The sequence below is a fragment of the Tamandua tetradactyla genome, chromosome 2 (genome assembly GCF_023851605.1).
Source record: "Tamandua tetradactyla isolate mTamTet1 chromosome 2, mTamTet1.pri, whole genome shotgun sequence".
Lineage (NCBI taxonomy): Eukaryota > Metazoa > Chordata > Mammalia > Pilosa > Myrmecophagidae > Tamandua > Tamandua tetradactyla.
In genome coordinates this window covers 127,884,467-128,028,645 of record NC_135328.1, presented here as the reverse complement: position 1 = coordinate 128,028,645, position 144,179 = coordinate 127,884,467, and the positions used below count along the sequence as shown (strand labels likewise).

Sequence of the window (144,179 nt, the reverse complement as noted above, 5' to 3'; positions counted from 1 at the left end):
GCAAACCCATATTCAGAGTGTGCATTTTTCCACTTAGAACAAATTGCTGCACCTTCCATGATGGAACTTGTCCAATGTAATCAACCTGCCACTATGTATTCACATGAGACATAAATATCTTCATGTTTTCAGCCCACTCAGAAAGATCTATCAGTGTACCTCTTCCCCAGACCTCTTAGTCACCAATTTTCCAATTATGGCCTTTTCAAGTCCCTGACCATCCAGCAAAACCATTAGCAATGGCCCAATAGTCAGTATGCAAATGCACCTCTGGCCAGTTCTCCTCCCAAGCAAAATGAACAACCAGTTACACTCCTCAAAGTTCTGCTCACTGGTAAGATTTCCCATCACCACTATCCTTCTGGAAAACCCCAAAAAGAGCTGCAACTGTTCACTTTTGGGTCATACCTGCATATCATGACAAACCATCTGTAAACCAGGCCCGAGTTTTCTCTTCCCAAGTCAAATCACTGTAGGGAACTCCCCAAGAGGCCATAGCTCTAATCTGGGAAAGAGAAGGCAATTTGACAGGAATGGAGACCATGGGCAATTGCCACATCCTCATGTAACTTACTTGTGCCTTCAGAAGTTTCTCAGGCCCAATCTCATATATACCATTTCCATTTTATGATGGAGTGCTTCTGCACACACCTAAATTTAGGCTTAGTAGATCAGACAACACCCAGCTCATGATAGGCAACTCAAGTCTCATGGTAACTTGGTGGCCCAAGGTTAAGCATTTAGTCTCTACTAAGGCCAAATAGCAGGGCAAAAGCTGTTTCTCAAAAGGAAAGTGGTTATCTGCAGCAGATGATAAGATTGTGCTCCAAAACCTAGGGTCTGTTTTTTTTTTTTCCTTAAACAAATCTCTTTATTAATATATGCACACACACACATATATCCTGTTGGTGTTTTTTCTCTGGAGGAACCTGACTGATGCATTAGGTATAAGAGAACTTCATTATAGGAAAGAGTGTCAAGAACTAAGGAACGGGCATAAATCATTTTATATAAGACATGGCTAAAAGTATCAAATAATTTTAAATACCTTTTATAGTCAAAAACAGATATAGATAATTGTATGAACTGCAAGAAATTTATTTATAAAATTCTTAACCAGTGGTAAGAACAAAGAAACAATCAACTAAGACTCCACTAACAGTCTTTAAGCAGTTTCTAAGAGGAATGACCAGAACAGCTCATAATTATTAGGTTAGAAAGATGTCTTTCTGCACACTCTTCAATTGCACAAAAACATACATTTATCCAAAGGGATCTGTATAGGTAGCAGTGTGGTTCTTATAGGCTCAGTTGAATCAACGCTTCTAGAGTGCTGTTCCCTGTCCACCTGATAAAGCTGTTTCACCACCTTTGTTGGTTTCTTTGTTGGCTTCTTTCTCTTTTTCTCCTCCATTGCTGGCTTTCTCATTTTCTCCTTTTCTGTCAGCTCTTTTATTTCCTTGGTTGTCAGCTATTTTCTCTCCTTTGTCCTGAACACTGGTGTAAACTGCTTTGTTATAGCTTTCCTGGTTTCGAGCAATTTCAATGGCAAAAAATTGTATTCTGGGGGCAAAGATGGTATTTTCTTCAGTGTAGCCCTGAGAGCAATCTAATCGCAGCAAAGTACCATAGTTGAAGTCTTCTACAATTCCATCAAACTTCAAGCAGAATGGCCTCCACTTTCTTTAGCAGATTCAGACTTGAGCTCATCTGGGTTCAAAACATCTATCCTGAGATTCTCAAAACTATCCCGGAACTCAGAGTAGATTTGGTCATCCACTTTGGTGAGTTTAAGAAACTGGGGGTCAACTTGTAGTAGACTTCAGCATGCTGCATTGCTCTCATAGCCCAAGCTATCTCAATATCAGGATCGTTGCCATAAGACTCTTCTGGGAGAGAAAGAGCCTGTGCCAAAGACACCAGCTCCCCCGAAACCAGCTCATCTGCTCCACTTGCCGACTCCATGTTGAAGCCCGGAAAGCGTGACTTCAACTCCGGAAGTCCTTAGGGTCTGTTTTGTGATTCTCCTATAAAGGTCTGCTAAAGGCTCCAGACAGCATCTCTGTTTGCCACTGACACTTTCAGCACCATTGGGTCTGCTGGATCATATGGTCCAAGTGGCAAAGCAGCTTGCATATCAGCCTGGACCTGTCACAGAGTCTCTTCTTGTTCATGTCCCCACTCAAAATTAGCAGCTTTTCTGGTCACTCAATACATGGGTATGAGTAGCACACCCAAATGAGGAATATGCTGTCAGCAAAATCCAAAGAGACCAACTAGCCATTGCACATCTTATTTGGTCATTTGGTGGGGCTAGATGTAGCATCTTATACTTCACCTTAGAAGAGATATCTTGACATATCCAACACCACTGGACACCTAGAAATTTCACGGAGGTGGAAGACCCCTGTATTTTTGTTGGATTTATCTTCCATCCTTTGACACACAAATGCCTTACCAATAAGTCTAGAGTAGTTGCTACTTCATGCTCACTAGGTCCAATCAATATGATATCATCAATATAATGGAGAAGTATGATGTCTTGCGGGAGGGAAAAATGATCAATTTCCCAGCAGACAAGATTATGACATAGGGCTGAGACTTAATATACCCCTGAGGTAGGAGAGTAAAAGTATACTGCTGACCTTATCAGCTGGAAGCAAACTGGTTTTGGTGGTCCTTACTAATAGGTATTGAGAAAAAGTATTTGCCAGATCAATAGCTGCATACCAGGTACCAGGGGATGTATTGACTTCTCAACCAATTACACTACATCTAGAACAGCAGCTTCAATTGGAGTCACCACCTGATTGAGCTTACCATAATCCACTGTCATCCTCCAAGACTCATCTGTTTTCTGCAAAGGCCAAATAGGGGAGTTGAATGGGAATGTTATGGGAATCAGCATTCCTGTATTCTTCAAATCCTTAAGAGTGGCAATAATCTCTGCAATCCCTCCAGGAATCTGGTATTGCTTCTGATTTGCTATTTTGCCATGTAGGGGCAGTTAACCAGCCCATATCTCTATACCTGCAGTTTTCACAAAACTATGTAAAGGTGTCAAAAGCATTATTCCCTAGAGCCTATCTTTGTACAAGCAAAGCATTAAAAGAATCCAATGGTGATATTTTGACTATCTCTTTTGCCAATTCACTCCACGGATTGGCAGTATCATTCTGATTGTGGAAAACAAAGTCTTTAGTGCCTTTGAGTCCAGTCAGAGTAGAAAACCAATCATCAAAAACTGTTTTTAAGATTCTGTTTCTTAAGAACCACCCCACTCTCAGTACCAACCTGTATTAGTTAGGGTTCTTTAGAGAAACAGAATCAGCAGGAAATAGCCATAGATATAAAATTTATACAAGTGTCTCACATAACTATGGGAACGTAGAGTCCAAAATCATAGGGCAAGCTTTGAAGCTGATGACTCCAATGAAGGGTCTGGAAGAACTCCATAGGAGAGGCTTGGTGGCTGAATCAGGAAGAGTGCTGTTTCTTCTGAATCCTCCTTAAAAGCTTACAGTGATTAGATTAAGCATCACTCATTGCAGAAGACAATCCTCTTAGCTGATTACAAAGGCAGTCAGCTATGGAAGCAGCTGATGTGATCATGATTAAAGTCCATGAAATGTCCTCATAACAACAGACAGGCCAGGATTTGCCCAACCAGACAAATAGGCACCACCACATGGCCAAGTTGACAGATGAACCTGAACACAACAGTATCCTATGACAAACTCTGGGATTTGTCCTGTAACTATTTATTGAAGAGTGCTTTGAAATCTATTGCTTCTATCTTTCTTTGCTTTGTATATCTGTTATATTATACAATCCAGGAATAAAAAAAAAAAGATAATTTTAGGTTTTTACTTCTAGGTGTTGTAAGATACTGAAGCCTAAAAGAAATATCAATATAATCATTTGGCAATCATACTTATTTGTTAAACCCTACCTACTTTGTATAATTCCAGCATCATTTTTGATCCATCTAACTTTTTCTGTTGGAAAGAGCTGTCATTAATATGGTGTAGGGAGATGGAACTAGCTGATGATCTCAAGAGGCTCTAGTTTCAGGACTTAAATGGTTCTGGGTTTCATCTAGAGGTTTTAGGTTTCTGGAGAGTTACCTTAGTGCATTGAACGTTTGTAGAATCTTTTATATTACCTTAGGTGTTCTTTAGGATTGGCTGGAATGGTTTTGGTTGGGGTTTGACAAGTTATGATAGGTAGCAATGTCTAACTGAAATTTGCATAAGAGTGACTTCTGAGTAGCCTCTCAACTTTATTTGAACTCTTTCAGCCACTGATATCTTATTTGTTACACTTCTTTTCCCCCTTTTTGTCAGTATGGCATTGTTGATCACATGGTGCTAGGGCCAGACTCATCCCTGAGAGTCATGTCCCATGCTGCCAATGGAGACTTTCACCCCTGTGTGTCATGTCCCATGTGGGTGGAGGGCAATGGTTTAACTTGATGAGTTTGGCTTAAAGAGAATGAGGCCACATCTGAGCAACAAAATTCCATAACAGACTTTTGAGGAAAAAAATATAATTTGGAGAGGAACAATTTTTATAATTTTTCTTTAGTTGCTTGCATTTGGGGGTAAAGACTGAGAAACCATTATCTAATTCAATGCCCTGAAGATGATTCCCTACAGTTTTTCTAGGAGTTTAATATTCTTTGCACTTACATTTTGAACTTTAATTCATACTGTGTTGATTTATTATATGATTGAGGTAGGGGTTTCCTTCTATTGTAAATCATGTTCCAGTTTTCCCAGTACAATTTTTTGAAGAATTTATCCTTTCCAAATTGGGTGGTCTAGACGACCTTATGAAATTTACTTGGACAGAAATGTGAGGGTTGATTTTTGCACTCTCAATTCTATTCCTTTTTTCTACATGACTGCCCTTGTGCCACCACCCTGCTATTTTGATTACTGTGGTTTTGTAATAAGGTTTAAGATAAGGAATTGTGAATCCTCTAATTTCATACTTCTGTTTCAAGATCATTTTAACTATTTGGGTCCGTTACACTTCCACAAAAATTTTATGATTTGGTCTTGCACTTCTGCAAAAGGCACCTCAAAGCTGATCTTTCTTGGTCTGCTCATCAAGTCCAATCCTTTAGCTAGCTGTCACTTGCAGCTCTGAGTAAGCACTGTGTCTTTAAATCTCCACAGCCTCTGGCCTTGTTCTGGAATGCCTGAGACAAAGGCTATTGCTACCATTTTCCAGTTTCGTTTGAGACTATAACAACCCCCACTGACCTGAATTCACTAAACAAAAACCATGATCTAGTGATTTGCTTTACTATCCCTGTACTTGAGGAAGATGATTTTTTTCACATAAAGAAATTTATGTGAAAAATTTTGTTTCTAATTGTGTTTATTTATCCACATATCACAGGTCTAGGATTAAGAGGTCCAGAGATAGTGTAGTAGCTCAGAAATGTTGTTAGCAACTCCTAACATCTTTTATGTTTGAATAGCTGCTGTAATTATAGACACATAAGCACATCATATTAAGGAAGAATGGAATTCAAGGATGTAGTATAAGGAATATGCAAGTTGAGACTAAAAAATCATTTTTCTATTATAATATATAGTATTACAATGTGAAGTTTAACATATATATAAAGATTTTAATTTCTTAAAAATTAGATTAGGATTCAAAATTAATTAAAATTAGTTAAATTAATTAAACTAGGATTAAAATTAATCAAAAATTAAATTAAATTAGGATCAGGTCATGGCATGTAGGAAAGTCTAACTATATCTTATAATAACAGAATATTTTATAATGAGGGATAAAATGACAGGGGGTAATTCTTATTACAAACATGACTTTCCTAAATGTTTTGACAAGGCATCATCAAGCAAAAAGTGTGGGATCTATGGTTTGATATCAAATGAATACAATTCTCAACTTTGTTGAAAAGAAGAAGAACAAATTTCTTGAATAACTGCAAGGGCTATAGAGGAAGGGGATTTTTTTGCTCCTTCCTGTCACCAGCAGCTAACCTGAGTCTGGGTGCTGGTAACCACTGGCAGAGAGAGCAGTTTACAGTTCTTTAATGTAATTTATCTGTCTTTCCATGCCACTTTCATTGGGCTCTTAACAGTGAGTGTGCTTCTGGCATTCAGAATTTCAAAATAGTTGTTTCAGACCACTCTTTCCTTTTTAGTAGTTGCTTTAGTCAGGGGGTAGAGTCATGGAGATCCCTACTCCACCATTTTCTCTGGAAGTCCAAGTCTGTTATTCTTCACTTTCAGGAGTATTTGGTACATTCAGTATAATTATGAACAATGGTCAAATTTTAACCGATGTAAGTTCCCTTGGGAATTTTACATATTTTACAAATCTTGTCAAATATGTTTGCCCATTTTTGTTGGCTGTTTGCTTTATATTGTGCTTTAAATATTCTTTATATTTCTAGCAACAAGTCCTTTGTTGCATGTGTTTTGCAATTCTTTTCACCCAGTGTGTTCTTTCTCTCTTCATTTTCTTATCAGTGTCTTTTCTTTAATCAATATCACAAAGTTTGGATTTTTTGCTACATAATGATTCTTGAAATCAGGTGATGTATTTCTTCTGATTTTATTCTTCATATTCTAAAATTTGTGGTTATTTTACATATCTTGCCTTTCCATATAAATGTTACAATGAACTTATCAATTTAAACAATAAAAGCCTACAAAGATCTTGAGGTAATTGCCTTATGTTCTTTATTGCAAATTTTATGGTGTAAGTTGAATCCCTTCCCTCTCCATTCATCAAATTTTGCCAAGATTTTTTTTATAATTATACTCAGTGTATTGAAATAAAATGAAAATACAAAGACAGATATTTTTAAAAATCTTAAAAGAATACAGAAGACTTAGAACAGCAAATTCTGTCCTAGAAAAATGTATTCTAATGTCTACATGGAAATATCTAAAAAAAGCCCCCATCTTAGGCCACAATCATGTTTTTAAAAAACTGATATAAATTAGGATATTATGATTAAACAGATAATTAGTTTTCTTAAAAATTGCCTTATATTCTATCTTTATGTCTCTACCCAACTATGGCTCCAAAACAGAATTTTTGTCTATTTGGTAAATCTTGAAGAGCAATCTGAAGCTAAGAGAGTTCAGATAATTTTAATACCCCTTCTTAAAATAAAATAGCTGATAAACACAATCTCATTAGATAAACATAAAACATAAATATCTATCTGTAATATTTGGTGGTTATCAAAATCATTATGCTGAAAGAGAAAACACAGAAAAGTTTGTACTATGTGATTCTATTTATCTAAAATTCTTGCTAATGCAAACCAATCTATAGTGACAGAGGGCAAATTGGTGATTGCCTGGGGCTGGGGACGAAGTGATTGACAGACTGCATACAAATATGAGTAAACTTGTGGGAGGTGATGGAAATATTCTGTGACTTGGTGGTGTTGGTGGTGATTTTATGCTTATATACATTGGTCAAAACATCTAATTAGGCAATTAAAATGGATTAAAAGATAAATTATTTATTAAACTTAATGTTAAAATATTTTTTTCTTACCAAATTTGGCCTAAAAAAAAAATAAACAAGTACCCCATGCTGGGTGATACATCATTATGCAGGTTTTCCAAAAGAGATGAGTTTAACCCAGCTGTATGACCCCTGGCTCATTATAGAAAGGAAAAGTAGATCAAGTCTGAAAAGACCAAGAGACAAATTCTGGGAGGACAGTCATTGGAATTCTAACAGACTTCCCTTCTTCACCCACAACCTAAGACCATAACACATGTTTTCTCCACCCCTCGCCAAGAGAAAGGGAACTGGGACCACAGCAAAACTTAACACATGTTCCTAGGAGAATGAAAGACTGATGTGTGATTCTGAAACTTGGAACACTGTGACTGCAGCCTGACAAATGGCTCACAGAAAACATGAAGAGAGTTGCACTGCAGAATTCATGGACGACATAGATACAAGGGAGAGAGCAACCAAGAGCAGTGTTGAAAGAGTGATCTTGGGAAGTGGATGGATTGCTGGAGCTTGGGGCTGCAAGGGAAAAAGGCCCTGCAAATTTGTTTATGAATGTATAATCCAGAAAACATAAGTCCCATTTCTCACAAATCTCTCTCCTGAGGAAAAAGAATCCAGAAAAAAGTTCAGATTCATGAAGACACAATACCAAGATTTTGAAACATGTATCCAAAATTTTGGAAGGGATTGTTAAGAAAAATTGTTAAATTAAAATTCTATATGCCAAAGATGTTTTACCAAAAAAGAAGTCAAGTTAATAGCATTCGAAGACAAACAAAATGGAGGGAGCTTTTGTGAGATGCAAGAAAAAATGCAGAGTAATAAAAAGTCTTAAAGTATAGGTTGAAATTCTTGTTCAAAATATCAGCAGAGGAAGTAGCTCAGATGCTGTAAGTATTTTCAGTATCTGAACCACTGCAATATTACTCCCCACAGTGGGAAGAGTTATTAAGATAGTGTGTTAAATATTAACATATGGACAATAACAATATGCTAGAGATAAACAGACATTTAGAAGAAATAATATAAGAAAACATTAATAAATAAAACCATAAGAAATATGAAGTGGTCACAAATATATTGATGGTAAAAGAGAAAGATAATATGGTACTCTTCAACCACACAAGAACATTCTTGAGAAAATGTAGGTCCTCCTTCTATTCAGAAAAAGCCTTATATCTTAATGATACCAATTCACCCTAAAGTAGCTGACATATTTCATATTATTTTCAATTAAAATATAAACTCTAAAAGATACATAGACTGTTATTACATTTAAATAGTGAAATAAGTTCTAATATAACTAATAAATCTCTGAAGAATAAGAATGATGAAGTGGAATTTGCCCTGACAACAATAAAAAATGTACTATAGATCATCAGTGTTAAAGTAGAGGCCTTTGAAACTCAAATAATCAGAAAGACAAATGGAAATTTACATAATTATTTATTTTGGATCCAAAATATTGGATCAGTGAAGCAGAGAGATGTTTTGCAAGGAAATTTATTAAAGCAGCATTTTAAAGCAACATATATGGGTACAAACTTAATATTCAAAATATCAATAACATATTTTAGAAAATTTTCCCCTCAGAATAACATACAGCAAAACAAATCAGATGGTTAAAAATAATTTGCTAATATAGGAACTTAATTAAATACTTTATAAAAAGTAAATATATGCATGCCTATTCAACCCAGCTGGTAAAAAAATGAGTATATTGAATTATTGTCAACACTTAGCAGGTAGTCAGAAGAAGATTTTCCTATCTTTAAAATATTGCTGATCTTAACCATTCAGAATTTTTTCAAATACTGTCTCCTTTTATAATAAAAATAAACTATTATTTGATAATAACTTTGCCTCCCTTTCTCCTTACACTTTCATTTTTTGTGCCATTATTTTATGATTATATGAACATATGATTTCATTTTATTTTAGTCATACCATCATTCAGGATCACTAGGTTTAATGCATCCTTTCTAACAAAAATGCGATAAGTTCTTTTGTGCCAAAGAGCCTGCATTCAGTGAAACCATCTTTATTGTATTTACTGCATTTTACAAAATAGTTTTAAATATTCACAAAAATAAAATTTCAGGTTGACATGAATGAATGTGACAACTGATGTTTTCCTATTGGAATTGATTTTGTCATCTATGAGGCCTGAGTTTGGCGTATATTTCCCACTGACAACTCCAGTTTTTCCCTATCAAGAGGAGGAAACAGAGTTTTAGGAAAGGTGAAGTGACAAAGAGAAAACAAAGCTAGATATACATATATTAGCAAACATTATTCCAAGAACTCAGGTTTTGCCAAGATTATTACCATTAATGCAATAAAGAAATCTCTCTTCAGTTGGGAGGACATAAAAAATTGCTGTTCTCTGATTCAAAATGCTGTCTCCATTATTTTTATAGTTTGTAAAGGCTTTCAATATTCTAATGGAAATAGAAAGTTTAAGAAAGATGTATGGTTTAATTTCACTTTTAAAAGAAGAGGTAATTTTGCAGGGAACATGGTTGGTTCAGTGGTAGAATGTTCACCTTCCATGCAGGAGACCCAGGTTCAATTCCTGGACCATACACCCTGTTCTAGCTTGCTAGCTGCTGGAATGCAACACACCACAGACAGATTGGCTTTTAATAAAAGGGGATTTATTTTATTGTTAGATTGTAAGATTTGTTAGTTTTCAGAGGAAAGGCAGCTAACTTTCAACTGAGGTTCTTTCTTACATGGGAAGGCACAGGGTGGTCTCTGCTGGTCTTCTCTTCAGGCCTTTGGGGTCCAACAACTTTCCCTGGGGTGATTTCTTTCTGCACCTCCAAAGGCCTGGGCTGAGCTGCGAGTGCTGAGCTGAGGTATACTGAGCTGCTTGGGCTGTGCTACATTGTGCTCTCTCATTTGAGCACCAGCCAGTTAAGTCAAACATCATTCATTGCAGCAGGCACGCCTCCTAGCCGACTGCAGATGTAATGAGCAGCAGATGAGGATCACGTACTGTTGGCTCATGTCCACAGCCACAGAACTAGGGGCCTTCACCTGGCCAAGTTGACAACTGAATCTAACTACCACCCCCCACCGCAAAAAAAGGAGTGGTAATTTTGACAACAGTAAACATGAATTGTACCTGTTTGTAAATGGAAACTGACTGGGCACTCAAAAATATATTTATTATAATTTTAATATGTTCCACACCATCATATGCCACTATTTAATATGAAAAAATTCCAGCATTTTCATATGCTACAAAGTTTTAATTTCATTTTATTCTCATCGTTTAACATTTTTTGTTTAAAACCTTGGCTGCTTAATGTAGTACTTCCTAAAATTTAATGTGTACACCATCCACCTGGAGATCTGGTTAAACTGCAGATTGTCATTCAGCTCAGGAGGTTTGAGATGGCACCTGAGATTACACATTCTCCATAGCATCTAGATGATCCTAATTTACTGGTCCTCAGGTTGAATAGCTAGGTTATAGGGGGCAATAACATGAAACACATTCATTTAAAAAACCCTGCATAGGTTTATGCCAACTTCTAACACACTTGCCTTCTATTTAGTTCACAAACCATGCTAAAAAGCACTGAAAATTGTAAAGTCTTTTCATTCACATATGGCGATAAATAATAATGAAAAATAATTGCAGTTTTTTACTCTGTATTTAACTATTTGCTGAGTTTATTTGCTGCATAGGAATTTAAGAGTTGATTAAGTTTTACCATGTTAAATATCACGTTATTGTACTTTGAAGTTGTTAATTTTGTTTGTTTCATCCCCCACTTATTAACTATATTAAATGATTTTTTTTTTTGTATGCTGTGTGGTGGGGTCACATTTCGTTATTATTCCATGTGAATATTCCATTGCTGCAGCACCACATGTTGAATTTATGTTTGTTTGTTTTTTGTTTGTTTCCTTTACTTGCTTGTGTTTTTTTTGTTTGTTTGTTTTTTGGTGGGGAAAGAGCATGTACTGGAAATCCAACCTGGGTCTCCTGCATGGCAGGTGAGAATTCTACCACTGAACTATCCTTACACCCCCTAAAAGATAATATTTTGAAGTCCACACACCCTAAAAAACAATATTTTGAAGTCCAGTATGGGGATGCAATTATTCCTGGTTTTGTGCTTTAAGAAAATGATAATTATCTAATATTTTTATGAATTTTTAAATAATATCCTATACTTATGCATATGTTTATGATCATAATTAGATATATATCAATCCTAAGGAATACATTGTATTTCACTACATATAGAAAATGCTTAATTAATGAATGTATTTTTGTTACAAAGAGTTTATATTAGCTCATTTACCAGACAGAAGAACAGAACTCCCCTTATCAGAGACCTCGTTTAGAAAATTTTTTTCATGGTTGCTGTTAAAGTATAAATTCTGCAAGTATTCATGTGACACACTACATTGGACTAAGCAAGAGTTGAATGCCTTGTGGAAAAGGAATTCATAATATTTCTCTTTCTATCACAATGGCTCTGTATTATGGCATCAATAATAAAATAAGTATAGAATACCTTTTTGAATATGATTCAAGTTGATAACTAAATTTCAGAGAATTGTACATATTATATAGTATCCACTGCATAATATCATTTTTCAATACTTACTATTCACAATTAAATTTTGGAAATCCCCTCAAAATTGATCATTTAAATTTATCTCTAAAAACGCATACATGCTTCAAGCTAAGAGCTATCTCTTTTGTGCTAGAACTTTCTTGAAAGCTTTCTTCACATCTTTATTTCTCAAGGTGTAGATGAGAGGATTTACAAAGGGTGTGACCACACAATAAAACACTGACACCACTTTCCCAATGGTGAAACTGCACTTGGCTGGAGGGCGGACATAGGCAAAGATTATGGTGCCACAATAAATGGTGACCACAGTGAGGTGTGAGGTACAGGTGGAGAAAGTTTTTTTCCAAGCCTCCTGGGAAGACATTCTTGCTATTGTGGCCACAATTTGTCCATAGGAGAACATAGTAAGTAGGAAAGAACTTAGGATCACAACAGAGCTGCAACTGTAGCCCAAGGCCTCTGCTAGGAAAGTATCTGAGCAGGAGAGTTTGTAAATGGGGTCTGTGTCACAAAAGAAATGATTAATCTGCTGAGGGCCACAGAAGTTGAGGTTCATGATTAGTATGGCAGGAAGGAGAGGAGCAATGAAACCCCCAATCCAAGATCCAACTGAAAACCTTAGGCAAATATGAGCACTCATGAGCAGTGAGTAGCGTAGAGGATTACATATTGCCAGGTACCTATCATAGGCCATCACTGCTAGCAGGATGCACTCAGTAGCACCCAGAGAGAAAAAGAAGTAGTATTGGGTTATACAACCTGAAACAGAGATGGTGACAACCTGTGAGACACAGGTAACCAGTAGTTTAGGCACTGTAGCCATGGTATACCAGATTTCTAAGAAGGACAGATTTCCTAAGAAAATGTACATAGGTGTCTGTAGTGTGGAATCCATGAGGACAATGTAAATGATGAGGACATTTTCTGTGAGGGAGAGCAGGTACACAATGAGAAACATCACAAATAATGTGAGTTGCAGGAGAGGACCACCAGAAAATCCAAGTAAAATGAACTCCCTCACAGTTGTTTCATTCAGTGCATCCATGCTTCATCTTTTCTGACCTGGAATGTATCAACAAAGTCCAGAAAGATTATGGATGAGCAATAAGCAAGAACTGGATATTCTCATACTCACTTTCTAATAAAAATAATGAATCCTGAACAATAACAGAAAGTATTGACTGAGAAAAAATGATATAATTCAAACTGTATTCCTTCTTCCTATATGCCAAATGAATACATAAGGAAGTACATTTAAACCACATATGGTTTTAGTGGGGTGCACTGTTTTTACAATAGAAAATATTTCAAGGTAAAAATAATGGAAAATTTGAATTAGACCTATAATTATGTCCAAGAATATTAGTGTGGTTAGGGTATATTTAGGCAAACTGCCATCTATTCATATTAAGCACCTAAAAATATTAAAATGTTGGTCATAGTTATCAGAGTAAGAAAAATAGAATTGCAATATTTACATGCTATACCACTATTCAAAAATATCTTGAAAAATATTATGGTTAGTAATATACCTAGAATCTGTGGCTTGGAAGACAGAACTTGGATTAATTAAAAAATATCTTTTTTATTTAATTCCCTTATTCTTTAAGTGAAACATGGGAGTATTTATGCTATTCAAGTAACATCAAGGATCCAAGGTTTTTTATTCATATCTTAGGCAATGAACATTGTTGGTAAATTTCTGCCAGGCATCACACATATCCACTCCCCCTTACACACACAGATAATTGAATGATTTAAACATAATTAATCTTTTGTCCATTTATAGGACTAATTCAAATCATAAAAATGTTATACATTTATATGACCTACATTTCCATTACATCCAAAACAAGTGAAGAACAACATGGATATCAGAACAGGTATACTCACACCTTGTATTCTGTTTGTCTATTTTTCTTGAATAGAATGCTATTAGTTAAAATTTACTACAACTACTTTTTGTTAATAAGAGTCAGTATTGTAGTCTATAGAGCATTTGACTGGATCAGAGGAAGATAAACTAAGATATCTCAGCTTTGCTGATATCTGAGGATCCATTAGTGGTCACCCTGTCTCTTAGGCTGTCCCATGGTATCTATGCTATAAGCACTAAATCACTATGTTTTTGTTTTTCTTCATATATTTTTTCCCTGACATAATGTCCTGAGATCCCTTTTGTGAGAAATATTTTCACATTGCATCATTCAGAGCCATGGAAAGGTATGCTCTACCTTGGAACTTTATACATGCTCCCTGAGGATTTTCTATAGTCTGGGTCTTTTTCTTATTCCCCTGAGAGTAATAAAAGAGGAAAGAAAACAAAAGAGGGATTAGCAATTTCTTCACAGGAATGAAGGAAGAGCCTCCCAAGTGGTTTCATTAGCTGCCATTGCTGACAGTATTCATGGTTCAAAAGATGATTACAGAATAGTATCCTTCTGTATTACTCAGGGTTCGCCAGTGAAACAGAGTCAATAGGAAGTTTATATATACATATATATATATCAAAAAGGAGACATATATAGATTATATATAGTAACACAATGTGTATAGTGCTTATATATGTGATGTAAATATTATGAGTGCTTAAATATAGAAATTGATTCACATCACTGGAAATGGGCAAGTCCAAAGACTGTTGAGCAGGTTGAAAGCTGGAAATGCCAATGTAGGCTTTTGATGTTTCCTCAGGAGCAATTGAGCTGCTAATTCAGAGGGGAAAATTCTCCCTTCTGACAGCTGAAATCATTGCTTTTCCTTTTAAGGCCTTCAAATGATTGTATGAGATTTCTCTCATTGTTGATGGCAATCTCTTCAATTGATTTCAGGTATAATCCATCAGGGATGAAATCAAATTAATGATAATTTAAATCCTCACAGTAACAATCAAGCCGGTGCTTGCTTGACCAACACGTGTAAACCATTTCCTGGTGAAGTTGACACATGAATTCAAGCATCACAGTACACCATGTAACAACCTGGCACTTAAACCATACTTAATCCCCCCCAAAATAGCAATCGTATATTCCCCTAATCATACCTGTTTAACTGACCTATGTAACAAGAGAAAACATGCTAACTTCCCCAGAACAGTGTGCAAGTCCTTGAGTAGCATTTACTCTTAAACTTGATATCCTCTAACTTAAATGCTACAACATATAGTTAATGTGATTTATGTCATATAATAAGGGATTAAGATAGAAAAGAAACAAATTAATTGCTTTATTAATATATTAAAATATGCTCATAACAAAACAAGTAAGAATAATTCATAACTATTGCAGTCCTATTTTCTGAATCTTATCATGTGGCTTAAGTTCTCATTTATTAATATCTTATTCCACTATTCAGTCCATATTCCCTTTACCCTCAGCAAACACCTCAGCTGGTCATTGTTCTTTGCTCAATGGGATGACTCAAACCTTCATTCCTGAGGTTTCTGGACCATTAGTAATCCTGCCCAGATTGAGTTGCTTTAGTTTTTGATTGACTTTACTCATAGGGCATGCTAGTACAAAGGGACACTATAGTTGATCTCCTGTACTTTCTAGATAGGCATGAACAACCAACATTAAGTTGAGAAGAAATATACGACCTCAACAAACAAATCACAAGTAAAGAAGTTGAATTGGTTATTAATAAGCTCCAAAAGAGAAAAGTCCAGTACCAGATGGCTTCACATGCGAATTCTACCAAACATTCCAGAAAAAATTAGTACCAAACCTGCTCAAACTTTTAAAAAAAATTGAAGAAGAGAGAAGGCTATGTAGCTCATTCTATGAAGCCAGTATCACTCTCATACCAAAACCAGAAAAAAATACTACAAGAAAAGAAAATTACATACCAATATCTCTAATGAATATAGATGCAAAAATCCTCAACAAAATTCTTGCAAATCAAATCCAGCACCACATTAAAAGAATTACACACCATGACCAAGTAGGATTTATTATAGGTATGCATGGATGGTTCAACAAAGGAAAATCAATTAATGCAATGCAGCTTATCAACAAATCAAAGCAGAAAAACCACACAATCATCTCGATCGATGCAGAAAAGGCATTTGACAAAATCCGGCATCCTTTCTTGTTGAAAACTCTTCAAAGGCTAGTAATAGAAGGGAACTTCCTCAACATGATAAAGGGAAAATATGAAAAACCCACAGGTAACATCATCCCCAATGGGGAAAAACTGAAAACTTTCCCCCTAAGATCAGGTATTAGACAAGGATGTCCACTATCACCATTGTTACTCAACATTGTATTGGAAATTCCAGTTATAGGAATTAGACAAGAAAAAGAAATAGAAAGTATCAAAATTGGAAAGGAGGAAGTAAAACACTCACTGTTTGCAGATGATATGATATTATATGTCAAAACCCCGAAAAATCCACAGCAAAACTACTAGAGCTAATAAATGAGTACAGCAAAGTGGCAGGTTACAAGATCAACACTCAAAAATCTCTCGTGTTTCTGCGTACTAGTAATGAACAATCCGAGGGGGAAATCAAGAAAAAATTCCATTTGTAATTGTAACCAAAAGAGTAAAATATTTAGGAATGAATTTAACTAAGGATACAAAAGACCTATACAAAGAAAACTGCATAAATTGCTGAAAGAAATGACAGAAGACCTAATTAAATGGAAGGGTATACCCTGTTCATGGATTGGAAAACTAAATATGGTTAAGATGTCAATTCTACCAGATTCAATGCAATACAAATTAAAATCCCCAAACATACTTCTCAGATATAGAAAAACCAATAACCAAATTTATGCTGAAGGGCAATTTTCCCTGAATAGCTAAAATTATCCTAAGAAAGAAAAATGAAGAGTTCTCACATTACCTGACTTTAAGGTGTATTATGAAGCTACAGTGCTCAAAACCGCATGGTATAAAGATAGATATACTGACCAATGGAATCAAATAGAATGTTCAGATATAGAACTCCTCATCTTTGGGCAATTGATCTTTGATAAGGCATTCAAGCCAACTCACCTAGGACAGAACAGTCTTTCAATAAATGATGCCTAGAGAACTGGATATCCACATGCAAAACAATGAAACAGATCCATATCTCACACTCTTCACAAAAATTAACTGAAAATGGATCAAAGAACTAAACATTAGATCTAAGAGCATAAAACTTCTAGAGAAAATGTAGGGAAACATCTTACAAATCTTATAATAGGAGGTGGCTTACTAGATCTTACACCCAGACTAAAAGCATTGAGGAAAGACATAAATAAATGGGAACTCCTCAAAATTAAGCAGTTTTGTGCATCAAAGAACTTTGTCAAGAGAGTAAAAAGACAACCTACACAATGGAAGACAATATTTGGAAATGATATATCAGATAATGCCGTCGGAGTGCTCCAGTCGGTCAGGCCGGCTGGCACACCGGGTGGGGTTGGGGAGTGAGCTCGCAGAAATTAACCTGGGAAGCCGAAGCCGGCGCCTATCCCCTGCCGGCAGTCACGCGAATGATGTCCTCACAGAGGCCAAATGTGGGTTTAAGCTTTTATTGTTACAGCCGGGATGGGTCACCCGGGGAACCTGAGAGGTGGGACATGGGACAACGTGCAGGCTGCACGACGACCCCGCGAAGACCCAGGGCTGAGGGAGCGCTGGGCTTAAGTACACTCGGGGGAGAGGTGGGGTTAAGGGCTCACACGTCAAGAGGAGGCAGCCACTCACACAAGCTTAGCGGCAGTTGCTAGGCAGAAGGGTATGTTTCGGGGATAGGGAAGTATAGAGAATAACAGGAAGGCCTGTGGTTTTGTGGTGGGCTATGGAAATGGGCGGTCTATGACAAGAGGGGGAAGGGGGGAACAGTGAGCTAGGTTACAGATATGGGGGGCAGAGAGTGAACCTAGAGAGGGAGAGAAACATTAAAAAATTTTAAGTTTGGCTAGGCTCCAGTCCCTGAGAAATATGCCACAAGATAAAGGTCTAGTATCCAGAATATATAAAGAGATTGTTCAATTCAACAACAAAAAGACAGACAACCCATTTACAAAACGGGCAAAAGACATGAACAGACCTTCCGAAAAGAGGGAATACATATGGCTAAAAGGCGCATGAAAAGATGCTCAACTTCTCTGGCTATTAGGTAAATGCAAATCAAAACCACAATGAGATCTCATACACACCCACAAGAATGGGCATTATCAATAAACAGAAAATGACAAGTGCTGGAGAGGATGTGGAGAAAGAGGCACACTTATACACTGTTGTTGGGAATGTCAAATGATACAACCCACTGTGGAAGGCAGTTTGGTGGTTCCTCAGGAAGCTAGTTATTGAATTGCCACAGGATCTGGCAATACCATTGCTAGGTATCTACTCAGAGGACAAGAGGGTAAGGACACAAACTGACATTTGCACACTAATGTTTATAGCAGCATTATTTACAATTGCCAAGAGAAATAAACAGCATAAGTGTCCATCAACAGATGGGTGGCTAAATGAGCAGTGGCATATACATATGATGGAATATTATGCAGCTGTAAGACAGAATAAAGTTATGGAAAATGTAACACATTGGATGGACCTTAAGGACATTATGCTGAGTGAAATTAGCCAGCAACAAAAGGACAAATACTGTATGGTCTCACAGATATGAACTAACATTAGTGAATGAACTTGGAGAATTTCAGTTAATAACAGACCATCAGGAGATAGAAATAGGGTAGATCTTGGGTAATTGGAGCTAAAGGAATACAGATTGTGCAACAGGAGTGATTGTAAAAATTCAGACATGGATAGCACAATACTACATAACTGTAATACAATAATGTTAGTACACTGAATGAAGCTGAATGTGAGGATGATAGAGGGAGGAGGACTGGGAGCACAAATGAAATCAGAAGGAAAGATAAGATGGTAGAGACTGAGATGGTATAATCTAGGAATGCCTAGAATGTATAATGATAACTACTAAATGTACAGATTTAAAAATATTTTTGCATGAGGAAGAACAAAGGAATGTCAATACTGCAGGGTGTTGGAAATAGATGGTAATTAATATTTTAAAACTTAACTTGTGTGTGAGACTAAAGCAAAAAAATGTTTATTGGTTACAAAATTTATATTTTGACTAGCACATTTCCTAATATAACTCATGTGGACAGTTTAGTTGAACAGCATAGTACATGGGACCTTGAGTAGGGCATGAAATTTTGTAGGTTTGTGCAGGTCAATGCCCTTATAAATTCCAGAGTGATTTGAACAGTGAATAAAAAAGTATTTGCAAAAAAATCCCCTTGTGGGAATGGTGAGAAAGTGGTAAAATTCAACTTCCCCAAGTGGAGAATTCCTGATATTCTCATAAGCAGTGGGGATAACCAAAGCAATAAGATGATCCCTCAATCTTGGGGTTTGTTCATATGAAACTTATCCCCACAAAGGATAGGCTAAGCCTACTTAAAATTAGGCAAGTGAGCCACCCCCAGAGAACCTCTTTTTTTTTTTGCTCAGATGTGGCCTCACTCTCTCAGCCAACAACAAGCAACATCACTGCCCTCCCGCTCTCTAGGTGGAACATGACTCCCAGGGGTGTAAACCTTCCTGGTAACATGGGACAGGAATCTTAGAATGTGCTGGGACTCAGCATTAAGGGATTGAGAAAACTTTCTAAACTGAAAGGGGGAAGACAGAAATGAGACACAATAAAGTGTTAATCTCTGAGAGGTTCCAAACAGAGTTAAGAGGTTATCCTGGAGGTTATTCATATGTGTTATATAGCTATCACCTTTTTATTTAAGGTATAATAGAGAGGCCAGAGGGAAGTGCCTGAAAATGCAGAGCTGTGTTTCAGTAGCCATGTTTCTTGAAGATGTTTATATAATGATATAGCTTTCATAAAGTCACTGTGTGATTGTGAAAACCTTGTGTCTGATGCTCCTTTTATCTACCTTATGGACAGATGGGTAAAACATGGATTAAAAATAAATAAATAATAGGGGGAACAAATGTTAAAATAAATTTAGTAGATTGAAATGCTAGGGATCAATGAAAGGGAGGGGTAAGTGGTATGGTATGTATGAATTTTATTTTTATTCTTATTTCTTTTTCTGAATTGATGCAAATGTTCTAAGAAATGATCATGATGATGAATATACAACTATGTGATGATATTGTGAGTTATTGATTATATACCAAGAATGGGGTGATCATATGGTAAGAACATTCATGTTTGTATGTTGCTATGCTTAGAAAATATTTAAAAATTGAAAACAGAAAAAACTGTTGGATGTCAAAATATAAAGACTAATGTGAGTAGCAAGAGAGAAGGGACTTATTATGTACATTCAATCTTCAATAAAAAAAAATAGTCAATTTTTCATCAGAAACTATGCACGAGAGAATGCAGAGGGATGACATTCTGGAAAGTCCTAGAAAAAGACACCATAACCATAATTTAATATCTGTCAATAATTTATTTTAAAATGTGAGGAAGAAATTAAGACACTCCAGAGAAACAAAAAGATGAGGGTGCTTATTACCAATAGACCTATGCTAAAAGAAATACTTTCTAAGGAAAGGATAGCAGGTATTACTTTGACACCATAGGAAGTAATGATGTTATTCAGGAAGGGAAATAGATTGTCAATCATATGTACTGCATTTTTAGAATTTCTTACAGAATTTAAAATTCAGGTGCATACAAATAATTATAAATCTACATATTTTCCCAATTTCTATGAAGATCTATTTTATGAGAAGAATAAAATTAAAGAGGAGTGATAGGGGTCTGATTATATACCTTATGTGGGCAATTGAGCATGTATTGATATCAATTAAACTAGTGTGTTATATTAAGTTGAACCATAAAGCAAACACAAGAATATTTTCTTAAATACACAGAAAAATGAGTAGGGATTCAAGATGTTTCATTACAAAAGATCAAATAAACCAAAAAGTAAGTGGTAATGTGTACAATTACATGGAGAAAGCAAATAGCAAAATGACAGAAGTAAAGTTTTCATGAATATCAATAGGTTAAATTCTCCATGCAAAGGTCACAGTTGTGCAGAAAAAATTTAAAAATATGATCCAACAATATGCTGTTTACAGGATCCTCATCTCAAATACAAGGAAACAAATAGGTTGAAATTGAAAGGGTGGGAAAAATATTGCATTCAAGTATTGCATTCAAGAGTTGGGTGACTATGCTAATAGAAGATAAAATAAACATTAATTCAAATATTGTTACTCATGAATATGGATGATATGTATTGAAAATGGGTGAATTCAATAAGAAGATATAACAACTGTAAACAAATTCAAACATTGAAAGATTTTAAGGGGGAATAGGAAGAACTAAAATACTATTTGGAAACATCAATATATCACTTTCAATAATGGAGTGGTATTGCATGACAATACAGATTGTCTAAATTAATAGATATTTATAAAACCTCCACCAAAAACAGCACAATACACATTCAACTCAAGTGCATATTGATCAGTTTCCACATTAGATAATATGTTAGATCACAAAACAGGTCCAAGTAAATATAAAACATTTAAGTCATACAAGTATCTTATCTAAGAGCAATGGAATGAAGCTAGAAATTAAGAGCAGAACAACCTTACAAACTTTCATAAATTAAACAACATATTCTTTAAATAACTAAAGGGTTAAAGAAAATTTACAAAGAAAATGGAAATTATACAGAGATGAATAAAAACATGGAGTTTTGAACCATACAGAATTCAGCAAAGGAAGTACACAGACACAAATTCATAGCCTACATTACTCAAAGAAAATGTTAAATCACAAATACAACTTCATAGTATTGGGAAAACAACTTAAACACAGTTATTTTGCTAGAGTCTCAAAATCCCATGCTCACAGTTCAATTAAGTAACTCTCCGCAAAATACTCTAACTACTTTATTATAAATGAATATAATTAATGAAAGCTATTACAAATACAAAATCATACCCACTTGATTAGAGTTACTAGACATACTTAAGTATACATAAATGAGGAAATAGAATTAGAAAGAAAGGAACATAGAGTGGAAAGAAAATCTCACCAACTCAGGGGAAACCACAACTGAGCTGGTAGTCCTTGGTTAACAGCCAGTCAGAGTCCTGATTGCTCACAGAGTCCCAGGCAGAGCATCCTGCCCTGGGTGAGACTTCAAAACAGCTGGAAACCAAGGCCCCATTTTAAAGTTCACATTAAATAGGTTATGTGTGGACACACATGATTTTAAAGTACCAGGTGTTTTACTTCAGTTCTTGGGAAAGGAGCCAGTTCTCCCAAGAAGTGAGCAAACATTGCACATCAAGGGCACCACAGAGATCCTTGGAAGAGGCACCATATCCTCCAAAGAGTTACACAGAAGCCCCATGAACAAGCATTCCTGGTTAACATCTTCTTTATCTTAGTTTCCAAGGCCTTGTCACCTAGTGTTCTCTCCCCAGTGATTTACTATGAGTTTGAAGTGTTCTAGTGATTAGTAACAAATGGAGTTTCTGATGCTAATAAAGGCCATTTCTTAGGGTAACAAAGGGAAACAATAGAGTCTCTTAGCAATGCACTAAACAGACAATTCTCACTAAAATCATCCCAGATCATTCAGTCCCAGGTGGTCTGATTACAAATAAATTTTTATAACATTTTCATTCTTCAGGCTTTTTCATCAACAAACACAACCAAAAACTTTCATTTCAGTTATGAAAGACTAAAAGCATCTCACATAATTCAGTCCCAGAATTGCCTGATTACCAAAACATTATTTTTTAACATTTTGATCATTTAGGGTTTTTCATTACCAAAGACAACCAATAACTTTCATTTCAGATATAGCAGACTAAAATCATCCCACATCAACAATGTTAGGAGATGGTATCCTATAGTGAAGATTACAGTGGAGATAAATGGAATAGAAAATAGTAAAATAATATATATATATAAGAAAAGAAAGATATATAAAAGAAATCAAAAATTATTTTTTTCAAAAGATAAAGAAAATTTACTAATGAAGGCAAAAGAGACAAGGCACGTGTTAGCTTGCAACTTTTTTCTACCCAAGGAAAGCCATTTTCTTTTGATACTGATTCAAACTTGTGGGCCTGACTGATAGTTTAGGGTGGAACCTTTGATGAGACCATTTTCATGGAGGGTGACCCACTCAATTGTGGGTGTGGCCTTTTAAGTAGATGGTGATTTGACTTGTGTTCACTGGGGTCCTTTAAAAGGGTAAATATTTTGGAATTGCTTCAGAACCAACATACATGCCAACAATTGGAGATGCTTGGAGTGCTAGTAGAGAGAACTGATGCTTAGACATTGGCATTTGGAGCTGGAGAAACAAGCAGACATCAATATGTACCTTCCTGTGAGAGACTAAGCAAGTAAGAACCTAGAGTTCTGCCTGAGAGAAACTACATAAAAGACCATAGATGCTTAGAATCATAAGCTGGAAACAATGGAACTGGTAACAAAGATCAGTAGTTGCCAATATGGGCCTTCTTTGTGACTGAGGAAACTCAGACACGATTGGGCCTTTCTTTGGAATCAAGGTATATTTCACTGGCTGCCTTAGTTTGGACATTTTTAAGGTCTTAGAGCTATAAATTTGTAATTTAATAAATCACCTTTTTAAAAGCCAACTCATTTCTAGCAGGTTGAATTCTGGCAGTTTTAGCTAACTAAACAGATTTTTGCACCAGAGACATAGGGTGCAATTTGTAAATGCCAAACATGTTGGAACATCTTTTTAAATGGATAAGGTGAAGATTCTGGAAGAATAGTGATATGCTTGTAGAAAGGCCTTAATTGTTTTGAAGAGACTGTTGGTAGAAATATGGACTCTAAAGATACTTACAATAAGACTTTAGAGAGAGATGAGGAATGTGTCATAGCAAACTGAAAGGAAGGTGGCCATTGTTTTAAAGTGTCAGAATTTGCCAAAATTGAGTATCGATGTTAAATGTAAGGAATTTTATAAGCCATGAGCTGAGATATCTAACTGAAAATATTTTCAAACTAAATGTGGAAAGTGTGGTCTGGTTGCTCCCTACAGATTATAGTGAAAATGCAATAGGAAAGGGATAAACTAAGAACTGAACTCTTACATAAACAGAAAACAGAAATTGATGGGAAATTTTTAGCCTTCCACAAAGGGTGACACCAGAGAGTAGTGCCCCACGTGAGGATTTAAACAAAGATGAAAGCAGTCAGCCATTTCAGAAAAAGATGGAAGTAGAACTGGAGCTATCCAGAATGGATTATGGAAGGTCCTATTATCTGAATGGTGTGATCTCTGTATAGTGCATGGAAAACTGAAAAGTTTCTTGTTAAAAGTGCATGAATGGAACCACTTCCAGTCTGGAATAAAAGAGACAGAAAAGGGAGAATTGGAGGGAGAAAGGGGGAACCATGGAAGCTAAGGTCTGGAACCAAGAAATCATGTGCCAAGAGAGTGGACCAAACCATCCACGTGCAAAAGATGGGTTTGCCTTGGAGACAGAGGGTAGGCAGAAGAATATTGTCCCCCAGGCCTCAAAGAAGGTGGTGCACATTACCCTGGGATTGAAGGAGCCTACTGGCCACCACCACACTGTTCTAAAGGAATTGAGCATTTCCCCAGAGATGGGAGAGAATCCAGGCCCCACCCAAATGCTCCTAAATATTCCTTAATGTTTGAATCCTCACCCAAGTGTTATGAAATACAAGAGCTCTGGTGTAAGCCCTTAGAGTGGATGGTACTGCTAACCTCTGAAGCCCTGAGGATGAGGTGTCATTCTATAAGTGACGCTCAGAATTTGAAATCTAGTGGTGTTTGCCCTGATGATTTTTGGAACAGTTTGTGTCTGGTGATTCCTATTTTCCTACTGAATTCTCCTATGGAAATGGTAACATGTATCCTATGACTGTCCCTCCTTAGTATATTGGAAGCAGATAACTTATTCTGAATTCCACAGGTCAACAGCCAGGGAAGAATTTTGCTTTAGGACAAACCATACCTGTAACTTACTTTGATGAAATTTTGTAGTGTTTCTGAATCTAGTTTCTCTCTTATGGACTTGTGTATTCTGGATATTTAATTTAAATGGAATCACATAAATATGTGGTCTGTGCCTGGCTTCTTTCATTTATGAAAATAGATTAAAAATCCACCCATCTTGTAACATGTATCAATTAAAAACTTCATTCTTTATGGCTGCAAACTATTCCATTGAATAATTTCCATTGACTATAGCTGTTTATCCATTCATTAGTTGATGGACATTTAAGTTTGTTCTCCTTGTTAGAACTTATGGCTAATACTTCTATTAACAGTCATATACAATATTTTGAGTGAGCCTATGGTTTTTTGTACTCTTGGGTATATACCTAGGAGTAGAATTGATGAGTCATATTGTAACACTTTGTTTAATTGTTTGAAGAACTGCCAAACTGCTTTCCAAAACAGATGCACCATTTTACATTTTCATCAGCAAAACATTTCCATCTCAGCTTATCTATATACTGACTGACATTTGTTACTATCTGTCATTTAGATTATAATCATTCTAATAGATGGGTTTTCATTTTTCTTCAAACTTTTTATTTAGAATTTCAAACTTACAATATATTTGCCAAAGAAATACAAAACCCTTATAGATAACTCCAATATTTACCCATCCCCATATACCCAGGCCCATCATTTTTAATGTTTTGCCACAGTTACCATATCATTTTATCTATGTATCCATCTACCACATGTCTCTTACTCTTTCTTTCTCCACCTCCATTGTTTCAATATATAGTGCCCTTCTCTGTCTCTTTTAATAGTTTTTACTTAAAATATATTTTGTATGATAATATGTGCAACCTCCCACACACTTCTGATTACTCTACTAATGGAATAGTTTTTCCATCCTATCACTTAAAACCTACTTGCTAATAAAGTACATTTTTGAAAAACCAATAGCTAAAATCAAATCCAATACTAAAAGACTGAAAGTTTTCTCCCTAAATCAAGAATGAGACAAGAACTCTTGCTTTCAAGATGTCTATTTGCAAGATAGTATTGGAAGATCTTGCCAGAGCTATTAGGCAAAAATAATATAGGAGATTAAAAATAAAATCATTCAAATTGGTAAGGAAAAAACAAATCTATAATTCAAGAATCCACAAGAAATATAGTAGAGCTTATTAAAACATCAGCAGGTCTATAGTGTAAACATCCAAATGTCAGAAGTATTTTTATACACCAGCAAGAAAAATATGAAAGGAAATCAAGAAAACAATCCCATTTATATAACATCTAAAACAATATAACTAGGAATAAATATATCCAAGCAGAGGAGAAACTCATACATAGAAATCTATAAAATATTAATGAAAAAGAAAAGGATGAGTAAGTAAATCAACATATATCATTTTAATGGGTAAGGAGACAATATTTACAGGCTATCAATACTGCCCCAAATGGTCTACAGACTCAACTCAATAACTATCAAAATTCTAGCAAACTCTGTTGCAGATGTGGAAAGCAAACCATCAAATTAATATGGAAGTACAAGGATCCATGAATAGCAAAAGATTCTAGAAAAAGATCAGTGTCAGAGATTCACTTCTCCTTTAAAAATCTGTTATAAAGCTGCAGTAATAGAAACCAGTTAGTAGGTAAGACCTATAGATTTTGAAATAGAGTTCAGAGTCCAAAAAATAAATCCACATATCTATACCTAATTGATTTACAAATAACAGGAAAAAGATTAATTTTAACAAATGGAGTGAGAAAAACTCAATGTCTTCATATAAAATAAACAAGGTGGATTCATATGTCAGGGAGAAAATTGATTTGTAATGGATAAATGAAATAAATATAAATACAACATTGAAACTCAAAATGAAACGTAGTGGATATTTTCATTACTATATATTTGGCAATGGAATTTTTATTTATGACACCAAGAGAATGAGCAATAAAAGAAAATACAAATTTTACTTAATCAGTTTGAAATTTAAAACTTGTGTGTCAAATATATTATTAAGAAAAAGAAAGGACAACCTAAAGTATGGAAAATTATAGTTTTCCATACTATAATTTCTGAATTTAATATTTATAATTTTAAAGGACTTGGCATTAAATGGACATCATGCTGTACAGCATGAGTTTTTAAGTGAAAAAATGTATAAAATAGTTGTTTCTCAAAAGAAACTGTCCATAGAAAATAACTACAATTGGCCAATAAGCACTGAAAAGATACTCAACATAAATCACCTTTTTTTATTAATTAAAGAAAAAAAAGAAATTAACACAACATTTAGAAATCATTCCATTCTACATATGCAATCAGTAATTCTTAACATCATCACATAGATGCATGATCATCATTTCTTAGTACATTTGCATCGGTTTAGGAGAAGAACTAGCAAAACAACAGAAAAAGATATAGAATGTTGACATAGAGGAAAAAAATAAAAATAATAATAATAGTTAAAAAAAGAAAAGGGAAAAGAAAAAAAAGACAAACAAACAGACAAACAAAAAAAACCTATAGCTCAGATGCAGCTTCATTCAGTGTTTTAACATGATTACTTTACAATTAGGTATTATTGTGCTGTCCATTTTTGAGTTTTTGTATCTAGTCCTGTTGCACAGTCTGTATCCCTTCAGCTCCAATTACCCATTATCTTACCCTGTTTCTAACTCCTGCTGGACTCTGTTACCAATGACATATTCCAAGTTTATTCTCAAATGTCGGTTCACATCAGTGGGACCATACAGTATTTGTCCTTTAGTTTTTGGCTAGACTCACTCAGAATAATGTACTCTAGGTCTATCCATGTTATTACATGCTTCATAAGTTTATCCTGCCTTAAAGCTGCATAATATTCCATCGTATGTATATACCACAGTTTGTTTAGCCACTCGTCTGTTGATGGACATTTTGGCTGTTTCAATCTCTTTGCAATTGTAAATAATGCTGCTATAAACATTGATGTGCAAATGTCTGTTTGTGTCTTTGCCCTTAAGTAAATTTCTTCCATTAGTTTTTCTCCTTCTTTTCCCTTCTCTTCTCCTTCTGGGACACCCACAACATGTATATTTGTGCGCTTCATATTGTCCTTCAGTTCCCTGATCCCCTGTTCAAATTTTTCCATTCTTTTCCCGATAGTTTCTGTTTGTTTTTGGAATTCAGATGTTCCATCCTCCAAATCACTAATTCTATCTTCTGTCTCTTTAAATCTATCATTTTAGGTATCCATTGTTTTTTCCATCTTTTCTACTTTATCCTTCACTTCCATAAGTTCTGTGATTTGTTTTTTCAGGTTTTCTATTTCTTCTTTTTGTTCAGCCCATGTCTTCTTCATGTCCTCCCTCAATTTATCGATTTCATTTTTGAAGAGGTTTTCCATTTCTGTTTGTATATTCAGCATTTGTTGTCTCATCTCCTGTATCTCATTTGAACTATTGGTTTGTTCCTTTGACTGGGCCATATTTTCAATTTTCTGAGCATGATCCATTATCTTCTGCTGGCGTCTGGGCATTTAATCAGATTTCCCTGGGTGTTGGACCCAACAGGTTGAAAGGTTTTTCTGTGAAATCTCTGGGTTCTGTTTTTCTTATCCTGCCCAGTAGGTGGCGCTCTTGGCACTCGTTTGTCTGTGGGTCCCACCAGTAAAAGGTGCTGTGGGTCCTTTAACTTTGGAAAACTCTCGCCGTGGGGGAGGTTCACCAGCCGAAGTGGCTTGGAGGAGTGCCAATCCGAATCTCCCAGCCGGCCCGGGGATCCAAACGCGGGAGGGTCACCGGCCGCTGCAGTCCGGGAGAGCGCCCGTCTGAATCTCCCAGCTGGCCCGGCGCACCAAGCGTGGTGGGAGGGTGCCAGCCACCATGGCCCGGGGAAGTGCACCATTCCCAGCCAGACCGGGAAGCCATGTGTTTGGAAGGGACCCTGGTCACCGTTCTCCACAGCCTGGGGATCTCCGATCCAATTCTCCCAGCTGGTCTGGGGGGCCACGCATGGGGGGGAGGTGCCAGCCACTGCGGCTTGTGGGGACCTCCTGTCCAACTCTCCCAGCTGGCCCGTGAAGGAGAGAGGGAGCGACTCCGGCCGCCTGCCGCCCCAGCCCGGGGAAGCCTGCGCCCCTCGGTAATCTCACCAGAGAAGGTTCTCCCAGCCAGTCAGCCGTTCCAGAATGGGGTATGCTGTCTTCTTGATCTCTGTCATGGCTCCGGGAGCTGTTCTGTATCATTTCTACTCCCCTAGTAGCTGTTCTGGAGGAGGAACTAAGACCCGCTCGTCTTACTAAGCCGCCATCTTCTCCGGAAGTTCCCCATAAATCGCCTTTTGAGAAAGTAAGTTAAAAATACAATGAGAGAGGGGGCCAAGGTGGCAGTTTAACAAAGTGTGGGATTTAGTTTATCCACCAGAGCACCTAGTAAATAGCCAGGATAACTACGGAACAACACCTGAGGACAGGTCCATGACTGGACACACAGTGTACCCCAGTCTGGACAAGCTGGACCAGCTGTGAGCCCACCTAGAACTGTAAGTTCTGGTGTGCATGGTGGCCAGCACCCCTCCCCATCAGGCTGCCTCTCAGAGGGGAGAGGAAAGGGACTTTACTGCAGTAGGGGCTGAGCAAAACCAAACTCCAAATATGGAATTAATTAACAAGTGGTGCCTACTAAAAATTGGCTCCCAGCTCAGCTGAACCTAGAGTAAAAGTTGAGGTTGCTGGGTTTTGCCCTAGTGTAGAGGGGGCAGGGCTGATGGGAAAAGAAAAAAGGAAAAAAAAGCAGAGTTTTTCAGATCCAGTAGTACATAATACTTAAAGGGTATGGTCCCTGAAGGAAAGGAGGGGTCACAAAGGACCTGAAGATACACAGATTGACATACCAACTTAAGATTTTGATTGGCAAACCCGGGGAATGGGGCCCTGTTCCAAAAAGGACTTTTCTTTTTCTTTATCATGGCTGTGTTTCTATGGCTTGACTATTCTTTGGATACAGCTTCAAGGCTTCTCAGGCTCCAACAGCCCCAGGCATAGGCAGAATTAAGCTTATCTGAGTGTTTGTCTGGAACCTGTGCCTTCCCCAGGAGAGAGGTGGGGCTCAGCCCAGGTGGAATCCCTCCATCAAGGAAATCAGACCCCTGGGTCTGGAAAAGTGAAGTGATTAAAGCCAGCCTACAACCTCTCCTATGTCTCAACCACTTTCCCAGCAGGGAGAGTCTGCTGAAGTTAAAAGTACCACATCACCTTATCCTGGTGGGGCCGGCAGACAGAAAATTTTCACATACTGGGCAGGAGAGGAAAAGTGCAGATTCCACAGATATCATAGAAAGCCTTTCAACACGTTGGTCTCGTCTTCAGGGAAAACTGATGCAGGTGACTCTTTCCTCCTGAGAGGAAGCCAGTTTGGTCTCAGAAAATCTGGCTGGGGTCTATAATACCTAAGTAGGCCCTCCTAAATTGGAGGGAGAAGGCACCATACAGACAGGGCAAGAAACAACAAAACAAGAACTGAAAAATTCTGATCTGTTAAACAAAACCTATGCTAGAGGTCTAGGATAAGCTGAATTGAATGTCAAAGAACAACAAAGTCATCCAGCAAGAAAATCCTCGTGAAAAAGGAAAGTGAAAAAAGTCTCCAGAATAAACTAATTAAGGTAATTAAATGCCTAGATGTCAACAAAAAATAACAAATCATTCTAAGAAAATTGAAGATATGGCCCAGTCAAAGGAATAAACCAACAATTCAAATGAGATACAGGAGTTGAAGTAATTAATTCAGAATGTTCAAACAGACAAGGAAAGCCATATCAAAAATTGAATCAATGAATTGAGGGAGGATATAAAGAAGGCAAGGAAAAAACAAAAAAGGAAAAATAGAAAGTCTGAAAAATCAAACCACAGAACTTATGGGAATGAAAGGCACAGAAGAGATGAAAAAAAAATGGAAACCTACAATGTTAGATTTCAAGAGGTAGAAGACAGGATTAGTGAACTGAAGGATTGAACATCTGAAATCCAACAAGCAAAAGAAAATATAGGGAAAAGAATGGAAAAATATGAGTAGGGACTCAGGAAGATGAATGACAACATGAAGCACATGAATACATGTTATGGCTGTCCCAAAAGGAGAAGAAAGGGAAAAGGAAGAGGGAAAACTAATGGAGGAAATTATCACCGAAATTTTCCCATCTCTTATGAAAGACTTAAAATTATAGATCCAAGAAGTGCAGCATACCCCAAACAGAATAGATCCAAATAGACATACTCCAAGACACTTACTAATCAGAATATCAGATGTCAAAGAAAAAGAGAGAATCTTGAAAGCAGCAAGAGAAAAGCAATCCATCAAATACAAGGGAAGCCCAATAAAACTATGCATAGATTTCTCAGCAGAAACCATGGAGGTGAGAAGGCAGTGGAATGATAATCTAAATTACTAAAAGAGAAAACCTGTCAACCAAGAATGCTATATCCAGCAAAATTGTCCTTCAAAAATGAGGGGGAAAATAAGACACTTGCAGGTAAAAAATCACTGAAAGAATTTGTGACCAAGAAACCAGTTCTGCAAAAAATACTAAAAGAAGCACCAGAGACAAATAGGAAAAGACAGGGGTGAGAGGTGTAGAGAACAGTGTAGAAACGAAAACTATCAGTAAAGGTAAAAAGAAGAAAAGTTAGAGATGACATATAAATTCCAAAAGGCAAAATGGTAGAAGAATGTATTGCCCATACAGAAATAACAGTAAATGTTAATGGATTAACTCCCAATCATAAGGCATAGACTGGCAGAGTGGATCAAAAACAGGACCCATCTATATGCTGTCTACAGGAAACGCATCTTAGACCCAAGGAAAAACATAGGTTAAAAGTGAAAAGTTGGGAAAAGATATTCCATGTAAACAACAATCAGAAAAGAGCAGGGATAGCTATACTAATATCCAACAAATTGGACTTCAAGTGTAAAACAGGTAAAAGAGGCAAAGAAGGACACTATGCACTAATAAAAGGAACAATTCAACAAGAAGACATAACAATCATAAATATTTATGCACCAAGCCAGAATGCTCCAAACTACATGAGGGAAACAATGAAAAGAGAAATAGATACATGTATCATAATAGTTGGAGACTTCAATTCCCCACTCTCATCAATGGACAGGACATCTAGACAGAGGATCAATAAAGAAACAGAGAATTTGAATAATACAATAAATGAACTAGACTTAAAAGACATTTATAGAACATTACACCCCACACCAGCAGGATACAGCTTTTTCTCAAGTGCTCATAGATCATTCCCTAGGATAGACCATATGCTGGGTCAAAGAGCAAGTCTCAATAAATTTTAAAAGATTGAAATCATACAAAATACTTTCTCAGATCATAAAAGAATGAAGTTGGAAATCAATACTAGGTAGAGGGCCAGAAAATTCACAAATATATGGAACTCAACAACACACTTTTAAACAACCAGTGGGTCACGGAAGAGCTGACAAGAGAAATCAGTAAAGATCTCAAGGCAAATGAAAATGAAAACACAGTGCTCTAGTTTACTAGCTGCCAGAATGCAATATACCAGAAATGGAATGGCTTTTAAAAGGGGAATTTATTGAGTTGCCAGTTTACAGTTCTAAGGCCGACAAAATGTCCCAATTAAAGCAAGTCTATAGAAATGTCCAATCTAAGGCATCCAGGGAAAAATACCTTGGTTCAAGAAGGCCAACGAAGTTCAGGGTTTCTTGCTCAAGTGAGAAGGCACATGGCAAACAGGGTCAGGTTTCTCTCTTGGCTGAAAGGGCATGTGCAGAATATGTCATCATATACTAGCTTTCTCTCCTGGCTTCCCTTCATGAAGCTCCCTGGGAGGCATTTTCCTTCCTCATTTCCAAAGGTTGCTGTTTGATGGACTCTCTGCTTCTCATGGTTATGTTGTTCTGCTCTCTGTGAATTTCTCACCTTCTCCAAAATGTTTCCTCTTCTATAGGATTCCCATAAACTAATCAATACCCACCCAAATCCACCCAGTCCATCATAACAGCCGTTCTTGATTGAGTCACATCTCCAGGGAGATGATCTAATTACACTTTCAAAAACACAGTACTGAATGGGGATTAGAATAAATGGTTGCCTTTACAAAATGGGATAAGGATTAAAATATGGCTTTTCTAGGGTACATACATCCTTTCAAACTAGCACACACAACATATTAAAATTTATGGGATGCAGCAAAAGCTGCGTTAAGAGGGAAACTTATTGCCCTAAATGCCTATATCAAAAAAGAAAAAAAGAGCAGAAATTGAGGAATTAACCATCCACTTGGGAGAACTAGAGAAAGAACAGCAAACTAACCCCAAAGCTAGCAAAAAGGAAAGAAATAATGAAGATTGGGGCAGAAATAAATGAAATTGAGAACATGAAAATAATAAAGAAAATCAACAAAACCAGAAGTTGGTTCTATGAAAAAATCAATAAAATTGATGGACCCTTAGCAAGGTTGACAAAAAGAAATAGTGAGAGGATGCAAATAAATAAAATCAGATAGAAAAGAAGACATAACCATTGAACCTGCAGAAATAAAGGAGGCAATGAGAGAATACTATGAACAACTTTGTGCTAATAAATCAACAAAACCAGAAGTTAGTTCTATGAGATAATCAGCAAGATTGATGGACCCTTAGTGGCTTTGACAAAAAGAAGAGAGAGGATTCATATAAATAAAATCAGAAATGGAAGAGGAGACATAATCACTTACCTTGGAGAAATAAAGGAGATATTGAGAGGATACTATGAACAATTTTAGGCTAATAAACTAGACAATATATATGAAATGGACAACTTCCTAGAAAGGCATGAACAACCAACATTGAGTCTAAGAAAAAAATAGACAACCTCAACAAACCAATCACAAGTAAAGAAATGAAACCAGTCATTAAGAAGCTCTGCAAAAAGAAAAGTTCAGGACCAGATGGCTTCACATTTGAATTCTACCAAACATTCAAGAAAGAATTAGTACTCTTCAAAATTGAAGAGGAGATGTCATGATCAGGTTCATGTGTCAACTTGGTCAAGTGGTTGTACCTGTTGTCTGTTTGGCTAAGTGCTTGCCTGTCTGTTGCAATGGGGACATTTCATAGAGTTAAATCATGATTATGTCAGCTGCATCCACAGCTGATTCCATTTATAGTTGGCCAGGGGGAGTGCATTCTGTGATGAATGATGCTTGGTCTGATCACTGGGGGCCTTTCAAAGAGGATTCAGAAGAAACAGTCTCTCTTCCTGCTTCAGCTGGAGAACCTCTCCTGTGGAGTTTGCCCAGACCCTCCATCAGAATTGTTAGCTTCACAGCCTGCCATCTGGATTTTGGACTCTGTTTTCCCATGGTCACGTGAGGCACTTTTATAAATTTTATATTTGTGAGTGTTCCCTATTGATCCTGTTTCTCTAGAGAACCCTGACTAATACAGAGGGAAGGCTACTTAACTCATTCTATGATGCCAACATCACCCTCATTCCAATGCCAGGCAAAGATACCACAAGAAAAGAAAACTACAGATGAATCTCTCTAATGAATATAGATAGGTACAAACATCCTCAACAAAATTCTCACAAATTAAATCCTATAGCACATTAAAAGAATTATACACCCTGACCAAGTAGGAGTCACCCCAGGTATGCAAGGATGGTTCAACATAAGAAAATCAATTAATGTAATACACTATATCAATAAATCAAAGCAGAAAATCACATGATCATCCCAATTGATGCAGAAAAGGCATTTAACAAAATCCAACATCATTTCTTGTTGAAAACACTTCAAAGGAAAGGAATAGAAGAGAACTTCCTCAACATGATAAAGGGAATATATGAAAATCCTGCAGCTAACATCATCCACAATGGGGAAAAACTGAAAACATTTCCCCTAAGATAAGGAATAAGACAAGGATGTCCACTACCACCGCTGTTATTCAACATTGTGTTGGAAGTTCTAGCCAGAGCAATTAGACAAGAAAAAGAAATAGAAGGCATCAAAATTGGAAAGGTAGAAGTAAAAATCTCGCTGTTTGCAGATGATATGATAGTATATATCAAAAACCCTGAAAAATCCACAGCAAAACTACTAGAGCTAATAAATAAGTACAGCAAAGTGGCAGGTTACACAATCAACACTCAAAAATCTGTAGTGTTTCTATGCACTAGTAATGAACAATCTGAGGGGGAAATCAAGAAAAAATTCCATTTACAATTGCAACCAAAAGAATAAAATACTTAGGAAGAAATTTAACTACAAATACAAAAGACCTATACAAAGAAAACTACAAGAAATTGCTAAAAGAAATCACAGAAGACCTAAATAAATAGAAGGGCATACCATGTTCAAGGATTGGAAGACAAAATATAATTAAGATGTCCATTCTACCTAAATTGATTTACATATTCAATGCAATACCAATTGAAATACCAAGACTTTTCAGAAATAGAAAAACCAATAACCAAATTTATCTGGAAGGGTAGAGTGCCCTGAGTAGCTAAAAAAATATCCTGAGAAAGCAAAATAGAAGTTGGAGGTCTCCTGCTACCTGATTTTAAGGTATATAATGAAGCTACAAGGGTCAGAACAGCACGGTACTGGCGTAAGTATAGATATACTGACCAATGGAATTGAATAGAGTGTTCAGATTTAGACCCTCCAATCTATGGACAATTGGTCTTTGATAAACAGTCAAGCCAACTCAGCTGGGACAGAAAAATATCCTCAATAATGGTGCCAGAGAACTGGATATCCACATGCAACAGAATGAAAGAGAATCAATATCTCACACCCTATACAAAAATTAACTCAAAATGGATCAAAGACCTAAACATTAGATCTAAGATCATAAAAATTTTAGAAGAAAATGTAGGGAAATATCTTATAACTTTTATAATAACTCTTATGACAGGAAAACCACAAGTGCTGGAGAGAATGTGGAGAAAGAGGCACACCTATCTATTGCTGGTGAGAATGTAAAATAATGCAACCACACTGAAAAGAAGTTTGGTGGTTCCTCAGGAAGTTAAATATGGAATTGCCAAGTGATGTAGCAATCTCATTGCTAGGTATATATTCAGAGGACATGAAGACAAGGATGTAAATGGACATTTGCACACGGATATTTATAACACATTATTTACAATTGCCAAGAGATGGAAACAGCCCAAATGCTATGAATAGATAATTGGCTGAATAGGCTGTGGTATATACATATGTTGGAATATTATGCATCTGTAAGACAGAAGAAAGGTATGAAGCATGTAACAAAATGGATGAATTTGAAGATATGCTGAGGGAAATTAGCCAGAAACAAAAGGGCAAATACTGTATAGTTTCACAAATATGAACTAACTGAGTGAACTTTGAGAGATAAAGTGAATAACACAGGTTATTGGGAGATAGAAAGAGGGTAGAAATTGGGCATTCATATTGAAGGAATGCAGAATGTGCAACATAACTGATTGTAAAAATTCAGTAATGGATATCACAATGTTATCTGATTGTAGCACAATAACATAAGTACATTGAATGAAGCTGAATGTGAGTACAGTTAAAGGAAAAGGGCTTGGGGTATCTCTGACACCAGAACCAAAGATAGAGGATAAAGACAGATGGTATAACTTAGGAGCCTACAGTGGATGATGATGGCAATTAAATGTACAAAAATAAAAATCTTTTTGCATGTGGGAGAACAAATGAATGTCAACATTACAAGGTGTTGAAAATGGGATGGTATACAAGAAAAAATGCCATCAATGCAAACTTGAATTTATAGTCAGCAGTAACATTGTAATATGCTTCCACTGAATGAAATGAAGGCATTATGCCAAAATTAAATGTAAACAAGTGGGAGATATGTTGAAGGGATATGGAGACTTTGTAGAAGAAAAGCAAATGTCTTCATATAGATTATGGTAGAGGAGATATGACTGTTTATTTAGGTTGGATTGTATGATGTGTGAATGAAACTCTAAAAATTAACAGAGAAACAAATGGTGGAGAAAATGTGGAGAAAGAGGGAAGTTGTAAGGTGCAGCCCCTGTGGAGGGCAGTGTGATTGTTCCACAGGAGACTAGGGGTGGGGTTGCCTTATGACCCAGAAACCCTGTTGCTAGACTTATAACTGGAGGAAGTGAGAGTCAAGACAGGAATAGGCATTTGCACATTGACATTTATGGCAACAGTTTTTGCAATTCATAATGGATGAAGGTGGCCTAAGGATACAATGACCAGGAATGGAAGGGAGGAACTGTGGTGTTTACATACAGCAAACTACTGAGTGGCTGCAAGGAGGAATGAAATTGTGAAGCATGCAACTAGGTGAATGAAACTTAAGGACAGTATGCTGAATGAAATGTCAGAAACAAAAAGACAAATATCGTGACTTACTCATATGGGCTAAGTATAATATACAAACTTGGAAAATGAAGTTGAGAGCATGGGTTATCAGGTAGGGTCCTATAGTAAAAAGTCCTAAATTGTAAACTCGTACAGAAGTCACATCTATTCTGGAATTGTAACTGTTTTTCTTAAATTCTGAGCTACTGGGCTATATATGTCTAACCTGGTCATTCCCAGAAACTTTGGATATTAATGTGACTACTGAGACTCAGAGATACAGTTCTGAAGCTATGAAAGTCAGTATTACCCCATACAGCAATTGTTGAGAAAGTTGAAAAAGTGATGAATGAAGCTGATCTGGAAGGAACTAAAGTAGACCAGAATACAGGGTAAAGGATGGGCCATATTTTAAAATTCACCTTATGTGTGAGACCAAAAAGGAAGATGTTTATTCAGTGCAAAATTTATATTTTGTATAGTGTATTATCTAATTTAACTTGTATAGTCAGTTTATTTGAACACCATAACTGTATGGCCTCTTTAATAGGGCATGAGATCTTGTTGTTTGTACAGGTTAGTGTGATGCCCCAATATATCCCAGAGTCATTTGGGCAGTGTACTGGTTTGAAAGGATGTATGTCCCCTAGAAAAGCCATGTTTTAACCTAAATCCCATTTTGTAAAGGCAGAATAATCCTTATTCAATACTGTATGTTTGAAACTATAATCAGATCACCTCCCTGGATGATGTGATTTAGTCTAGAGTGGTTGTTAAGCTGGATTAGGCGATGACATGTCTCCATCCATTTGGGTGGGTCTTGACAAGTTTCTGGAGTCCTATAAAAGAGAGAACATTTTGAAGAATGAGAAATTCAGAGAGAGCAGAGCAGAAAGACATAGCCATGAGAAACAGAGTCCACCAGCCAGCGATGTTTGGAGATGAAGAAGGAAAATGCCTCCTTGGGAGCTTCTTGAAACAGGAAGCCAGGAGAAGAAGTTAACATATGATGCTGTGTTCACAATGTGCCCTTCCAGATGAGAGGAAGCCTGACCATGTTCACCATGTGCCTTTCCAGATGAGAGAGAAACTCTGACTCTGTTCACCATGTGCCCTTCCACTTGAGAGGGAAACTGTGAACTTCATCGGCCTTCTTGAACCAAGGTATCTTTCCCTGGATGGAAGCCTTTGATTGGACATTTCTATATGTAGCAGGCAGGCCTACCCTTGTTTCTGGTTCAGCTGTGCTGTCTGTGACAAATCCCCAACCCCCCTCTCCTGACCTTCAGGAAGGGGTAAAACTGCAGGCAAGTGAGATAAGACACATTCCTGGGATAGAAACACCCTCCCTTAGCCTTCAGGAACTGGTGAAGATGCACATAGGCAAGATAAGACATTCCTGGGGTGGGGGCCCCTCAACGGTTTAGCTTTGGGCCATTCTCAACTTAAATCAGCCAATTGTTTATCTTGTCTTTAACATGTCACACAGTCTATAAAATCTGAGGTTGCCTTTTGTTCAGGGCTCAGACTTTCAGAGGTTACTATGGCTATAGAAAATAAAACCTGCTTTCCGAAACTACAGATCCTTAGTCTCAGCCTGTTCTAACTTTGCGGAATGTTCCTGGAGGTGGTTTTCATGCTACATATAGACTTGCTTTAATTGGGATATTTTCTCAGCCTTAGAACTGTAAGCTAGCAACTTATTAAGTTCCCCCTTTTAAAAGCCATTCTGTTTCTGGTATATTGCATTCTGGCAGCTAGCAAACTAGAACAGGTAGAGAATAAAAAAGTATTCTCAAAGTTCCCTTGGGGGACTGGGAGGAAAGAAGGAAATATTAAACTTACCCATTAAAGAAATTTCCGATATTCTCACAAGCAGTGAGAACGACCAATTCAATAGATTGTTCAGCCTCAATCTAGGGGTTTGTCCCTATGAAACTTACTCTTGCAAAGGATAAGCTAAGCCTACTTATACTTATGTCTGGGTCATCCCTGGAGAACCTCTTTTGTAGCTCAGATGTGGCCTCTCTCTTTAAGCCAACTCAGTGGATAAACTCACTGCCCTCACTCCTACATGACACGTGGCTCCTAGGTGTGTAAATCTCCCTGGCAATGTGAAACTGGATTTCTGGGATGAGCCAGGACCAAGCATCATGGGATTGAGAAAGTCATCTTGACCAAAAAGGGAAAGAGAGAAATGACACAAAATAAAATTTCAGTGGCTGAAAGATTTCAAACAGAGTTGAGAGATTATCCTGGAAGTTATTTCTTATGCTTTTTATAGATGTCCTTTTACAGTTTATGGTGCATTGGAATGGTTAGAGGGAATCATCTGAAACTATTGCAGTGTTCCAATAGCCTTAATTTTTGAAGATGATTGTATAACAGTATAGCTTTTAAAATGTGACAATGTGATGGTCAAAACCTGGTGTCTGATGTTCTTTTTATCCAAGGTATGAACTGATGAATAAAAAAATATGGATAAATAAATAAATAAATAATGGGGGGTGGATAAGGTGTAGAAAAATTGGGTAGATTAAATTACTAGTAGTCAATGTGAGGGAGGAGTATGGGGACTGGAATGTATTTTTTTTCTTTTTTTTCATTGCTTTTTCTGGAGTGATGAAAGTGTTCTAAAAATGATCGTGATGATGAATACACAACTATGTAATGATATTGCAAGCCATTGATTACATACTGTGGATGAACTGTATGTGTATGAAAATTTCTCAATAAAAATATAAAAAAAATTACAAATCTACAGTGGTCAAAATAGCATGGAACTGGCACCTCTATATATCTAATAATAGATATATTAACCAATGGAATCAAACAAAGAGTTTAGAAATAGACCCTCATATCTATGATATATGCCAAGGCTGCTAAGTCCCCTTAACTGGGATAGAATATTCTCTTCAACAACTGGTGCTGGGAGAACTGTATATCCATCTGCAAAGAATTGAAAGAGTACCTCTATTTCACACCTTATAACAAATTAACTCAAAATGGATCAAAGACCTAAACATAAGAGCCAGTATTATAAAACTCCTAGAAGAAAATGAAAGGAAGCATCTTTAATATCTTCTGGTAGGCAATGGTTTCTTAGAGTTTACACCCAAAGCACAAGCAATGAAAAAAAGGAGAAATGGGACTTCCTCAAAAATTGTGCTTCAAAGGAATTTGTCAGGAAAATGAACAGGCAGCCTACTCAAAGAAAGCAACTATTTGGAAATTATATACCAATGAGTGTTTACTATCCAGAACATATAAAGAAATCCTACAACTCAATAATAATAAGACAAACAACTTAATTTAAAAATGGGCAAAATACTTGAATAGATATTTTTACAAGAAATAAATTCAAATGGCCAAAAAATACAAGAAAAGATGATCAGCATCGTGAGTCATTAGAGAAATGCAAATCAACACCTCAATAAGATATCTTTTCTCACCTAATAGAATGGCCACTATGAACAAAACAGAAATGACAGAAATCACAAGCATTGGAAAGGATATGGAGAAATTAAAACACTCATTCACTGATGGTGGGAATGTGAAATGTGCAGCTACTCTGGAACATAGTTTGGAGGTTCCTCAGGAAGCTAAGTACATAATTGCCATATGATCTGGCAATCATGCTAGTAGATGTGTACCCAGAAGAATTGAAATCAGGGACTCAACAGATGTTTGCAAACCAATGTTCATGACACTGTTGTTCACAATTGCCAAAATATGAAAGCAACACAATGTCCATCAGTTGATGAATGAATAGAGAATATGTGATATATACATATGATAGGTTATTATTTAGTAGTAAGAAGGAATGAATTCCTGGTGAATATGATAACATGAATGAACTTTGAGGGCAATATGTTGAGTGAAAAAGTCAAGCACAAAATGACAAATATTTTATGATCTTACTGCTAGGAACTAATTATAATTTTTAAAAAATCATATAATTAGGATCTTGAAATAGGTTACCATGAGATAGAATGGGGGAGGGTAGAGAATGGGGAGCTGATGCTTAATATGTACCTGATTACTCTTTGGCTCATTGTAAATGTTTGGAAATGGATAATGGTGGCAGAGGCACATTATTGTGAGTATCATTAACAGCAGTGGATTATATTTGTGAATGGGGTTGACAGGGGAACTTTGGGGTTGTGTAAGCTCCGGGAAGGAAAGTTAGAGTCTAAAACATAGGACTGTATAAAATAGTGACCTCTGTTATGTATGATGAGTGTGGTTAATAGTACAAATATAAGAAAGATCATTCATGAATTATAAGAAATGTATACCATTGTTACAGGTATTAATAATGGGGTGGGTTATGTAAAAAATACACCTAATGCAAACTATGGATTTGTGTCTCTTATATTCTACTCTTCCTTCATCAATTGTAACAAAGGCACCACACCAATGCAAAGTGTCAACAATATGAGGGTATAAAGGAGCATTATGTTTTTCTTGTGCCTTTATATAAGCCTACAACTTCTCTATTTAAAAATATATATAACTATAAACTTTTTTTAAAAAGTGTGCTAAGTGAAAGAAACCAGACACACAATATTGCATATCTTATGGTTCCATTTTTATATGCAAATATAAATAAATCTATACAGACAGAATTTAATTGGGGTTATGTTGGGCTGGAAAAGGATAGAGGAATTGAGTGGTGACTACTAAGATGTATGGGGTTTTTCTTTTTGATATATTGAAAATATTCTAAAATTGATTTGGTGTGAATGATGAACACTGTAATTATACTAAAAGCCATTGATTGTACATTGTGGATGGATTGTATGGTATGTGATTATATTTCAATAAATCTTCTTAAAGAATATGGAAGAAATCCAAGTGCCCATCACATATGAATTGATGAACAAATTTGGTTTATTCATACAATGGAGTATTTGTCAGTCATAGAATAGAATAAAGTTCTAGCATATGCTACAACCTTGAAGACCTGATGTTGAATGAAATAATCTAGACATAAAAAGCCATATATTGTATGATTTAACTTGAATGAAATATCTAAAATTAACAAATACATAGAAACTGGAGTATATTAGAGGTCACCGGGGATTGGGGAAAGAGATAGGCACTTATTGCCTAATGGGTACAGATTTTCTCTTCGGGATGAAGACAAAGTTTTGGTAACAGATAGTGGTAATGGTAGGATAATTTTTCTTGTTTGAAACTGTTGTGTACCCCAGAAAAGCATGTTCTTTAACCCTGATTCAGTATTGCTGGGTGGGAAATTTTGATTAAGTTGTTTCCATGGAGATGTGACCCACCCAATTGTGGGTGGGACCTGTTGATTAGGTGGTTTATATGGAGCTGTGTCACAATGGATTCAAAGTGGGGTCACTTAATTGGAGTCCTTTAAGAGAGAACTATTTTGGAAGAAGTAACAGAGCCAATAGAGCCCACACAGCCAGAGACCTTTGCAGATTCAGGAAGAAAATGCTCCCTGGGAAGCAGTTTGAAGAAGCCAGGAGAGAAAGCTAGCAGACATCACCATGTACCTTTCCTGCTGACAGAGTTGTTCTAGACCTATCAGCCTTTCTTCAATCAAGGTATCTTTTTCTGGATGCCTTAGTTTGGACATCTTAATGGCCTTAGAATGGTAAACTAGCAACTTAATAAATTCCCTTTTTAAAAGAGGAATTTTAAAAGAGAATTTGCACTTCTGGTATATGGCATTCCAGCAGCTTTAACAAACTAAAACAATATTTCAAATGTAATTATTATCATTGAATTGTATACAAAAATTACTTAAATTGGACATTTTGATTTGAAATAAATTATCATTTTTTAAAATATTATGTCACAGTAGAAACAGCAGAAATTAAGAGTCAGAACTTGAAGCAAATCTCTGATTTAATTCTCCTTGAGCAAATGATTTAACTTCCAAGCCTCATGTCCTAGGTGTATAAAATGGAGCAAATGATAATCATTCTGGCCTCAAATAAATTCTGGGAAAATCGATTGAATTAAAAGTATATGATATATAGTAGGAACTTTAAATATCAGTTTCTTCTCACTAAAAAAAATGTACTTGAGAAATAATGATACTTTAGGATTTAAATGGCCTAAGTATAATTATTTAAAATAATTTTAAATATAAGTGATCCAGGGGTCATTACTACAAGTTAATGACTTGGTTCACCAAGATTCTCAGGCAAGAGTGTGGGGAAAATGCCAAAGACTGGGATGAAGTGTAGAAAAAACAATGAGTCAATGAAAGGCATTGGATAGGAAGCTGTCAAGAAGAAAATACCAAATTGCGCTGAATTTCAAAGTTCCAACTAAGGGATGCACACACTGTTAGTCATTGTCAAGAGCAATGGCAATAGTTTTCAGATTTTTCTGACTAAAACATCCAAGAATACAGTTAATGATTTAAAAACAAACAAATATTCCTGATTAGGAAACCATGTTTCCTATTGGCACTCTGGTATAAGTTGAGAAACACTCACTGTACAACTGCTTATCTCCCTTTGTTCTTTAGTCATCCTTATAGAACAGCTTGGATATTATGTGATGTGCAGTATATGTGTCAAGACATATACTTTTTTTATTAGAGCAGTCATATAGAAATCCAGGAAATGGCAAATAATTAGGGAGTCATACTCCAAGATCAGATCTGACTCAATACTTCCAGATGCACTCAGTGACCCTCGATGGATTTGGCATTCAGGCCATGGATTGTGAGCTGTTGATATCTGACTGTCTTGTATCCCCTTACTCCTTTCCACCCTCTCACTTACTGAGCAAAAACCTTCTCAGTGCCCCCTTCACCTCTTTGTTTCTGAGAGTGTAGATCAGGGGGTTCAGGAGTGGGGTGACAATGTTATAGAAGAGGGTGAGAAACTTGCCCTGGTCCTGGGAGGAGCTGTTTCCAGGTTGCATGTACATGTAGATGATGTTTCCATAGAAGAGTGAGACCACAGTGAGATGGGAGCCACAGGTGTTGAAGACCTTTTGCCTCCCTGATGCTGACCGGATTTGTAACACAGCCCTCATGATGTAGCCATAGGAGACTAGGATAAAAACCAAGGGTGAGAGCACAATGCCCACTGCCAGCACAAATACAGTGACTTCAATGGCCATGGTGTTGACACAGGCCATCCGGATCAGAGCTGGCATCTCACACAGGAAGTGGTCTACACGATGGTGTCCACAACGTGGTAAGTGCAGAGTCACTGGAGACATGGCCATGGAGTTAGCCAGCCCACCGCCCCAGGCTGCAGACACCAACCCCAGGCAGAGCTTTGGATTCATGATTATCATATAGTGTAGGGGCTTGCAGACTGCAACAAAGCGGTCATATGCCATGACAGCAAGCAGCAGGCACTCCACACCACCAAGACCCAAGAACAGGAAAAGCTGGATAGCACATCCAGTGTAGCTGATGGTCTTGTCACATCCATGAAGGTTATAGAGCAGCTGTGGAATGGAAGTGGTGGTGAAACTAAGGTCCAGGAAGGAGAGGTGGGTGAGGAAGTAGTACATGGGGGTTTGGAGGTAGGGGTCCAGTCGGGATACCAGGATTATTGTGGTGTTTCCTACAAGGGTCAGGAGAAATGCAATCAAGATGACCACAAAGAGTATCTTCTCCAGATGGGGATGGTCAGAAAAACCCAAAAGGATGAAATGGCTTTGGAAGCTGTCATTCAGCCCATCCATCATCTCTACTACACCTGGAGAGAAATATCAGCAATAACAGTGATATCCAACTTTAAGAGAGCTCATTACCATGAGCCAGGTACTCTTCTATACTTTTTACATTTATTTACTCATTTAACCCTAAAAACAATATGGGTCTGGTACTGTTATATTAACCCCAATTTACCAAAAAGGAAACTGAGCCATGAGTATGTTGAGCAAATTGCAGTATCTAAAAAAGGTGAGGCACTGATATTTGAACCCGGGAAATCTGGTTTAGCATATTCATCCCTAGCCACTCATAGTATTTTTCTTTAATTTCAAAGGTAAATCCTGTCATGGCTAAGCCATTGATTCTCCAAGAATCAAAAAATCAAGAATCAAAGTTCATAAGGTCCTGCAAATAGCTCAAAGACTCAAATTGGAGACCCAAAGTAATCGATTAATAGTATTTGGCAATAAGCATAATTTGAAGATTACTTTATTTCAAAAATACATCTCACTTTATTATACTTGACATAATTTTGAATTACCTGAGTAGATAAACCATCATTACACATCAGAATATCAATACAGCAACAGATACTTACAATCTTTCTCTCTCTTCTCTCCTCTTCCCTCTCCCTCCTCCCCCCAATTCTTCCTTTCCCTCCCTTACCCCTACTCCTCCTACCTCCTCCTCCTCTTCTCCTCCTCCTCCTCCTCTTCTCTTCCTCCTCCTCCTTCTCCTTCTTTCTCTTCTTCTTCTTCTCTCTCCTTATCTGTTCTTCTCTCTTCCTCTCCCTCAACTAGATCTGTTATGGAAAAATTGAACACAGAGATATTTTCTTCCAAAGTACCCCTGAATCTCTTGTAACAATCCTTGCCCAATTCTACTTGACAGCAGGACCTTGGAAATCTCATCTAACTTTTCATAGTTTTCTCATCTAAAATCATAAAGGTCTTTTCCATATGTATGTGGATGTTATGACTTTTTAAAATCCAGATTAACTTTCATAAATATACAAGTTTCTATGTAGGTTAAATGCAGCTAAAATGTCATACAAATAGGGAAGGGGAAACTATGTCCATGAGATTAGACAGTTTCTGTGTGACAAAAAATGTACAATGATGGTAAACAATCTTTAATGTGTATCCAAATACATTCTTAAATGCAAAGCAATGGGTGTGAGTATATGGGAATCTGTATTTACTGCATGATTTTTCTGTGAACCTACAATTTCTCTAATAAATAAAGTATATATATGTGTGCAATATATATTTAAAATTTTTTTGGCATGGGCAGGCTTTGGGATTGAATCCAGGTCTCCACCTCAGCAGGAGAGAATTCTTACCACTGAGCCACCATTGCACTGCCCTGTAATATATATTTAATAATAATTTAAACACAGCCTGAAAATGGACAAGGCCCATATGGAAAACAAGAAGTGCAGATGTCTACCTATTTCTAACACAAAATCAGATTACAAAGCAAGTATTTAAATTTTGAAAAAGAAAGCACACTATGATTATAAGAAAACATGATAGTGTGTGTGTGTGTGTGTGTGTGTGTGTGTTTCTTCCTCTGATCATCTCAGATTTAAGAAGAACTCACTAGGCAAATTTCAATTTTCCGGTACTGTGATGCAAAATATGACACTGTTAGAAAAATTCATCATGACAGTTCAAAGGCTTATTGCTTGCTGACCAACCACCAAAGGCTACTAGAAGTAAAGGTAATGATTTGAAGAAGCAGTTCACAGGAAAGCAAATCACTTATAAATAAGTAACATATAAATATGTCAAATATTTTCATTTGTTATAAGGAAATAAAAATTAAAACAAATATGCAGATATTCAAATTTTAGGCAGGTAAATGTTGAAAAGCTTGGTAATATAGAGAGTTGGAAAATTGTGGTGAAATGAGCACATTCTCAGGAAATCTTGGAGTTTAAAATGGAATAGTGTCTCTGAAGTATACTTTAATAAAATCACTATTTAAAATTCCCATATAATTTGACATTGTGGATATTATTTTTTAAAAAGAGACAAATGTCTTTCATAAAATTTTAAATAATGTGATTTTTATCCATTTATTCTGCATCTAGGAATATGTCTTGCATTCATTAAAAGCCACTATGTAAATTCTCCTGCTCAAAAATCTTCATTATGGCATTGTTTGCAACAAATAATAATTAAAAGCAGTGCACATATTTATAGCTATAAATGACTTCATAAAATGTGATACCTCCATGAACTAGAAATAAGCAATTACTAAATAAGTGCATGTAGATAATTTTTCCTGAATTATATCCAAAATATGGTATTAATTTCAGACACACATACTGTAACATATTGCATAAAGTACGATTAAGTATAGTATGATTCCATTTTTTGTCAAGCTGTATCTGGGATTGCACACAATTGTTAAAGAGACTTGTAAAGAGAAATGAAGATGAGGAGTAGGGGAAACTTTCATTTTTACATAATCCCTTATTTATAAAATAGTTATCAATAACCATTCATTAGTTTTGAGACAAAAAAGAAAGCATTAAACACACCCATCCCTGGGCACCCATAATATTTAGGAACTTTCTCTGTGATGATATTGTTTTCTCCAAATTGATTAAAATGTTCTTTGACTCTGTCATTCATCGTTTTTTGGTGACCATGGCCCATCCATGTAATAAACACACACAAAGACATACAAAAGGAAAAAGAAAGGAAAGAAGAAAGAAAGTCAGGAGAGAAGGATGAAAAAAGTTGGCAACTAGTCACGCATCACTGGAGGAGCAAGGGTTAAAACAAGGTCTGTGGAATTTGTTGAGAACTGCTGGTGTCAGAACGGTGCCAGTTACTCCGGCAGTAAACTGTGCAGATTGTTATCTGCTTAATGGAGAACAGTCTGGAAGAGAGAGAATGTTTGTTTTTTCTTATCCCCAGGTTCTTTGAGGTTGTCTTAATAAGCACTCTGTTTTCTCACGAGGTGCCTGTGTACTTTTTGTCACATAAACCCTGCAGTATATAAGCAGGAACTAGTTAAGAATAGAGTTGTCTGTTACTAATCTTCAGACCCCCTGATCCCATCTCTCTCATCATTCCTTAATATCCTTCAAGCTCCGGTCCACTGGAAGCAACACATCACCATAATAATTCCAGTGGCTTGAAACAAACTGTTGTTCAATTTCATGAGAATGAGGAGCTGAAAATGAACCCGAATGCTGGATAGCCCATGAGATTGGTGTCAGGAAAACTGAGGTTCAAATCTGCTGATCTCTCTCTGTTTTTCCAGCTAAGATGTGGATGTAAGAATGACTTCCTCACAGGAATATTAGTGACAGTTTAAAGAGAAAATGAATGCTAATTTCACACCTTATAAGCTGTTAACCAAGTTGCTTCTGTGACTTTCTCCCCTTGCCACTGTGTCTCTGGAAGGGGCTGCGAACAAGCAGCGCCTTCCAGAAATGGGTATCTTCTCTTAGAATATAGGTATTCATTTTCTGAATGGTTCTGTGAAGGAACAAATATCCATATTCTCCCCTAAATTCAAACTTTGAAGGGAATATAATCAATGTTTTACCCTCTGTGTAGGGTTTTTTCTCAGCATCTTCATTCTGTATTTATATGACTCTCCTGAGCTTACACTGTATAAGTATGTCTATAGTCACTATTAATATTTTCATATTTAATTGAATTGTGCATCTCTTCTTGCACATAGCAATTTACTGTATTTCTTGTGGATTTATCCCCACTCACCCATGTTTCTCTATGTGGGAGGATCTTTTTATCTTTTATACTGGGACTGTATAGGAGCTTCACAAATGAGTAATTAACTAGTTAATTAATTACATAATGTGACAGTTCAAGACTTCTTTACCCAGGGGAAACTTTTCTTCTTCCTGACTCAAAGCTAGAAAATGGAAAAGCAGAACCAAATGACTATCAGAAGAAACCTAAGTTTTTCCCACATTAAAGCAAGGACCTTTATACTGTTAACAATGACATGTGAAAAGGTCAGGAAATAAATGTAATTACTGATGACCCACAGCTTTTCAAACATTATATTGTATGGAATAAGAGATAGCAGAGCACCTTTCCTGCATAAAGGAGGTTGCTATTTTGTAAACTGTTGGCTTAACTCACATATTTGTGAGTATGTATATGTCTACAATGGATCACAAGGAACAAAATCTGCATCAAAATGCATGAATGAATGAGATCTCAAAGTTCAAAATCCACCTCAAGTCACAAGTCAATTACATGTCCATTTTCAGTTCCTGAAAGGGGCAGATTTTATTTTATCTACAAAGCAATTTTAGTCTTGAGGATTTGAGAGTTTTAAACTCACAAATATTGTGTTTTAAAAAGGGACTATACTCTAAGAGGTTAGGAAATGAGATCGATGACTTCAGAGCAAGGAAGGAGTATGAGAAGGTCCAAGTTTTACCAGTCACAAGCTGATGGTTAGCCAAACCCCCTTATTCAATGAGTATAATAATACCCATTTCAATGCTGATTTTTTTAAAAAAGTATCTTACAGTTTTTTATGTTATGTAACAGTTGCTCAGTATATATTAGGAACTTGCATGAAACATCTACTTATCTCTTCTCAAGCCCTTTATCTAATAAATTCTTAAAATAACATATTTTGACAATCCTAATCGTTGTCTCACTCACATAAAATCTGACTTCATTTGTTGCACTTTGCAAAAGGCATTTCCGATCTCTATGACCCTTATGCTATTCTCTTTACCAATAATTTTAATCTGACTTTCATTGGTTCAGAAATATATATTACAAATTACTCTCAAATTACCAGTGTACTATATCGACTTTCTATTGACATGTCTGCCCCTCTACTAAGGCATTCAGCATATTATAGATATTCCTTACTTTCTATTGAGTCCCTTAGGAGAAGTGAGTTTATCAATCTTAGCTTAAACCTTTTTGTAAGGTTCAATACTGTTCGAGACACTAAGATAGGGCTGTAATTTGGCTTTGCTACAGGAACTCCTAATCATTCCAGTTGCCAGACTCTTAGAGCCACAGCAATCTGCATTATCCTGCTTAAGAGAAGTTTAACTTGAGTGTTGATGTTAGATGGTTTATTGTATGGCTAAGAAATAAATTAGTCACAATTTGCTGACAAACAACTGTATCATACAGGTTACTTGCCATAGCATTTATATCTTTCCATTCCTTTGCCGCTTACAAACTTTTCCTTCTTCATTCTCAGCACAGCTTCCCCACTTCAAAAAATTATAACAGTTTACTGTTCCTTTAATTCCAATGATGTCTAATAACTATCCCTTAAAAATGCCACCACCTACTCTTAGTTCTTCAGATGTAGTTCAAATCTCACTTCTGCATGACAACTTAATGTTTTTTCAACTAACTTCAATCCCAATATAAAGATATGTGTGTATGTTATTTTATTTTGTGTTCTCTCTCATATTGTCTCCTCATCACTTTCATATTTTGTTATTTTATATTTCCATATTTCACTAGATATTTTGCCTTGATAAATATATTCCTTTGATATGATTACATAACATGAGTGTGAGATGTTTGTGTGTACATTTCTGTATTGGTGTGTCTGTTACTCACTATAAATTTCCCAAAAACAATGAGGGAATCCAAAATTTCCTATTTGTGTATTCCTTTGATTTACTCCATATGACTTTGCTATTTAACAAACTAACAGAGAAGTGCAGACCCTGGAGTTGAACCCTTATATCCTGAAGTCTACTCCCATTTTCAGTTGTCTGTTTCTAGGTATCATTATGTCAGGAGGCAGAAGGTCCAGATCTGGTGGGAGTACCTTAATCTGCTAATGGATGGCTTCTCCCTTCCTTGGTGTAGGCAGGTGGTCCAGTTAGGTGCCGCCTCAGATGGGGTAAGGAATGGAGGTGCCTCTTCTGATCTTGCCCATTCATCTATAAATTCAGTGGAACATGATGTTTGTGCAGAAGGTTTATGGTGATGACAAAATGGATGCAGTTCTCTTGAGAAAATATTGGGGAGGGACCCATGATGACATGACTTCATCTACAGTCCTAGGCCCTGGGGGGGAGGGAAGGGTAATTCTGAACCAAGAGGGAGCATTACCATGTGCCCTGAGGCATGAAACAGTGATGCCTCCCTTCAAACTCTACAATATCTCATAGGGTCAAGAGAGAAAATGGGACAATGAGAATTTATCCCTCGATATAAAATAGATTTACTACTTCATGAAGTTAAAATCTGTATGCTATTCTAAAGATACAAATATTGATGGGACATTACTCACCTCCCCTGTTCTAAGCATTGTCAGATGGCTACAGAATAGCTGAGGCCTAGTTAGTCCTATCCAAATGTAAAAGGATCATGTTTTTTACCCTGTTAAACTGCTGAAAATAGAGCAAAAATAATTTGACATCTTTTTGCTAATAATTTTTACTTGAGATGGAAAGAACCCATTGTCAGAAGCAGTGGAATAATTTCACTGGTGCATCGATTAATAGAAAAGTGAATTTATAAGTACTGGAGCCAGCTAGGAATTATTTTGTTTAATTTCTTTGGGAATGCAGCATGTCAGTAGCATGGGTATATGCTTTAGCTTTACAAACTAACAAAGGGATATTGAGCATGTAACATGAACTTCTTGATCCCCTAAACTATATATGTGCAAGTACACTCTTTATGCTCTTGTCAGAGATAAATCAGAATAATTAATTTGAGTCATATGACAAAAAAATCAAAATGATTATTCTGGAAGCATTGGGTCATTATAATCACAGATTTAGAGAACATACAGGTAAACACTGGTATTCTTAGAAAATGCTTTCTACACTCATGCAAATCACCTCCCTCTTTCTCCCCTCTCTGTATATTTGAAGATCAGATTCACTAAGGACATGAGAAGCACACATGAAATATGCATAAGGAGTTGGTGCTCAAGAGAACAGATGGATTTAATGAATCCCAGTGTTCCCAATTTGTCTTCCCATTGGGACTCTAGGAGTCAAAATCACCACTTTAAACTTTGCTCAGTTCCTTCTGCCTGCTAATGACATTATTTTACTTCCCATTCATGATTAGCCCTACATATCATTGTCCTCCAACTTTGCTATAGTCAGGGCTTTCCCAGCATGCCATGATAATTAGTGTATTTAGTTGATCCATGTGATGAATCAGTCACCTGATTTAGGGAAGAGGGGTGCAGGAACTCATCCTGTTAGTTGTTTGAATAAATCTTCCAGTCTTCTTCTAACGTATTGACATAGTTATAGTTAGGAAAACCTAAAATTGGGTCTTGATTGTTTAATTATCCTTTACTGAAAGAAGGGAATATGATTGATAATTGGCTTCAGCTTATGTCCAAAAGGGAAAAAATGTGATCAGAATGCTTTGGGCTGAAAAAATTCCATTGTATAAAAAAAGAGATGGGGCTCTCAAGAGAGGAGTGCACAATAATGGGCAAGTAATGGGAAGGAGACCAGATCAAAGATCTAAGACATCAATTAATAGAGACAGTAACCCTATTGTACAGGTCAGATGAAAGGAAGTATACAAAAATGGAAGAATCATTTTAAAGCTAAAAGACTGTGCCATCTAAGTCTATAGAAAGTCCCTTAAACCCAAAAGGAGTACAATGTTTTGAAATGTGTCATATGGAGTGTGAATCAATGCATAATTCAAAAATGTCACTACAGTGTTACTGGGAATTCAGATTACAGAGGCACAATAGGACTATACCTCTTATGCCAAATTATTGCTTCACTGGAATCCATCATATCCACAAACTAGGCCTTCTATTAAAATTTTCTGTTTACCTAACTATTGATTTTACTCTTTTACAACTTCACATTAAACTTTATTAGTCAATGTTTCTTAGTTTAAATAACAAAAATACAGTAATATTTACAATTGGCAAACCATTTTAAAGCTCATCACTTAATCCTGTCCTCCAGAAAATCAAATATTTATTAATTTAGCACATAGGCACTAAATGACAATCATGCACACAGCACTATTTTAAGTGCTTTGTGATATGTCAGTGGACAAATAGACAAAGATCCCTGCCCTCATAGTGCTCATATTCTACTAAGAAAAGGCAAAAAAACTAACAAGTGAGAAAACAATACATTAGAAGTTGGTAAGTACTCTACAGAAAATAAGAATCCCCATTGAGCCCAGTGATGGGGTTTGGGAGATGGGCTCTGGAGCAGAGTGAGTTTCCATACTAAGTGAGCGGTCCTTACTGAGAAGCTGGTATTTGACCTGGAAGAAAGGGAAAAAGTCAAGGTGACCAATGGTAAAAGAGAATTTCAGGCAGAGGGCACACCAGAGGAAAGTCCCTGTGCTGGAGGTATCTAGGATGGTGTAGACCCAGCCAGAAAGCAAATGTTGTGGGAGCACAATGGAAAGAGAAGTGAGTGGAGGTGGATAGACTCATAGAAGGAACTTGGGGGCCATATCCTCTAAGGTATTAGAGTTCATCATGAACATCTTGGCTTTAACTCTACTTTGAATAAGAGGTCACTGCAAGCTGTGCCCCAGGTAAGTAGTATGACTGACTGTTAAAAGAATCAGTTCAGCTACTGTATTAGTTATGGTTCTCTAGAGAAACAGAATCAATAGGAAATATTCATAAATATAAAATTTATAAAAGTGTCTCATGTAACCACGGGAACATAGAATCCAAAATCTGTAGGGTAGGCTGTGAAGCTGACAATTCTAGTGGAGAGTCTGGACAAACTTCACAGGAGAGGCTTGCCAGCTGAAGCAGGAAGACAGTCTGTTTCTTCTGAATCCTCCTTAAAAGGGTTCCAGTGATTAGATGAAGCACCACTCATTGCAGAAGACACTCCCCTTGGCTGATTACAAATGGAATCAACTATGGATGCAGCCAATGTGATTATGATTTAATTCTATGAAATGTCCTCCTAGCAACAGACAGGCCAGGACTTGCCCAACCAGACAAACAGGTATCAACATTTGGCCAAGTTGACACATGAACCTGACCATAACATCTACTAAGTTGAGAATGGGTGGGGAGGTACAAGAGTAGAGTCAGGAGGACTGCTACAAAAATAATTAGTAATCATGAGGGAGAGGAAACTGCTCAGACAAGGCTGTAGGAGCAGAGTGGTTAGGACAGGCTAAACTCTGTATATATGTGGATGGTAGAGACAACAATATTTGCTGGTGGAATTGGTGCACACTGGTGAAATCAAGAAAAGAGTCAGCCACACTTTTGCCCTCAATAATTGAAAATATGGAATTGTCATCCACTGAGATAGAAGTGAATGGCTGTTTTTGGAGGGGAGGGAAATGGGGAGAAATTTAGGGTTAAGTTTAGGCATATTGAATTTAAAATATCTACTCTGATGTCAAGAAGGCAGTTGAATATGTATGTCTAGCACATATAACTCAACCTGTCAAGAGGGCAGTTGAATAAGTAAATCTGGCATATAATCTAACTCAACCTTTAAACAACCCAAACACAGGGAACCCAGAATAAGAATGAGGGCCTTTAATCCTGTACAGCTTAATGTAATGCCTGGATACATCCCCAACTATATTAAGCAGATAATCAAAAAGAATTGGCAAAGTCTCTCAAGGGATAGGAGAAAAATAAGTAACTATTAAACTTTACCATTGGAGAAACACCAAATAATGTATCAAACATTAGGGATACCCAAATCAAGAGGCCAAGCCCTTGATCTTGAGGCTTGCTCTGGTGAAGCTTATGGATGTAGCAAAGAAGCTTAGCCTGGCCATAGGTATGCTTAAGTGTCACTCCTGTAGGACCTCTTTTGGTGCTCAAACATGGTCTTTCTCTCTCTAAGACCAACTTTGCAAATGTTGCCCTCCCCCTCTATGTGGGACATGACATCCAGGGGTGAAAGTCTCCCCTGGCAGCATGGGAAATGACTCCCAGTGATGGGATTGGTCCTGATACCATGGGATCAACAATGCCATCCTGATCAAAAGGTTGATAAGAAGTATAACAAATATGGTAACAGTGCCTGAGATGGTTTAAATGGAGTCAAGAGGCTACTCTGGAGGTCACTCTTAATGTAAGCTTCATTTACACGTTGCTACCTATCATAACTTGCCAAACCCCAACTAAAACCATTCCTGCCAATCCTAAAGAACATTTAGGATGTTATATTAGATTCTACAAACGTTCCATGCACTAGGGTAACTTTCCAGAAACCTACAACTTCCAGAATGGTCCCTGGGCCAGATAAGTCCTGAATTGCAGATGGGCCAGCCTCCCTAGAACATCAACTAGTTTCATCCCCCTAATTTATATTATTGCAAGCCCCTTCCAATGAAAAAGTTAGAATGGGTATAGCCCAAATACCCTGAAAGAGTGGGAGAAAGATCAAAGGAGACAGTGGAATTATACAGAGAAGGTAGGGTTTAACAAATGAATATTATTGCTGAATCATTATATTGCTATTACTTTTAATCTCCAGTGTCTTGGAGAAGCTAGAAATAAAAACCTGAAATTGGAATTGTAACCTGTACCAAACTCTGAAATCTGTTCTACAACTAATTGTTGTGGTGTACTTTGAAATTTATTACTTTTTTTATATATGTTATTTTTTACAAAAAAAGGAAAAAAATTGGATTGTGATGAGGAATGCACAGCTATAAGATTATACTGTGAGCCATTGATTATATACTTTAGTTGATTACATGGTATGTGAATATACAATTTAAATCAACCAAAAGTAAATAAATTTTTAAAAGGCAACCCACTTTATGGATTAAGCAACCAAAGAAATGAAAACACTCCCTTTCCTCCATAATAATTGCATTTTAACTGAATAGTTGGTGTTCCAGTTTGAAAAGGATGTATGTACCCTAGAAAAGTCATGTTTTATTCCTAATCCCATTTTGTAAAGGCAGCCATTTCTTCTAATCCCTATTCAGTACTGAATGTTTGAAACTTTAATTAGATCTTCTCCCCAGAGATGTGACTCAATCAAGAGTAGTTGTTAAGATGGATTAGGTGGAGATGTGTCTCCATCCATTCAGGTGGGTCTTGATTACTGGAACCCTATAAAAGAGAATGACAAGAGAGAAAGCCAAGAGATTCTGAGAGAGCAGAACAACATAGCCACGAGAAGCAAGAGTCCACCAACAAGTGACCTTTGGAGTTGAAGAAGGTAAATGGCTCCCAAGGAGTTCATGAAACAGGAAGCCAGGAGAGAAAGTTAGCAGATGATGTCATGTTCACCACTTGCCATTACAAATGATAAAGAAACCTTGACCATGTTCACCATGTGCCATCTTCGCTTAAGAAAGAAACCCTGAACTTCATCAGCCTTCTTGAACCAACATTTGACTGGACAATACTATAGACTTGTTTTAATTGGGATATTGCCTCAGACTTAGAACTGTAAACTAGCAACTTATTAAATTCTCCTTTTTAAAAACCATTTTGTTTCTGGTATATTGTATTCTGGCAGCCTGCAAACCAGAACACTTGGCTATCCAGACAATTTTCCATTCACAGAATTTCTGAAGGTTTTGTATGTTTACTTTACTAGGCTCTAATAAATAATTTATAAGAAGAAATGTATGACACAAACATATCTAGACGTGAAAACATTGGACATGGACTCTTTCATGCTCTTTTTTCCTATCTTCTGAGTGGCCTATGGACCTGGAAGATTTTGAGATTTTTCCATATGGACAAGAATACTCTAGCAGGTGTCAGATCAAGAAAAAAAGTAGTTGAATACATACATGACCAAAAGAGACAATGGTGAACTGGACTGTTATGTATAAAAGAATAAATTGTCATGATCTTTAAAAAAAACAAAAGATTCTCAGAGGGAAGAGTGGAAGACTTCTAAGTATTAGGAAAAAAGGGGGAAATCATTGTAAAAGTAGATGCAGAAAGTTTTTTGAAGCTTACAAGGGATGAAGGAAGAGATTAGTGTTTATCTACTTAGAGGGGAGAATTGAAACCAACATTAATATTTAATTGTTTGGAACCAAATTAAGAATTGACATTTCTTACTCTTAATATATGGAAAACTTGGAATGAAAGGATATTGAAAGGAATGAGTAATTACAATGGATGTATAGAAATCTTTGTTTAATATAATATCCCTTAATGTGAAGAAAGACTCATCAAGAAAATTTGTGGAGCCATCTGGAATTGCAATTTAATGAAATTGTTCCATTTCTAAAGTTATTATAGTCCACAGTAGACTTTCAAGTATTTTTATTTTCTCTCTTGTCTCTGTGGGGGAATTTTCATATGAACAATAGTACTAATATAAATGGGGACATCCTTTGAGTCACAGAATATTTGTACACTCCTCTCTACCTCAGGAGCCATTCTTTGGCATGGAGTGTATCTTGGGAACAGAGTTTTAGAAAAAATGTCTCTAAAATTTAGAAGTGGGGTCATCTTGACCCCTGGATGCCCAGTTCTCTGATTCTGCTTCCTTCATAAGTGGTAGATAGAAGTCATATCACAGACAAAATAAACTCAGAGAACACCAGATTACAGTTAGTTGAATGTATAGATTTAAGACTAAGGTGTGATGTTGTAGAAAGGATTACTAGCTTTGTAATCCAAGAAAAACCCAATGCAGCAACATCATTCCAGGTGAAGGACTGGGATGGATCATAAGGTAAGAGCCATGTACTCATTCCCTTTCAGTAGCCACATCGCCCAGACTTCATTCTTGGGAGACGGTGTGGTTTCTCCCTTTCTTGTTACTGTGCCTTGACAGATGCCTAACTCCCACTCTGCTCTTTCTCCTGTGAAGACCTTCCAATAGTGCTTCCCTGATGAGAACTTCTGCAAACCTAGGATACAGGACCATGTGTCAAATTGCTTAGGGTTGATGGGGAGATCCCTCCATACTTCTCCATCCTGCACACTGAGCAGGTCAACAGTCAAGTGGAGGCTAGGATGAGCCATGGCAGAATCCAAATTTACATCACGTAAGGAAAGAATTCTGTGGGAAACAAGAAAGAATAGAATAAAATCATAAAAATTCAGGAATATGTGACAGTGAGGATTATGGTCACATAGTTCATCTCTCTCTAATTATTTCTAAACAAAGCAAAATAATGGTTTTACCTGGAGGTCCCTGAACACATTCTGTATTACTTTCTGGTGTGCTCCCCTGTTATCTCTGCATTTCCCATCATTCAGGGCTTATTATGCCACAGTAAAAACAACTATTCTGATGATGAAACAAATGAAATGCATAACTATTTACATTCCTTTCATCTATACCCACGGCACTTGTGTGCACTTGGGGGGGTGCTCTAGTTTGCTAGCTGCCAGAATGCAATATACCAGAAACAGAATGGCTCTTAAAAAGGGGAATTTAATAAGTTGCTAGTTTACAGTTCTAAGGCTGAGAACATGTCTCAATTAACCAAGTCTATAGAAATGCCCAATCACAGGCATCCAGGGAAAGGTATCTTGATTCAAGAAGGCTGATAAATTTCAGGGTTTCTTTCTCAAGTGAGAATGCACATAGTAAACACAGTCAGAGTTTCTCTCTCATCTGGAAGGGCATATGGTGAACATGGTGTCATCTGCTAGCTTCTTCTCCTGGCTTCCTGTTTCATGAAGCTCCCTGGAAGACATTTTCCTTCTTCATCTCCAAAGTTTGCTGGCTGGTAGACTCTGCTTCTCATGGCTATGTCGTTCTGCTCTGCTCTCTCTGAATCTCTCATTCTCCAAAATGTTTCCTCTTTTATAGGACTTCAGAAACCAATCAAGACCCACCTAAATAGGTGAAGACATGTGGCTATCTAATCCAGCTTAACAACCACTCTTGATTAAATCACATCTCTAGGGAGATGATCTAATTACAGTTTCAAACATACAGTATTGAATAAGGATTATTCTGCCTTTATGAAATGGGATTTTGATTAAAACATGTTTTTTCTAGGATACGTACATTCTTTTAAACCAACACAGGGGGATCATCTACATTTAAAATTAATGCAGTTTTTTTTTCTCAAAACCTATGAGAAGAATGAAGAGTGGAGATCAAAGGAAGGCAGATATGTTACATTGAGTTATGTCCCACAGGAAAAAACCCTGTTATTAATGTATCACAGGAAGCCTTATAGAGAAGACCACAGAGAAAAAAGCCATATGGAGGAACATGAAGTCATAAGTCAATGGAACCCAGATGAGAAAGGAGAGGACATAATCATGTGCTTTGCTGTATGTCAAGAAAGGCAAAGAGATTGGTGCAATGAGCAATCTGAGTTCCCAGATGAGGGACCATTCTGAAGTTTAAAGGGAATGGGAAGGTGGGAGACAGAACAGTTTGAATCATGGTGTGATGAAGGAGTAGGCAGTTGGGTTTTACTGGGTGTTTGACTAGCCTGTTCTCTGCCTTGTTTTTTTGAGCTACAGCAGAATTCGAAATGGCTGGTGGTAAGGCTGGGAAGAACTCCAGAATGGCCAAGAGAAAGGTGGTTTTGCATTGGCAGAGAGCCGGCTTGCAGTTTCTGGTGTACAGTATTCATTGACATCTGAAATCTAGGATGACCAGCCATGAGCGTGTGGGCACAGCTGCCGCTGTGTACCCTGCAGGAATTCTGGAGTACCTCACTGCAAAGATACTTGAACTGGCAGGAAATGCATCAAAACATTTAAAGGTAAAGTGTAATACCCCTTTCCATTTGCAGCTTGCTTTCATGGAGATGAAGAATTGGGCTCTCTAATCAAGGCCACAATTGCTGGGGATGGTTTCATTCCACATTTTCCACAAATCTCTGATTGGGAAGAAAGGACAACAGAAGACTGTCTAAATGATGCCTGGGTTCTTTCTTATTTCAGGATTCTAAATACTGTAACAGCTGTCCAGTGTTGGTGATTCCAGTGGACTGTATCTCTGTGAAAAACACAAGTTTTGCCTTTTTGTAATTCTATTTGAGTAAGTTGGAAGTTTAATTGGCTTTCCAACCAACCAAATTTCTACATTTGAGTCTTAACCATATTTAAGTGCTATGGTGGCTTCAAAGAAGCTATTGATTCTGAAGTAGTAGGTTTTGATTGAGTTGACTGCCTGTAAAAAAAACTGTTTGGATTTTAATTGTGGTACAGAAGTTATGGTAACAAACATTTGGTTTTGTACAGACATTATTTCCACTCTTGTGGATAAGCTCAATAAAGGTCATATCTCTCCCCCAAAAAAGAAAGGCAAAGAATGCAAAGGTTGTGGGCAGCCAGTCCAGAACACTCTCTTCTTTCAGGAGAAAGGAATGCCTTGCTGATGCCTCAATTTTGGACTTCTGTTCTCAAAGCCAAGAGCGAATAAACTCCTGTTGTTTAAGACAAAAACAAACAAACAAAAAACCTACAAGAAAATCTCATTAATATAAAATCCATTAATTTCAAAGTTAAATTACTGTGATTGGCAGAATTCAAGGATGACCTCTATAACCTCCACACCCTGGTGTTATTCCAATGATTTTGTTATATGACAGAAGGAAGATTATTTGGATGGGCATAATATAATCACAGGAGCTGATTATATTAAAAATCTTTTCTCTGGCTGATAGTAGAATGGAAATTCAGAGAGATTCATATTCATTGTGCCATTGCTTACCTTGAAGATAGAGAGGGCATGTGATGAAGAGTGCAAGTGACATCAAGGGAACTCTGAATGGCCCCCAACTGACACTCATCAAGGAAATAAGGACCTCTGCCCTACAACTGAAAGGAGCTGCATTCTGCCAACAAACTGAATGAGACTGGAGATTAATTCTTCCTTAGAGCTTTCAGTAAAGAGCCTTTCCTTGTGAGAGCCTAAGCAGAGATCCATCTGAACCTGTCTAGACTTCTGACCCGCAGATTACCTAATAAAGGGGTGTGGTTTTAGGCATCTAACTTAATAATGATTTGTTACAGGGCAATAGAAAACTAATGCAGATACTGTGAAGTCTTGGTGAGATTGATGTGGTATATTACTTGTGTACCATAATAAATAAATACATTTACATATGAAATGCTTTTCCTGAATAAGGAAGGGCATAAAATAGAATTTTTTTCCTGTTTATAAGCATTCAAAATAGTAAATTTTACTAATAAAATTTTGTTTTTAATATAATAATCACAAATGCTACTATGACCACTACTACTACCATAATTACTACTACTACTTACTATACTACTACTGTTACAGCTATTCTTACATTTCCCTAAGCCACAATTAGTAATCTTTTAATAATACCCAAAGATGAGTTGGTTACACAAATTATTATATGTACATTACCTATGCTAATACTTATACCATCCTCAATAGGGCTATTTTTAACCCTACATGATAGATGAAATGATTCAGAGTCAAAGACTTCAGGTAATTTTCCAAATTTCTTGAAGTAGTAAATGGCAGGGATTAGAAATAGAGGTCTCCATGGAATTGTTAGACCTACTTAACATACTTGTCTTTGCATATCATTCCTACTCCAGCATACTTCTCTACTCCTTTTACAACTCAGATCTTTGAAATGGCTTTAGATAATGTCTGTCTCCTATCTGTCTCCATTCTCCTCTCTTAAAGTCAGTTGCTCATGATATAAGCCATTTTGGTTGTACAACCAAAATGGCTTGTATCCTTGTTGCCACGGTCCATGGTAACATGGTAATGAAAGGTCCATCAGAGTTCATCTGAAATGACCATTCTGCAACACCTGACACTGCTGAGAACCCTATTGTCCTGGAAAACCTTCCTTCTCTTTTCCAAGGACAATAGTCATCAATGCCTACCCTCCCACTTTACTCATCACCCCTTGGGCTATCTGCTGTTCTCTCCTCTTATCAGAAATATTGAAGAAACCACTGATCTCATGAAATAGACTCTTCTTTCACTCCCTCACTGTTGCTGTGTTAGCTCATAGGTTTAATTAAATTCTATACATATGCTTCTTAATTCCAACTGCTTATTTATAGCCTAGAGCTTTCCTGAAATTCTCTGTTCATAAATCCTTCTGCTCACCTGCCATCAATAATTCTATATTTAAGATTCATCACAACATCAACATGTCTAAAACCCAACTTCCTTTCTTCTGCCACACTTTCACCTTTCCCCATCAATATTAATGGTAATTTCATTTTGCCAGTCCTTCAAATTCAAAACCTTGGAGTTATTCATGCCTTTTCCATTTCTCTAATGCTTTCTTTTAATTTTTTACAGCTGTTGTAATAAAGTACCACAAATTAGATGGACTCAAACACCATACACTTACTGTCTCACTGTTCTGGATACTGAAAGTCTAAAATCAAGGTATCACCAGGGATACATTTCATTTGAAGTCTGTAGGAAGAATATATTTCATGCCTATATCCTGGTTTCCGGTGGTGGCTTGCCAGAAAGCCATGACATTCTCTGCATAAATTACCACATGCTATTCTCCCCTCTATTTGTGTGCAATCCTCTCCTTTTATGACAGTAGTCACATTGAATCACAGTCTGCCCTACTCTAGAATGAATAATTTAACTTGCCTAATTTCATGTTTAATGTCCCTGTTTTCAATTAAGATCACATTCAGAGGTATTGGGGATTAAGAATTCAACATATCTTTTGGGGATACATAATTCAACCCATAATTCAACCCAGTTGTTTTCAAGTCCAAACTCTATTTCCCCTGAATAAGACCCTATTTGGAAATAGGATCTTTAAAGTTTTTATTAACAAAGATAAAATCAAATTGATTAGGGTGGGTCCTTTCTCCAATATCCCTATTCTCTTTATAAGAGAGAAAATTTGGACACAGAAGGGAAAATACCAAGTGGCAGCTGAGGCAAAGAATGCCATATACATATGTGTGTGCATGTGTTTATGTGTGTAGTGTATACACACAAACATATCCTCTTGGTTCTATTTCCCTGGAAAACAATGCCTGACAAATATTTTTCAGAAGTCCAATTCAACCCATGCCACCCTTCATAGCTAATGCAACAATAAATCCTGCCAGCTCTATTTTCAAAATATACTGAGACTCTATCTGTTTTTTGCAGCTTCCTATACAGCCACTATTGTCCAATCCAGAATCATCCCTCATTGAATTATCACAGAGTCTCCCAGCTGCTTTTTCTTCTTCAACCCTTAGCCCTCTGTCATTTATTAACATCCATGCATACAGAGCAATCCCCTCAAAACATGAGTCCAATCTTGTGATTGCTCCATTTGCAACATTTCAGTTATTTCCTATTTCACTCATACATAAAGCATAATGCTTTCAATGGCTTCTCCTCCCACTTCCTGAAACAGACCCAGGATGCTTCCTTCTCAGCCCTTGGCACTGGCTTCCACCAAATGGAATATTCTTCTCCAGGTAAGGTAAGATATTTTCTGGCTTAACTCCTACTGTATGAGGTCTTCCCCGATGAGCCAATTTAAAATTAGATGTCCCATCCCAGAACTTCTGTTAAGGTTTACCTTATTCTTTTTTTCCCTTCATTGATATTTTGTAATATCTTCTAGCATTTTGTATAACCTACTCAATTTAATTAATATTAGCAACATGAAACTGTGGATTAGTGCATTTATTTTTTGTTTTGCTCTGTGATCTAGTCCAGGGCTTAAGAAATGGATAGTGTAAAGTAGCCAATTATTTATTGAATCAATTTTGAACTTTCTAGTGACTTGCTGCCAGAGGTAAGAGGTAAAATTAAATTAAAATGAAATAAATAAGATAAATAAAATTGAAATGAAATAAAAAAAGGAAACTTTAGAGAAGAGGAAACTTGCAAATACAACTAAAGCATTACAACACTACTTTGGACAGGTAAACTAGGCTAAAATTTTCAGGGATGTCATATTTATGGCATATACCCTTGACACTATATGATTTGCTTTAGTTTGCCAAAGCTGTCAGAATGCAATATACCAGAAATGGAACAACTATTAAAAATTGAATTTATTAAGTTGCGAGTTTACAGTACTAAGGCTGTGGAAATGGCCAAACAAAGGCATCCAGAGAAAGGGCCTTTGATGTTTGTGCATTCTCTCTCAGCTGGGAAGGCACATGGTGGCATCTCCTTGCTTTTTCTACTGGCTTCTTCAAATGGCTTCCCCAGGGGCATTTTCTTTCTGCATCCCCACAGGTATCTGTTTGTGTGGGCTCTATAGCTTTTTCCAAACTGTTTCCCTCTTAAGTGACTCCCTTAAGCAACCCTACCTTGAATGGGTGGAAACATATCTCCATGGAAACCACCTAATCAAAAGGTCCCACCCACAATTGAGTGGGTCACACTTCCACGGAAACAACTTAATCAAAAGGATTCCACCCAGCAACATTGAAACAGGATTAAAGAACATAGCTTTTCTGGGGTACATAACTGTTTCAAACTGGCACATGATTAAAAGTGTCTTTGACCTTTGATATCTCCAAAACCCACAACCCCAATTTAATAACATATAACACATCTGAAAGATCCGAAGTGAGGCACATTGTATAAAATACCTGAGAAGTACTCCTTAAAACTGCTAATTAAGGAAAAACAAGGTAAGATAGAGAAGCCATTATAGACCAAAAGGCTCATAAACACTAAATTCAATGTGATATCTATGATGGAATCCTGCACCAGAAAAAGAACATTACTTGAAAGTCTGGTGAAATCTGAATCCTGGGTGGAGGTTAGTTGACAATAATGTAACAATGTTGGTTTCCTACTTTTGACAAATATACCATGATGATGGGTTGAGGATATACAGGAATTCCTTGTACTTCAAAACTATATGTATTTTACTGTTGATGGGCAGGGTGTTGTATAAATGTTCATTGTACGGTCAAGTCGGTTCCAATACTGTTCTGATTTCTGTATCCTGACTGATTTCTTTGTGTATTTCTCATATCAATTACTGAAAGAGAAGGGCCGATGTCTCAACCTAAAACTTTGGATTTCTGTAGTTCATTTTTGTTTTGATTCTATCATGTAATTGTAGGTCTATGGTTAGATGCATTAGTAATTTAATAATTTTATGTCTCATTGGTGGATTGTGTGTTTTCTCTTTAGATAACATTTCTCCTTTTCTTTTGTAATACTCCTTGAACTGAAGCCTAATTTGAGATTAATTTAGATCTCCAGCTTTCTCTTGATGAATTTTTCATATCATTTTCTCTTGTTTTGTAGTTAATTTATCTACCTTTATTTTTCAGTGGGATTTTTGCAGAAAGTTTATAGCTGGTGCTTACATTTATTACTATCTGATAATCACTATCTTAATTTGGATGCTCAGATAATTTACATGCAATACAATTATTTTATATTAGGACATGAATATAACATCTTACTAGTGCTTTAACCATTTCTCATCTGTTCTACCCACCTGCCCCTCTTCTTCTTTTTTTCTGCCTACTTTTGAATTGTCTATTCTTAAAATATTTGGTTTTATATCCATTCTTAGCTAATTAGTTATACCCATTGTTCTAATATTTTTAGTGATTGATCTAGGTTTTATAATATATATCATATCACAATACACCTATAAATTTCATAAATTTTCACCTATATTAAATGTACCTTACAACAGATTAGTTCCCATTATCTTACTATCCTATGTGGTCTTATCATATATTTAAATGCTTCAATATTAATTGTATTATTTTTGCTTTATATTGCAAGTTACCTTTAAGAGGATTTAAAAACAAAGAAAACGCTTCATATTTACTTGATTTTAGATAATTTCTGGACCTATTCATTTCCTAGTGTAGATACAATGTAAGGATGTCTGCAACTTTCAGATTGTCTTTCAAGCTGCTATATAAGCATAAGTTTGCATGTGTGATGTATAGTTATAAAAAATAGAGGTAGTTCCGGAGAAGACGGCGGCTTAGTAAGACGCGCGGATCTTAGTTTCTTCTCCAGGACAGCTACTAGGGGAGTAGAAACGATACAGAACAGCACCCAAAGCCACAACAGAGATAAAAAAGACAGCGTACCCCATCCTGGAACAGCTGGCTGGCTGAGAGAAGCCGCTCGGATGAGATCGCCGAGGCGCGCGGGCTTTACCGGGCAGGGTGGCAAGCGGCCGGAGTCACTCCCTTCCTCCTTCCCAGGCCGGCTGGGAGAATTGGAGAGGCGGTCCCCTGAAACCGCAGCGGCTGGCGCCCACACCACGCGCGGCCCCCCGGACCAACTGAGAGAATTGGATCGGAAATCCCCAGGCCGCAGAGAACGGTGACGGGTGGGGGAGGCCCCTTCCAAACCCGTGACTCCCCAGGAATGTGCACTCTCCCGGGTGGGCCACTGCCGGTGGCGCCCTCCCACCACGCTTGTCGCCCGGGCGACTAGGAAATTCGAACGGGCGCTTTCCCGGGCTGCGGCGGCCAGCAACTCTCCCCACGTTCGGACTCCGGGCCGGCTCGAACTCTTCCAAGCCGCTTCGGCTAGCGAACCTCCGGACGGCGAGAGTTTTCCAAAGTTAAAGGTCCCACAGCACCTTTTACTGGTGGGACTCGCAGACAAACGTGTGCCACGAGCGCCACCTACTGGGCAGGATAAGAAAAACAGAACCCAGAGATTTCACAGAAAAATCTTCCAAACTTTTGGATCCAATACCCAGGGAAATCTGTCTAAATGTGCAGACGCCAACAGAAGATAACGGATCACGCTCAAATAATTGAAAATATGGCCCAGTCAAAGGAACAAACCAATAGTTCAAATGAGATACAGGAGATGAGACAACTAATGCTGAATATACGAACAGAAATGGAAAACCTCTTCAAAAATGAAATCGATAAATTGAGGGAGGACATGAAGAAGACATGGGCTGAACATAAAGAAGAAATAGAAAAACTGAAAAAACAAATCACAGAACTTATGGAAGTGAAGGACAAAGTAGAAAAGATAGAAAAAACAATGGATACCTACAATGATAGATTCAAAGAGACAGAAGATAGAATTAGTGATTTGGAGGATGGAACATCTGAATTCCAAAAACAAACAGAAACTATCGGGGAAAGAATGGAAAAATTTGAACAGGGTATCAGGGAACTCAAGGACAATATGAACCGCACAAATATACGTGTTGTGGGTGTCCCAGAAGGAGAAGAGAAGGGAAAAGGAGGAGAAAAACTAATGGAAGAAATTTTCACTGAAAATTTCCCAACTCTTATGAAAGACCTAAAATTACAGATCCAAGAAGTGCAGCGCACCCCAAAGAGATTAGACCCAAATAGGCATTCTCCAAGACACTTACTAGTTAGAATGTCAGAGGTCAAAGAGAAAGAGGGGATCTTGAAAGCAGCAAGAGAAAAACAATCCATCACATACAAGGGAAACCCAATAAGACTATGTGTAGATTTCTCAGCAGAAACCATGGAGGCTAGAAGACAGTGGGATGATATATTTAAATTACTAAAAGAGAAAAACTGCCAACCAAGACTCCTATATCCAGCAAAATTGTCCTTCAAAAATGAGGGAGAAACTAAAACATTCTCAGACATAAAGTCACTGAGAGAATTTGTGACCAAGAGACGAGCTCTGCAAGAAATACTAAAGGGAGCACTAGAGTCAGATATGAAAAGACAGAAGAGAGAGGTATGGAGAAGAGTGTAGAAAGAAGGAAAGTCAGATATGATATATATAATACAAAAGGCAAAATGGTAGAGGAAAATATTACCCAAACAATAATAACACTAAATGTTAATGGACTGAATTCCCCAATCAAAAGACATAGACTGGCAGAATGGATTAAAAAACAGGATCCTTCTATATGCTGTCTACAGGAAACACATCTTAGACCCAAAGATAAACATAGGTTGAAAGTGAAAGGTTGGGAAAAGATATTTCATGCAAATAACAACCAGAAAATAGCAGGAGTGGCTATACTAATATCCAACAAGTTAGACTTCAAATGTAAAACAGTTAAAAGAGACAAAGAAGGACACTATATACTAATAAAAGGAACAATTAAACAAGAAGACATAACAATCATAAATATTTATGCACCGAACCAGAATGCCCCAAAATACGTGAGGAATACACTGCAAACACTGAAAAAGGAAATAGACACAAATACCATAATAGTTGGAGACTTCAATTGCCCACTCTCATCAATGGACAGAACATCTAGACAGAGGATCAAAAAAGAAATAGAGAATCTGAATATTACTATAAAGGAGCTAGACTTAACAGACATTTATAGGACATTACATCCCACAACAGCAGGATACACCTTTTTCTCAAGTGCTCATGGATCATTCTCAAAGATAGACCATATGCTGGGTCACAAAGCAAGTCTTAACAAATTTAAAAAGATTGAAATCATACACAACACTTTCTCGGATCATAAAGGAATGAAGTTGGAAATCAATAATAGGCAGAATGCCAGAAAATTCACAAATACGTGGAGGCTCAACAACACACTCTTAAACAACGAGTGGGTCAAAGAAGAAATTGCAAGAGAAATTAGTAAATACCTCGAGGCAAATGAAAATGAAAACACAACATATCAAAACTTATGGGATGCAGCAAAGGCAGTGCTAAGAGGGAAATTTATTGCCCTAAATGCCTATATCAGAAAAGAAGAAAAGGCAAAAATGCAGGAATTAACTGTTCACTTGGAAGAACTGGAGAAAGAACAGCAAACTAATCCCAAAGCAAGCAAAAGGAAAGAAATAACAAAGATCAGAGCAGAAATAAATGAAATTGAAAACATGAAAACAATAGAGAAAATCAATAACACCAGAAGTTGGTTCTATGAGAAAATCAATAAGATTGATGGGCCCTTATCAAGATTGACAAAAAGAAGAAGAGAGAGGATGCAAATAAATGAGATCAGAAATGGAAGAGGAGACATAACCACTGACCTCACAGAAATAAAGGAGGTAATAACAGGATACTATGAACAACTTTACGCTAATAAATACAACAATTTAGAGGAAATGGACGGGTTCCTGGAAAGACATGAACAACCAACTTTGACTCAAGAAGACATAGATGACCTCAACAAACCAATCACAAGTAAAGAAATTGAATTAGTCATTCAAAAGCTTCCTAAAAAGAAAATTTCAGGACCAGATGGCTTCACATGTGAATTCTACCAAACGTTCCAGAAAGAATTAGTACCAATTCTCCTCAAACTCTTCAAAAAAATCGAAGTGGAGGGAAAACTACCTAATTCATTCTATGAAGCCAACATCACCCTCATACCAAAACCAGGCAAAGATATTACAAAAAAAGAAAACTACAGATCAATCTCTCTAATGAATATAGATGCAAAAATCCTCAATAAAATTCTAGCAAATCGTATCCAACAACACATTAAAAGAATTCTACATCATGATCAAGTAGGATTCATCCCAGGTATGCAAGGATGGTTCAACATAAGAAAATCAATTAATGTAATACACCATATCAACAAATCAAAGCAGAAAAATCACATGATCATCTCAATTGATGCAGAGAAGGCATTTGACAAGATTCAACATCCTTTCCTGTTGAAAACACTTCAAAAGATAGGAATACAAGGGAACTTCCTTAAAATGATAGAGGGAATATATGAAAAACCCACAGCTAATATCATCCTCAATGGGGAAAAATTGAAAACTTTCCCCCTAAGATCCGGAACAAGACAAGGATGTCCACTATCACCACTATTATTCAACATTGTGTTGGAGGTTCTAGCCAGAGCAATTAGACAAGAAAAAGAAATACAAGGCATCAAAATTGGAAAGGAAGAAGTAAAACTATCACTGTTTGCAGACAATATGATACTATACGTCGAAAACCCGTAAAAATCCACAACAACACTACTAGAGCTAATAAATGAGTACAGCAAAGTAGCAGGTTACAAGATCAAAATTCAAAAATCTGTAGCATTTCTATACACTAGTAATGTACAAGCTGAGGGGGAAATCAAGAAACGAATCCCATTTACAATTGCAACTAAAAGAATAAAATACCTAGGAATAAATTTAACTAAAGAGACAAAAAACCTATACAAAGAAAACTACAAAAAACCGCTAAAAGAAATCACAGAAGACCTAAATGATGGAAGGGCATACCGTGTTCATGGATTGGAAGACTAAATATAGTTAAGATGTCAATCCTACCTAAATTGATTTACAGATTCAACGCAATACCAATCAAAATCCCAACAACTTATTTTTCAGAAATAGAAAAACCAATAAGCAAATTTATCTGGAAGGGCAGGGTGCCCCGAATTGCTAAAAACATCTTGAGGAAAAAAAACGAAGCTGGAGGTCTAGCGATGCCGAACTTTAAGGCATATTATGAAGCCACAGTGGTCAAAACAGCATGGTATTGGCATAAAGATAGATATATCGACCAATGGAATCGAATAGAGTGCTCAGATATAGACCCTCTCATCTATGGACATTTGATCTTTGATAAGGCAGTCAAGCCAACTCACCTGGGACAGAACAGTCTCTTCAATAAACGGTGCCTAGAGAACTGGATATCCATATGCAAAAGAATGAAAGAAGACCCATCTCTCACACCCTATACAAAAGTTAACTCAAAGTGGATCAAAGATCTAAACATTAGGTCTAAGACCATAAAACAGTTAGAGGAAAATGTTGGGAGATATCTTATGGATCTTACAACTGGAGGCGGTTTTATGGACCTTAAACCTAAAGCAAGAACACTGAAGAAGGAAATAAATAAATGGGAGCTCCTCAAAATTAAACACTTTTGTGCATCAAAGAACTTCATCAAGAAAGTAGAAAGACAGCCTACACAATGGGAGACAATATTTGGAAATGATATATCAGATAAAGGTCTAGTATTCAGAATTTATAAAGAGATTGTTCATCTCAACAACAAAAAGACAGCCAACCCAATTACAAAATGGGAAAAAGACTTGAACAGACACCTATCAGAAGAGGAAATACAAATGGCCAAAAGGCACATGAAGAGATGCTCAATGTCCCTGGCCATTTGAGAAATGCAAATCAAAACCACAATGAGATATCATCTCACACCCACCAGAATGGCCATTATCAACAAAACAGAAAATGACAAGTGCTGGAGAGGATGCGGAGAAAGAGGCACACTTATCCACTGTTGGTGGGAATGTCAAATGGTGCAACCACTGTGGAAGGCAGTTTGGTGGTTCCTCAAAAAGCTGAATATAGAATTGCCATACAACCCAGCAATACCATTGCTGGGAATATACTCAAAGGACTTAAGGGCAAAGACACAAATGGACATTTGCACACCAATGTTTATAGCAGCATTATTTTCAATTGCAAAGAGATGGAAACAGCCAAAATCTCCATCAACAGAAGAGTGGCTAAACAAACTGTGGTATATACATACGATGGAATATTATGCAGCTTTAAGACAGGATAAACTTATGAAGCATGTAATAACATGGATGGACCTAGAGAACATTATGCTGAGTGAGTCTAGCCAAAAACTAAAGGACAAATACTGTATGGTCCCACTGATGTGAACAGACACTCGAGAATAAATTTGGAATATGTCATTGGTAACAGAGTCCAGCAGGAGGTAGAAACAGGGTAAGATAATGGGCAATTGGAGTTAAAGGGATACAGACTGTGCAACAGGACTAGATACAAAAACTCAAAAATGGACAGCACAATAATACCTAATTATAAAGTAATCTTGTTAAAACACTGAATGAAGCTGCATCTGAGCTATAGGTTTTGTTTTGTTTTGTTTTGTTTTGTTGTGACTTTACTATTATTACTTTTATTTTTGTCTCTATATTAACATTCTATATCTTTTTCGGTTATGTTGCTAGTTTTTCTAAACCGATGCAAATGTACTAAAAAATGATGATCATGCATCTATGTGATGATGTTAAGAATTACTGATTGCATATGTAGAATGGTATGATTTCTAAATGTTGGGTTAATTTCTTTTTTTCCTTTAATTAAAAAAAAAAAAAAAAGAGAAGGGGTAATTGGAGCTGAAGGGATACAGACTGTACAACGGGACTGGATATAAAAACTCAGAAATGGACAGCACAATACTACCCAATTGTAATGCAATTATGTTAAAACACTGAATGAAGCTGCATGTGAGGTATAGGTTTTTTTTTTTCTTTCTATTAATATTTTAATTCTTATTCTGTTGTCTTTTTATTTTTTTATTTCTTTTTTCTAAATCGATGCAAATGTACTAAGAAATGATGAATATGCAACTATGTGATGTTATTAAGAATTACTGATTGCACATGTAGAATGGAATGATTTCTAATTGTTTTGTTAATTCTTTTTTTAATTAATAAAAAAAAAATTAAAAAAAATAGAGGTAAAGTCAGTGTGGCAAATATTACCATTTTAAAAATATAGCTTCATAATACATGAGTTTTTTTTTTGCTATTATTTCAATTTTATGTTGATTTGAAATTATTAAATATAAATATTGAGGAAAAATTCAAAGGCCTTCTTCACACTCAATAAATGATTCCAGCATCTAACATTATTCATTCCCAGAAAACTGACCAAATAACATTTGAAAAATAACACAAAATGTTATCAGATGTAAAATTATAAAGTATTAAGCAGTATTTCCCAAAATGTGCATATGTATCTCTTTGTATATGAATTTTAAATAAATACTACTCTGTCACTTATTCAATTTTTTTTTTTTTTTGCATGGGCAGGCACTGGGATGTGAACCTGGGTCTCCAGCATGGCAGGTGAGAACTCTGCCTGCTGAGCCACCATGGCCTGCCCTCTGATTCAATTTTAAAGACACATAAAATAGAAATTTTATTTAGATGATAAATACTCAGAATACTTCTACTATTCTTCCCATGCAGATTTTCCTGCATATCCCAGGAAATAAACACATTTCACTTTTGAGAACCTACTTTAATCTTAGCTATATGCAACTAAACTAACGCCATGAAATAAATGACTCTTTGGTGGAAAAAAATATTCAAATGGCAGTATATCTGAGTAATGGTTGAATTAGAAAATTATAAATAGGAATGATTCTATTTATCATAATATGAGCTAGATTAAGAAATGAATTTCAGCTAATTCATTTCTAATACTCTGAAATACTAACACTCTCATCAATAAAGCCTTGTTATCATAGCTTTCCATTTAAGCCTTAATGGCCCCTACTTCTAACCAGTATTTCAAATGATGACACTGACTTATATCCTAAGAGTTTTATCCTTTTTATATTAGAAATCAAGAACTAACAAATCATAATCCCAAATTTATAATACATAAGAACCTCTTTCTCTACATTAGTTAAGGAGATTGAGATTTTCAGCAATTCAGCCAATCCACAGAGTAAGGAACCAGGTTGTAGTGCACTATATCCTGGAATATGAAATCCATTGCAGCGATGGTGAAGCCTTGAATACCAGGAGGAATGCTCCAGGAAAAGATTTGGACACCCAATTTCCAAGAAAATATTTTAAATCTTTCATTTTGGCCAGATCTATGCCCATTAGTCACCTCATACTCAGTAATAAAATATTAAGTCCAATAGGCCATAGTGGAATCAAAGGTAATAAAAATACAACCCCTAAACAGACACACACACAACTAAAAACATTTCATAGTACAATGATGGAAAAATGATCTTAGTAATATGTGATTAATAAATGATTCTATTTTGTAGGCCAAGATATAAATAGTTCTAGGTACCCACAGTGAACAAGAAAAACAGTGCTAAATCAATTTAAATAAAAATTTTTTCCTACTCTGAATCAATTTCCAGTTTTATTAACTGCATTATTGTTCTTAAAGTGTTAAAATTTGTGCATAAAATATTATAACAAAAATTTATTTCTTAATTCATTGGTCTTTTATAAGTACTCTTGAGAGTTGGCTGTGAAAAGGGAGAACATTACTATAATTATAATTACTATTATTATAGTAAACTTGCCTTTACCACTTAAAATTTCACACCAATTGCTAGTTTCTGAGTTTTGCAAAAGATGTTATTATCTCTTCATTTTCATGGTTTGCAATATATTTAAAATTTGTTGTAGAGAGAAATTCATATTTTTTTCCATTTTGGTTTATATGTATAATGACCTGGTCATCAAGTCATCAGTAATTCGCTATTATTATCTTTTTACTTTCATTTGTTTTTCATTTTGAGATTTTGCTTTTTAAATTATCATTTAACTTGATAGATTTCTTGACTTTGTAGCAATTATAAAAATGTCTATAGATTGAGTTTTCTCTGAGTGTTTGTGTCTTTGGGAATGATTTTTTTTTTGTATATGAAGTTGAACTTGGAGAGAATCAGTTGCTACCTCCTCCTACTGCTTCCCCCCAACCAAGACTTTACTTCACCACCATCTTTTTGCACCACATGCTGCTAGTGAGAAATCTAAATTAGCCATTTTATTTGACATACATTTTTCAGCTCTGGTTGCCCATTGGGTGTTACTCTTCTTGAAGTCAATTAACTTCAAACAACATGGAGAAGGGCATTCTATAACTTACCCTGACAAATGATGTGGCTTTTAGTTATTATTTTAACTGCATTTTAGAATAACTTTTTCTGTGCCTGTGACAGTTTGAAATTATTATGCACCCCAGAAAGGCTAAGTTTTAATCCTGATCCAGTCTTGTGGGGGGAGCTGTTTGTTTTGATCCTGATTCAATATTGTAGGGAAGCAGCTTTTGAATAGGTTATCTCTAAGGAGAAGTGACATGCCCAAATTTCGAATGCTAACTTTTGAATAGATGGAAATGTGACTCCACCCCTTCAAGGCAAGTCTTGACTAATTTTCTAGAGTCCTTCAAAAGGGGAAACACTTTGGAGACACCTCAGATGTGGAAACTTGGAGAACACTGCTTCAGAGCTGACAAAGACATGGATGTTTGGATATTCTTGGAGTACTGTCAGAGAGAGCTGATGCCTAGTCACAGGCAGAGTGCAGCAAATGTCACCATGTGTCTTTGCATGAGATATTAAGAAAGGCAGAACCTAGAGATGGGTCCTGGAGGAACTAGGTAAAGGCCCACAGATGGGAAAAGAAAAGAGAAAACTGGCATCTGAAGCTGGAAACAAGAACAAGGACAAGAAAATGACAGACACATGCTTTATCAGCTGACAGAGGTGATCCAGATGGCACCAACATTCTTAAGTGAAGGTAACCTCTTGTTTGTGCATTAATTTGGACATTTTCCGTGGCCTTAGAAGAGTAAACTTTTAACATAATAAATTCCCTTTATAAGAGTTAATCTATTTCTGGTATAGTATATTCTAGCACCTTTAGCAAAGTAAAAGAGATTGTGGTACCAGAGCAGTAGGGTGCTATGGTTTCCAAATAACAAACATGTTGGAACACCTTTTGAAGTGGATAAGAGGAAGATTCTGGAAGCATTGTGAATATCTTGATAGAGAAAGCCTAGATTGCTGTGAAGAGACGTCTGGTAGAAATGTGTACATTAAAGAGACCTCCAATGAGGTTTTAGGCATAAATGAGGAATGCAAATTGGAAGGAAGTTGGCTCTTGTTTTGAAGTGGCATTGACTTTCATAAAATTGTGCACTGTTGTTGGATGGAAGTAAGAATTTAAAGGTGAAAACAAGAGATACTTAGCTGTAGAAATCCCCAAACTAAATGTGGAAAATGCAGCCTGGTTACTCTATCAAGCTTACAGCAAAATGTGAAAGGAAAGCGATAAGTTGAGAATGGGACTCTTGCATTCAAAGAAAACAGAAACTGGTGGTTAGGAAAATTCTGGACTTCCAAAAAGTGAAACTCCAGTGAATAAGGCACCATGTGCAGATTTAACCCAACAAGAAAGCAGCCAGCTATTACAGTCCAAGCAAATGTTGGTGATGAACTTATGCAGAAGGATTTGTGGAAAGTCCTAAAGACTTGCAGTTATGATTCCTGCATACTACATAGAAAAGTGACAAGAGTGTTGTGGGATATATATAAATGGAACCACTATCAGTTTGGACTAAAAGGGAGAGAAAAGTACCTATTGAAGGAAACATGATTTCAGAGGCAGAAGCATGGAAGCATGGACTGAAGCCAAGAAAACTGGGACAGGATAGCAGGCACATCCATGCACTTGGAGAGACCGAGCTTACTACAATGGCATGGGACAGGCCTTTAACCTCAATTCTCAGGATGAGTTTTCTGAACCCAGACCATGGGGAGGTTCCGGAGCACATAAACCTGGAACTGGGGAGAGCTTGGCTGCCACCCATTGCTCTGAAATGGTTGAGCATGTGCCCTGGAAACTGCAGATATCACAGAGGCTACCCTAAAGCTTGAGGAGGGTGGAGCTGAGAGAAAGATTGGTCCCAAATGCACACTGGTATTGCAACATAGCCAAGCACCTGGAGAGAGAGCAAGGCTGCTCATAGGTCCTTGGAAAGTGTGGGACTGCTGCTTTATAAAGCCCAAGGGATAAGTGACCTCAGATTTTGAAATTAAACAGGATTTGCCCTACAGATTTTTGGAATTATTTGGGCCCATGGCACCTGTTTATCTTTTGATTTCTCCTTAGGGCTATGGAAACATATACCCTATGGTTGTGCCTCTTTCATATGTTGGCAGCAGATAACTTGTTCTGAGTTATACAGGTCCAGAACCACAGTAAAATCTTTTGCAATAGGACATGCTTGTAACTGACTTTAGTAAGATTTTGTACTAGTTTTGACTTTGTATTGTATTTCTATTGTTACTGAAATGGTTTAAGTTTGTGATATTGTAATGGAGTTAATATCTTATATATGGAAGAAACATGTATATTTTTAGTATCCAGAGTGTAGAATGTGAAGGTCTGAAACTACTGTGTACCACAGAATGACATTTTAATCCCAATCCAATCTTGTGAGGGAAGCAGTTTCTTTCATTCCTGATTCAATACTGTAGGACAGAAACTTGATCAGATTGCCCCCATAGAGATGTGGCATGCCCATTTTTTGGTGTGACCTTGAATAGACAGAGATGTGATTCCAGCCATTCATGATGGGTCTTCATTTATTTAGTAGAGTCCTTTCAAAGGGTAAACATTTTGAAGAACCCTCAGATGCAGATGCTTAGAGAACTGCTTCAGAGCTGACAGAGACAAAGATGTCTGGAGATTCTTAGAGTACTGACAGGAGAGTGGATGACTAGACCAAGGCAGAGCCCATGCACAATCCCATGAGATGCTCAGCAAGCCAGAACACAGAATTGTGTACCACAGAAAATAAGCGAAGACCCAGAGACGCTTAGAGAGGAAACCACTGGCATCTGAAGCTAGAAGCAAAAGAACCAGGAACAAGGACCAGCAGATGCCAGCCATGTGTGTTCCCACCTGACAAAGCTGTGCCAGAGGGCATCAATCATTATTCAGAGAGGTAACACCCTGTAGATGCCATAATTTGGACATTTTCATGGCCTTAGAACTATAACCTTGTAATTTAAATTCCTTTTAGTAAAGCTGTTCCATTTCTGGTATATTGCAGCTTTAGCAAAGTAAAACAACAGAAGAATGGTGTAGTGGTTTGTAAATACCAAACATGTTGGAGACACTTTTAAAATGGATTATGAGAAAACCTGGAAGAGCTGTGAGGCTTCTGATATGGAAGGCCTAGAATGCTTTGAAGAGAGTGTTGGTAGAAATGTGGGCTTTAAAGAGACCACTGACAAGGTGTTAGACAGAAATGATGAATGTGTCATTGAAAACTGGAAGGCAACCCTTGGCACAGGTTTCAGCAAAATTGTGTAATGCTATTGGATGAAACTAAGAATTTAAAGGTGACAATCTGGGGTACTCATCTAAGGAGATTTAAAAAGTAATGTGCTAAATGCAGCCCATCTGCTCTGTGAAGCTTAAATTAAAATGTAAGAGGAAAGAGATAATTTGAGAATAGAACTCTTGTATACAAACAAATCAGAAATTGGTGGTCTCAGGTATCTGGTTTTTCAGAAAGTGAGATCCTATGGAATAGGGCCACACATTAGGATATAACCAAACATAGAAGCAGCCATCTATTACAGGAAAAACATGGATTGGAAATGAAATTATCCAGAAAGGATTTGAGGACCATCCTATAGTCTGATGGCTATGATCCCTACATAGTACATAGAAAACTGACAAGAGTGTTGTGGGAATAGTATAAATGGAACCACTTCCAGTCTAGGCTAAATGGGAGAGAAAAGAGATATATTAAGGGAAAATGTCTTCAGAGGCAGAGCCATGGAAAATTAGGTTTGACACCAAAATACCTGGGACAGGAGAGTGGACACACCCATGAATTTGGAGACTGTGAGTTTGCCCAAAGGGCAGGCCTTCCAGGTCATTGCTTGGGAAGAGATTTGCTACCCCAGGCCTTGAAAAAGAGGTAGAGTGCATAAACAAGGGATTGAGGGAGTCGGGCTGCCACCTTATTTCTCTGGAGGGGTTGAGCATGTACCCCAGAGATGGCAGAAATATCAGGTGCTGCACTGAAGTTTTGGGAGGGTGCAGATGAGAGAAAAGTCATCCTACCAGTACACCCCAGTGTTGCAAATCACCCCAGCATTTGGAGAGGGAGCAAGTGTGCTGCATATGTCCTTGTAAAGGGTGAAACAGTTGCTTTCTAAAGCCCTGAGGATAAATGACTCTCAAAGTTTGATATCAAATTGTTTTCCCTGAAAGTTTTTGGAACACATCAGGTCCAGTGACACCTGTTTACCTCTCAGTTTCTCCCTACAGAGTGACAACATATTTGATGACTGTCCCTCCATTGTATATTGGCAGCTGAAAACTTATTCTGAGTTTCCCAGGTCCAGAGCTAGTATAGAATTTTTTGTTAGGATAGACTATGTCTGTAACTGTCTTTAATGAGATTTTGTACTGCTTTTGATGTTTTATTGTGTTTTCATTGTTACTGATATGGTTTAGAGCTTTGTGATATTGTAATGGAGTTAATGTATTTTGTATATGGAAGGAACATGCCTTTTTTGGGATTCAGAGTGTGGAGTGTGATGGTCTGAAAGGGCTATGTACCCCAGTAAGCCAAGTATTAATCACAATCCAAACTGGTGAGGGCAGCTGTTTCTTTTAATCCTGATTACATATGGTAGGGTAGAAACATTTTTAAACTGTATTCATGGAGATGTTACATGCTCAATTTTGGGTGTGCTATTTTGAAACAATGGATATGTGATTCTAGCCATTCAAGGTGGGTCTTGATGGGTTTACTTGAGTCCTTTCAAAAGGGAAATATTTTGATGAAATCTCAGATATAGATGCTTTGAGAAGAGTTGCTTCAGAGCTGAGAGAGAGACAGATGTTTGAAGATTCCTTGAGAGACAGCAGATGCCTACACACAGGCAGAGACCAGCTGACATTGCCAGGTGATTTCCCATGACATGCTAATCAAGCCAGTAACCATAATGGTGTCACAGAAGAACAAAGTGGAGGCCCACAAGTGCTTACAGAGGAAACCACTGGCATCAGAAGATGGAAGCAATGGAAACAGGAAAAAGGACCAGCAGTTGCCAGCCGTGTGCCTTCCCAGCTGACAGAGGTAGTCCACATGGCATCAGCATTCTTGAGTGAAGGTATCCTCTTGTTGGTGCCTTAATTTGGACATTTTCATGGCCTTAGAACTAAATTTGTAACATAATAAATTTCCTTTGTAAAATCTGTTCCATTTCTGTATATTGTATTCAAGGAGAGTCAGTAAAGTAAAACAGAGTGTGGTACCAGAGAAATAGGTTTCAGTGGTTTGGAAATACCAAACATGTTGGAACAGCTTATGAAATGGATAAGTGTAAGATTCTGGAAGAGTTTTGAGGCCTAAAATGCTGTGAGGAGATTGCTGGTAGTGGACTTTAAAGAGACCTCTGTCAAGAATTTAGACTGAAGTGAGAAATGTGTACTTCCAAACTGAAAGGACAGTGATCCTAGTTTTATAGTGGCACAGACTATATAGAAAAATTTTGTACTATTCTTGAATGGAAGTTAGAATTTAAAAGTGACATATTTAGCTGAGGAAATTTCCAGGTTAATGTGAAAATGCAGCCTTTCTTGTTCCATGAAGCTCATAGTAAATTGTGAGAGGAAAGAGAGAAGGTGTGAATTGAACCTTTGTGTAGGAAAAAAATGGAAATTGGTGGTTGGAAAAGTCTGGGTTTCTAGCAAGTGAGATGCTATGGAATAGGGCCCCACATGAGGTTTTAACCAATCTTGGATGCAGTCAGGTATCTCAGGGCAAATGAGGATTGGATAGGAGGTTATCCAAAAAGGATTTTTGAAAGTCCCATTGTTGATGATTATGATCCCTATATACTACATAGAAAACATGCAAATAGAAAACCTACAAGACCATTGCAGGAACTTTACAAACGGAGTCACTGTCAGTCTGAATGTAAAGTAACTGATTTAACAATCCAATTAGATATATTTAATGCACAAACTTGAGTGGGTGGATATATATATATATATATATATATATATATATATATATATATATATATATATATATATGTCAGATTTATTTTTCCTGTTCTTGTAAAAGGTGAAAGTTTCTGTAATGGAAACTCTAAGCACTTGCAGTGATTGGCCAGAGATTGCTCATAAGGAAAAATCAGGTTTCTGATTCAGAAGGTAAAATTTGCTAAATCAACAGCTTACTTCCTTGATGGTTACCTAGATGAAATCAAAAGACCATCAGTGGTCACTCATCTTAAGGTCAAAATATAGAGAGGGGGGAGAGAGAGAGATAGAGATAAAGAGAGATAGAGAAGGTGCATACATTAGCTAGGGTCTAGTTAAGGTCATGTGAACCCTTCATTATTGGCAGTATGAGAATTGAAGTTTAAAGTACTTACTTAACTATCCCACAATGACCATACAAACTAGAAAAGGACAAAAGATGTAATGAAAATAATATATGCTATTGATAGAGGAGAGATGTTGAAAATAAATCAAGGCATAAGATGGTTGTGTTAGTTTGCAAGCTACCAGAATGTGATATTCCAGGCCTGGAATGGCTTTTAAAAAGTAGAATTTAATAAGATTGCAGGATTATAGTTATAAGCCTAGTAAATGTCCAACTAAGGCATCAAGGGAAAAATACCTTAATTCAAGGAAGCCTGATGGGTAGGGACCAGCTCTGTTAACTGAGAGGTCACATGGCTGGCATCTGTTGATCCTTTGCCTCTGGGCTCCATTGCTTTTAGTCTCTGCCCATGTGGGGTTTCCTCACTTTGTTTCTCTGGGGCTGACTTTCATCTCTTTACTTCCCTTGGCTCTCTCCATGTCCTGCCTAGCTTAACATCTCATGGGAATGCACATGGTAACATCTGTTGGGCTCCAAGCACCTCCAAACATTAGAGTCTCTGCTCTCTGTTGGCCCTAAAGCTTCTGTTGGCTCTCTCTCTGTTGGCTCTGTCATTTTTATCATTTCTCTGGGCTTTGTCCTTTCTGAGGTTTCTCCAAAATATTTCCTATTTTAAAGGATTCCAGTGAACTAATCAAGACCCATCTGGGATGGATAGAATCATATCTCCATTGAATCAAAGGTTAACACACACAATTGGGCATGTCACATTTCCACAAAGATAACTTAATCAAAAGATTACAACCCACATTACTAAATAATGATTAAAAGAAATGGTTGCCTTCACAAGATGGAATCAGGATTAAAACATGGATTTCAGGGGTACATAATACTTTCAAACAAGCACAGAAGGCTACATACATCATTTTTTTCTAGACTCATTTTCTCAGTAACTCATTGTAACCCTCTGAAAAATCATGATATAAGGTGCTGTAATAGGTGTACACTTCCATTTTTAAAAATAGCTTTATTGAGATATTATTGGGGATTGAATCATATCATACATAAAAGGCGCATTCATGTCCCAAACCCTGTTACTGTGGGTGTGAAACTCATTTGTAAATAGGAACTCAAAGGTCTTATTAGTTTTCCCACACTGAATGAGAGTGGGCCCTAATTCAATATGGCTGAAGACCTTCTAAGCAAAGGAAATTGGACACAGTAAGAGAAAAAACAAGAAGACCAAAAAACTGAAAGTCAATGGAATCTGTATGAAAAGAAGACATTGCCATGTGTTTGTGCCATGTGACCAAAAGGCTGAGGAACCCCCAAATTTGCCAGCCAGCCAATAGATACTGATCTGAGGTAGGAGCAAGCCTGTTATCCTCTGAAACCATGAACCAATACATTCCTGTTGTTAATCCAACTCATCATATGTTGTTTCAGCAGATAAAAAAAATCAAGCAGATATTTCACATATCATATAATTTACTGATTAAAAGCACATAGTTCAGTGGTTTTTAATATATGCACAGATAGGTGCAGCCATCACCACGTCAATTTTAGAACACTTTATAACATCAAAAAGAAACCCGGAACCTGTTAACTATTACCCCCACATTATCTCATCAATTCCCCAGCTCTAAGCAACCACTAATCTACTTCTTGCCACTATAGATTCCTATATTATGGACTTTCATATGAATGAAATTATATAATATTTGGCCATTTGTGACTGATTTATATCAGGTAGCATAATAGTTTCAAGATTCATCAATGTTGTAGCATTACACAGTACTTTATTTTTTTGGCAAATTAATATTCCACTGTATTGATAAAATTTGTCCATTCACATACTAATGAACACTTGGGTTATTTCCATCTTTAGGCTATTATGAAGAATGCTGGTATGAACATTCAGGTAGAACTTTTGCTTGGCCCTATGCTTTCAGTTCTTTGATTATATCCTTAGGAATGGAATTGCAAGAGCATTTGATAATTTGATGTTTAATAGTTTGAGGAGCAGAAAGATTGTTTTTCAAAGTAGCTGTGCTATTCTACACCCCTCCTACTGGCAATGCATTAGGGCTCTGCTTTTCCACATTTTCACCAATACTTGTTTTTTTCATCTTAGTTTCTTATTCTAGCCATCCTACTGACTGTGACGTGGTATCTCAGTGTGGTTTTGATTTGCCTCTTCCTAAAGACTACTGATTTTGAAGGGTTTAGCTCAGGCACTGTGGGTGATAAGATCCCCTACCTCCAACCCCAGATACAACATTCATAACTAGTAAGTTTTCCATACATGAAGACCGTGCTTGGATTTGGGTTCTTTTATATCACTATTTTTGAAGGAATTGTTTTCTTTATTACTATTAATAATAATTTCCAAAAACAAGGTCTGGTAACCAGGTAGCACAGATGTTGCCAGTGTTATTATAAATACACACATACATGTACTAGTTTTTCCTACTGCTTTGCACTTTAGTACAGCAGTGCCATTTTAATGTTTGAAATTCTTTACATAATAATGTTGAAATGGACAAGGGGAATCATTCGCAATTTTATTCGTTCACATAGGAGAATGTAATAGAAAAAAGAAAGCAAATGTGCATGAGGCAATGAATGATGAAAATTACAGCATGAAATCTAAAGCTGATGACCTCTATACTGAGTTTTGTTAAAACCAGCCCATTGAGGGTGAAAAGAAACAAAGTTATTGTTTTAGATTGTCAATGCTGCCACAATGCAAGACACCAGAAATGACTCACTTTTATAAAGGGGATTGATTCAGTTACAAATTCACTAATTTGGGAAGGCACATGGCAAGGTCTGCTAGCCCTCTGTCTTGGCTTCTGGGTACAAACTGCGTTCCTAGGGGGAATTTCCTTTCTGCATTTCCAAACATCTGGGCCTGTGCCAGCTCTGAGCACTGAGCTGAGGTGTGCTGACATGTGCTAACTCTGCTGGTCTGTTTCTCTCTCTTCTGAATTCTTCTTTTAAGCTAGCTTCATTCAATGAGGAAAGCAATCACCTTAGTCAACTGTAGATATAATTAGTGATCGATGAAATTCATATGCTGATGTTTTGTCCACAGCAACAGAACAACTGGGCACTATCATCTGGCCATGTTGACACTGGAACCTAACTAGTGCTATGTCCATGTCTTGGCAACTTGGCTACTATATGTAGCACCTTAAACCATATTTAATCTCTAAATAGAAAAAAACAAAAGATACATATTTTGCCTAAAATTTATCATCTGTCCTGTTTCAAGGCACTAAATCTTTCCATATTAAAACACATTCATTTCACCACAATATCACAAAGGACTTGAATCATTTCAGTAACAATACAAATATAATATCAACTCAAAAATAGTACAAAATTTCATCAAAGTCACTGTCAGGCATGGTGTGTCTTAAGGCAAAATTCTACTCTGGCTATGTGCCTGTGAACTTATAGCAATTTATCTGCTTCCAACATACAAAGAAGGGCAGTCATAGGATAAACAATGCCTATTGCCATAGGGAAAAATTGGTAGGAAAGCAGGGTTCACCAGACCTAAAGAATTCTGAAAACCTGCAGGGCAAATTCCATTAGATTTCAAAGTCTGATGGTCATTCTTCCTATGGGCTAAGAAGGCACATGGATGGTGACTGCTAGTCCTTGTTCCTGGTTCCATTGCTTCCATCTTCTGATGCCAGTGGTTTCCTCTCTAAGCACCTGTGGGTCTCCAGTTAGTTCTTCAGAGACACAATTCTGTAGCATTTTGTGGGAATGCACCTGGGAACATCAGCTCAGCTCTGCCTTTGTCTAGGCATCTGCTTGCTCTCTTAGTGCCTCAAGAATCTCCAAAAATCTGCCTCTCTCTCAGTTTTAAGCAACTCTTCTCCAAGCATCTGCATCTGAGTTTTCTTCAAAATGTTTCCCCTTTGAAAAGACTGTAGTAAATTAAGCAACACACAATATGAATGTCTGGAATCACATATCTGAATATTAAAAATATTACACCCAAAATTGGGCATGCCACATCTCTGGGGAGACAATCTAATAAAAACCTTCTGCTCTACAATACTGAATCAGGACTAAGAGAAATGTCTGCCCTTACAAGATTTGATTGGGATTAAAACATGGTTTACTTGTATACATAATAGTTTCACACCATCATATTCCAAGCTTTGGATCCCCAAAAAGGCATGTTCCTACCATAAAGAAACTACAATAGCTCTATTGCAATATCACAAGGCCTTAAATCATATCAGTAAGAATACAAATACAATACAAAATCAAAAACAATACAAGATACCATCAAAGTCAGTTACAGGCATGGTCTGTCTTAAAGCCAAAAATTCTAAACTAGCTCTGGACCTGTGAAACTCAGAATAAGTTATCAGCTGCTAATATACAAAGGAGGGACAGTCATCAGATAAATGTTTCCATTTCCATACAGAGAAACTGAAAGGTAAGCAGGGGTCACTGGACTCAAAGAGTTCCAAAAAACCTGCAGCATACATTCCATTTGATTTCAAAATCTGAGAATCATTTATCCTCAGGGCTTTAGAAAGTGGCCATCCCACCCTTTTCAAGGACCTATCCAGCAGCTTTGCTTTCTTACCAAATGCTAGTGTGTGTTGCAACATTGAGGTGCATTGGGGGACTACATTTCTCTCAGCTCCACTCTCCTGAAAGTTTGAAGAGCCCTTGGGATCTCTGTCAACTTCAGAGCCCATGTTTAACTCCTACAGAACAAGTGGTTGATAACCAGATTTTCATAAATCCCCAGTTTATACAACCTCTCTGAGGCATGGGGTATCAAAACTCATCCTGAGCATCAAGGCAGATCATCTGCCCTCTGCCTTTGGGGCAAAAGCCATCTCCAAGGGCATGGCTCTGTCTGCTCTTCTGGCCTGAGTGTATTTTGGCTTCAGAAGTTATCTACCATGATTCTGCCTCTGAAGTAATTTTTCCTTCACTATGTCCCTTTTCTCTCTCTTTCAGTCCAGACCAGAAGTGGTTCTGTTTATACAGACCTCACAACACTCTTATCAGTTTTTTTAAGTTGTATGCTGGGATCATAACCATCTGACAATTGGATTTTCCAAAAATCCTTTCTGAATACCACCATTTCCAATCCTCCTTTATCTTTTAATAGCTGGCTGCTTCCATGTTTGATTTAATACTCAGGTGGTGTTGTACACACTGGGGTCTCACCTTCTGGGAGCCTGGAATTTTCCAGGTCACAAGTTTCTGTTTTCTTTGTACACATAAGTACAGTTCTCAACAATTAATTATAAGCTTCATGGAGCAACCAGGTTTCCTATTTCACATTAATCTGAGAATTTCCTCAGCTACACATCCAGAGGTTGTCACCTTTAAATTCTAATTTCCATCCAACAACAGTAGACAATTTTGTTAATGTCCATGTCACTAAAAACAAGGATTGCCCTCCTTCCAGTTTGGAAGTACACAATCCTCACTCGAGTTTAAAGACTCATGGGAGGTCTCTTTAAAGTCCACATTTCTACCAACAGTCTCTTCATCACAATCTAGGCCTTTTCTATCAAGATTCTTACAACTCTTCCAGAATCTTCCCTTTGTCCATTTCAAAAGCTATTCTAACATGTTTGGTATTTGGAAACCACAATACCCTACTGCTCTGCTACCACAATCTCTTTTACTTTGCTAAAGCTGCTGGTATGCAATATACTAGAACAGCTTTTCTAAAAGGAACTTATTATGTTAAAAGTTTACAGTACACTAAGGCCATGACAATGTCCAGACTAAGGCATCAACAAGAGGTTACCTTATACTGTAAATTCTAAGCAAAACTTTACAGCACTAGAACAAATTGTTGGGCATAAGTAAACACTGTTAACCAAGAGGGGAAGGAATGGGTATGGGTATATATGGATATGTATTAGTGTAGCTACAGATCTAATTATAGATGCAGGAATAAATAGATAACTTATGCAGAAGAGTGAATTTACATTAGAAATAGATTAGGCATTCATTAGGCATATGTATGAACATAGAGAAAGGAGAACAAAAGAAAGAAATGTGTATTCAGACTCCATGAATAGATTTGTATAAAGGTGAAAAAGAATAAATATGTAGTACAACTAGAAGTAGTTCACTTAAATAGAATAGAAAATCTTTCAGGAAGAGTGCCACATGTTAGTTTTTTTTTATCAGACAAGAAAGAGAATATATTAGATAAAATATTAGGCTACAATAAGTTATACAAGTCATTGGGTGTTTTCCAAGGATTGCTAAGATATAACAAGTGGTGTACTGGAGCTAGTTCGTGCCTGCTCCCAGCAGCCAAACATTTTCAATTGTGCATATGGTTCCAACTTCACTCTTAGGAACTTGAAATTTGAAGCTTGTAATCTGCCATGCTGGGAATATTTACAGAAAGTGTCTTAACTTCAAGTGGCTTCTCTTTTCGTGACACCCACTTGTTAAACGTTAATCACACTGTTGGATATAGTAGTCATTCATTATTGTCTAAACCATTTTATTCTAAGTGACTATACTCTTCAAAATTTTTGCTTATAAGACTGATTTTTAAATTCATTTTAAGTAAGAATACTTTTCTTCAGTCTATGTATACAATAATTCTGATGATAATGTCATATTAATGAACATTAGTACTTTTCCAAGGTAATTATGCTAAATTTTTTCAATATTTGCATTTGTACCACAGAAGAAAATGAGTTCCCATAAATGGAAAAGAAACAAAAATTTTGATGATGACAAAGACAAAGCTAAGTTTCATAACAACTCTGAAGTAAACTTGAATATAAGTTAAAATTTCTGTTCTTTAGATTCTCACTGATAAATCAGACACAATTATGCTGGTCTATATTTCAATAGAATGGTGGAGAATTTTAATTCAGAGGGAAGATAAAACTTGAAAATACAAAATTATTGCCCCATGAAGTTGGAATCATTCATGCTAAGTACACTGTAATAACTTACTCATTGAGAAGAAGTGGCCAAAAAGCTTTTATACCTGCTATTAGCAATTCTGTTTCAGACACACTTGGAACTTTTGAGAAGCAAATTCTGTGTATTCTGGCTTCTCTTACAGGCCTTTGTGGTGCAGAGCTATGGCCCTAGGGGTTGCAGTAGGGATAGGGCAGATGCTGCATCACTACCCTTGCCCAACCTTGATAACCCTCCCTTGTCCCAGTCCCTAATCCCATACCCATCTGGCTCAGTGCCACAGTGAATTCTGACATAAGTGGTCACAGAGGTCCTGAAGACTAACTCACGAGAAATAGGAACGCTTTCTGTGGTGTTTCTCAGACTTAGGGAAAGCTTCTAGGTGCTTCCTGCAACACAGGAGTTCTTTCTCCCAATGGGATATCACTTTCAGGGTACTTCCTAGTTCTACTTAGCATGTGAGCCTTCCCTCAGCAAACCACCCTGATGCTACAGTGACCTCTTTCTCTGTTTCTCTATGGTCTCCACCCACTCAACTCTAGACTAATGAAGAGCCAGCTGCTCATCCCACTTCCCTATCATCCCCAAGAATAGACCCCATCACACTGTAGATCTGTAGCCAACTTGAGCCACCTGACCCTGACAGAAGGAATTACAGAGGTACAGCCAGGTTGGGTGGAGGTCAAAGGCATTGAATGTGGACTCTCAGTGAACGATGTCTGGGGAATAAGGAAGAGAGCCTCTGATAAAAAGAGACTGGCTAACCTGGAGCTCATTCTTGGGCTGGGATTAGTGATGAAGATGCTGGCCTGGGACAGAGAATCAACCCAGGTTTTCCCAGCATTTAGCCACCTGGGGTCTCTCCTGGCATCTTCAGTTCAGAATCCTGCAGGTCTGTGGGGGAGGACAACTGGGTCTCTGGGATGTGTCTCTCATCCTTGTCTGTCTGTCTCTCCTTGTGCTGCTTCTTTTTGTTTGTTATTCCTTCATCTGCAGAGGGGCCCATAGTTGCTGAAAATGCTGCCTAGTTTCTTTCTTTTTAATAAAGTGAGGCTTTAAGTACATATTACATATATTTAAATTACATATAGATACATACTTGCATTTGAGTGAAAATTTTCTGAAAGGCTAAATACTTAGTGATTATACCTGGGGAGAGGAATAGGAGTAGGTAGGGTTAGCAATGATACTTTACTCATGATTTTAGAGTTTTCTATTTCATGTCCATACATTTCTTTTATAATCAAAATTAAGGATTTTTTCTAACTATTCAAGGCACAATAATTACATGAGTCTATTACAATATTTAAGAGTACAGGGAGAAGTATACATAAGAAGAATTTGTCTAGGTTCATCTTCAAAGTTCCTGGAATATAAGCAACCACATTTTAAAAAGCTTTCATTTATTCTGATAATAAATATTCAGAGTCAAAATTGTGACTCTGCTTGACACCAATAACTTGTATTCTTGAAAGAGGCTAAACAGAGGGAAAGTTATGTTATATGTACGCTACCATGATAAAAATATTAAAAATTCTTTACATTAAAAAAAATCGTGCATTTGAAAACAGTGTAATTTTCTCAAGCACATCTCACATAGATGTGTCTAATAAAATTTATTTTAGTGAAACTAGTTTAACAGAGGTCCAAAGAATGTAAAACTATAAGGAAAAGAATAGTTACATCTCCTTAAATTCTTTTGAACAAGGCAGATTACAAACCACATGACCATCAATAACACAAAGAAACAACTGAAACAGATAAATAAACAGCAACCTTAATCACGTCATTTAAGTCAATACTTGATAGAACATGGTGATGTAGGCAGCTACTTGAAGCCGCTCCTCAGCCTCTCAAAGAAAATGGGAACATCTCACTTGTTCAGAACTCTGAGGAAAAGTGAAGACTGCAGAAGAAGCCCATAAACACTGAATCAAAGAAAGAGAAAAATATCAGGCAGGAGACTACTGTGCCGGACCAGCTAGTCTGCTTCCCTCTCCCTCACCTGGTCCAGCACAGCTCAGAAAGTGCCCAGAAGTATCAGGCAGGATCCCTCCTACCTCCCATTGGTGACACAGACTATAAAACCTCTCAAAGCTGTAATACAGATGTTCAGCTATATTCAGACACAGAGACATAAGCCCACAGGGACACACAGCAAGCTGAAACACTTGGTGGGGGGACAGAACAAAATGGCAGCAAGGCAAAACTTCCATTAGAGGATTGTGGAGGGAAAAATGGAACCTAGGTCTCTCCCCAAAATCAGCAAGAAGCCAACCAGAAGTCCCTATCAACTGTTTGGAGACCTGGGGAACAAGGAAGGACATCAAGGCCCAAGTCAGTGAAGGATGAAGAGCCTGAGAAAATAGAGACAGAGACTTTCATTCCAGTCTTGGGTACTGGTGCCCATTTCTGACCCATGAAGGAAACAACCCTGGGAAGCCCAGTCCTGCCTGGGGGATAGTTGACAACTGTTGCAGCTGTGGAAGTCCACTGCTGAAAGAAGAGAGCCAGAATTTGGCCAGCAAAGGGAAAGCATAGGAAATCCACAGGTTCAGCCCCACCTCAGATGCAGCAGAGCTCCAGGAGGTAAAAAAGCTTCTGAAGATGATTAAGAAACTGAAGAGCCTGGGCAGTATGGAAAGTACAAAGGAAATCTTTAGGGCTTTTAAGAGACTCACCAAACCTTATCCCAAGGCCAGAAGAGCTGGGCCATATCCCCTGCATAGATATCTAGCTCTATTTTGGCTGAGAAATGCGACCAAACTGTCAAAGCAGTGTCCTAATATAAACCCAGGCAACGACTAAATCCTAGACAAAGAGAGAAACCAAACCAGAATAAGCAAATCAAAATGATCACATGACAGCTATCAGCAAAAATTCACAAGCCACACTAAAACACAAGAAGAAATGGCCCAAAGGAACAAATTACAATGTCAGAAAGACAAATAATCTGAGACAACTAATCAAAGATGTTCAAACAAATCTCCTGAATAAATGCAAGGAAATGAAGAAAAATGTGTATAAAGAGATAAAATATGTTAAGAAGACACTAGAAGAGCAGAAAGAGAATTTTAAAGAATGCATAGAAAAGCAACAGACATAATGGAAATAAAAGACACTGTAGATTAAATTAAAATTAAAGATATACTGAAGATACAAAACAACAGATCTCAAGAAGCAGAAGAATCAGTGAGCTAGAAAACAAAGACATGAAATCAAACAGACAAAAGAGCAAACAGAAAAATTTGGCAGATTCTCAGCAATTTGATTGACAACACAAAGTGCACAAACATAAATATCATAGAAGGAAACAAGAAAGGAAAAGGGACAGGAAGGATATTTGAAGAATTAATGGCTGAAAATTTCCCAACCCTTACAAAAGACATAAACACGTGGGTCCAGGATGCACATCCTACCTCAGACAGAGCAAATCTGAATAGACCAACTGTAAGACACTTACTAATCAGACCTTCAAATACCAAAGAGGAGAAAATTCTGAAATAAGCAAGAGAAAAGCAATTTATAGTATAAAAGGTAAGCCAAATGAGACTAAGTGCTGGTTTCTCATCAGACACCAGAGAGGCGAGAAAGCAATGGTATAGTATTTTTAAGACACTGAAAGAGAAAAATTGCCAGCCAAGAATTTTCTACTCAGCCAATCTGTCTTTCAAAAATTTGGGAGAGTTGAAAATATTCACAGATAAACAGGAGCTGAAAGAGATCTTAATAAGAAACTGGCCCTATGAGAACTACTAAAGGGAGTTTTGCTGGCTGAAAAGAAAAGACAGGAGACAGAGCCTGGAGGAAGGTACAGAATTGAAGAGTATTATTAAAAGTAACTAAAAGGATACAAAGAGAGAAAGAAAAAAGATCTTAAAAATAAAACCAAAGATGTTTGAAGAACTGCCTTTAGAATAATAACTGAATATTAATGGATTGAACTCCCTGATCAAGAGACACAGATTGGGAGCATGGATTTAAAAATATGACCCATCTACATGCTCTTTACAAGAAATTTATTTTAGGCCCAAAGATGCAGTTTGGAAGTGAAAGGATGGAAAAAAAGATTTCACTGATGTAGTAACCAAACAAAAAAATGCCGAAGCAGCTACACTAATATGAGACAATATAGACTTTCCAAGCAAAAGTATTATAAAAGATAAAGACAAGACTTATTAGTACATGAATCAATTCACAAAGAAGAAACAATAATCATAAACATGTATGCTCCTTGCCAATGTTCCCCAAATAACTGAGGCAAACAGGCAAAACTGAAGAGAGTAATAGATGACTCTACCATAATAGTGACAGACTTCAATATACCACTCTCTCTAATAGATGGAACATCTAAACAGCTAAGGGCGAGATAGTAACTCCCATCCCACAAGTTCTGTCTGTACTTTTCCAGGGTTTACCACGCATTCCCATAGTAATCCCATCTTGCTCACTAGCCTACATAATCTGGAAACCAAGAATATTCAGGGCTCAGACTGGATGGAGAGTCCCCTGGGCCTGCCAGCAATAAAATTTTGTCCACTTCTCAGAGGCTTAGGGGCTTTCTTGGGGGAATCAGAGTTTTCCTTACTTCCATATAATTTTTTTCATTTTTAAATTGGGCCTCTGATCTCTTACCTGTTTTCTTGGGGTAAGATTTTTTTGGGGCCAGGGTTAATACTAACTCTGTTAGATTAAAATACAGAATCCCCCTCAAAAAACACCCTTTTACCTTCCCAACTATTGTCCCTTTAACATGATTTTAAAGGGTCTAAAGTTGGAGCCATTTTCCAGTAATCAGACTGTGTTTTTGGGTACTTATCATCCAGCTTAGGTATTGGTCCTTTTACTTGGGTGTAGTGAGTCCAGCCTCTTTTCTTTGCTGTCTCGATGGGCATTTCAGTTGTCAACATCCTTTCCAGGCCAGTTAAATTTGGACTTTTTCCACAATTTGATGAGGACACAACTGCCAGGTTGGTGTTGATGGGCAGCAAATTCAAGGGGTGGCATTTGGGCCAGCAAGCAAAGGTGCTGACAGAGTAGAGGACAAAGCCAGTATAAAATTCTTAAGGAAGAGGTTCTTTGCAAAGCCAGCTACTGGCATGGTCTGTCCTAAGGCAAAACTTTCCTCTGGCTCTGGACCTGCAAAACTTAGAACAAGTCATGTGCTGCCAATATGCAAAGGAGGGACAACTATGGGATACATATTCCCATTTACTTAAGGAGAAATTTGAAAGAAAACAGCATTCATCAGACACAAGAAGCCTTGAAAAACCCACAGGGCAAACTCCACTAGACTTCAAAGTCTAAGAGTTATTTATCTTCAGGGCCCCAGAAAGAGGCAATCACACACTTTCCAAGGACCCACACAGTGGCCTGCCTCTCTTTGAATGCAACCCTGGGGAGGCCATACCCCTCTTGGCTCCACCCTCTCTAAGCATTGGGGCCTTATCTGGGTCCTCCTCCACCTCTGGAGCACACACTCAATCCCTCCATGTGGTGGCAGCCAAGCTTCTCCTAATCCCTAAGGAATATGCTCAACCCTCTCTCCAAGGCCTGGGGTGGCATCACTCCCCCACTGTGAGTGGAAGGCCAATCCCCTGCCCTTGGGGCAAACTTACCCTCTTCAAGTGCTTGGGTGGGTCTGCTTTCCTGGCCCAAGGCCTCCTAACTTCAGATCCCACAGCCTCCATAGTTTATGCCTCCAAGGCCATTTTCCTTTAACGCATCCCTTTCCTACCCCTCCCAGTCCCAACTGGCAGTGGCTTTTTTTTTATATAGGTGCCACAACACTCTTGCTGCCCCTCCATGCAGCAGTTTTGGGTCATGCCCATTAGCTAGTCCCATGGGTTTTATTAGGTCCTTTCTCAACAAGCTACTCCCAGCTTCTGTACTGTATAGCAGGGGCCTAGAACTTGGTTATCTTCCCAATAAGTATCAGTAGTTTCAAAATGGGAACTTCAAATCTTTTCCTTTTTACCCCTGAAACTGTGAGGGAGCTACCAAGAATTCAATTCCCTTTGTGATACGGGTCATAGAAGATCAATCTGCCCTAATGTCCACCAAAAATGTAATTTCTTCCTGACATGGGCCCACCTTTAGATTTATTAAAGGTTCCTGTGGGCTCTGGAGACAAGGAGGCTTTAACTTTCCTAACTTTTAAAATTTATTAGGGGTATCCCCCAACCTTTTTTCTTTAAATTTAGGCATTCCCCTTTGAAATGACCAGGTTTTTCACAGTGATAACACACTGCTGAGTTTTGTGCCCCCTTACTCCTTTATTCCCTTTGGCCCACACTGTTTCTTTCTTTTGCCTCTGCCTGTCTCCTCCTTACTTTATTTCTAATCCTTTCTTGATCATGTGGTGGTCCATGCTCCACATTATTTTAACTTGTTTCTGCTTTCTTTTTCCCTTTTCACAACCCACTATAACCAATGGTGTGGGAGGGGAAGCCGTCCAGCTAAATGACTTGGTTTCTGCACTTGGTGGGCTGCCTGGGGAATGCCCAGTCAGCAGTTTCACTGGCCCTTCAGCCCAGTTTGGCCCTGGCCCTGATCCCTACCCTCAGAAGGGCCAGTGGCTGCATGGTCCTGGGAGTCTGGGGGCTTTGGGGCTTAGAGGAAGGAGCCAGAAGGATGCCAAGCCCATGTGCTCAGGACTGACTGACCCATACTCAATTGCTATTCACATGGAACCCTTCTCCATTTCAGTTTTCAAAATTCTTGTTTAATTATTTGCTATTACCACCAAGATCTGCACCTGTAGTAGCTCCATCCAGGCCCATGCCCTAGGCTTCAAGGCTCACTGTAGCAGTCCTCCTACTCATCATGACACAATATCTGCAGGGTCAGGGGATCCAGGTGGCCCCACAAGGCAGCTGTGGCCTGTACCACTCCTGTCTTCCTTGCGCATGTCCTGACTGCTGGTGACAGCAGGATATGTGCCCGATACTCCAAGCGCCATCTATTTTCATAGCCCTGACACTGAACAGTTTTGGACACCCCACTTTCACCTGCTTCCCATCTCCCTCTAATATAGTACCTCAAAGCAGACAAACACCACTGAGACACCTGCACCAAAGAAGGAATGGGCAATTCTGCATTTAAAATAAAATGTGGAAGCAAAGAAAGGAGTCCAATTGGCTTTTAAAGGCCGCCATCACCAGTAAAGTTGAATACAGCAAAACATCACAATGAAAATACACTGAGACTTTAAAAATAATTCTCCTAGTGGTTTATCCTTCCACCTATCTACTTTTGGATCTTTTTTTGAATATTAGCCCAAGACCCCTTTACATCCTTGGGCCACAGGACTATTAGGATCCATCCCTGAATATTTCCTTATTTGGTCCCTTAACTTTTGCAGACAAGCAAAGGGAGTTTTATTTAAGTTCATTTCTCAAAAAAAAAAAAAAAAAGAGTAATACCCAGCAAGATTTTGCTGGAAAAGATGCATCTTTAGTTTAACTAAGATCCCTTGTGTCTCTTTAATCATCCAATCTCTCCTTGGCTCAACTACTTGCCTAAATAAATTAGAAAGCAAGCATCTTTTCTGCCATCTCAAATAATGCCAACATTACTGCCCAGAAGTAGTTGGTAGGTCATGTTAGGAGACAACATAACCCTCCTAGGAGTCAAATTCCTGCACTGACACTTTCATCAAGAATGAACTCCTACAGGAAAACACTCCCACATCAAGATAGTTTTATTCACCCATTTGCTTTACTCTTGCTGGTAGCAAGTCTGCAATTCCTGCATATGGTAAAGGGATTTATTATAGAGAAACCCAGATTCTGCATCATGTGATTACATACCACTTTAAAATAGTTCTATTGAACCAAAGAAACAAACTAGAAAATTACCAGTTTTTTGGTAATTTGGGTAGCTTCTTCAAGTCCCTTTTAAGGACTAAAAATTACTGGATAGTTTAAGGTGTCTTTTCCTTGAATCACCTCAAAGGCTTTATTTAAGTTTTGAGATTTGGGTGCAGCCAATTTTATTCCCTATATAGTGAGGTCTTAAAGATTTTGCTCAAAACCACTCCACATCTGCCCCATATTTTGGCCAGAATACATTGGGAGGCACAACACTTTTTTTTGTCTAAATGTATATATTTTCCCCCTTGGTTTGCCAATGTTCCAGCATTCTCCCTACGGACTATCCAGGGGGATATTCCTGGTGGGGGGATGATTTTATAGGTACCCCCTCCTTTTTCCCCAGCCAGCCAACTGCCTCTACCTATTCTGAGTCTTGCCTGGTTTCTTTTGTTTCCACACCATCTCACTTTGTTCAGCTCCAGCCCTTTCCTTCGTGGGAGAAGGGACACACAGACTGGAAATGCATACTTGTTTATGACCAGGTCCATCAGAATTCATCCCAACCACCAAGGTAATTCTTAATAGCTTTTTTCTTACCTTGGTCTGTGCAGAGGGTTGGCTGTTCACTGTGAGGCAGATTTCCCCCCTTTCTTCTTTACAACCAGCAGATTTAAGCATCTTGGGTCCTTCTGGCTGCCAGAGGTGGGCCCCTAATGGTGGACTCTGAGACCGCTTAATCTGCAGGGCACACCTTCCCTTCATCCTCCCTGGGGGTCCTCCTCTGAAGCCTCAGATCCCAGATGAGCCCCCAGATTGTTAGAAAGAACACCAGTGTGGAGAAGAAAATAATTTATTCACAATTTTGCAAGAATGGGTAACTACCCCAAAACTGGTGGTCAGCATGCCAAACAATAGAATGCCACAGGTATTTCTATGCTAAGCTTAGTATGCAGGACCCTTCCCTGTTTCTCCACTGACTGGATACTCCAGAAGTTACAGCCTATCCAGATAGCCTAACTAATTCACATTCCCTCAAAAGGGTCCCACTTTTGATTACATTTTACATTTCAATGACCCTGGCTATTATTTATTTAAGTGTGTTTCTACTTGCTTGGTATGAATTCTAGGTTTACATCAGAGGTGCTTTCCTTCCCTGCCTGCAGCCTGAGTTGTTCTGCAGCCCTTTCTTGTGCCATCTTGTGTGAAAGCTAAACTTAATTTTCTTACCACACATGCATACATTTAGGAGGAAAAAGGGATAGTTTGCAAATATCCATCAAGAATTGGTTATGTTATTCAGATTTCTCTAGTAAATCCAAAATTTCCAATTTTTTTCTGTACATTTATCCATCTGTGTAACATCAAGTGACTAAAAGTAAGATGGTCTAGAAAACTATTTGTATAGCTTCTTCACTGAAACTTCTCACTTGTAAAATCGATGCCTCAATGCTAACATATTTCCCATATTCTGAAATGCCATCTATGCACTGAATTTAACTGTGTTAACATCTTTTGATAATTTTCAAGGTATATTTTTAGGACTTTTACATTTAGGACATAAAGCATCAATGTATCAAAATTCATGTTCACCTAACAATAAAATAATTTTTTTTGTATTGAAAAATTGTAATAATTAATAATAAAACACATCATATAGACATAATTTATGTATTTTAGACAAAAATATTGATTAGTTAATTATATGCTTCTGCACATATTCACTGAGTTTACTACCATAGTTTTAGTGCAACAAATATCTTTAAAAAGTCACTCATAAGTAATTATGGCAAGGTTCTTTCAAATGCAGTTCTAAAGGTTCTATTCACATAGAAACTTAAGAAGTAATATTTTAAAATGACAAATGTTTCATCCAACTGCATATTTCTGTTCTAAAATATATATAAACATTTAAAAATTAGTTTTATAGTTCATTTTGATGTGGTATCATTCAGTGTGATGAATTTTGAGATGTATATATTTAACAAACATACATGTTTAATGAACATTATATTTGAGATTATAGTCTTAATACACAATGCTAAAGTAGTCCCTATAAAAATTTTTTTGCACCAAAGAAGTCATAAATTAAAACTGACACTTTCGACTTACCTGTGTGCCTTGACCAATAAATTACTCTGCATTAAAAGTTAAATCTTGAGACAGTATCAAAACCTTGAAAAATTGTAGAGCAGCTCAGATACATTCAACCCAGATTTTACTTTTTCATTTGTCAGATTAGAATATTAAAATTAAACTTTAAAATCAACTTGAAAAGCTCATTCTTCCTCAAGAAAAATGTGAAAAATCTGAAAATGATGGGTAGAATGAATAAAGCATTGCATATAGTTAAGTCATATTTAGTGGTTGCTAAACACACCACTCCCTTCTGGAAATTTTGTAATTATCTACATGTGAAAATAAGTCATCTTCATTTTTTCATAAAGTTCATCATTGAGAAACTTCAACTCCATTTTTAGGTCTTCATAATAATCTACTGGATTTTCAAACCTACTGAGATTTTCTACATTATTCCACTGAGTTTTTTCAGGCTTTTCTGAATAGTCTTTACATAATAGATTATTTTTTAGATTTTTATTTTCCTTTTGTTTTCACTGTATAGGTTAGAATCAAACTTATCCTGTTGAAGAACATCAATTTGTGATTCTTTTTGCATATCTCAAGGTGGAATGTAATTCTTGGCACAGTAGTTTCCATGAAATGCCATCTTCGCTTGTATCAGAATTTTCCAGCCAAAACACTTCAAAGTACTACGAAGAGAGTCCCACCCAACACAGTATCAATGATAGTACCAACTGTGTCACTTTTAATTATTGACAAAGTTGACAGTGGGAAGGGCAATTTTTTTAGGTTTTGTTGCTAGATCCTCAATGCCAGCATTGAGAGATGCCACTGAGTCGTAGGCTGAAGAGTGGTAGTAGTAGTAAGATCTGAAATATAAATGATCTTTTGATCAGTACTTTGACAGAGAGAACTGGTCACTTTAAGTCATAAAATATCAGAATAATTGAAAGTTAGTGGTTGGATAAAATGAAGAGTATTGTCTGAAGCCAATAAGCCATTTGGCCACTGTCCATCCAACCTGCTTCACACAGATTTGAAGGGTGGTGGATTTGCATAAGCATTACACTTGAGATTAATATCTTTTCCTGTTACAAACCAATTTCCATTATATCCTGTTATGGAAATCTCAGGAGCATACTGTACATCTAATATGAAAGAATATTTGATGTCTTTTTCCAATTTTGGATGTTTTACAACTCAAGCGACTGATCATTCTCAAGTAAATCTGGTTGGAAAGAGCTTGTACTGGCTGACAATCATCATCATTTCATTTGGAAAAAAATTCATAGTGGATTCCACTTCACCAAGATCACCTTCTCAATCAACATGTAAAACTGGTTTTCCAGTGGTGGCTGTACAAATGGCTATTACTGTTTCCTCTCCTCCATCAGTTAAAAAATCAGGTCTTTTAATCACGCTCATAGTGGGTTCAATTAATACAGTTATAGTTGTAGAGGACTGGGTATTTCCACAAGGGAGTGTAAAAGCTGCATATATATTTTTCAGAAATCAGTTATGTAGAGTAATCGTTGCGTCATTAAATAAATAGTTCTTAAACTTGATATTCCCCTTGAACAGAGAATCCATATAGAGGATGATGAACTGCAGCAGTCTATGAACTTTGTCATGCATGCTTTCATGAAATTTGTTTTGTTTCATTTTCTTCAATTAAATACCTCAATGAAATATTCTTCCCCTATACTGCTATGGCATGTGGAGCCACAGTAATCAGTCCAGCTAGTTTCTTTATCCTCCCCTGCTCCCCCCAGCTGGCACCTCAGGTTTTGGGCAGCAGCTGCTGGGACAGCAAATTTTTAAGATTGAAATTGTGCAAAGCACTTTCTCTGATCAAAATAGGATAAGCTGGATATTAATAACTGACGGAAAACTGGAAAATATGCCAACCTGTGGAGTTTAAGCTACATGCTCTTAATCAATAGGTATGAGATAAAATTGTAAGAGAAATCAGTAAATATCTCAAGACAATGAAAGCGAACACAACTATCAAAACCTGTGGGATACAGTGAAAGCCATGCTAGGAGGATGTTTACAGCTCTAAATGGTTACTTTAAGTTAGTATAAAACCAAAGACACAACTGAACAGCCAGAGAAACTGGAGAAAGGAGTGCAAACTTACTCCCAAAGCTTGCAGAAGGGAAGAATTTATTAAATTTTAGAGCAGAAATAAAAGAAATGGAGAAGAAAAAAATCAATAGACTCAATAAAATCTAAATTTGGTTCTTGGAGAACAATAAAATAGACAAAACCATAATGAGACTGACAAAGACAAAAAGAGAGAAGATGCAAATAATCAGAAATGAGATTAGGGTCATTACCAAGGACCCTGAAGGAAAAAATAGATCATAAGAAGTCACTATGAACAACTGTACACCAACACACTAGACACTTAGATGAAATCATCAATTTCCCAGAAACATACCAACAACCTACACTAACTTGAAAAGAGATAGAAGACCACAACAAACCAATCATATGCATAGAAACTGATTAGTCATCAAAAATATTCTCACAAAGAAAAGCCCAGGTCCACACGGCTGTCTTCACAGGCAAATTTTACCATGTATTCCAATAAGAATTTATACAGATCCTGCTCAAACTCTTCCAAAACTTTGAAGAAGAAGGCAAACTACCTAAACCATTCTGTGAAACTGAAATCATCCTAATACCAAAGTCTGCTAAACATATTATAAGAACACTACAGATTAATCTCTCTAATAAGTATGAATGCAAAAATACCCAGCAAAAGTGCTTGCAAATCGAATCCAACCACACATTAAAAGAATTATACACCATGACGATGTGGTTTTATTTCAGCTAAGCAAGGGTGGTTCAACACACAAAAAATCAATTAATACTATACACCAACAAATCTGAGAAACTGTGGCTGACAAAAGGAACAGCACCCAGGATTCCAGGGTGGTCTCCCATCCATGTACTAATGAGATCCTGGCCCTGCTTACCTTCCGAGACCAGAGGATATAGGGCGGTTTCAGGGTCTTTTTACTTAGATGCCAGCTGCTAAGGCCAGGAGCTTCAAGATGTCCCACTGCAGAACTTCGCTGAGGGGCAGGTGCTGCAGGCTCTGGGAGCTCCTCACTGGCCTGCTGAGGGTCCCTGCTTGTAACCACCAGCCTCCCCAGCCCCGACCACAGCTGTAGGCCTGCCACCTGGCTCAAACGGACACCTGGAGGTTGAGGGTGGCAGGAAGGAGGGTGGTGAGCCGTCCCTGACAATGTACGGCTACCGGTCCACCCGAGCAGATGCTTAGGGTCCCCCGGGGTCGCGGGAACTCCGCAATGCATGTTCCACTAGGCGCACCTCCGCTAGGCTTCGGACATCCCAGCTGGCCAGACATCCATAGGGGGCTGTGCCTTCAGGCGTTCTGCGCTGCGGCCCTGCACAGCTGGGCTCAGCCCCTGGGAGGCCCCCTATCTGGACAAAATCCGCACGCACAACCCCATTCTCAGCCCAATCTTGTTATCCCCCGAGCGCTCCTCCCTGCACTCAACTTTCCGCCACCGCCTACAAGGACCGCCAATGCCTTCATGGCCTCCTGCGCCACGGGAGGCCCTTCCTCGGAAGCCCTGGGCAGCCCAGCTTCGCCAGGGCCCACCCAATCAGGAATTCCACTAAGCGCACCCGCCCAGGGTGAGAAGAAAGTCAAAGCCTTGTTTTCTGCCCAACACTCCAGAACCCGTGTCCACTAAGGGGTGCTCTGGCTGCCCTCTCGTCCACCCTCCCATCCAGAAGGCCCGGCCCACCGGTTCTCCGCCAGTTCCTGAGGCCGTGTCCAAGTCTCATATATGATTTTCAAATATTTCCCCCGTTCACTCTGTCCTCCTTTCACTTTGATGATTTTTTTTTATTTTAATGAATCTCAGTTCACTTTTATCCTGTCTGTGTTGTGATTTTATATCTTAGAATCTATTACCAAATCTAAGTCATGAATTTTTTACCCCTTTAAGTATTTTATATTCTTACATTTAGGTCCATGATCATTTTGCGTTTTTCTCTTTCTTTCTTTCTTTTTTTTTTTTTGGTGTTGCATAACATATGAGTGTGTGTTCATTCTTTTGCATGTCGTTTAGTTTTCCCAGGACAATTTATTCAGGAGACTATTCTTTCCCTATTGAGTAGACTTGGTCAACTTGTTAAAAATCACTTGATCACTAATCTATATGTTTATTCTGTGCTCTCAGTTCTATTCTATTGATCTATATATCTTGTCCTTGTGGCAATACATGCTGTTTTGATGACTGTAGATTTGTAATAAATTGAAATTAGGAACTATGTTCTTCAAATCTGTATTTCTTTTTCAAGATGGTTTTGGCTATTCAGGGTCCCCTGCCCTTCTGTATAAATTTGAGGGTCAGCTTTTCTGTTTCTCCACAGAAGGTTGTTAGAATTTAGAGTGAGGCTGTGTTACATTTATAAATCACTGAGGGTAGTCTTGACCTCTTAATGATACTAAGTTTTCCAACCCATCAGCATGGGATGTTTTTCCAGGTGTTTTTTTTTATTTCTTTCAACAATATATTGAGGTTTTCTGAATACAAGTCTGCTGCAGGAAAGGCAATGTAATATTTGTGGCCACTTAATTTATAGGTTTGGATTCATGGACAACACAGACGTCAGTGACATAAAAACAGATTTTATTAAGAAAGTAATTAAAAGAGCTTTCAAAAATAAGGCATCCCCAGATAAGATGGGGCCAACAACTGAAGAGAAGTGCTGGGAAGCCTCTGAAACAGCATTCCAAGTTTCATTAGTAAAAATACACAGCAATTTTAGAAACAGCATTCATAGTTTCCTTAGTAAAAATTCACAGCAGTGCATTCTTTTCCTACATAAGATTTTAATTAGCTGCTTTCTCTCTCTCATAAGATTCTCCTCTCTCTCTTTTTCTACTCTTCTAAGTGCTTACATGCAGTTTTTATGATATCTTGATACACTACTGGCCAAATTCCAATTAGCTTTCATGACTGGTCCAAGTTTGGTTCTCTGGGAACTGGCTAGGGACTGAGAGGAGCTTCCTGGGACCCAGATATCTTTATCAAAGTACACCTCCTTTTAGGAGGATAGCCAGTCATCCCAGCTAGAGTTCACATTTCAACTGTTTGTTACCAAGGTCGTGGAATGGCAATATCAGTTGAACAGAACAGACTCTGCAAATTTATGTTCCCCTTCAAAGTCTTTTTACATTCTTGGTTAAATTTGTCCTTAGATATTTGATTTCTTTTAGTTGCTATTGTAAAGAAATTGTTGACATGATTTCCTTTCTAGATTATTCATCACTAGTGTACAGAAACACTAATGCTGTTTGCAAATTGATCTGTTAGCTTACCACCTTCCTTTATTAGCTCTCATAGCTTTCTTGTAGATTCTTGGGATTTATCTGTCTAGAACCATGTTATCTATGAACATGGATGACTTCACTTCTTTCCATTTTTGATGCTTTTTATTTCTTTTCCTTGCCTAATTACTCTAGTTAACATTTCATTGTTTTTTTCCTTTTCTTAGGGGGAAAGCTTTCAGCTTCTCAATATTGAGTGTGATGCTAGCTATGGGTTTTTTTTTATAAGCCTTTATCATGTTGACAGAGTTCTCTTCTATTCCTATTTTTCTGAGTGTATTTATCATAAAAGCATATGAAGTTTTTTTAAATGCCATTTTTGCACCAGTTGAGATGATCATATTTTTATTTTTTCATTCTGCTAGTGTGGTACATTACAGTGATTTTCTTATGTTACACTACCCTTGCAAAATAACTTCCACTTGGTTGTGAGGTAGAATCCTTCAGGTGTCTAGTGCAATTTTGTCTGTTAGTATTTGGTGAAGAATTTTGCATCTATAATATGTGTTCTAGTTTGCTAGCTGCTGGAATGCAACACACCAGAGATGGTTTAGCTTTTAATAAAAGGGGATTTATTTCATTAGCTTTCCAGAGGAAAGGAAGCTAACTTTCAACTGAGGTTCTTTCTTACATGGGAAGGCATAGGGTGATCTCTACTGGCCTTCTCTCCAGGCCTCTGGGTTCCAACAAATTTCCCCAGGGTGATTCCTTTCTGCATCTCCAAAGGCCTGGGCTGAGCTGTGAGATAAAGTATGCTGAGCTGCTTTTGCTGTGCTACATTGAACTCTCTCATTTAGGCACCAGTCAATTAAATCAAACTTCATTCATTGCAGCAGGCATGCCTCCTAGCCAACTGCACATGGAATCAGCAACAGATGAGGTTCACATGCCATTGGCTCATGTCCACAGCAATAGAACTAGGCACCCTCACCTGGCCAAGTTGACACCTGACTCTAACTATCACAACATGGTATGCAATTTCCTTTCTTATGATAACTCTATATGACATTGGTATGAGGGTGATACTGGCCAAGTTAATTGCAGTGTGATTCCTACCTCACATAATTTTTGATGAATGGCTGTTGCTTCTGATACCCACATATGTTCCACTATATGTGAAAGAATTTATGAACACTTTGGGTCAATCCTTCAAGTAGGCATTGATTGGGCTACAACAGAGATACACACTATTTTGAAAGAAAAGTCTGCTTCTGATTTCTCTAGAACCAGGGGCAGGAGTGCAGCACTGGAAGCATGGACCTCTCAGTTTCACAACTGCCATTGTGCATGGGAGTATACGGAACAAAGCCTAGTAAAAGAACGAGAGATATGAAACCATTTTTTTTAGTAAGTTATTTTTTCTTATTTAATCAATTGGCTAAGTTCATGTAAAGTTTTGAAATATTTCCATAATTTTGATAAAGTTGGTTCTGCTATTTTCTGTTTGTTTTCTCTGTGGAGTATCTAACCCCAGCATTTTGCTGATCCCTCTCAGTACCTTTCAGCATATGAAATTCTACTTTGATTTATTTGTTTCTTTTACTCAAATTTGATATGTAATAAAACATAATCCCTATGATTTGATCACTTTTCTGCTTGTGTGTTATATATGAAGAAGACATAAACAACAAGGAAATCATGCTAAACTGGATTATTCCTTAAGCTTGAAGCTGGCGGGAGTGGGGATAAGAGGAGATGCATACTTTAAATGATGTCCTAGAGTTTAGGCCTCTGTGGCCTAAAGACTAAATATACTAATATCAGAGGGTCCTAAAGTATATGGTTCAGGCATAATATCCCAGAATAAAGTTCACACCTTGAAGACTTTACACCTTCAAAGCTTAACGTTAGCTGCACATCCCCATTCAACTATTTCTAAAGAAAACTAAAGATCACTGTTTTCAGAATAGAATATGGGAGATAGAGAACATGTTAATAACACAATATGTGACTATTTTCTTGCTCTTAGAAATGTAACATAAACCAAATAACTGTGTGTGGAAGATGAGGGCAGATTAGAAGTGTGCAGATGTTTGGTGGGGTGTGAGTGTATCAAAGAGCAACATGCATGTTATTAAAAGTTCTATACTTAAAGGAAGCAGACAATGAAATTAGAACTGGACAATTCCAGGGAGGGAGAAGTGGGTGGTATGAGATGACAGGGACAGAATGTTGCTTCTTGTTACAACAAATACTATTACTTTATACTCTGTGCATGGTTAATTTGGTAAAATGTAAAATAATTATATAATGAAAACCATAGGGAGAATGGGGGCAAAATGGTGGCCTAGTGAGGTGTGGAATTTAGTTCATCTTCCAAAGCAGCTAGTAAATAGCAAGGAACAATACAGAACAACTGCTGGGGCCATATTAGTGACTGGACACACAGCATACATAAGTCTGGGCAAGTTAGACCAGCTGAGATCTCACACAGAGCTGTAAGTCCTCCAAGCCACAGAGGCTGGCACCCCTCCCCCATGGGCATGGCAGCCTGGGTACCCAAGGGAAAAGGAAACAGACTTTATTAGCAACAAGGGATTATCTTAACCAAGCTCCACTGTGGAATTAATTCACAAATTCTGACTACTGAAAATAAATCCCTGACTCAGATAAACCTGGAATGAAAGCTAAAGCTACTAGGAATTTTTGTCTCAGCAGAGAGGGGGTAGGGCTGATGGAAAACAAAACAGAGGCTTTTTGAGTTGGACAGCACTAAATACTTGAAAGAGACTGGACCCTTAAACAAAGGGCACATAAAGCCTAGAGATACATAGAGAAACATATCAACTTAAGCTCTTGATTAACAAACCCGAGGAACACAGGTCCTGCTCTGAAAATAATTTGTTTTGTTTTTTCCTACTATTTAACATCTCATTAGATAGAACTGCTAAGTTTCTCAGGCTCCATCTGCCCCAGGCAAGGTCAGAATTAAGCTTTTCTGAGAGACAAATAACCAGTCAGATGAAAGGAGCTAATTCCCTAAAAGCTGTACCTTCTCCAAGAGAACAGTGGGGCCAAGCTCAAGTGGACTTCCTCTTGCAAGAAATTCAGGCCCTAGGTACTGTAAAACTGAAGCAATTTGTGCCAACCTACAACTTCCCCTCTGTCTCCCCTATGCCTCCAGCAGGGAGAGTCTGTTGAAATTAAAGGCATTACATCACTTTGTACTGGTGGGAAGCCACAGGTAGACAAGTGCTATGAACCGGACAGGATAGGAAAAACACAGAGTCTACAGGCTTCATCAGAAAGTCTGTCAACCTACTGGGTCATACCATAGATTTTTCCAGTCCAGTCTGGGAAAATCTGACTGGGGTCTATAATATCTGAGTAGACCCTCCACACAAAAAGGTTTCATATAGGCAGAGGAAAAAACAGAAAAACAAAAACTGAAAAATTCTGATCAAACAGAACCTATGCTAGAGGTCTAGAATAAGCTGAACTTAATGTCAAAGAACAGATAGAGAAAAAAGCCACCCAGCAAGAAAATCCTAGCAAAAAGTGTGAAAAAAATCTCCAGAATAAATTAATTAAGGAAATCAAATGCCTAGATGTCAGCAAAATATAATGAGTCATACTAGGAAAAATGAATATATGGCCCAGTCAAAGGAAAAATCCAACAATGAATTCAGGATGTTCAAACAGACAATGAAAATCTCATCAAAAAATCAAATCAATGACTTGAGAGAGTATATAAAGGAGGTATTGAATGAACAAAAAGAAGAAACAGAAAATTTTAAAAAATCACAAAATTTATGGGAATGAAAGGTACAGTAGAAGAGACAAAAATGGAAAACTTCAATGATAGATTTGAAAAGGAAAAGAAAAGATTAGTGAACTGGAGGACTGGACATCTGAAATTTGATGCATAAAAGAAAATATAGGGAAAATAATGAAAAGTATGAGCAGAGTCTCAGGGAATTGAATGACAACATGAAACATATGAATACATGTGTTATGGGTGTCCCAGAAGGAGAAGAGAAGGGAAAAGGAAGAGAAAGACTAATGGAGGAAGTTATCACTGAAAATTTCCCATCTCTTATGAAAGATATAAAATTACAGATCCAAGAAGTGCAAACCAAATTGATCCAAATAGGCATACTCCAAGACACTTACTGTTCAGACTGTCAGTTGTCAAAGAGAATGAGAGAATTTTGAAAACAGTAAGATAAAAACAATCCATCATATCCAAGGGATACCAAAAAAGACTGTATGTGGATTTATCAACAGAAACCATGGAGGTGAGAAGGCAGTGGTTTGATATATTAAAGATGCTAAAAGAGAAAAAGTGCCAACCAAGGATTTTATATCCAGAAAAATTGTCCTTCAAAATTGAGTGGGAAACTAAAACATTTTGTTGCAAATAATCACAGAAAGAATTTTTGACAAACAGACCAGCTCTGCAAGAAATACTAAAGGGAGCACTACAGGCAGATAGGAAAAGAGGTGTGGAGAAGAGTGCAGAAATGAAAATTTTTAGTAAAGGCAAAAAAAGAAAAAAATTAGATATGACATACAAAATCCAAAAGGTAAAATGGTGAAAGCACTGCTTTTACAGTAATAACACTAAATGTTAATGAATTAAACTCCCCAGTCAAAAGACATAACCTGACATAATGGATTAAAAAACAAGATCCATTTATATGCTGTCTATAAGAGACTTATTTTAGACCCAAGGACAAAAATAGGTTGAAACCAAAAAGTCTAGAGAAGATATTTCATGCAAACATCAGAAAAGAGCAGGAATAGCTATACTAATATCTAACAAATTAGACTTCACATGTAAAACAATTAAAAGAGACAAAGAAGTACACTATGTATTAATAAAAGAAATAATTCAACAAGAAGACATAACAATCATAAATATTTGTGCACCAGACCAGAGTGTTTCAAAATACATCAGGGAAATACTGAGAACACAGAAGAGAGAAATAGACACCTCTCCCATAATAGTTGGAGATTTCAACTCCACTACATTCATCAATGAATAGAACATCTAGGCAAAGGATCAATAAAGAAACAGAGTTTGAATAATACAGTATGAGGTAGACTTAACTAACATTTACAGAGCAATACACTTCACAACAGCAGGATACACCTTTTTATGAAATGCTCATGGATCACTCTCAAGGACAGACCATATACTGGGTCGAAAAGCAAGTCTCAATAAACTTAAAAAAGATTAAAATCATAGAAACACTTTCTCAAATCATAAAAGAATGAAGTTGGAAATCAATAACAGGCAGAGGGCCAGAAAGTTCATAAATATTGGGGGCTAAACAACACACTCTTAAACAACCAGTGGGTCAAGGAATAAAATTACAAGAGAAACCAGTAAATATTTTGAGGCAAATGAAAATGAAAATACAACCTATCAAAATTTATGGGATGCAACAAAGACAGTGCTAATAGGGAAATTTATTGCCTTAAATGTCTGTATCATAAAAGAAGAAAGAGCAAAAATAAAACAATTAATTGTTCACGGGAAGAACTAGAGAAAGAACAGCTAACTAACCCTAAAGCAAACAAAGGGAAAGAAATAATGAAGATTAGCGCAAAACTAAATGAAATTCCAAACATGAAAACAAAGAAAATCAACAAAAACAGAAATTTATCCTTTGAGAAAATGTACCCTTAGCAAGGTTGTCAAAAAAAGAAAGAGAGAGGTTGGAAATAGATTAAATAAAAAATGGAAGAGGAGCCATAACCACTGACCCTGCAGAAATAAAGGAGAAGATGAGAGCAACTATGTGTTAATAAACTAGACAGCATAGATAAAATGCAAAACTTCCTAGAAAGGCATGAACAACAAACATTGACTCAAGAAGAAATAGAAGACATCAACAAACCTCTCACAAGTAAAGAGATTGGATCACTCATCAAGAAGCTCCCAGAAAAGAAAAGTCCAGGACCAGTTGACTTCACATGTGAATTCTATCAAGCATTCAAGAAAGAATTACTACCAATTCTATTCAAACAGTTCAAAAAAGTTGAAGAGGATGGAAGGGTACCTAAATCATTCTATGGAGCCAACATTTCCCTCATACCAAGGCCAGACAAAGATACTACAAGAAAAGAAAATTACAGATCAATTTCTCTAGTGAGTATAGATGCAAATATCATCAAGAAAATTATTGGAAATTGAATTCAGCAGCACATTAAAAGAATTATCCACTATGACGAAGTGAGATTTATTCCAGGTATGCAAGGATGGTTCAACATAAGAAAATCAAATAATGTGATAGACCATATCAATAAATCAAAGCAGAAAAACCACATGATCATCTCAATTGATTCAGAAAAGGCATTTGACAAAATTCAACATCCTTTCTTGATGAAAACACTGCAAAGGACAGGAATAGAAGGGAACTTCCTCAATATGTTAAAAGGAATATAGGAAATCCACAGCTAGTATCATCCTCAATGGGGAAAGACTGAAAGCTTTCCACCTAAGATCAGGAACAAGACCAGAATGTCAACTGTCACCATTGTTATTTAACATTGTGTTGGAAGTTCTCTAGCCAGAGAAATTAGACAAGAAAAAGAAATAAAAGACACATAAATTGGAAAGGAAGAAGGAAAACTCTCACTGTTTACACATGATATACTATATGTCAAGTCCCTGAAAAATCCACAGAAAAGCTTCTAGAGCTAATAAATGAGTACAGCAAAGGGGCAGGGTAGAAGATCAACACTCAAAAATCAGTAGTGTTTCTATACACTAATAATGAACTATTTGAGGAGGAATTCAAGGAAAAACTCCATTTACAATTGCAACCAAAAGAATAAAATATTTAGGAATAAATTTAACTGAGGATACAAAAGACCTATACACAAAAAACTACAAGAAATTGCTAAAAGAAATCATGGAAGATCTAAATGAATGGAAGGGATACTGTGTTCATGGATTGGAAGACTAAATATAGTTAAGATGTCAAATTTCTATGTAAATTGATTGTAGACTCAATACAGGGCCAATTAAAATCCCCAAAACTTACTTTGCAGAAATAGAAAAAACAATAACCAATTTTATTTGGAAGGACAGGTTGCCCTGAATAGCTAAAACTCTCTTGAGAAGGAAAAATGGAGTGGGAGGCTTCACATTACCTAACTTTAAAGCATATTATGAAGCCATAGTGGTCAAAACATCATGGTACTGGCATAAAGATAGATATACTGACCAATGGAACTGAATAGAGTGTTCAAATATAGAGCCTCTCATCTGTGGACAATTGATATTTGATAAGGCAGTCAAGCCAACTTGCCTGGGACAGAGCAGCCTTTTCAATAAATGGTCCTTAGAGAACTGGATAGCCATATGAAAGAGGATCTATATCTCACACATTATACAAAATTTAACTCAAAATGGATCAAAGACCTAAATATTAGATGTAAGAACATAAAACTTTTAGAAGAAAGTGTAGAGAAATATCTTATAAAATTTGTAATACAGGCAGCTTCCTAGATCTTACACCCAAAGCATTAGCATTGAATAAAGAGATAGATAAATGGAAACTCCTCAAAATTAAACACTTTTATCCATCAAAGAACTTTTTAAGAAAGTAAAAACACAGCCTACACAATGGGAGACAATATTTGGAAACCATATATGAGATAAGAGTTTAGTATCAAGAATATATAAAGAGATTCTACAATGCAACAACAAAAAAACAACAACCCAATTTAAAATGGGCAAAAGACATGAACAGACACTTCTCAGAAGAGGAAATACAAATGGCTAAAAGGCATATGAAAAGATGTTTAACTTCATGAGCTATTAGGGAAATGGGAATCAAAACTACAATAAGATATCATCTCACACCCACTAGAATGGTTATTATGGAAAAAAAAACAGAAAATGACAAGTGCTGGAGAAAATGTGGAGAAAGAGGCACATTTACCCACTGTTGGTGGGAATGTAAATTGGTACAACTGCTGTGGAAGACAGTTTGGCATTTCCTCAGGAAGCTAAATATAGAATTGCCATATGATCCAGCAATTCTGTTGTTTGGTTTCTATTCAGAGGACATGAAGGCAAGGACACACAGGGGCATTTGCACAGCAGTGATTATATCAGCATTAATTACAATTGCCAAGAGATGGAAACAGCCCAAATGTCCATCAATGGATGAGTGGCTAAACAAGCAGTGGTATATACATACAATGAAATATTACCAGCTATAAGAATAAAGTCCTGAACATGTAATATCATGGATGGATCTTGAGGATTATGCTGTGTGAAATTAGTCAGAAACAAAAGGATAAATATTGTATAATCTCAGTGGTATGAACTGTGCTGGTTTGAAAGGATGTATGCCCCCTAGAAAAGACATGTTTTAATCAAAATCCCATTTCATAAAAGTAGACTAATCCCTATTCAATACTGTATATTTGAAACTGTAATCAGATCATCTCCCTGGATTATGTGATTTAGTCAAGAGTGGTTGTTAAACTGGATTAAGTGATGATATGTCTCCACCCATTTGGGTGGGTCTTGAGAAGTTTCTGGAGTCCTATAAAAGAGGAAACACTTTGGAGAATGGGAGATTCAGAGAGCAGAGCAGAACGACATAGCCACAAGAAGCAGAGTCCACCAGCCAGCGACCTTTGGAGATGAAGAAGGAAAACACCTCCCAGGGAGCTCCATGAAACCAGAAGCTAGGAGAAAAAGCTGGCAAATGATGCCAGCTCTTCATGTGCCCTTCCAGCTGAGAGAGAAGCCCTGACTGTGTTCACCATGTGCCTTCTCATTTGAGAGAGAAACCCTGAACTTCATTGGCCTTCTTGAACCAAGGCAACTCTCCCTGAATTCCTTTGATTGGACATTTCTATAGAATTGCTTTAATTGGGACATTTTCTCAGCCTTAGAACTGTAAGCTAGCAATTTATTAAATTCTCCTTTTTAAAAGCCATTGTTTCTGTACATTGCATTCTGGCAGTTAGCAAGCTAGAAAATGAACTAACATTAATGAATGAACTCTGGGAATTGAAATTAAGAACACATGTTATTAAGAGATAGAAATAGGGTATAGAATGGGGAATTGTGCTGAAGAATACAGATTGTGCAACAAGACTGATGGTAGAAATTCAGAAATAGATAGCACAATACTACCTGATTGTAGCACAATAATGTAAGTACACTGAATGAAACTGAATGTGAGTATGATAGAGGGAGAAGGGCCGGGGGCACAGACAAAATCAGAAGGAAAGATAGAGGATAAGGACTGAGATTGTATAATTTAGGAGTGTCTAGATTGTACAATGATGGTGATTAAATGTACAAATTAAAAATGTTTCCTGCATGAGGAAGAACAAAGGGATATCAGCATTGTAGGGTTTCGAAAATAGATGGTATATGGGAAAAAGTACAGTCAATGCAAATTAAGGCCTATAGTCAATGGTAATATTGTAATATGCTTCCAATGAATGCAACAAATGCATTATGCCAAAACTAAATGTCAATGGGTAGGGGGATTGGGAAGGGGGTATGGATTCTTTGTGGAAGAAAAGGAAATGTCTTCAGATGGAGTATGTTGTTAAAGGCATGTCTGTACCCTTAGGCTGGGTTGCATTATGTGTGAATAAAACTACTTAATGAAAAAAAATAGAAAAGAAAACCACAGAACATGATATCATAAAGATTAGCCTTCTCGATTAATGATACTGGCTCATATTGGCAATATTAATATTGGGTACTGCTCTAGTTTGCTAGCTGCTGGAATGCAACACACCAGAGATGGATTGGCTTTTAATAAAAGGGAATTTATTTTATTAGTTCTTCAGGGAAAAGGCAGCTAACTTTCCACCGAGGCTCTTTCTTATGTGGGAAGGCACAGGATGGTCTCTGCTGGCCTTCTCTCTTGGCCTCTAGGTTCCAACAACTTAACCTGGGGTGATTTCTTTCTGTATCTCCAAGGGCTTAGGCTGAGCTGCCAGTGCTGAGATGAGATATGCTCAGCTGCCTGGGCTGTGCTATGTTGTGCTCTCTCATTTAAGCACCAGCCAATTAAGTCAAACATCATTCATTGCAGCAAGCACACCTCCTAGCCGACTGCAGATGTAATTAGCAACAGATGAGGTTCACGTATCATTGGCTCATGTCCACAGCAACAAAACTAGGTGCCTTCACCTGGCCAAGTTGACAACTGAATCTAATGACCACAGGTACTTACCCTCATTTCTTGCAAGCAAATACATATGTAAAAGAAAAGATAAAAGAGCCCTTATTTATAAATTGTTTCCTTGACCGCAAAGCACTATAAGAAATAAAAGGCCACAACTATAATTAATAACTAAATCTTTTCTTTATATTTCTATTTGATTCTTTTGAGTTAATTTCTTCTTATTTCACATAGTTAGTATTTCCTCTTTTTCCTTCGGTGTATTTGTCAATACATTATTATTGTCTTTGTTTTACTATTTTGATCCAGACTTTTGCTTTCCATGTCAACTACTGTCCCATCACTGTTCCTCTTTGAAATAGTTGTGCTGTTCCGTAGTTTCATATCTTAGCCCCTGAGCTCACCCCCCATCCCCCAGTGGCATCACTTACTCTCTAAGTGTCTGGTGTCAGTGAGTGGTAAATTCTTGAATAGGGGAGGGAGTAGTGTTTGGGTTCTGCAGCATGCCAGGTCTTCATGAGTCTGCATGTTTTCATACATGGGGTCTTATACATTAAAGAACACTAAGGAACTATTGAGATATGGGCTTTATTATACTCAAGAACAGGGGATTTGTGTTTAAATTGGAATCCACTCATCCTGAGGGCTTGGTGAAGGGAGGGTAAATCATGGCCTTGGCACATCAATCCCAGCCTCTTTTCCCTGATTCCTGAATGAACAGTGCTTTAGTACTGCTTTGACTAAGTGTCAAAGGCCTTGGCCTTTTCCACAATTGCTGATGTTAAGGCAAGAGTAGGTCAATGATATTCAAAGAGCAGTGGTTGAGGAGAGCCCAGCAAAGTCCTGAAAACAAATTCTTAGCCTTCCTTCTCATGGCTTCAGGAAAGGCACCTCCTCCCCACACAGCACACAGATATACACATACATGGACCCCATACACAAATACTCATGCACACATTCAAATGCAAACATGCACACACATGCACACTCTCATATATGCATGCATACACACCTGCACATCCCAGGCTAAATGAGCCTACTTTCCTCCCCAATGCTTCTCATTATTGAAGCTTAATGAGCATAACTGCAGAACTATTAAAAATATTATTTCCTCTCAATTTTTTCAAGTACATACTACATGGGATAGAGGCAGCAGTCATTGTTAATTAGCATCTTGGTAGGGAGTGGGCCATCTTTGGTGTGTTTTCAACTGGTTTTAATCTCTCTGATATTTGCTTCATTCTTCACAAATGCTGGGATCCTGCAATGAGTGACTTCTGAGTTCTGCCATTGTAGAACATCAAATTGACTCTATAGAATTTTCTTTATTCTAAATAGCAGGCTTTGTTCACCCTGGTTACCCAACCTGTCACCAAAAATTATGTTTTAAGGCCCAGCTCTGCTTGGGCCCCTTCCAAACTTAAGCATCTTCCAATGAATCATTGAATCCATTCTAAGTCTACAGTGCATTTAAATCCATGATTCCTCAGCTTCCTATTCAGAATCATTGCCTAATTTCCTCTTCATCTCCAGATTTCAACTTCAAGTTTCATCACAAAACTTTTCCTGTGATGCTGTCATACAAGTTTCAAAGCAGCTCTTCCAAACCCACTTTTTATTTGGGCTTCTAGACTCAAATGAAGTCCCTACTTACCTAAAGCATTTGCATTCCAACTCTTCTTCACTTATGCACATATCTGGGAAGAATTTTTTTTTGACAGGAACTCCTTGTGCCAAAGAGCATAGTTAGAAATAATAAGGACTTCCCAAGCTAGTCCTAAAATGATATGGAAGTTTAGGTATTCCATCACACTGCATCACTTGATGCTCAATCCATGGCCAGACCCAGCTCAAGACTACAAGATTAGTGTGTTATGGCTTATAGGCCCCTGTGAATGGAATCAGAGTTTTGGGTCCTGATTTGGCTTTTCACTGTAATGCTTAATTGGAAATAAAGGACTGAAAAGTGAAGAGAGACTATGGGGCATTTTACACTAAGCTCTGCCAAAAGTTAATTGACACTGGCTCTGCCCTATGGATTCTTGTCTCCTTTCCTATGAGTATTAGTAACACAGATTGTTTCCCTGGTGTCACAGAAACATGAATTGTCTAAAGTGGCTGCTCTGGGTCTCCCTCATCCTGAGTGCCTCTGTATATTATTTCTATGCAAGTGTAGAACATGGATACGGATGGAAGGGTCTCCAAGGCACTTGGTCTAATTAGACATATATATTGGAATTGTCATTAATAATGATGTGCTGCATAAAGAGATGTTACAAAACCATGAATACTGTAGGCACTGAATAATAAATATTAACTTAGAAATTGCACACAGAAAAACACATCATGCACAAAACTATTCTCGAAGTGTGTTCCAGTAGTCAATTCCATAAAAAAAGCTGGGGAGATGGGGTGAACTTTAGAGGACTATACTGATGAAGTCATAGGGTTTTGAACCCTGCACACAGGAATCCTGCCCATCACTGACCATCGCAGGCTTTATGGAGCTGGATACTGGTTAGAACTAGTGTGTAGGATGTGCCTGAAGCTTGCACAGAAGGAAGACTCCAGGACTTCAAAAGTCAGCAATAGAGATGGGAGAGAACAGAGGGGAGAAAGAACATCACATTAACCACCACAATGCTGATTCTTTGAGTGCAAATCATATTCTACACCAAAAGTGCCAGAACCATAAAAAGATCCCAGACAGTGGAAATATTTTTATTGGTGGATGGGGAAAATGGGACTTAGAGACAAATGGATACACCAATGTTTACACAGTGAGTGAGTAATTTAATGGTCCCTCTCCTAGACCTTCTCATAAAAACCAAGGTTAAATGCAAAATAGGAAAGCCATTCTCCTTTATCTACCCCAAAGGAGGTTGTGTTAATATCTATATTATACAGAGGTATATGGGGAATATGAGGAGATGGGTAAGAAAGTCCAACAACTCTGGCTCCATCTATACCATGTCCAGGAGTGAGGTCATATGGCACAAATCACAGATGTCAGATAATTTCCTGGATCTTCTGGGACTGTTAAGTGACTATGGGTATTTACCCACTTTGGTTTTGATTCTCAATAACTAGCAGTGTTAATTTCTAAATGCTAGGAGAACACCACAAAACAATATCTACAAGTATGTTCACAGAATACTTATAGTCAAAGACTGGAAAAAAGCCAGATGTGATGGTTAAATTCACATGGTTAGGTTATGTCCAAATTGGGGTCAAGCAAGAAATACCTGATTGTTACTGTGTTGAAATTTGGTGGATTTAGTTCATTGGCCAGTTGGTTGGATCTACACCTGTTTACACCTAAAATCAATAAGGTAATTACCTTCATCAATGAGAGAAGTCTCTCCCAATTCTTTGAAGGAATTAAAGGGAGAAGTCATGATTTCAGCAGTCAGAGAGAAGAATTTCTATATTTACTTCACCTGGCCAACTTTTCCTGGGAATCACTCAAACCTACACTGGTACTACAGCTTGAGGCTGTCTCTATAGTATTGGGTTTACAATTCTCACAGTTGCATTAGGCAATGACCATAAAAAAGCTCATAATATTTATATTGTTCTGTATGGAGGTTACTGTTTCCCTGGCAAATACTGACTAATACCAATTTGGTTCTAAGAGTGGTATTGAGAAACAGAATCTTGTGCGTGATTTCTGAGTTAAGAACTGAGTCTCTAATATGATTAGAATAAAAGGCCCTGGTGATTCTATTTCCAATGATCAAGATGACACTCATAGTCCATGGTGTGAACTGGCAATAGAGGTATGCAAAATATCACCATTGGGTATTGCTACTCAAATATTTACAAAAGGCCAGGTTCTGGATGATAGCATATTTAATATCTTAATCATTTTGTGGAGTTAAAATGTATAATGGTGTTGTTGTGTTGCCCCTAAATATCTTAAATATGGTTGTGAAAAAAAGTGGTGAGGTCAAGGTTTCAAATGACCAGCTCAAACATGGGATGAAGGACATGAAAATTTCTACATGTGGCTTGAAAGAAACTCATTTCTTGTAACTGCAGCATTGGAATTTCTGAAACCCTGATCCAAAGTTTTATTCATTGAGTGGATAAATCACAGCATAAACTGAGTTCTCAACCATGCAGGGTATTTGCTGTGAGGGTGTTGGTTAGATAGGAAACAGGATCATGAAGATTGGACTGTGGTCATATAAGGTGATAATGATGAATGTGAAGACATTGAGAACTTATATTCTGCTGAATCCTCTTTTCCAGATAAAGCTTTGATGGTCTGCTTTGAAGAATCAGATATCTGACTTCCATGAGAAGAGATGTAACTGCCTCCACAGAAACAACCCTTACACCTATCTGCAGTGAATAAGTCTGTTTCATGAGCTGAGACTTTTTAAAAAGTGCCCTGAAGTAGTTGACTTGTAAAGCACTCCTAATTTCTCTCATGAAGTGGTCCTGCTTCCCCTCCTTACTTTGAGAACCATAACTAGACAGAAGCCCCAACAAAAGTGTCACCAAAAAGGTGAGCCCATAGCAAGTCCATGAGGAGCTGTACTACACTTCCTCTAAAAACTGAATGAGTTTTACAATATATATAGACATAAATCAGATGAGTATTTGTGGGAGTGAATATTGAGTGTGTGAGATAGTGGTGGAGGTAACATAAAGATGGCTCAGGCTAAATACTGATAGGGGCCCACTTGGCAGATATTCAGGATTCAATATTGTAGCCTGAAAGTTTAGAAAGGACTCTTATTCACTTGAGTGACTGACTGTAGCATGGACTCAAAAGTGGCATACATAGACTGAAGTCAAATTGCCAGAACTTCCCTGATACAGTGCAGATGAGAGGATCTAAAGACTTAGAGAGACTGGAATGTTAGAGTAGATTTAACACATAAGACTTGCTAAACACACCCCAGGAATTTCCAGAGGAAAGACAGAGCCTTCATCAGGTCTGTGAGGCATAAATTGGGGAGAATAGCTCCATCATCCCTAGAGAACTGTGGTTGCTCTTCTCTGTAGATCCCATATTGTTGTGATCTCTGCTGCCCATGGACTTGGATCTACTTGGCATTATCCAGCTGATACATCATTATTGCCAAATACAAGATGAGCATGACCACCATAATAGGCAGCAGAGACAAAGTGGTAATCAGAATAATCTGACTCCAAGCAGAAACATATGATATTGGTTTCTTGATCATGAGGTACAAGACGCGATATAGACAGTCCATCTACTAAGGTTTTACTTGATGGATATAAGTAGAAGAATTAAAGATCAAGTGAACAAAAGTCTAACTTGACTAACAGAAACAGAAAGTCACAGACTCTTAATCAATTCTGAGATTTCAGACAATTTACAGATCCAGAAATCCTTGAATGTGGGAAGGCCAACTCCCTTTGGGAAGGGCACCGCTACACTGCCAAAAGTGTACACTGTTAATTTTCTTCCTAGTTTCCCCCAAAGGGAATAATGGCCTTTTATCAAGGTGATTATAGGTTGGGGAAAAGAAAATGATAAAACATCTCAGTGCACTTTTCCTCCTCCTCTAAATCCAGTAATGTTGCACTCCTCTGACCATTCTTCTCTAATTATATCACCTTCCACCCTAATCTCAGCTGGGCAAATTTATGTTAAGGAATATTCTGATTAGGCAGGTACTACCTGGAAATTAAGGGTAGTCTCTACATTCCAGGGTCCTTGACAAAATCACACCTGCAAAGTTACTCTTTCCATATTAGGCAGTGCTTCCCAGATTCTCGGGATGAGGATGAGGGCATCATTGAGGAGCCATTATTGTGCCTATTACAGAAACACACCTATGAGTGAGTGGATGGGGGCTGTATGAAAATACTTCACATTTTAAGATAATGCAAGTTGTTTACTAAAATGGTTGTGTCTCTTTATACTTATGACACCAATGAATAATATGTCTTATTAATGTAAACACTTTTGCTAATGTCAGAATTCTTATCTTTTCCCAAGAAAATCAGTTTGAATTGGATGTTTAATATCATTTTTATCTGCATTTCTTTCTGCATTTCCTTGATGATAGTAATGTGGAGCATGTATCAAATATTTTAGCCATATGATTTACCCTTGTTTAGTACATCTACTCTGTTTCTTTTTACATTGTTGATTACATGTGCCTTTTGTATGTGTTGATACAAATCCTACATTAATTATGTATTGAAAATATATATTAATAAATAGAAATTCTTAATTTTAAAGCATTTAAACTTATTCATTTTTACAATTCTTAATCTGAAATCTTTCTTTACATGGAGGTATGAAATTAGAGTTAAAAAATTCATTTCAAACATTTAAATTTCTAATCCATTTGGCTTATCACAGGAAATGTTTGCCAAATCCTTCTATAAAACCTTAGAGGTCTGCAGGAAACTCTTCCATTTGGGCTTGCCAAAGAGTCTAAGGAGATGTTTCTAGCACAGATACCTCTCACACAAAGATCTTTGGAAATTTAAGACCTAGATGGGAGCTGCTTTCATCCTAAAGCTTGGACATTCTTCAGAGACCTCTTTTGTTCTGTCTCCCAACTTTCAAGTCATCCAAAAACTAGGGTAGAGCTGCATTCTCAAATGTGGTATATGCTGCTTCCAAAGTCCAAAAAGGTTCACCAAGATTGTAACTCTTTCTTATCAGTAGGAATTTAAACCTTAATATCTAATGAGATATCTAATGTCCAAACTTACTTAGATTGTGTCTCTTTTAGTGTCTCCATGCCCACGTTGGTGTAGTCAGTGGATCCACAAATCCATGCAGTATCAGAATCTCTTGGGAAGCTTTTAAAAGTTCTACATTTTAGATGTATTGAATCAAAATCTCTAGTAAATGCTATCAAATCTGCTCTTTTTAATAGTTCCCAATTAATATTGATGCAGTCAGTACAGTTTGATTTGGATACTATGGACACTGTCTGTGTGATAACTTCATTTGTGTATTGCCTACTAAAAATCCAAGAGAATAGAATTTAGTACTATATGTAATGGGACTAAAAAATTTAAATTCAACTTTGACATATACACACACCCCCTGTCAAATATTTCACTATTTCCTACTATGGATGACCCAGAAAGTCTCCAGAAAAAATAGCAAACTAAAGGGAAATAAGCAGAGGAACCCCAATGGTCTCAGAAATATTAGTAACAGGGTTGAAAAAGGCATGAATATGTTTCATTATGTTGATTGTATGTATGTCCCAGGGTTGAGGCTGGCCCTAGTAACATAAGAGAGAGAATGCCTTCCGGACCAAAAAGGAGAAGAGAAATAAATCAAAATAAAATTTCAATGACTGAGAGATTTCAAATAGTTGAAAGTCATTCTGGAGGTATTAGGCAGTATGTAGATATCCCTTTTCATTTTTGGTGTATTGGAGTAGCTAGAGGAAAATGACTGAAACTGTTTAAATGAAACTCCAAAACTTTGATTCTTGAAGATAATTGAATAACTACAGAGATTTTATGGCATGTCTGTGTGATTGTGAAAACCTTATGACTCATTTCCATTATCTAGTGCACAGACATATGACAAAAATAAATAAGCAATGGGGAAAGGGGGAAATTGTGATTTTATTTTTATACTTATTTTAAAAATTTGAAGGAAAGGAAATATTGAAAAATTAGTTGTAATGATGAATGCACATATATGATGATACTGAGAACCACTGATTGTACAAATTGGATGACTATATAGTATGTGAATATACAACATATATTGTAAGATGATACTATGAACCACTGATTGTACACTTTAGATGATTATATGGTATGTGACTATACAACATAGCACAATAAAAGAAAAATAAACCACACACATGAATTGAAGCATTTAATGGTCTTTTAGGTGAGTAGTCCTCTAAGAATATAAAAAGGTGAGCGTATTTCTGGCACAAAATAATTAAAAAGCAAATACAGCTGTTTGAAACATGTTTTTCCTGGAAACCATTTCTGAGTGAGCTCACTTATGAAAGCTAAAGTACTAGCTTATTCTGGTAACTCTTAACCTCTACTCTGGGAATAGATAGTGAACCAGAGTCAGGAAAATAAAGGAAGGTTGTTTATTTATATTTTTTATTTTTGACTTTTTATTGTATAGTATAACATATATACAACACAAAGAAATAAAAAAAGCAACAATTTTCAAAACACTCTTCAACAAGTAGTTACAAGACAGATGCCAGAGTTTGTCAGGGACTACCATATGATTCTCTCATAGTTTTCATTCTAGCTCCTCCAGAATATAGGAGGCTAGAGGGCTTATATATTTTTTTATCATGACAATCAACTTTTTCCCTTCTTTCTTTGTGAAAAGTAACCTATATACAAAAAAAGCTATAAATTTCAAAGCACAGCACCACAATTAGTTGTAGAACATATTTCAGACTTTGACATAGGTTACAATTCTGCAATTTTAGATTTTTACTTCTAGCTGTTCTAAAATACTGGAGGCAAAAAAGATATCAATTTAATGATTCAGCATTCATATTCATTTGTTAAATTCTATCTTCTCTGCATAACTCCACAATCACCTTTGATCTTTCTGTTCCTCTCTTTATGGGTGTTTGGGGCTATGACCATTCTAAATTTTTCATATTGGAAGGATCGGTAATTAACATGGGGCAAGATGATGGAACTATCTGACGTTCTGGAGAGGTTGGACTAAGTGTCTGGACTTGTCTGGACCAAGGACCCCTCTGGAGGCTGTAAGTTTCTAGAAAGTTACTCTAGTGCATGGAACACTTGTGGAATCTTACATATTGCCTTAGGTGTTCTTTAAGGGTGGCTGGAATGGTCCTGGTTGGGGGTTGGCAGATTATGGTAGGTGGCAAGGTCTAACTGAAGCTTGCATAACAGAATCCTTCAGTGTAGCCTCTCAACTTTATTTGAACTCTCTCTCTGCCACAGGTGGCATTCCCTGATGATAAGGTTTAATACATCCATAGTCTTTCTCTCCTCCCTCAGGGGAATTTGCCAATACTTTTTGATTATCTGGTTAATATACTCTAGAATGTTTCTAGGCATTACAATAATCTATCTATACAGGATTAAAGAACCTCTTTCTCGTTCCGGAGAAGATGGCGGCTTAGTAAGATGCGCGGGTCTTAGTTCCTCCTCCAGAAAAGCAACTAAAGAAACAGAAACAATACGAAACAGCTCCCAGAGTCACGACAGAGACCAAAAAGACAGCGTACCCCATTCTGGAATGGCTGAACGGGTAGGGAGAATCCGCTGCGGTGAGATACCCGAGGGGCATGCATTTTCCCGGCCGGGGCAGCTGGCGACTGGGGTCCCCTCCACGCACGTGGCTCCCCGGTCTGACTGGGAACATTGGATAGCAGGGCCCTCCCATCACGCTTGGCGTCTCGGGCCAGCTGGGCAATTTGGACCGGCACTCCCCCAAGCCACGGCGGCCAGCGACCCCCGCCTCCACGTGCGGTTTCCCGGGCCGACAGCCCCGCAGACAGATGAGCGCCACGAGCGCCACCTACTGGGCAGGAAAAGAAAAACAGAGCCCAGAGATTTCACAGAAAAACCTTTCAACCAGTTGGGTCCCACACCCAGGGAAATCTGATCAAATGCCCAGACACCAGCAGAAAATAATGGATGACACTCGGAAAATTGAAGATATGGCCCAGTCAAAGGAACAAACCAATAGTTCAAATGAGATACAGGAGCTGAGACAACTAATGCTGAATATACGAACAGAAATGGAAAAACTTCAAAAACCAAATCAATAAATTGAGGGAGGACATGAAGAAGGCATGGGATGAACAAAAAGAAGAAATAGAAAATCTGAAAAAACAAATCACAGAACTTATGGGAGTGAAGGACAAAGAAGAAAAAATGGAAAAAACAATGGATACCTACAATGGTAGATCTAAAGAGACAGAAGCTACAATTAGTGAACTGGAGGATGGAACATCTGAATTCCAAAAAGAAACAGAAACTATAGGGAAAAGAATGGAAAAACTTGAGCAGGGGATCAGGGAACTGAATGACAATATGAAGCACACAAATATACGTGTTGTGGGTGTCCCAGAAGGAGAAGAGAAGGGAAAAGGAGGAGAAAAACTAATGGAAGAAATTATCACTGAAAATTTCCCAACTTTTATGAAAGACCTAAATTTACAGATCCAAGAAGTGCAGCGCACCCCAAAGAAAATAGACCCAAATAGGCGTTCTCCAAGACATTTACTAGTTAGAATGTCAGAGATCAAAAAGAAAGTGAGGATCTTGAAAGCAGCAAGAGAAAAACAATCTGTCACATACAAGGGAAACCCAATAAGACTATGTGTAGATTTCTCAGCAGAAACCATGGAAGCTAGAAGACAGTGGGATGATATATTTAAATTACTAAAAGAGAAAAACTGCCAACCAAGACTCCTATATCCAGCAAAATTGTCCTTCAAAAATGAAGGAGAAATTAAAACATTTATAGACAAAAAGTCACTGAGAGAATTTGTGACCAAGAGACCAGCTCTGCAAGAAATACTAAAGGGAGCACTAGAGTCAGATACGAAAAGACAGAAGAGAGAGGTATGGAGTAAAGCGTAGAAAGAAGGAAAATCAGATATGATATATATAATACAAAAGCCAAAATGGTAGAGGAAAATATTATCCAAACAGTAATAACACTAAAAGTTAATGGACTGAATTTCCCAATCAAAAGACATAGAATGGCAGAATCGATTACGACCCAGCAATACCACTGCTAGGTATCTACTCAAAGGACTTAAGGGCAAAGACACAGATGGACATTTGCACACCAGTGTTTATAGCAGCATTATCTACAATTGCAAAGAGATGGAAACAGCCAAAATGTCCATCAACAGATGAGTGGCTAAACAAACTGTGGTGTATACCTACGATGGAATATTATGCAGCTTTAAGACAGACTAAACTTATGAAGCATGTAATAACATGGATGGACCTAGAGAACATTATGCTGAGTGAGTCTAGCCCAAAACTAAAGGACAAATACTATATGGTCCCACTGATGTGAACCGACATTCGGGAATCAGCTTGGAATATATCATTGGTAACAGAGACCAGCAGGAGTTAGAAACAGGGTAAGATAATGGGTAATTGGAGCTGAAGGGATACAGACTGTGCAACAGGACTATATACAAAAACTCAAAAATGGACAGCACAATAATACCTAAGTGTAATGTAACTAGGTTGGAACACTGAATGAAGCTGCACCTGAAATATGGTTTTTTGTTTGTTTGTTTGTGTTTGTATCTTTTGTTTTTGTTTTTTTCCTTTTCCTTTTTATATATATATATATTTATTAGTATTATTATTTTAATTCTCTTCTCTATATTAACATTCTATATCTTTTTCTGCTGTTTTGCTAGTTCTTTTCCTAAATCGATGCAAATGTACTAAGAAATGATGATCATACATCTATGTGATGATACTAAGAATTACTGAGTGCATGTGTAGAATGGAATGATTTCTAAATGTTGTGTTAATTTCTTTTCTTTTTTTGATTAATAAAAAAAATTAAAAAAAAGAACCTCTTTCTCTTTCTGTGCTCTCTGCATTTCAGTTGTTCAAATGAGCTATACAGATAGGTTGAATTGGATCATGCACTATAGAAAATTTCATTTCCAGATCAAATAAACCTTTCTTCCATTGGTCTCAAGGAGTATGTGTTGTTATAAAATATAGACACTGTCTTCTTTACCCCTATGTTCAGAATTACTTTAACCCCAACCTGTTTGGCTTTGTACTTAACTCTAAATATCAGGTTATATATAAACAGCCTCTCAGAATCCAGAAATAATAATCACCACTACAGACTTAATGGTCTGCTCTAAAAGCTTACAATCTAGTCTCCTGTTTTCCCATTAGCATTTTCTAAAGGTGACCATAACATTGTTGTTTTTTTATTTCTGGCTTATTTTGTCTCACCAAATGTCCCACACGTTCATTCACATTGTTGTATACTGTGCTGTGTTAAATCTGTGGTAGACCCCAGAAAAGCCATGTCCTTTAATCCTCATTCAATTTCACTGGGTTGGAGCATTATGATTGCTCCCATGGAGGTGTGGCCCACCCAATTGTGGGTGGTAACTTTTGATTAGATGATTTCCATGGAGGTGTGTCTCCACCCATTGAAGGTAGAGTTGCTTACTGGAATCCTTTAAAAGAGGAAACATTTTGGAGAGAGTCCCTTTTTGTAGAGCCATGAGAAAGTCAGCAGACACCACCATGTTCATGATGTGCCCTTCCAGCTGAGAGAAACGTTGAACATCATCAGCTTTCTTGAACTAAGGTATCTTTCCTTGGATGCCTTAAATTGGACATTTCTATAGACTTGTAATTGGGACATTTTCTTGGCCTTAGAGCAGTAAACTAGCAACTTATTAAATTCTCCTTTTTAAAAGCCATTCCACTTCTGGTATATTGCATTCCAGTAGCTAGCAAACTAAAACATATGCCTCATAGGCATTGTTCCTTTTTGTAGCTGCACAGCCTTCATTCATAAGTATACACCATCATTCACCATTCTACTTCTCCATCAGTGCATCCTTCAACCCCTCTGCTGAAGCTGTGGTAGGGCTGACGGTTTTCTTTTGAACATAGTGCATAGCATGCATTATCAGTTTTCCCCCTGTACCCTGGACTTAAACACTCTTTATAAAAGAATATTATCTCTGAAGTATTTCTTGCAAGAACTCACTCATATTTTAGTGTGAGTCAGTGAGACATGTAGGTCTATACAACCCCTTTCAATCTTGTTAATCTTCAATATGGTAATATTACTTCTAGACTCACTAGAGAATCACCTTCACTCCTATATATTCCCTTATATTGAAATTCAACCTCATTAGCTTATTAACAGTTCACCCATCTCTAGTTTCTATGTATCTCTATGACCCCAGTATTCTGCATTGTAGGTCTCTGATTATACCTTTGTGCTGGTCATAAAAGTGGAATCATACAGTATCTGTCCTTTAGTGTCTGGCTAATTTCACTCAGCATTATGTCCTCAAGGCTCATCCAACTTGTCACGTGCTTCAGGATGTCATTTTGTCTTACTGCTGCATAATATTCCATTGTATGAATATACCACATTTTGTGGATTCATTCATCTGTTGATAGGTATTTGATTTTTTCCATCTTTTGGCGATTGTGAATACTGCTGCTATGAACATCCGTGTGAAAATGTCTGTTTGTGTCATTGCTTTCGGCTCTTCTGGGTATATACCAAGTGGTGCCATTGCTGGGTCATAGGGCAGCTTGATATTTAGTTTCTAAGAGGCCTCCAGTCTTCCATAGTGGCTTCATCATTGTGCATTCCCACAAGTAGTGCATAAGTGTCCCAATTTCTCCACATCCTCTCCAAAATTTATTGTTTCCATTCTTATAGGTGTGAGGTATCTCATTGTAGTCTTGGTCAGCATTTCCCTTATAGCCAGCGAAAATGCACATCTCTTCATGTGCTTTTGAGCAATCCATATTTGCTCTTCAGAAAAATATCTATTCGTATCTTTAGCCCATTTTATAATTGGATTGTTTGTTCTTTTGTTGTTGAGTTGGATGATTCTTCATATATAGAGGGAATCAAATCTTTGTCTGATATGTGATTTCCAAATATTTCTTCCCATTGAGTTGGCTGCTTCTTCACATTTTTGACAAAGTCTTTTGTGGTGCAGAAGTATTTGATTCTGAGAAGTTCCCATAGATAATTTTTTCTTCTGTTGCTTGTGCTTTGGGTGTAAAGTTTAAGAAGCTACCTCCTATTACTAGGTCTTGAAGATATTTCCCAACATTTAGTTCTAGAAGTTGTATGGTGCTAGTTCTTATATTTAGCTGTTTGATTCACTTTGAGTTAATTTTTGTGTAAGATGTAAGATAGGAGTCCTCTTTTATTCTCTTGGCTATTGATATCCATTTCTTTCATGCCCATTTATTGAAAAGATTATTTTGCCCCAGTTAAGATGATTTGAGGGCCTTGTAAAAAATCAGTTGACCATAGATTGAGTGATCTGTTTCTGCACTCTCAATTCAATTCCATTGGTCAATGTTTCTATCTTTGTGCCAGTACCATGCTGTTTTGACCACTGTAGCTTTATAATAGGTTTTAAAGTCCAGGAGTGTTAATCTTCCCATTTTATTCTTGTTTTTCAGGATGCTTTTAGCTATTCGGTGTCTCTTTCCCTTCAGATGAATTTGGTAGTTAGCTTTTCCAAATCTTCAAAACAAGTTGTTGGAATTTTGATTTATACTATGTTGCATCTGTAGATCAATTTGGGGATAATTGATATCTTAACTATAGTTAGCCTTCCCTTCCATGAGCTGGGAATGTCTTTCCACCTATTTAGATCTCCTTTGATTTCTTTTAACAATTTTATGTAGTTTTCTGTGTATAAGTCCTATACATCCCTAGTTTAAGTTCATTCTTAAGTATTTGGTTCTTTTAGTTGCTTTTTTGAATGGATTTTTTTCCTTAACCATCTCCTCAGCTAGCTCATTTTCTTGTATATAGAAATGTTACTGATATTTGCACATTAATTTTATATCCTTCCACCTTGCTGGATTTGTTTATAAGCTGAAGTAAGTTTGCTGTAGGTTTCTCAGGATTTTCCAAGTACAGTATCATATCATCTGAAAATAATGAGAGTTTTACTTCTTCCTTCCCAATTTGGATGCCTTTTATTTTTTTGTCCTGCCTTATTGTTCTAGCTAGAACTTCTAGCACAATGTTGAATAATAGCGATGACAGTGGGCATCCTTGTCTTATACCTGATCTAAGGGGGAAGGCTTTCAGTCTCTCTCCATTGAGTACAATCTGGCTATCAGTTTTTCATATATTCACTTTATCTTATTAGAGGTAGTTACCTTTGATTCCTGCCTTTTGGAGTGTTTTTATCAGAAAAGGATGCTGAATTTTGTTGAATGCTTTTTCAGCATCAATCGAGATGATCATGTGATTTTTCCCTTTTGATTTGTTAATATGCTGTATTATTTTAATTGATTTTCTTGTGTTGTACCACCCCTGCATTCCTGGTATAATCCGCACTTGGTCATTGTGGTAGTTAGATTCAGTTGTCAACTTGGCCAGGTGAAGATACCTAGTTCTGTTGCTGTGGCCATGAGCCAATGGTATGTGAACCTCATCTGTTGCTCATTACATCTGCAGTCGGCCAAGAGGTGTGCCTGCTGTAATGAATGATGTTTGATTTAATTGGCTGGTGCTTAAATGAGAGAGCTCAATATAGCACAGCCCAAGTAGCTCAGCATACCTCATCTCAGCACTCACAGCTCAGCCCAAGCCTTTGGAGATGCAGAAAGGAATCAACCTGGGGAAAACTGTTGGAACCCAGAGACCTGGAGAGAAGGCCAGCAGAAATCACCTTGTGCCTTCCCACGTAAGAAAGAACCTCAGTTGAAAGTTAGCTGCCTTTCCTTTGAAGAACTAACAAAATAAATCCCCTTTTATTAAAAGCCAATCCATCTCTAGTGTGTTGCATTCTGGCAGCTAGCAAACTAGAATAGTCACGGTGTATAATTCTCTTAAGTGTGTTGTTGGATTCTATTTTGCTAATATTTTATTGAGAATTTTTGCATCTATGTTTATTAGGCCTGTAGTTTTCCTTTCTTGTAGCATATTTACCTGGTTTTGGTTTTTAAATGATATTAGCTTCATGAAATTAGCTAGGTAGAGTTCCTTTTTCCTCAATTTTTTGGAAAAGTTTGACCTGGATTGGTGTTAGTTCTTTCTGGAATGTTTGATAAAATTCCCCTGTGAAGCCATCTGGCCCTGGGCTTTTCTTTGTAGAAAGATTTTTGATAAGTGATTGAATCTCTTGTGATTGGTTTGTTGAGATCTTCTATTTCTTCCTGAGTCAGTGTAGCTTGTTTGCATGTCTCCAGGAATTTGTATATTTCATATGAGTTGTCTAGTTTGTTGGCATATAGTTGTTCATAATATCCTCTTATGATTTCTTTTATTTCTTCAGGGTCTGTGGTAATGCACCCCTTCTCATTTCTGATTTTGCTTATTTGCATCCTCTCTGTTTTTTCTTAGTCAGTTTTGCTAGTGGCCCATCAATTTTATTGATTTTCTCAAAGAACCAACTTTTGGTTTTATTGATTCTTTCTGTTGTTCTTTTGTTCTCCCATTCATTCAACTCTGCTTTAATCTGTGCTATTTCTCTTCTTCCATTTGCTTTGGGGTTAGTTTGATGCTCTTTCTCAAGTTCCTCCAGGTTTGCTGTTAAGTCCTCGATTTTTGCTATTTTGTGTTTTTTGATATACACATTTAAGGCAATAAATTTCCCTCTCAGCACAACCTTTGCCATATCCCATAATTTCTGATAAGTTGTATTCTCATTTTCATTCATGTACAGATAGCTGCTGGCTTCCCTATCAATTTTTTTTTTACCCGCTGGTTGTTTAAGAGGGTGTTATTTAATCTCCATATATTTGTGAATGTTCTCATTCTTTGGTTGTTATTGAGATCCAGCTTCATCCCACTGTGATCAGAGAAAGTGCTGTGAATAATTTCAATATTTTAAAATTTAAAAAGACCTGTTTTGTGCCCCAGAGTATGATCTACCCTGGAGAATGCTCCATGAGCACTAGAGAAGAATGTATAACCTTGTGCTTTGGGATGCAATGACCTATATATGTCTGTTAGGTCTAATTCATTTATCAAGTTATTTAACTTCTCTATTTCCTTGCTGATCTTCTGTCTGGTTGTTCTATCTTTAGCAGAGAGTGGTGTATTGATGTCTCCTACTATTATTGTTGAAAAATCTATCACTCCCTTCAGTTTTGCCAATGTCGGTCTCAAGTACTTTGGAGTTCCTTGATTAGGAGCATAAACACTTATGATTGTTATATCTTCTTGGTGAATTGACCCTTCAATTACTATATAGTGTCTTTCTTTGTCCCTTATATTGTCTTTACATTTAATATCTATTTTGTCTGACATTAGTATAGCTACTCCTGCTTTCTTTTGGTTACAACTTGCAAGGGAGATCTTTTTCTAACTTCTCACTTTCAATCTATTTGTATCCTTGTGTCTAAGATGAGTCTCTTGTAAGCAGCATGTAGCTGGATTATGTTTCTTAATCCATTCTGCCAATCTGTATCTTTTAATTTGTAAGTTATTTTGTTAACATTCAAAGTTATTACTGAACATGTATTTCTTGATTCCACCATCTTATTTCCTTCATTTTTTTTCCAGATCTATGTATTCTTTTTCCTCTTTCTCTTTGTATTCTTTAAATTACCCTTAGTGGAACTCTTCAACTATGTGCTCTCCTACAAACCTCCCTTGCCTGTCTTCTTTTTTCAGCTGGCAGAACTCCTTTTAGTATTTCTTGTAGGGCCAGTCTCTTGCTGACAAATTCTTTCAGGGCTTCTTTATCTGTGAAAGATTTAATCTCCCCCTCAATTTTAAGGGACAATTTTCCTGGGTGCAGAATTCTTTGCTGGGAGTCTTTCTCTTTCTTGGCCTTGAATATATCATACCATGGCATTCTCACCTCCCGGGTGCTAGTTGAGTAGTCTTAACTCAGTTTTATGTAGTAGATTGTTTTTCTCTTGCCACTTTCAAGATTTTCTGCTTCTCTTCAACATTTGACAGACTGATTAGTATATGCCTTGGGGAAGGCACATTTGGATTTATTCTGTTTGAAGTTCATTGGGTTTCTTTGACTTGTACATTTATGTCCTTTGTGAGAATTAGGAAATTTTCCTCCATTATATCCTCAACTATTCTTCCTAGCCCTTTACTCCTCTATTCCCCTTCTGGGACACCAGTGATTCTTATATGTGTGTGTTTTGTTTTGTCTATTATTTCCCTGAGTTTCCATTGAATTTTTTTCCATCTTTTTGCTATTTTATGTTTTGAGTCTTCAAAGTCAGTTGTCCTGACCCCTATTTCTTCTGTCTCTTCAAATCTGGTGTTGTGTGCCTCTAGTATTTTTATTTGGTCAACAGTCTTTAATATCCATGATTTCCACTATTTTTCTATTTATTCTTTCAAATCCCTCTTTGTGCTCTTCTACTGTCTTGATCTCCTTTATATCATTTGCTGTTATTTTATTAAGTAGAGTTGTATGGACATCTTTCATTAGTTGTTCCTACAGCTATGTCTCCTCAGGTGTTTTGGTTTGGCAATTAGGCAGGGCTGTATCTGCCTGCATTGTGATATGCTTAGTGATCTTCTGCTATCTTCATCACATGTAGATATCTTGATTGATTTAGTTTGGGAGTTGATTTCATTCAGTAGTCTAAGGCCTTGTGTTTATGGAATGATTGTACAGCAGGGAGCAGAGTTTGGGGTGGAGTACTCAGTATGGTGATTTGTTTCAGGGCAGGCATGGGTGCAGGTTAGGGATGTTACACTGGCGATTGTGAATGTGGGCACCCAGCAGCCAAGGAGGATATACCTGTGCGGGTGCACTGGGCTGAGGAACATAATTCTGGTGTGCACAGGTCTAAGGCATGGGGCTCTTTGAGCACATGCGTATAGCTGTGGCAGCAGGTCTGCATTATGTCTTCATGGATAGGGTACAGATGTGACCTGACTGTGCAGGTCAGCACTCTCTCAGAGCTGGGAAGTGTGGCTGAGGGCTACGTGTATGCATGGCTCTAGGACTGCTATAAAGTGTGGTTCCCAGAGATGAATGACATGATTGGGGGCCCATGCACATGCATAGGCCTGGGAGTGCCATAAATGGATGCTCTGAGTTCAGGAGGGGTGAGGTGAGGCTGTGCAACACTATGGGTTGGGGGTGTGGAGGTAACCTAGATATGGAGGTTAGTGCCCACAACTTTTATGTGTTGGTAACAGCCTACAGGGAACAAGGAGGGGGAGATAGTGCTTGGGAGGGATGTAGGAGAGAGGGGTTGGGCTACACTTGGGGTGGAGGTGTGGCACAGGTATATGCACTGGGGGCTGCTGGGGTGGAAGTGCCTCAGCATGGGGAATGGGAGCAAGTGAGAGGGGGTTCAGTTGCATGGTGTGTGGGATGCGTTACTGGTTACAGGACTTTGCCAGTGAAGGCAGCATGCCCAAGGAACATGGCCTGGCTTACTTCCTAGTCCCATGTACCCATCCATGTGCTCCCGCAGGCTCTGCTGCTCCAAGCCTCCAAGCCAGGCTAGGCTTCAGATTTCTGCCTCTCAGTTCCTCAGCCTCTGCAACCAGGGCTGCCACATGTGGTGCAGAAAGCCCTCCCAGGTCAACCGCATTCCTGAATTGCTGTCTCAGATGTACTTCTGTCCCTTCTCTAATTTTTCTGTGGAACAGGGCTAATCTCAAGCTTTTCTAGTCAGCCATCTTCCCAGAAGTACCTCAGCTAATTTTTAATGTTGCTGGTCCCTTTCTCTTCTCTCCAATAGAGTGAAAACCTCCTTAAGACTACATGTTAATTTATGTCTCTTACTCTACTGTTTCTCTCAGTGATTTCATTTATCAGTTCTTTGAAGAATATGTCCAAGTTGGTTTCTTTTGTTCTTGCCCTTCCAAGCTCTAGCAACATACTTTTTTCCAAGTACCTGCTAAATATTTCAACTTGGATTTGCTATTAATTACCATAAACTTAATATGTTTAAAAATTATCCCTTTCAGTTTTGTTCCCAAGCCATTTACTTTTTCACTATTGATTAATTTCACTACCTCCAATCAAAATCTTTAGTTGCCCCCTATTTACTATGTCCTTACCATGTGACTCAGTCTCCACAATGGTTCTTCATGGATCCCTTTCAACTTCATATTCATCATCACCAGCCAAATTCAGGTTCATATTATCTCTCATTGGGTTCTTGCTTTAGCCTCCTACCTGGTCTCCCTACCCTCACAATCCTAATTCTCCTTTTATGCTTCTTTAAGACAGTTATTTCTAGAGCACAATTCCAATTGCACCAAGCTCAAAGTTTCTTTGTGGACTCACATAATCTACTGCACTTAGCATATATTTTCCAGGCTATTTTTAATTTTTTTTCTATTATGAACCTAAATTTAACTTTCCAGCTTTATTTACCATTCCTATAATTTACTCATTCACTTATTAATATTCACTAAGACATTTATTGAGCTCCTACTCTATGATAAGCAATGATGTAAGGCTGGTGATAATAAATAACAACATTCAGGGTCACTGTCCTCACAAGGAGCGATAAGTTGTATCAGTGAGGTGCAGAGGATATGTGAGCCTAGACAGGGAAACTTAGCCTACTGAGTTAAGTCCAGGAGGTCTTCTCTGAAAAAAATGATTCTTGACCTGAGACAGAAGGAAAAAAGGGAGAGAAAGCTTTCTATGCAGAGAGTAGAGTATGTGCAGAAGTTTTATGGTAATGGAAAACATTCCAAACAAAACCCATGTGGCTGAAGCACAGAGAAAAAGGAGGAGAAAGGCATGAGTTGAGTGAGTTTAGGTATGTGGAGGGTTAATCTAAGCCATTATACACAGCTTTGTTTCTTCCCTGAGTACATAATTCCTATGGAAATCATCATGCAAAGTCTATACTCTGCCCAAACTAGAATTTAATTGTTTTATGAACATTCTCCAACATTTTCACTTCTGTGTTTATTTTTTGTTTGTTTGCTGTATGGTGGGGGTCATATTTCATTCTTTTTCCATGTATTCCATTATTGCAGCACCACCTGTTGAATTTTTTCTTTTCTTTTTTTTTTGTTTGCTTATTTGTTTTTTCAGGGGGAAGTACATGGGCCAGGTATTGAACCCAGATCTCCCACATGGCAGGTGAAAATTCTGCCACTGAACTACCCTTGCACCACTTCAACTCTATGATTTTACCCATGCTGTTTCTTCTACCTGAACTGCCCTCACTTCCTTATCTTTCCATTGAAATCCTACTCATCCTTCAGAACCCTCCTTACATATTCTCTATCTGGATCTTTATCAATGAACTGTACCATCTCCTTTTTTGGAAGTCCAATTACAATTTACTTACACTTTTTTATAACTTTTGCTTTCTGTGTTTCAGAAATATCTGTCCATATATAAACCACACTTCTAGATAGCAAATTTCTTGAAACCAGGACCCATGACTTTTCTATCCCTAGAGGTCCTATGGATGGTCACCATTTCATTATATTTGGCAAGAAATTCACTGTCAGTATTTTCTACAAATTGTGCTTGTGAATAAATTTAAACTCTTCACCTATAGAAATGAGCCTCTCCCAAGAGAACAGAAATATTGTTACCTACCACCCTTGCCCCATCAAGTTTCAGAGTTCTGAGAGGTTGGAACCAGAGTCTTTCAACTCTTCACAGCTACCATTTTTTGTACCAAACCTGGTACATAGTTAAATGGGCACTGAATGAGATACAAAGGTCCTAGGAAGGGAGCTTTTAAACTTCACTCCTACTGGTGGGATTAGAGATTAGAACAGTGAATCAAGGAGCCCAGAAGAAGGTGAAGTTGGGAGTGTAGAGAAGAGACAGCCTGAGCTGCCCACTGAGGGTTTGCACTGGAGTTATGTCTTTCATGGTGTTAATGATAAAGTTAGTATGCAAGATGCAAATTGCAAATACTAGTAGGATAATATTTATTTAAGCAGGTGGTACATGCCAGGTGCTGCCCAAAACATTTTACAGATATTAACACATTTAATGAGGTATATAACATTAAACCTCCCTTTAATAGATGAAGAAACCAAGGTACAGACATATTATGCAATTTTCCCAAGATCACACCACTCTGAGAGCTGAAGAAAGTAGCTATGAGAAGTCCTTATATTACCTATAAATTATGTTGCACAAGGCTCTGTATATACACAATGAGAACCTCCTGGAAATTGAGATAAAACAAAAGGCAAATTTGATTTGTCCATCTCATGTTCATTCCAGGGTGTAACTTTGTTTAATGGAATGGTTGACAGATCTCTGTTCAATTAAATGAAAGTTGTGTCCATGGTATATTGTTTGACCAGAAAGTAGAAACTTCTAGAAAGAGCTAATGGCTTCATGTCAAATCCCCCAAATTCATTGGAAAAGAATATATAGCCCAAATTCTTGAGAATACTACATATACAAACACTGTTTTCATTATTGAATACATGCAACCATGGAAACAAGTTGAAGCAAAGACAAGGTGACTCAAGTAGAGGTAGCATGGGGTAGAAGTGAAGTACAAAGAAACCCTGGGCTTGGAGGAATAAGACAAGGTACCTATATTATATCCCTTTAGAGATCCAGTACCTGCAAAGCAAGTCCTGGCTCTACTTCCATGAACTATGGCTTTGTGCAAATCCCTACTTCTCTCTGAATCTGTCCTAGTTTGTAAAATTGAAATGGTAAAATGCCTTTGGACTGTTGAGAGGATTATGACTGAAATAATGGGACTGAACACATGAAGCATGTTAAATGCTAATTTTTTAATGACACAAAGTCTTGCATCAATAATAAAAAATTATTTTGAATGACACTGAGAAGCCAGGTCAAACAACATGCATGAAGAAGTAAAATTTAAGTGACTCTGCAGAAACAACCTTACAAACTCTGCCACAGCCATGTAAGCCTCCTACCCTGCCCTTTGAAGAGAAATTTGCTCCTCTCTCAGGGCCTTGGCACTGGTTTCTGATGACCCCACTTCTCAAGATCTCATGGCAAGCTCCTTCACATTTTTTTCACTTTCCATGATCCCTTTATTATCTCTCACAACATCCTTTATATATAATCATCTTGGCTCTTCTTCCATTTACTTGTTTATTGGCAGCTTTCTCCAGTAGAATGTAAGGTCCAAGGAGGCAGGTTCCTGTCTCTGTTGTTCACATCACAGGGCACATAGCAGGTGCTGATTAAATCCAAACAAATGAAAAAATAAACCCATGAGAAGATATCTTCTGTTTTGAGTTCATTGATTTTGCAGTCAGGGAGCTGTAGTATATTCCTCTAAAGATCAAGATGTTTCACATTTTTTTTGTCTATCTCAACTGGGGAAGAAAAAAAATATTTGGTTGTTTGCATATTTGGGGGGTCTATTTTTTAAATTAAGCCCCTCAGAATTTAATTTGCAGTACATAGAAAGATAATTAATGTGTAGAGAGAGGGATAGGTAGATGGATAGTATGGATAAATCAATTTTACATTTTAGTAAATGCAACATTTTAGTTAATATTGAAATTTAGGTGATAGCTATACAGATGCTCACTGGAAAATTCTTTCAACTTTGTTATTTGTTTGCAAATTTTCATGAACAATGTTGGAAAAGAAAGAGTACCTGATTATATCCCTGCCCTTAGTAGGGTTTTAGCCCAACCTCCCATAGTTCTGTACATTTACGATTGTAACAGGAGGCTTGATAATTAGCAAAGAAACTGTCAAGAAAGTCCTTTATGATATGCCAGTTAAGCAATATATGTTATAATTATATTTAGTAAAATTTTTGACAATGAGAGTTGGGCATTCACATGATTAACCATAGGCCTGGATAAGCAGAGCTCCTGGATCTCTCTCCCTAGGGCCTGAAGGCTGACCCCAGAAGATTTAATGCAGTGAGAAGAGGAGTATGATTCATGGGTATTACCTATTGACACAGGAGATATTTTCTCACTTGTGATTCATAAGCCTCTACATCAGGGGCAGAGGTCCCTCTCATTGTTATAATGATTCCTTGTCTTTTCCTTCATTGGGTCAGTGTGGTTCCATGGTTTTCTTGCACTTTTGGTGGGGTTAGGATGGGAGGAACCCTCATTATAATTGTGCCAGTTTAAAAGTATTATGCACCCTAGAAAAGCCATGTTTTAATCCTGATCCAGTTTTGAGTAAACAACCATTTTTCATCATGATTCAGCACTGTGGGTTGGAATATTTTTATTAGATTATCTTCATGGAGATGTGACACACATAATTTTGGATGTTTTGATTAACTGGAGATGTGACTTGACCCATTCAAAGTGGGTTTTGATTAGTTTATTGGAATCCTTTAAAAGAGGAACAATTCTGGGAAAATAGAAGAAACAACAGAGTTGACAAAGCTGACAGAAACTTCAGAGTAGAACTGACATAGATGCTGAAATTTGGAGAACAGAGACATGGATACTTAGAGATGCTTGGAGTTCCTATGTTGCCATGAAATATTAAGGAAACTAGAACATAGAGAGAGCCAAGGGAAGCCCAGAGATGAAAGCCAGCCCCAGAGAAGCAAAATTAGGAACACCCACAGGAACAGAAATTGAAAGCAATGGAGGCCAGGAGGAAGGGGCCAGCAGATGCTAGACATGTGATTTCCCAGCTGAAAGAGGTATTCCTGACCCTCTGGCCTTTCTTGAGTGCAGGTAACTTCTTATTGTTGCCTTAATTTGGATACCTTCACTTCCTTAGAACTGTAAACTTGTAACTTATTACATTCCCTTTTTAAAAGTCTGTTCCAGTTCTGGTATATCACATTCCTGCATCTTGCAAGCTAACACAATAACCATAGCAATAAGCAGCATCTGAATGGGTGTTACTGGCTTCTGAAATAATTACAGTCATTTGGTTTGGTCATCACAGTCATGCCACCATGCAGGTAGTATTAGGTACCACACCCATTTTACGGAGATGGGTCTAGAAGTATGAAGTATGTAAGTGACCTGACCAAGCTCATATTAGAGTAATAAATTAAGGATCTGAAATTTTAATATAGGTGACTGATTTCTAATTTCATCATCCTTACTTAATGCCCAAGTAAAAATGTGGGTCATTACTCATGCCTAGTTTCACCAATGCAGTAGGCTTTTGGGGAATTTCTGATAACTTCTCAAGAGCTGATGGAATGAGCATAAGAATGGTTTTATCAATGGGAGAGTTGCTTCAGAGGAAATAGGTTCTACCAGAAGGCTGCATGCAGATAGCCACAGTGTAGATGAGTTTTCCTGGCATTGAATTCATGTCATTTTGCTACAAAATCTCAAATCTATTTCTCTGTCCTTTTCCTTGTGTTTAATGCAGTTCTTTCTTAAAGCTTAAGTCAGTTTGACACCTCTCACATGAAACTGCCATGAGCTGGATCCCCATAACTCTTTGCACAGATACTCTATTTTAAGACTGGTGAATAGAAGTTGGTGAGCAGGGACCCTATGAAGGAAAATGCCGTGCTTGTGACAAGCTCCTACTGCCTTCTTCTTCTTGAACTTCCCATTCTCAGGGAGTGGAAAGTTAACCATGCTTATGTTCATTCTATCAGCTCCTTGGAAGCTATCAGAGACATTCCTCAAAAGTCAAGTGCATGCCTTCTAATACCACTTATTTCCCCTTTACTTTGAGTTTCCTGGCATGGAAATTAATGAGCAGTGACTGGTATCAGGCAATGCTGGGTCCAAAACCTCACCTCACTACTTCTTAAACATAGCATCAGGAAAGCCTCTTGGCCTCTGTATTAATTAGGGTTCTCTAGAGAAACAGAAATGACAGGAAACACCCACAAATATAAAATTTATAAAAGTGTCCCATAAAACTGTGGGAATGCAGAGTCCAAAATCCACAGGGCAGGCTGTGAAGCTGATGATTCTGATGGAGGGTCTAAATGAACTCCACAGGAAAGGCTTATTGTATGAAGCAGGAAGACAGCCTTTCATTTCTGAATCCTCCTTAAAAAGCTTCCAGTGATTAGATTGGGCAACACTCATTGCAGAAGACACACCCCTTGGCTGATTGCAAATGGAATCAGCTGTGGATGCAGCTGATGTGATCATGACTTAGTTCTATGAAATGTCCTCATTGCCACAGACAGGCCATCAATTGCCCAACCAACCAAACAGATACCACCACTTGGCCAAGTTGACAAATGAACCTGTCCATGACAATCCACCCCTTGTCAACTTATCAGTTATACACATCACCTTAAACCATACTTAATCTCTAAATATAAAACAATTGCAGGCACATTTTGTCCTTGCTTGGAAATATTCAACTGTACTGCATATAACTGGGAATGTATTAAATATCCCATATATAGTGCAAGTCCTTGGGCAATATGCACTCTTAAACTTGATATCTTGCAACTTAAATACTATAACATGAACAAAACAGCATTGTTGTCCTTGTTTCTGTAATTGACCATGTGATCATAGTTCATTTTTATTGCTACCTTCTTCTACTACCCATTCCACGTTCCCTCTACCTTCAACAAGTGCTTCAGCTGGTCTTGGGTTTTTGCCTGGTGGGGCAACACAAGCCTTCATTCCTGAAGTTTCAGAGCCGGGTTGTTGCAGCTTTCCATTGATTTTAATCACAGTGTGTAATAACACTATAAGATGCCATAGAGGATCTCCTATATTTCAGGAAAACTCTTCTACCTTCATTGTGTAGTTGCAGTCATATTTCCCACATTAGTCAGGGTCAATCACCACAGCCAGTAAGTAATTCTTGTAGGCTTGTTGGTCAAGGGGTATGCGTAGCCCAACATGACCAGGTGGCAGTCTTAGACTCCAGTTCAATGAATCATTGTTATTTCTCCTGGTGGAAGCACTCCCCCTTCTGGAACTTAAACCTGTTGACCAGCAGAGCTCAAGGTCGCAGGGATAGGGAGCAAAAATTTTCCTACTGGATCACTAGGGGTAATAGTGAAGGTTGCTCATCCAAATTCCACCCCTTGATTCATGGACCTATGGGTCCTGATTATGGAAGAAACAGCACCATACAGTGGATGCTGATTCAGAGCATACACAGCCTCCTAGAAAACCACCCCATCACTACAAGGTATTGTCACCTAGTTGGCACAGAAATTACATTTTTCAAAAGGCTATTCCACTGTTCTATCAATCAGCTGCCTCTGGATGATGGGAAACATCTTAAGAGCAGAAAAATCCATGAGCACATGTGCATTTCTGGACATAATTTGCTGTGAAGTGGGTTCTTTGATCAGAAGCAGTGTTCTGTGGAAAACCATGATGATGGCTCAGGCATTATGTAAGTCCATGAATGGTACCTTTGACAAGAGCTTTGTGTGCAGGGAGAGCAAACCCATATCTAGAGTATATCTCTATCCCAGTTAGAACAAATCACTACCCCTTCTGTGATGGGAGTAGTCCAATGTAATCAACCTGCCATCACATAGCTGGCTGATTACCTCAGGGAATGGTGTCATATGGGGGGATAAGTGTGGGTCTATGCTGCTGGCAGACTGGACATTCAGCCATGGCTGTAGCCAGGTCAGCCTTGGTGAGTGGAAGTCCATGTTGCTGAGCCCATGCATAACCTCCATCTCTTCCACCATGGCCACTATGTTCTTGAGCCTGTTGGACAATGACAGGAGTTGCTGGGGAAAGAAGCTGACTGGCATCCACAGAATGGGTCATCTTGTCCACTTGATTATTAAAACCTCCCTATGCTGAAGTCACCCTCTGGTATGCAGTCACATGGTACACAAATATTTCCATGTTTTTAGCCCACTCAGAAAGGTCTATCCACATACCTCTTCCCCAGACTTCTTTATCACCAATTTTCCAATCATGCTCTTTCTAAGTCCATGACCAGCCAGCCAAACCATTACCAACAGCCCATGAGTCAGTATACAAATGCACCTCTGGCCAGTCCTTCTCCAAAGCAAAATTAACTGCCAGCTGCATGTCTGAAGTTTTGCCCACTGGGAGAATTTCCCTTCAACACTGTCTTTCAGGGATATCCAAGAAAGGGATTGTAGTGCTGTAGTGGTCCACTTTTGGATGGTACCTGCATATCATGCCAAATCTTCTGTAAAGCAGGCTTGAATTTTCACTTACTCAGTCAATTCACTGCAAAGAACTCAGCCATGGCTCTGTTCTGGGAAAGAGAAGGTAATGTGGCAGGAGTGTAGGTCATGGGCGTTTGGGCCACTTCCTCGTGTAAGTTACTCGTACCTTCAGGACCTGTTATGGCCCTATCTTATGTATACCATTCCATTTTATGGTGAAGTGCTGCTGTACACACTCAACTTTATGGCTTGGTGGGTCAGACAACACCCAGTTCATGATAGACATCTCAGGTCTCATGATAAGTTGGTGGCCCATGGTTAAGCATTCAGTCTCTACTAAGGCCCAGTAGGAGGCCAAAAGTTGTTTCTCCAAAGGAGAGTGCTTAACTGCAGCAGATGGTAAGGCTTTGCTCCAAAATCCTAAGGGTCTGCATTGTGATTCTCCTTTAGGAGCCAGCCAAAGGCTCCAAACAGCATCTCTATTTGCGACTGACACTTCCAGCACCATTGGATCTGCTGGATCATATGGTTAAAATGGCAGAGCAGATGTACAGCAGACTGGACCTGTCACAGAACCTTCTCTTGTTCAGGTCCCCACTCAAAATTAGCTGCTTTTCTGTTCAGTCAATAAATGGGCCAAAGTAGCCCACCCAAATGAGGAATGTTGTTGCAAAAATTAAAAAAGACATAGTAGGCATTCTGCCTCTTTTTTGGCTGGAGGAGGGCCCAGGTACAGCGACTTATCCTTCACCTTAGAAGGGATATCTCAACATTCCCCACACCACTGGAAACCTAGAAATCTCACTGAAGTTAAGGCCCTGTATTTTTCTTGGATTCATCTCCCGTCCTCTGACACAGAAATGTCTTACCAATAAGTCTAGAGTAGTTGCTACTTCTTGCTCACTAGGTCCAATCAGCCTAATAGCATCAATTAAATGAACCAGTGTGATGGCTTATGGGAGGCAGAAACAATTAAAGTCCCTGCAGACATGATTATGACATAGACCTGAAGAGTTGATATAACCCTGAGGTAGGACAGTGAAAGTACATTGTTGACCTTTCTAGCTGAAAGCAAACTGTTTCTGGTGGTCCTTACTAATAGTTGTAGAGAAAACAGCATTTGCCAGATCAATAGCTGCATACCAGGTACCAGAGGATGTATTGATTTGCTCAAGCAATGATACCACATCCAGAATAGCAGCTGCAATTGGAATTACTACCTGGTTGAGCTTATGATAATCCATTGTCATCCTGCAGGACCCATCTGTTTTCTGCACAGGCCAAATTGAGTTGAATGGGGATGTAGTAGGAATCACCACTCCTGCTTCCTTCAAGACCTTAAGAGTGGCAGTAATCTCTGAAATCCCTCCAGGAATCCAGTATTGCTTCTGATTTACTATGTTGTTATGTAGAGGCAGTTCTAGTGGCTTTGATTTGTCCTTTCCCACTGTAATAGCCCTCATTGCACATGTTAGATAGCCAATGTGGGGATTCTGCCAGTTGCTTAGTATGTCTGTTCCAATTGTACATTCTAGAACTGGGGAAATAACTATAGAATGGGCTCAGAGGTCCAATGGACCCACTGTGAGAAAGACCCAAGCTAAAACTCCATTGATCACCTGGCCTCCATAAGCCCCCACTCTGACTGGTGGAGATGAGTGATGTTTTGGGTCCCCTGGAATTAATGACACTTCTGAACCAGTGTTTAATTATCCCCAAAATATCTGATCATTCTTTTTCCCCAGGGCACAGTTACCCTGTTAAAAGGCTGTTGGTCTCCTTGGGTAAGGCTTGGAGGAAGATTAACAGTATAAATTTGTGGCAGTGTAACAGGGTTCTCCCCCAAAGGGACCTGGCCTCCCCTCCATTCAAGCAGCTCTGTGTCTGTAAACTGTTTCAAGTCTGGAAATTGATTAAGGGGCCATGACTCTGTGTTTTTGTAATTCAGGTTAGACTTCTGTTCACTTGTCCTAGAACTCTTTCATTTATACAGCTCAAACAAGAATTTAGTAGCCTTCACTTCTATTGTATTTCTAGATACCTCATGATTTATTAGCCAATGCCACAAATCTCTCATATAATTTTGACTCCTGCTTTGAGTTTGCTGTCTGTTATAATAGCCACTTCTACCCTGTATTTGGCAATTAAGTGCTGTCACCTGGCTTCTGCCAACTTGGGATCCCATCATCCCCATTGTGCTTAAGGATTACAGCTCAGTGACAGCAGTCCCTGCAGTAATATCTGACCTACAGAGAAGTACAACTACAGAGCTCTTCAGGGATGGTGACGCTAATCTCACAAATTTATTTCTCATTGTTCTGGTAAAAGATGCATCTTCTGGACATTCCTTGGGTGTCAGAGCTGCCTTTGCATGATAAATCCACTCTTACATTCCAATCTCTCTAAGCCTCTGGATCCCTCATCTACATTATACCAGGGAAGTTCTGGCATTTCAATCTTTGGTAATGTTGGCCACCTTTTGATCCATGTTTCAACCAACCATCCAAATAAACTGTTACTACCTTCATTAACCCCTCGACCTACAACATTGAATGCAGAATCTCTGCTTAATAGATAGATAGATTATCTATTAATCTATCTATCAATAGATTTGGTCTGATCCAGCCTTATATTCCTCCCACCATTATCCCACACCCTTAAAATCCATTGCCACACACATTTCCCTGATTTCTGTCTATATAAATTGGAAAACTCACACAGTTATTTTGGAGTATAATGGACCTCCTCATGGGTGATACTTTGTACCTCACCTTTAGGGGCCTGTTGGGACTTTAGTCTAGTTAGGTCTGGAAGAAATGAAAGTGGTGGGGGTGAGTCATGAGAAGAATTAGAAATATCTTCCAAGACATTTGTTTCAGTGCCTTCATTTGCAGTTTCATCTGGTGAAACAGGATTAATCACTCTAGGGTTAATCCCTTCAGGAGGAGCTTGGGTAGCCTACTCCACAAGGCAGGCTGGAGGTGGGGCAGCTATGTCCTCAGGGCAGATTATTACAAGGTTATCTAGAGAAGACTCAGCATGACCTAGGGTTTCAACCTCACCCCCGACATCATTATCAACCCATATGCCACCATTCCATTTTTCAGGGTCCCACTCTTTTCCAATTAATGCCTTCACCTTAACGGCAGACATCATGCAACATTGAGATTTCAGTTTATGTTGTAAAGTTACTACTCTAGCAATAAGATCCTCAGTCTGATTTTCAGAGATCTCAGGTTTATGGCTACAGGAAACAAGATTTCCCTTCAGGATACTCATAGAAACTTCTACATCTGTCAGACGTCACTTAAGCTTCTTGTTTGAAGTCTTAAGCCCATCCCTTTCACTCCTTA

At 37.6% G+C, this 144,179-nt stretch overlaps 1 protein-coding gene and 3 pseudogenes across 2 annotated transcripts; 1 reads left to right on the top strand and 3 right to left on the bottom strand.

Moving 5' to 3' along the window:
• Positions 1-1,190: 1,190 nt before the first annotated feature.
• LOC143662074 (protein PBDC1 pseudogene) lies at positions 1,191-1,965 on the bottom strand (annotated as a pseudogene).
• Positions 1,966-44,247: 42,282 nt separating this feature from the next.
• Positions 44,248-44,823, bottom strand: LOC143657327 (olfactory receptor 2W3-like). The gene has a single exon (XM_077129594.1). It carries the CDS (start codon positions 44,821-44,823, stop codon positions 44,248-44,250), a length of 576 nt encoding a protein of 191 aa, XP_076985709.1.
• Positions 44,706-117,567, top strand: LOC143673836 (uncharacterized; annotated as a pseudogene). Its single transcript, XR_013170688.1, has 5 exons — positions 44,706-44,979; positions 45,061-45,253; positions 59,537-59,781; positions 104,270-104,392; positions 117,418-117,567. The product of XR_013170688.1 is annotated as an uncharacterized LOC143673836 (transcript).
• LOC143654242 (nectin-3 pseudogene) lies at positions 97,957-100,994 on the bottom strand (annotated as a pseudogene).
• Positions 117,568-144,179: the final 26,612 nt, after the last annotated feature.

Coding starts and splice junctions, on each gene's coding strand:
- LOC143657327 (XM_077129594.1), bottom strand. CDS start 44,823: ATGGCATATGACCGCTTTGTTGCAGTCTGCAAGCCCCTACACTATATG.